This window comes from Carassius gibelio, chromosome B19, assembly GCF_023724105.1.
Source record: "Carassius gibelio isolate Cgi1373 ecotype wild population from Czech Republic chromosome B19, carGib1.2-hapl.c, whole genome shotgun sequence".
Lineage (NCBI taxonomy): Eukaryota > Metazoa > Chordata > Actinopteri > Cypriniformes > Cyprinidae > Carassius > Carassius gibelio.
In genome coordinates, this window is record NC_068414.1 from 26,599,817 (window position 1) to 26,731,444 (window position 131,628).

Below are 131,628 nucleotides of genomic sequence, written 5' to 3' on the forward strand. Positions count from 1 at the left end.
AAAACTGAGACAAATGTTGGCTAATTAAACTGATGGGGGAGAGAAAAAAAAGCTGACAAAAAAATTAGAAAAGAGGAAGAAAAAAGTCCCACCATGTGAGGCAGGCTTCCTATTTCCAAACGTCTCTGCTCCTCTAATTAGTCTTTATTTGGCAAATGGAAGAATGAAATAAATATATGCCGAGGTAAATAAATAAAAGCGCTTGAGCGGCAAAAGTCAAAATGATTTTGCGGCGTTTTGCACTGAGGCCTTTGAAAGAGGACAAAACGGGCGTTTTAGCGAAGGCCTCGGTTCCGCCGTGTGATCGCCTCTCTTCGTCACTTAATCACTTCTGTCAATTTGTTACTCTCCGTCTGCTTCGCGAAAAATAAACAGTCATGGCTTGACGACGGACCTTGACTTTGTTTGCGTTGGACTTTGAGATGTGCTGGCACACATAAATGCATTTCTGTTACCTTCCCTCCAATTCTAAATAATTTCTCTGTCTCTTCTTCCATAATCTTTCATGCTGTCTCTCTCCTTGTCTCAATTCCTGGTTTTACCACCCCCGCTCCACCACCACCTCCTACTCTGGAGCGCGTGTCACTGGATGTTTATAGGCTGTTGTTTTCGATGCTGATGACCATTGTCACACAGTGTTTCTATTACCCATCTGCCCTGATGGATGGCCCCTCTCTGCGCTCATGCTGATAGGAGTGTCCTTGATCAGCAGAGGAAGAGAGCGGGAGAGGGGGATGGAGGAGGGGGGCCGGCTGAGGTGGGGTTGGCACTACCTGTCCATCCATGGTCTCGGCAGACTGCAAACTTCAGCTGTGACACGTGTAGATCAGCCCACTTACAGACACGCGGTGACACGGCGCTTGTAAATTGGGCCGCTGCCAGCTGAGGTGGGTGTGGACGCCGAGTCCCTTTCACTGGTTAATTGGCAACCAGCAGTCTGCCGAGAACAGTGCCGTCTTCACCGTACAGCTGTGTTGAAAGAGTCCGCGGGACAATGGAGATGTAACGGGCCAAAGCTTTAATTAAAGACATAAGTTGTGTGTCTCTGCTGCACTTCTGTATTTTGCGAACATCTGCAGAAGTTGCGTTTGTTTAAATACAGATGTAGCACTGCCAATCCAAGTTATAGTTGGGTTGAGTACAAATACAGATTTCAAACGAGCGATATTGATTCTTAAAATCCAAAGAATGACTTTTACCTTTATGCCAGGGTTTAACAGACAATGTGGTCTGATTCAAGAAGAAAAATGACTCTTATGAACAGGTTCTTTTGATTCTTGTTGAATCGTTATCATTATCCGCATAGTGTGAGCAGTGTAGTCTGATTCAGGAACAATATTTTAATGAATCCTTTAAAGAGACTCATGTAATATGTGTAATTTATGATTTGAATATTAATAATAGGAAATTATATAGAGGCTATAATAACATTAAGCAAAAGGGACATTATTATTGAATCTTATGAGCCCATTATTTTAATGCATCATTGAAAAAAGGCTCCTTTAATATATTTAATTTGATAATTTTAGCATATAAAATTTTAAGGAAACATTATAGTATAAAAAATAACAATTTTATTCATATACAGTATTTTTTTTAAACTAAATATAACAATCAACCACAAACAAATATAACAAGCAACCAAAAACGTATATATTCCATATATTAATGTTTTTGTTTTGTACCAAGTTAAGAGGTTACCGGAGTTTGTTTCATATGTAAGTAAAGCAGATATAATAAGTAAAATGTGTATATGTCATAATAGGATTTGAATTTAAAAGCGGTTTCAGAACCAGGAAACCCTTATCAGTACCCATCCCTAATATCCGTGCTGTTTTAAAATTTTCTATGGAAACATGTATTACACAAATATCCTTTAACATTTCGACATGTTTTTTCAGCATTTTATATCGTGTTCTTAAGATTTGTTCCAAATTAAATAAACACATCTCTAGGTATATATTTGAAGTTTAACATGAAAAGGGTTAGGTCACTTTAAAAAATGGATTGTGCGCCATATGTGGAGTCATTTCGAGTGTGTTTGGCTGTTTTATCTCTGATAAGAGTCATATTAATGATATTCTGTGTGGGAACAATGATAGCAGCGATTTGCTTCAGCATTGTCTTTTACTGATTGATTATCCCATGATTTATGTTTTAATATAAAGGTGGGGGGTGGGGGTGCACCAGAGCACATAATACAATATCCACAGTTAAAATAACTTAACGAGCTGGAGGGAGAGCAAAAACAATGAAATTTCAAATGGATAGAACAGCTTATCAGTTATGACCCCTCTACATATACACTCTAGGTGTGTGTGTGTGTACGTGTACATGAGAGAAAGCAGAAGATTGAGAGCGAGTGAGTGTGTTTCCTCTGTAGACAGTAGGCTGATGATGAATTTTTAAACAGATCACACTGATAATTGTATTTCATATCTGTCAGTGACGAGGAGACTGGCCACTGAGATGCTATTTATGTCAGCGCACCTCGCTCGGTACAGCCCTCAATAAAGCTCAAATCACGAGGGAGATTGTTAAGTCTTCCACAAGGATGATTAAATCGAAGGAAAATTTATGGATGACACTTTATAACAATTAATCAAGAGATGTTGATTAATAAAGTTATCCTCCTCCTCCGTCACAGGCGATGTCGTCACAGATATGGTTGTGTCATTCTCTCTGATTAATGCAGCCCAGAGAGACGCCTTCTTCTTTGCCCACCACACCCCGGCCCAGCGGCCCGACACACTCCAAACATTTTCTACCTGTTAACCTTGAGAAAATATCCCAGTGAGTGGGGCGACAGAGAGCAATGGAGATCATGTGGGACTGACTGAAAAAAATCAGAATGGAGATTTTGGAGAATGTCACCCAGCCAACCTTGTCACTGTGATTAGGCTACTGTGATTAATTAGTCTAGTAAGATTGAGCAATTGGGTCAGAATTGTGTGAGTATGTGCAGGAACGTCATGTACCTTTTTTTTCTCTCCCCTTTTTAACTACTTACTTGGGGGAAGATTGCTTAATAAATTTGAGTAAATTTATATAAAGAAATAGAGTGCATTATCAATGCAAATTCAGAATATTTACTATATAAAAATTACAAATTTCATGAGTTTCATAAACCAGTTTTCATAATAAATCTCAAATATAATTACGCAAATATCGAGATACAGATGACTCTAATGAGATGATCATTCTTTAAAAAGACTCAATAAATATAATTGTATTATATTAATTAACATTCAAATAGTGTATAATATAACAATAATATATATAAAATGCTATACATATACATAAATTATAATAGAATTGGCTAGGCCATAGTAAAAAATGTAAAAAAGTTGTGATGATAAATGGTAATTATGATAATTATTAATTAGGTGTTTATTTACATTAATATTTACACAAAATTATATACAGTATATTATGTATAGTGATTAAAATTTACATTTAGTATATTGTTTCTATTTTATTCTGTTATGTACATTAAATATAGTTAATTTAGTTAATTAATTTAGTAAAACAAAGCTGTATTCATACAGTAGAAATACATATTTAACAATTAATAATTGATAGTGTAATTTATTTATTAATTATTATTAATTTTATATATATATATATATATATATATATATATATATATATATATATATATATATATATATATATATATATATATATATATATACACACACACACACACATACTGTACATACATACTGTACATAGTAAAGGCAGGTTAAAAATTAAATACATAAAAAAATAACTTCTCCTTGCCTTTTAATGCTTACAAATCTGAAGTGCCCTGAAACGGACATGACACTTTATATGTGTGTGTATTTGAATTAAATAAGGAATGAATGAAGGAGAATTTCAGTTGACCCGACCTCAGAGAACGTAGGAAAATCTCCAGCACCTGGCCAGTATTTGAGGAACAAAAAAAGCTCTCATTGAGAAAGATGTGCTGCGTGTGAATGTTTGCAGGGTAGTTCGGGGTGGAGCAGGGCTGTATACGTCTGATTTGCTGATATAGCCTTGAGGCTGGCGTCATCAGTCGCTGCTGCTGCAGAGTCCAGCCAGAGCCGGAGCCGGAGCCAGCCGAGGCTTTAGTTAAGACAGGGACGGCGTTCAGGCTCCTTCCAGAGTATGGAGGGACATCGTAGGGCCGGAAAACCTGGCCTGGTTCAGCACTCGGATCAAAGGCAGCAACCTATTTCTGTCTAAAAGAGTGAAGGGACGTTCAGTGTGGACTGAGATGGTGCGTATGGAGCCTCCTCAGTACTACATAAACCAAAAGCCCTATATAAACACCTCCTAACTACTGAATTGTGTTTTGATAAGCAGCCATATCTACTAAAATAAACACAAATGACAGGTTTTGGCTGCGTTTGCTAGGCAAATTTTTTTTCTGGTTATATTTATCATATCATTTTAATAAGACTCTAAAGATAGTTTCCCCCATGTCTTTTTAGTAAAAAAAGAACCCCATCCATTTGAATAATCTCGAATGAGCCGTGTTATCATAACAGTTTGGGATCGTACGGGATATTTTAGCTGGTCAATGGAGAAAAGAGGAAAACATTTCTTGTTGTTCTTATTAATGCTTTTAGATCTTTTATAAAAACAAACACATTTCCACTAAGCGTCAGAAGTAGAGCACTCGGAGCAGCTTTAGGGGGCTGTTTTTCTCTTTGTTGCATCAGTAGAGAAGAGAGATCTCTCTCTAACCGAAACCCTCAGGCTATGAGTTTGACTGAAGCGGGGGAAAAAAAACACCCTATTTTGTTTCTCCTAAAAACCATACATTATCAAAGGCGTCTCATGCATATCTTTGATCTAAAACGGTTACATCTTAATAATTACGGTTCGGCTGGGTGAAAGAACCAAATGTTTCTTTTTTCATTCCGGTATCGTTTCGAAGTTGTTCACCGTCTTCGTGAAAATAAGACCTGGGAGCGAGCAAACAAACAAATAAATAAATAACAACCGACAGAACTGCGCTGCTATATTATTTAATGACAAGATGTGGAAAGAGGGGAAATATCCTTTTTATAAACTGAATATAAATCACGGTGTGTAGCTTTCGTGTCTCATCCCCGATCTTTGCGCCGTTTCTTTCAGTTTTCATAACAATTCATCCGCTCACTAAAGCGCTGAGAAAGATGTTTCCAGTAATCCTATATGCTTAAATATAACTCATTTTTAATTTACTTGTATTTTCTGGCCACTCTCTTTCTGAGCTTCTGCGGAAAATGATGTCTTTACAGAACATTTCCCTTTGCAACCAATCAAAGAGGTGCAGTCAGTGGTAATGAAACAGGAAAACATTTCAGCACTCCTCTCTCCTCTTTAATGGCTGAAAAATGCTAATTGGAAGAAGACCGCATGCGTCAAAGAAAACAAAAGAGGTGGTATGGCAGGCAGCGGGACTCATGTTGGAGGATGGTATTTTGAAATGTGAAATGTGTCACTTAACTCCTGCTGAAACGCACGCCGTTTGGAGGAACGGAAGCCCCTCCTGGATGTGGAGGTGCAGCGGAGCAGGGAGAGACGTTTATGAGGTAATAACCAGATGCAGTCACACAGAGTATGAAAATCTGCTCCAGGAAACCCGAAAGGTCCAACTATATACTGATCCAGTCGTTCCTAACACGTCTCACTCATTGATTTTCATGTGCATGACTTGTTGCATATCTATATAAAACTACATCCATTTAAAATGGTTTTCATTTCCGACATCGATTGTGCAACTAATCATATACAGAAAATATGTTTGGTATTTTATTTGGTAGTACTGGAACTTTAAAACACTTAAATGCATTTAGCTGTATAACAACTGGATTTTTTTATGGTTTACTATGAATGAAAATTTCAAACAATAAAAAAAAAAATCCCTATATCACATTTCTCTAAAGTAATTTTTTTATTATTTGTCGTGAATGGTCAATCAAAACACATTTTTCTCCATTATTTGAAGGGAAGAGAAAGTCTAAAATAAAGAGATTCCACCAAATGTCAGATTCTCAAGGCCAATAAGTTTTGTGATCAGCATTTAGTGAAAGTACAGAAGTATTGAGTTCCGTAAAGCTGTGTGATGGGCCTCCTTCCTCCAGAGAGAGGTGACATTTTAATTACCCTGCCTTATCTGATGGATTTCAAGATATTCTTCCCAGTAAAAGCCTTCTCTTTATTATTTTTTTGTATTATATGTTCTTAGTTTTCGGCTGTCAGTGACTGTACGAAATTCATTTGACCCAGTCGTTGATTGAAGGTGGAAGTTTTTATATGGTATAAAATAGTTTTTTATCAAGAGCCTCAAATCTCTTCAGTGTGAGAAGTGTCTTCTGCTTTTATGACAAAAGAAAAAATCCTTATGAAGGAATAATGGTGATAAAAAAGATTTCTGACTTGAGTTATATAAAACCTGCTCACTCTCTTTTGACAGATTTTTTTTTTTACTTTCTTTTTTATACCATCAACTTTTCATGAATTAAAACATTTGCATATGGTTTTAAATGATGCAAAAAATAAAACAAGAACTTTGTCCACTATCCTTTATTTGCATTATTATATAAATAAAAACAGCAAAAATATGCATCAGCAAATTATTTCTTTTTTATTGCAAACATTAAATTGAACAATTATTTAAAATAGTAAAACAATACAAATATATGTACTGTATTAATACAGTGAATAAAAAAAAATCCATAATTAGCTATACAACACAAAGCTCAAGAATCAGTAACAACATCAGCTGATCCAGCGATCGAGAACTAGAAGTGTAATACTGTATATATTTCATGTAAGTGAAAGCAGAGATGTTGTAATTTTGGATTTAATAAACATAATTGCAGTGGTGGCATATGAAATGGCTTTGATCATGATCACAGACGTAAGGTTACACCGCAGAGCCGATGTGGTGTATTATTACTTCTATTTGGGTTGCCGTGTTTAAATGCAGTTATAATTTTAGCAGTACTGACGTTAATACCCAGGCGGTCATCGCTATCAATAGCTGGACGGCTTCATGTGCAATTGTGAACAGTGTACAGCTTTACAATTTTTTTTATATTAAATTATTCTAAATACAAGTTTTGCTGACCTCTGACCTGCGAACTGCAATATTGTCCTTTTTGGAGAACGGCAACATCACCTACAAGACAAGAACAACATTTGGAAGGCATGATCAATACATCTGAGTCACGTGCAGAATACTTTTTCACAAGATTCACAAAGCTATTTCTGCAACCCCATGGGGGAGATATGTTGCTGAAAAATGCTGGATCCTGTAATTGGTATTTATCTTGCCTGCTGATTTTGTGAAATACATAATTATTTTAAAAAGATGACTTGACATACACATATTTGCATAAGAAGGGTTAGTACATTGTAATTTTTAGGAGAATGTTATGATTGCTTGTAAATGGTCTTTTATTTGGCTCCACGGACTATTTAGATCAGCACTGAAATGCACAGTCCAGAATTGAAGTATCTGTATTTCCAACACACATGAATGCTATATGTTCAAGTTTTTTATATATAAAAATATACCTTTTTTTTTGTGAAAAACAAAAATGTCATTAACAGCCTATAGAGTTTATCTATTCAAAAATACAGCCGTGACAGCATACTATGTTATTGTTTATAAAACTTCAGATCTCGCCATACATATCTGTGGACACGTATGACGGCATCCCGCCTCGTGTAGCTTGCGAGCAATTTGGATCATAATTTGCTGATGTGATGTGACATGCTACATAAAAAAGAAAGAAAAAAACCTACTTCAAAGACTATCACCTCAAATATCCCTCGCTTTTTTTTTAGTTCCAGTCTTTTTACATCCGTCTGCGATCCCTTAAGCAGACAGCGTAATATTGAGACGTGAAGAATTTCTACAACATATAATGTTCATTATAGCATGTCCTGGCATTTTTATGCAAATAGGGTCATCTTAACATCTACAGTAAATAACCGATCAGACTGAAAAGAGTATAAATCTGAGGATATTTTTCATAATATAAGACAGAAATCAATTTGCTGTCAGTCATTATAAAGTATCAACACTTAAAAACTGTGATAGAGAATCAGTTTAAAACATTATATAACACCATAAAAGGCATAAAATCTATAATCCTTAAGTCTGATGCTGCTTTCTTCAAATACATTAGGTTGATAAATTAAAAATATAAATATGTATTTCTTATAAATGCATGTTGTGGGAGAGGATGTACATTGACGGGCATGTTTATTATTATTATTATTAATTTTAAAAGTATATGCTTAAATGCTCAATCAAGCAACTTGTGCAGGAAAGATCTACATTAACATTTCTCCTATTAGATATTTAACCAGGACTGTAAACCTGAAAATGGCACAGGCTCCACACAAACCTTTCAAAGTGCGTTGGCATTGCATCTTGAGCTTTACGCTTGTGCTTGCGTGGCATACCTTCAAGCATGGCCTTTTACAAAACAATAATATGTTCTACACCAAATAAGATGATAGGTACACACAAACATTTATACATTATATATGGATCACCATTCCTAAAACACACATAAAACACACACACAAACATACACAGACCTGTCAACACTAACTAATGCTCAAAATTTGCATTGCAACTGATTCGTGCTGGCACATATTAATAAAATACAATGTGCATTAATAAAGGTTTGTTTGACATATTTTCTCTTTAGGTCGTAGAAAAAGATGCGAGCATTAGAATTCTCTAACACATCAATAAAAATACTGTAACTATTTGTATATCTATTTATCTAAAATTATTTATACAGGCTTGTAGCAGTTCATCAGCATACAATGAGCACAGCTGTGGATAATTCACCATGCAGAGACACACTCACGTCTGGGTTTGGAGAACGATAAGAAACCCAGCATTTTTTTATTTATGCATTATGTTTTTTGTTTACATGTTACATTACAGTGCTAATGTTACACTCAAATTACGGCACAAATTAACAATATGGATATTTAATATGTAAAAATTATTTTGGGGATTATTTGTTTGTAAATTAATATCGTCGCTTGTAAGCACATTAATATATGTTTAGCAGAGGCACGGTAATCTAAAGCGTTAAATCCCTTTTAAGTGCACACTAACACCTTGAAGGGAACTTCATCACAATGCTAAATACTAAAAATGATTTCTGGAAGACAATGTCGCAAGAACTTCTCCAAACAAAAAAAAAGTCACCAACTTTAAAGTCTGTTAGGATAGACCTTATAATGCACAATGATATGAATAACTCGACAAAACAAAACGAAGCATTCATTTTAGGATTTTTCACGGCAATAATAATGAGTTTCTTATCAACCAATAATCATAATAAGTAGGCTTTAGTATTATCAATAGGAGTAGCCTATTCTAAATATATTTTACTGAAAGTTAAAAAGAATTGGGATTGTACACAAATCTCTTCCTAACGCACGTTTGTTTAAATATGACAAGTTAATTATCATTGTGCAGTTGTCTTGCACCGAGACCGAGAGAGATCTGTTGTCAAAACGCAATAATCTCGGAAAACCGTCGCATTTTTTAAGCCAGCGATACTCCTGCTCTACAGCGGGAGAAATCTCGGCTTCTTTGAGCCCGATGAGTTTCTGATGGGAGATTGGTGACGTAAGAGCCATCAACAGCGACAGGCTGATCGAGGTAGTCGCGAGGATGGATAGATGGACAGATGTTGGGGCGGAACTTGGACATATTTCCACATTATTAGCCCCTACCGACAGGCGTACCGCATAAATGATCAGTTAGATTGCAACTGGCAATAGCTCAAGGATGCGCAGCACCGTCAAAGGTAAGGACACGATTTAAACGTCGCGTACTGAAATATCAATACTGCTGTGGTGATGATGTATAATATCCTAGCCTGGCTTGTTCGTACGCTTGCACTATACTAAAAAATGTGTGCACTCACCGGGATGCGATATACAAGGCGAAGCTCTCGCGTCGGTCCACAGGCTGAATGATCCGGTGAGATCGCAGCAGAATCCCGGCGCGACGAAGAACCTTAAAATCCGTTCGAAACATCAGGCGACCGGAGCGAGCCGAGGCCACCTCGAAAAAATTCCCTCGGATTTCTCGCGTTCCCCTTCCGAGCGATTTTAAAAACACACCCACCCACTCGCCAACTTAAAGAAAGAGTGGACATTGCGTCAACGCTGGTATAAAGACAAAAACAAAGTTGAGATTTAAGTGTGATTTTGGGGGGGTGCCAGATACACCGGTGTCAACAAAGTACTGAAGAGCATCTATACGGTGGATTTATTACAGTTCCTAACCTAATAGGATCCGAAATGTCTAACACCGTGGACTAGTTATTTAATTTGTGGATGTTTTGCAATTGATGAATAAGTAATGTGTAAGCGTTGTAGAGAGGCTTGTTACGGTCATACTCAACTTGTTCCAGGAGTCCCTCCCCTTCCCGTGCAAAGTGTTCACTTCCTAGTAAGGTGTAACGAATCAATCTAACTTCAAACTGTCCTCTTTTTTTCAGCGTCGGAAAAAAGGTCGCAAATAATTTCATTTTAGCGCATGAAATAGTTCGCAGTGTTGTTCGCCCCGGCAAACGTGCGCGAGACCGAGAAACAATTACTCGAAAAAAGGAAAAAAGACAGTGAAAGGGTCAAAGAAATGTTGCCGTATGCATGAAAATATGTTGTTATATGCGTGGAAATAAAATGAAATGTTTACAGCGGAGACCCCCTCCTTTATGCGTTTAATGTTTTGCGCGTGACGTGAAACTTATTTTATTTTCGCGATGACGCCGAGAACACTGCATAACTGAGGGGGGAAAACAGTTGTACACTCGTAGTTTAATTTTAGCACCACTGTTTGTTTTCGTTTTATAAAGCCGCATACTTCGTACATTCGTGTGAATGGACAACATCCAAACAAGTGATGTCTTCTCCAAAAAGGCAGTTCGTTGTCTTTCAAACGCTCCTGTTTGGTGGGGAGGGAAAAACAGAACAATTAAAAAGATTGACAGGTGGGTTTTCACTGTCAGAGTGACGCTCCGGAGGGGTGGAGTAAAGAGAGAGAGGCAGGAAAGGCAACTCGATGTGTCTGTCTATCAGTTGAGACTGTCTGAACCGCTCACGCATCCTGAACGCGCGATACATATTTCAGCGAAGAGCCGCGAGACCGAGAACGCCGCTTCGCTCCCTGGAGTTTTTGTTTTTTTTAAAAGACTAATTAGTTCACATTCGGTGCGAGAGAGTGTTTATTTTGTTTATAAATCGCTCTGTAGTAAACGCGTCACGCTCGCCTGAATCAACTGTCCACATGTTTCCTTGAGCGTGGACGGACAGTGTGTTTGGCGAATATCGGGAGGAACACAAGCAGAGACTCTCCACTGCGCGCGTGGGGAATTTAGTCCGTTGAAAATGCGCACTGAGCTCGAGCCCCATTTGTGACTGACATTAACTGTCTCCTGTCTGCCTTTCTCTTCCCTTGGTTTTGTCCCGTTTTTAGGCTTTCAACCGAACGAGAGGACGGAAATACAGTTGGACGGGCTCTCCATAACTGGAAGTTTCTTCCGTTTTACTACAAACTATTGCCATAATCTAAGGAGAACCTAAGGACGCGTTTTTCCCCCCGTGTGTTTCTGCGCCGTTAGACATGGACGGGAGATATATCTGAGCTCTTGGCAATCATGCTATGACTTAGAATTAATAACAGTGTCGGCCAGATAAACCTACATTTTTTTATTATTATTTATTTACAGGCTTTTTTTAAGTCTGTAAAAATATCTACAACCTCTCAAGACCTATTGACCCCTCTTAGACTTTGCATCGGCTCAAAGTGACTTTTTAAGAGGTGGAATAAAAACAGACTCTGAAGAGGAGCAGGTTAATAGATGCTTTTGTATAATTTTTTTTTATTAATTCTTTTCCTCCGTCACTGGCATTTTGATTCTGTATGAGAAGTCAAGAGGAGGGTGGGACGACACCATGCCGCGGAGAAAGCAGCAAGCGCCGAGGCGATCTTCAGGTAAGAGGTGCATGCATGTCTTGTTTACTAATATTAGTGCATCGGGAGGGGAAAAACATAAATCACTTACACTTCATTATCGTGTTGATTGAAATGCTTGATCTAAATATTACCTACATTATTTTTTACTTTAAAATTTTCATTTTCTTTTCTTTTTACTTTCAAAGAATGTCAAAACAAAGTTAATCTCCTCAGAATGCATTCGATTTGTTTTAAAAACTAACGCGTGAGTAACTTTGTTTTTTGAAGTTGTGCCAAATTAAAACTTCACACTCCACCGTGGCCTATATAGTCGAGTGAAAATGTAGTTTCAAAGTGCTCCAGTTCGTCTATTTAGATGCGGATTGCCATCCTTGATTTGATGCTTGATTGATCGTCTGTCATGTGGCCGCCTTTGATCTATTCATTCCTGATAAACATCAGTAAATCATTCACCATGGAAACACGCATGCGCCGTGCGGCCGCAGCCACTCAAAGGACAACTTTTGCCCCCGTCGTGCGGGAAAATAGAGAAAGGAAAGAAGTTTTCGGCAGGGTTATACACTACTTTTTTTTCCTCATTCAAAGAGAGGGAGAGAAAAGGGGATAAGGGATTGCTGGGGCGTGTCGAGAGCACAAAATGTAGCAGAGAGAACATCTCTTCCCTGATAGATGTCACTGAGCAAGGCCTCTGTACTAAGATCTGTTTTCCTCTCAGCTCAATTTATTCATGCGAAATGTACCTGTGCTCTTTGATGTTACAAGAAAGAGCTGGTTTCAGTTTTTAATTAATCTTCCATGAAGATCAAGAGAGTGAACATTGATTTGTGACAAATGGTGTTGGATTTCTTTTGGGGTGATTAAACATAAAATAGCCATTATATTTTAAACCATTTTTGGTGTATTGTACTAAGGTAGTTCTATTTTGTCCCTTTGGCTTTCCTTTTTTCCTTTTTTGTTCCTTAGTTTTTTCCCCCCTCTCATTTAATCTCTGTGACTAACAGGTCCATTCTCTCCCGAATGAAGGCTCTCTTTCAAGTTCAAGCGTCAGCCGAGTTACAGATCTGCAGAATTAGGCCCTGATATTTGACTCATGATGGAACAGCCGACAAACCAGACACACTGCTGTAACCGAGGTCGACTAACAAGTGCAATACATAGACGGCGTTTCATTCATTTGCACTGAATAACAATGATTCCTTCATTTTTACGCATACCTTTCTGTTCAGCGGGGGGAAATGGTGTTTTTAAGGGATTATTTCGTCTCCCTGGCTGTATGGTGAGACTGACATGGGGAGTTTGAAAGCTCACAGAGGTGAGATGGCGCCTGGTAATCTGACCTGGCAGCTCCTCCACAAAAACAAGCCATCAGCCCCCTCCACCTCAGCTGAATATTGATTTAATTTTCTCCATTCTGACAGGCATGTTCATCATTTGCTTTAATGGTCATTCAGAAGTTGGCAGGCATATTGTTTCCGTTTTTCCCAGAGCCTGACACTTTTTTTCCCCCTCTCCATCAAAATAAAAATATTAGGAATTATTGATTGAGGAAATAAAAAGAAAAGCCGCTTAACATGACAAGGTGATTTGTTTTTACTGAAACTTCTTCCAAAATCATTCAAGCTGTCTTATTTTAAATTTTGCACTTCGCGCTAAAAGCACTTTCTAGCTCAGTTCCAATGCTCAACTCTTCCGTTATGCTCCACCTCTTTTAACGGATGGCTTTGCCTTGATTTGGTTGCTATCATTGCCTTTGTTTGCTCTGAGTGATTTACATGCATCGGCTGTGGGCTCAGGTCGTTTTGGTGCAGTGGGATCGGAGTGGCCCTCTCTGTGTTGGGCTGCTGCAGTCATTTGTATTTATTTGCTGGCTTTTCTCTGAAACAGACACGGGCCTCCCACGTAGAGCACAGACTGTGTCTGTGAGTTTAAGCTCTAGCAGAGAGGAGAGGAGCCAGGGGAGGACTCGGCGATGAATGCGGTATCTCTCCGCTGCTCCAGGTTTCATTTGGTTTCGTGTTTTCACAACCTCCCACGCAGATAGAGACACGCTCGGTTTGCGTCCATTCCACTGCACCTCTGTCCTCTGGATAGCCAGGGCATAAAAACCGCCATGAGGTGGTTTGCGATGTTTTTTGCTGCTTTTACTTTTCCTTCAGTTTCACTTGGATAATTCTCATTTTGCTCTTTCTCAGTTAAACTCTATTCACATTCACAACATTCACGTAAACAAAAAAAGAAAAAGAAAAAAAAAAACATAACAGCAGCATGCAAAGACACCAGAAAGAAGAAAAATAAAACATGAGGAGGGAGGAACCAGCATGGGGAGTCATTAAAACACATTCTGTCCTCGGCACCAGAGGCTTCTTAATTATCTGACATAAAGGTAAAGGTTCCTCTGCTGGCTTCATTAGGGAGGAACCCTAATTATCTGAGCTCCTGATGGATTTGTGACAGCCTCTAACGATTAAAGCTGACAAATTCAGCGAAGTGTCAGGTCTGCAGCTGCCTTGATGTAATCAAGTTGATATTATACAGTCCCTTTAGCCTGTAGTGCTGAATTAACTCAATTTTCTGGTGCAGGTGACAAATGGACTTTGCTACCTGACTAATCACGTCACCGTGGCAATGCTGCCTAATGACCTCCGTAATCCAGGCTCTTAACCGCACCGCTGGGCCCAGAAAGCATTTGAGGCAGCCAATCAGAACGGGCCCTGCATTAGCCAATCGGGCCCAGCGCTCGGCAAACACGCCATCGCTCCGTCTCCGTGTTGATGGACGTGCCACTGTTCTGTGTCATTGGTCGCACCGCTGTTCGAGCTCTGAGTGTACCGACACGCCGTGCTCTTACTGACAATAATCGCACCACCAAGCTCTCAAAATCTGAAAATATTGTCAGAATTTGAGTGCCGCTGAGTGCTTGCTTTACTTAAGTCTCTCAGTGCAGTGTTACATACAAATCAGTCTGCTTTGAGAGCCGAATTTACAGATTATTTCATGTGCAGTGCTGGTACAGCTCAATTGTGATTTATATGTTTCTGTAGCACTAGTATGAGGTTAATATCTTTTATTCCCTCACACAGATTTATTATATTGCATTAAAGATGTGGAGGTTTTGTTGTAGTCTGTTAAACAGCATGGTGCCTCTCCATATTTATCCTCATATCTAGTGAGAGAAATGTGAAAAATTGTGAATTATCATTTCTCAATTTGAGATGTATTTGTATTAAGAGATAGGAGTTGACGGCCATCATTTGTTTTGCATGTACGGCACAAATTATAGAAATCAATCTATAGGGCTACATTTAGATGTCATGTTCTATCTGTTTCTCTTTCTTTAATGCCTGTTTTCATGCTGGCAGGAAAAATATCTATCTGTAAGACGTGCGAATGCAGCGTGACATCTGGGCTCACCTTGTGTTGGCTTCGCTGGAGGGTAGACTCATTCGCTCTCATGTCATTAACAGGTGACATTGACCCATTTAGTCAATATTCATGTTGGGACCCACCACTTACAACTAATAGTTTAATTTGCATTTGGGGATCAAGCCAGTGGCCTATAGGAAATCAAAGTGTATCCAGTTATTCTGAGTCCCGAGCTTGCCGTTCCCCTTGTCCGAGATCGTGGAGGTTGAGTTTGATTAATGAAGATCGATGACGGGTTTTATGGGAAGAGTGAATCAAAATGAAAATATGTTGGGACTTTGCATGAGCCAAGTGTGACGGTACACAGTCTGCGGTAAACAGCGCTCTGTGGTTTTAATGAGCTTAGACACATTTGGGAGTTATCTGGTTTCCGCAAGTTTAGTAAAGTCTGAAATTAAGAATACTTCCAGACGTGTGTTTGTGCGTGAAAAAAAAAAAGCGAGTGCATCTGCTGATAGTTGCTGAAAAACGAGCACACAGAGGACCGCAAAAAGCTAGCGTGTCACCAGAGGAGGTTTGGATTAGAGGTACTGTAGCATTATGGGAACTCAAAACTATCAAAAGGGCCAGCTGTGTTTTTTCTTACTCTTTCTTTCTCTCTCTCTCTTCTCGTCCTGTCTGTTTTGATCCCCCATGTTTCATTTCTCAGCTAATTTAGTCCACAGTGAGTCAGAAAGATGAGAGGGAGGGGGAAGAAAGACAAAAGAGAGAAAAGCTCAAGTCATGACCCAGCAACGGGAGACTCCAAGCTTGAGGAGTACACGGAGGTCAACGTGTACCCAGGGGAGCCCACGTCTGCCTTCTTTCTGTCCTGCCCTGCACTCATCTGTTGCTGCTTTCCCTTGCTTTTTTCTCCCCTGGCTCACAGGAAGGATGGGGTGTTTTTAGAGGCTCGGCGGAGTTTTCTCATCCCAGTATGCCGTTTTCCTCATGGAGCGCCTTATACATCCTCATCAGATAAAACACAAACGGCTCGGCCAACAGATCTGTGCCGATGTTTATAACGGGCCAGCAGGAGATTGAGCTTTGATGCTTGTGTTGTAGGATCTGAGGAGCATGTGGCGTCGCGAACAGGATGATGCTGTTTGAGACGTTATCTGATTAGTTGCGTATTTTTATACATGGCTTAGTTATTGTGATATTTCAGTGGCTGACATCATTTTATCAAGGACGGCCTCGCGCACTAAAGATCAAGCCTTGCGGTCATACACTCATATTTAGCAACATTAATTTTGACAGATGAGCATGAAACGAAAAGAAACTCTTTGATGAGAAGTAAACACCCATGAAGCCCCCTCAAACTCGGGGAAGTCACGTCCTGGTCACCGTTCCTCCTCCCATCAACCACTGTATTCTCAACTCAAAATATCCTGCCTGTCTGAACACAAAAGACCAGCTAAAGACAGATGAAAGAGAGAAAGCACACTTTGTAGTTTTGTCTGCAGGTCCCTTTGCCTTATTTTCATAGTCGTGTGCTGTTGTGTTTAAGGTCGTAGGGTAAAGTAGCTTCTGCGCCAAACAAAACTCTTGACTGTTTTCAAACCAGTTTTCAAAACGCTTCCTCCTAACATTGGTCAGAAAAAAACTTAGTCCCGCCTACAAACATTTGTTTGGGCTATTCAGGGTGCTCAAACAAAGTACTGGGTCTCATTCGCTAATAATTTAATGGATAATTATAAATTTGTGCGCACATGAGAAATTCTCACAAAAATATTCTGCCAAAAATATCTAGATTTTTGTACATTTTAAATAATTTCGTACAAAAGTTAATGGTGAACTAGAATTTGTTCATGAAAATGCAGATTTTATGCACACTTTGTGAATGAGACCCAATGTTAAAACGTAAAACTAGTATATTTCATTGTCATATCAAAAAAAGTACGCATTTAACTCCTAGAAAGGGCCTTGGGAACAAGACTGAAAAACCACGGGTTTAGTGGGAAAATGGTGATGTTCAGAAATGCAGAAAGTAGGGGGGAAAAAAGGAAAAAATGGGGGGAAAAAAAGAGAGCGAGCGATAGAAGAAAGGAGTGGTGCTCAGAAAGGTATTAGAGCTGACAGATGAACAGGAGTGGGGAGAAATTCTCCCGCAGCAGCTGGGACTGCAGTCATTATCCTGACAGGTGTCAATTAAGAATTACTGCCTGCCTCAGTCCTCTGCGCAGCCCAGCTGTCTGCGCAGCAGAGAAATAACACTTTACCCTTGTCACTTTGTTAGTTCGTAGCCATAGCCTCCGAAAATGAGTCGCCCCAACGCTAATCGATAACCAGTGTATTAGCAATTATTTTGCACATTGATTTACGAGGGCCAACGACGACTTCTGTGCTGTTATTAGCCCTTGATTAGATCTGCCCGCACACGTGAACACACACACACACATGCATTCATAGCATGCTGCACTGTTGCCAGGTGGATATATGTTTCCTCCGAGGCCCCAAGGTCTAGAACAATCTTAGTGCACAGTCTTAGTGGCCCTGTTGGGCCTTCCATCACTCGTGGCCGTTACAGAGACAGGCCCCTCTTAGGCCCCACATGCACCCACACACACACAAACATGTACAACACCTCTGTGGGGGTTGAAATACAGCCATATTTCTGACCGGCCCTGGATGAACGCTGATAGAGTTTGAGTATGTGTGTGTGAGAGAGGGGCTTGTAAAAGGCAAGAGTATTAGTGAGGTGTCGTGGTCTGTTTCAGCTAAATGAATGGCCCTTTGCTGTAGAAGGTGCTCCTGGTTACTGAGAGTTATGGCTGACCAGATAGGGGGCTTCTGGGTAATGTCTGTGTGAAGGAGCGCTGAACCTTCGCTACATTTATTTTCATGCCTGTGGTTATTTAATACTCAACTTTAAAGCCGTCGTCAAAAGCTTTGTAGGTGTCTTCATGCGTTTGCAACAAGTGTGGTTGTGAGAGATCTGAATTTTAGGATTTATTCATTGTTAAAGGGCTAATTCATCCAAAAATGAACTTTCTGTCACCATTTACTCACCATTGGTTCATTCTAAACTTCTTTTGTATGTCCTGAAATGAATAATTTGTCTCCAGATTTACAATGCACAAGACCTGAAGCTTTCAAACTTATAAATTATATACTCCCATTCAAAAGTTTAGGGTCAGTACCGGTAATTTTCTGAAAAAAGGTCAGAAATTAATACTTGTATTCAGCAAAGATGCGTTAAATGGATCAGAAAAGACAGTAAAAAGATTTAAAATGTTACACTGAAGACTGGATTAATGACTGCTAAAATTTCGTCTTTGCCATCACAAGAATAAATCACATTTTAAAGTATCTGAAAGTAGAAAACTGCTATTTTAAATTGTAATGATATTTTATAATATTGCTTTTTTACTGCATTTTGATCAAATAAATGCAGCCCTGGTGAAGATAGAGACTTCAAACTGATTTTAAAAACACTTTAAAAGATCTTATCAGTGCTGACTTTGTTAGTGTGTATGTATAGCTTTAGTATTATTTTATTGTAATTAAATAGAAAAGATTAATGAGCACAGTCACAAACTTTTAGCTTTTTCAAAGAAAGGCACATGCGGCTTTGAAACAATACTGAGGTGAGTAAAATAATGTCAGAGTGTTTTTGGGTGAACTATCCCTGTAAATATTGTACTTTCACAAGCCGTGAGGTAACTAGGTTATCATGTCACCTGTGAAAACAAAGCTTGCGTATGTGCTAGGCCACTCACCCTTATGTAGTGGTGGATTATGTTCTTTATGCTTGGGAGTGGGATTCATGTTTGCTCGAGTGCAACCTTTGCCCTACAGGAACTAAAAAGAGAACCTAATCCCTGGGTCCCCCTGATATGGCGACGTAAGAATGGAGATCCCTCTCCCTCAACTCTTGATCAGAGGCGTTACGATTCTCCTACGAGCGCTAAGCCACTGGACACACAATGAGTGGATAAAGATAAGCCTCCAGCTTGTGTTGACACTCTCATTGAGCCCCATAATGCACTGCTCCGGATCACTCTCATAAAGACTTGGCTCCCCTTTTTTACGAGCCATCTTCGAACGGTCGCACAAAATGCCTTGATTTTCTGTGTTTTTACCCTGACACTTTCATTGGTCGTTTTTCGTGCTGTGTTTAAGAGCGCATTTGCAGTCCATCACCCCTAAAGCTAGGTAAAGAGCCACGTGTCACCCCCTGTCTCCTGCTGAGGGTCAGGTTTATTAGTTTCATTGATAAAAGCCTGCCTGCAAACATAGACAATAGCTGGTAGATCCTCCAAGTGGTTGTATTTTTTCCCAGGGTGTTTTATTTAACCTATAGGACACTGGAAAGTAATGAATATATTTTTTCTTCCTTTTTTCACCCTCTACTTTTATGGTGCTGATAAGGCATCTGAGGGAAGTATATAGCAAAATGGTACTGTTTCTTTTTTTTAAATGGACAGCCCAGCAGGACGGTTCCCTTTCTCTCTATATATCATTGCCACATATGCTTTCTAATCTTTGATTTATATGTTCAATCTGGTCTCAGAATCATCATCTAAAATATGAATCTCTAACATTTATATTTCAGGCTCTTTGACAAACACATGCAGAGTTAATATCAGTTTTAAAATAACTAATGCGACTAAAATAACGTCTGGTTTTCATTTCATTCACACACAGAAGCCCTTAGGGATGTGAACTGTGTTTGAATCCTTCTCATATCCGTTAATAGATGGGTGTACATGTCGTGACTAGTCTCTCAGACTCAACTTTATAGGTATTTATAGTGATTTGGACACAATCACATTCAAATGCCAAATGCCACATGTTCCAAGAGGCCTAAAGCTTGTTTGGAGAGGGACTCGCCCAGACAGTGTCAATCATAGCTTTGCTCTGAATCTTTCTCTCTGAGAAACCAGCGGGGGGTGTCCTCTTCAAATCTGCCCCCACGTCTCCTCCCTTTCCTGGTTTTGCCCTCTTCTCTACTGGCCACGGATTTCTTTAAAAAGCCATATGCTTCCCAGTTAGACTTCAGCGTGCACACGCATGCACACGCAGAGGCTGCGACACGTATGAGGATCAACTATTAACCTTGTCCAGCTGACTGAAAGCCATACGGTTGGTGGAACTTTAACCCAGGGATGCATCATTGATCATTGACTTGTTCTGCTTGGCTTCTGAAGTCTGTGAGTTTGGGAACTTGAGATGAACAGATGTGCTGTAGAGAAGAAAAGTCAGGTGACTCAAAACGAGGAACGCTAACATTTGCTCTTCCATTAACAGATCTGGGCTTTATAAAAGCAAGACAAACTCTATCTAGGCAAGAATTAAATCAACAATAGAGGTTCCAGATCTTAGTACAGATTGAAAGTCTTGACATGTCGGCTCAGAAATTCAGTATCTCAGGCCTAAACCGGTTCTAAACCAAAGCATTACGATGTGTCAATCATATTTGGTGAAAACATAGGGAATGTGCCAGGGAATTTTTTTCATTGACCAACAATAGGAGACAAGCGGTTTCAGTGTTCTGCTGAAATGTTGCGTTGACTTTAGTGTGTGTCGGTGTGTTTTTGCATGTGTGTGTGTGTGTGTAGCTCCTCTTTACTAGCGCATGTTAAATTGGTTATGGCAGCGCAATCCAGCCCTACTTAGAGCCGTCAGAGCAGCCGCTGTGTGACGAGCCTCAGCGAGGACGTGTCATAAATACTGAGGTGTCGTTTCTTTCATGTAAATATACCTCTGTTTCAAGTATTGTCCGTCAGTACCGCACATGGGGGGGAAGATATCTAGCTGCAGCACAAAGTGTGTGCTCTGGAGAACTGCAGCGTCTCCTATTAGGGCCTAGTTTTGTCTGGGAGTGAAAGATACACTACATACGTTTATTTTTTTTATTTTTTTTTTTAAAGCATTTCCCCCCTACACTCTACTTGGAACGTTTAAGGATTCTCGCTGTAGTTTTCAGTGACATTTTTCCACCTTTTATCAAATCCAGAGAATTAAAGGCAACACAAATATATACATAATCAGGTAGTGTCAGCTGAGAAAATTGTTTTAATTATTTATTTTTGATTAACTATTATAGCTGTATTTTCTTTTGAATTACATGCACTAAAGAATTATTCATACTACTAATAATTTAAGATTTCCTGTTTTTGCTTATGTACATTTGTTTTATACTTCTGTTCAAAAGTCTCTTATGCTCACAAAGTCTACATTTGTTTGATGAATCGAATAACTTATGGCTAATTTAATTTAAGTTACTTTGTGAAATATAACTACAATTTAAGTAATTGTTTTCTATTGTAATATTTAGAAATTCCTGCAATGGCAAAGCTGAATTTCCAGTCATTACTCCAGTCTTCAGTGTCACATGATCATTCAGAATCGTGCTGATTTGCTGCTCAAGAGGCATTTCTTATCATTATCCATGTTGAAAACCGTTGTGAAACAAATCTATTTAAATCTGAGAAAACCGTAATCTAAACAATCTGATACATCCTTGCTGAACAAAATCACTTATTTAAAACAACAGTAACAAAAATCTTACTTACCCCAAACCTTTGAATGGTAGTGTTGGTAACTGACCTGTTGTGATCGTCTAACCTCTTTGCAAATGTTTCTTTCATTTGACAGGCCTAATGCTAAATTGGGATTGGTATGTCAGGAGTCGTATGCGAATGGTTGACCAATCCATAATGATTTCTGAATGACCCTCTTTTTTAGTTTCTGGAATTGATGTTGTATGAACCTAAAGGGTAGTTGGAGTATGTCTGTATAGTATCCGTTATATACACTAGGAAAATTCAAGCTTTCCTTGATATGCCTGTTTAAATTACTGTACCTTAAAGGAGTTGTTGGTACAGTAATTCGGTACAGTAATTCAACCTGCCACTTTGCAGGTTGAGTGTGATGTTTCCAGCCATTTGCATTGAAAATGGCAGCGTTTTGATGTTTAAGCGAATAGCAGTTTTCAAGCTGAATGTTAGGACACTGTTGTGGGACAGAGAGTGCAGGGAGGATGGAGGGAGGAGGGGCAAGCACTGTCTAAAACCCATCACTCATTGGTTAATGATACTCTCCTCTCATTTAGCCACACCATTCTCCCACTTCTTTTTAACCCTTCACAAATCAAACGTGGGGTCATCCACAGTTCACAACCCCCAGGTTTTCAGGAAAACGCTACCACGCCCTCGAGGGTCCGTTTGACGGCATGTGTCTGAGTGTGTGTTGTTCCCTAAACTGTTGTCCAGGTGCTGATTCCTCCACAACTTCATCGCCGCTGCTCTGTTTTTTGTCTCGCCGCCTGTTTGTCTGATGTCAGTCTCGTGGCGCGTGCGCGCGAGGTGTTTTTTGAGCCTGGTGGCAGATTTATTGCCTTTGTGCTGTTATTGTGGTGTAAGAGCTGAAAAGTGTCTGTCTGTTCCTGTTACTAAAATATGTAAGATATTTTTCCTTCGTCTTTTAAGGTGTCTGTTGATTGTAACCCACTTGCTGTATAAAGTTCGGAATTGCAAATGAAGACATCTAAAGAGCTCACCTCGTGTATGTTGTTTGTTTGTAATAGGATTTAAACATGTAATTTAGTTCTATATAAGCCCCTCCCCTTGTGGATATTTTGACTAATTTGTGTTCAGCTACCAGTAAGAGTATAATAAAGGTTACAATGTTTAAAACCATTTTAAATCCCAATTTCCTCAGTTCTGAAAATGTGAAAATTATTGTCAAATTCAGTTTGGGTTTTGAAAAACGTTAGTCTGCTCGAACAATCTTTGTGCGGCTCGCCTACGTCCATCCTTGAGCTTTTCCTGCAATCTGTCAACTAACAAGATGCAAAATGAAACCTCTCTCCCTCCCTCCCTCCCGCACTCCCTCGCTCTCTCTTCCTTTCCACAGTATCCTCTTTTCTCACACTAAATTTAGGTCACAGCTGTAAAGACAATGAGGCTGATTTGAGTATTTCTCTAGTACTTCCTCTGATGTTTGGTTTTTGTCAGCGGAGACTCAAATAGACACATTTGCATTTGATGTTTTTATCATAGCATACCATTCTCCAGGTACAGTTCGGTAGTTTCTCAGTAGTGATACGGTGTCTGTTTGTTTCCTCTCAGGTAACGAGAAACCCCAGAGCTGTGGAATTAAAGTCTTTTACCCATAATCCATCTGACCTGGGTTTGCTATTCCCCCCACCGCAAACCTTAAATCAATCTACAAATTCAGCTCCATGTCCCTGCTCATAAAAGAGTCTCCTTTTGCATTCAAAAAAATGAGGAGAAAGAATGGGAGAAGAAAAAACCGCCGTGTAGGAAAGCAGGGACCTTATATAAAGGGCATGGTCTGCGTCCATGCCAGAAAAGCCTTGATTTCCTTTTGCAGTGCGGCCATACATCAGAGGCCCTCCCAGCTGGACTGTCACACTCTGACAGAATGACATGTGTCATTTATCAAAGGGGCCAGAGCTTGGGAAAACTCATATGACAAAGCCTGGGAGAGTTCATTCCCCCTTATCCACAACACACACACACACACATATATAATCCATCTCTCTCATTCTTTCACTCTCTCACACACACAGTCCCCTCCCACCTTTTCGGCGCTCGCCTGTTGCCAAAAAATGGGTCTGTAATATTTCTGTCATCTACACACCAACTTGCTGTTCTTTTCCTCTTTCTCTCTCTCTCGCTCTGCTTCGAAGTTTTTGGTGTGTATTATTCTCCTCCAAAGCTGTTTGCAGTAGCAACCCTTCATCCGCATAATTCCTGCGTTAATTACAGAATCGTGTGTATTTGAAGTGATTAAACCCGGCGTAATGAAGCTGAAGATCTCAGATATCCTATATTGCGCGAGCGTTGCTCTGCTGGAATCTATTCATCATTTCGAGCAAACTTCATTCTTAAGTCTACTTGCACCAGCTGAGAGAGAGAGCGGGAAGGAGAGGGGTCAAATATAGTTCACACTGCTGTGTACTACTCTACAGGGCACATTCACCCATCACTCAAAATGTGCTTTCTGTCTCTCACTCTGAGGGGCGGGAATAGATGAATTCCACAGGCTCTCAGCTCTGGGTTCCAGCGCTGCACGGCCGACCTTCGACCCCTTAAACGAGCTCTGAATATGTGGTGTGTAATGATCCTCGCGCTGTAAACATTAAATGACGCAGAGACTGTCATGGGAATCTTTGCGTTCCCCACCCAAGAGAGAACAGCAAAGAGAAGACACTTTTTATGAGTTTGTGCAGTATGACTTTCCATACAGATCTTCTGCTCCGACAAACGATTCATACTCTGAGTACCAGTTGTCGGCTTAGAGTGTGAATCTTTTGCTCGGAGTGCAAATCTGGCTCGCTCTGGGTATGAATCTTCTCCTGGAAAGAACTATTTGAGCTCAAACGTTAATCTTTGTGTGAGTCTTCATATAAATCTTTGCTCTGAGCATGAATCTTTGGGGCCAAGTACCAATCTTTGTTCTGAATTGGACAGATAACATCAATAAAACAACTAAGTTGACAAAGTAATTTGGCAAATTGTGCTTAGTCTCTGCGTCATGAAGTTGAATTTGGCTCACTCTAAAATCACAAATGATTTGTGCTTGGAGCAAAAGATTCATATGCAAATGACCAGTATTTTGCTAAGACTGTGAATCTTTGGGCTTGAAATACAAATCTGAGCAATGTCACTCATTTGAGTGATTCAGTGTTGAATCTGGTTCGCTCATGTTAATCTTCTGCTTTGAACGAACTGTCGTTTCCTCAGAGCAAAATATTCATACTCCGATCAGCAGTCTTCTGCTCCGAGTATGAATCTTCTGCTTGGAATGTGAATCTCTTGCTCAGAGTGCATATCTTTTACATTATACATTAAGCCATAGTGCGAAAAACGAATGCGGTTGATGCCATTCCCCTTCTTCTCCCCATCCGTCCCGAGTACGAATCTTCATTCCAAGTACGAATTAGTTAGAACTAATTAGTTCATTCAGATTCTTCATTCGCAGGTCGTTTTGTGAGCTCTAGTCCTCAGGATATGAAAATTATGAATAAAAGATGGAAAGAACAAGATTAAATGAATACAAATCTGTATTGGTACGCGTTCCGTACGACGTCATCTTCCCTTTAGTAGGAATTTTCTCTCTCTCTCTCTCTCTCTCTTTCAGCAGGTTGCCGCTCCTCCTTCACAAATTCTCTTTTCTCTCTCTCACTTTTCCTCACGTTCCCCTCCCTCCCTCGCGGTGGAGGGGCAGGCCTTTTCATTTGTCTTCATAAGCCTAATTTATTTTTGCAGCCAGATGTGAGCTGACAGGCATCAGTCAGTGGGGCCGTTGGTCCCCCCCCCCACCATTCTCGGGTCAGCAAAGCAGTCACGTCTCTCCGTTTGACTGAGTCCCCCATCAACATTACACAAGATGGATGTGTCTTTAAAGGCCAGATTGATTGTGGATATCAGAGTTATGGCATAATTTATCATGGTGAATATTATTTAGGTGCAGGGGAAGAACAAGAGAGGAGATGGGGGGACGGTGTATTGTTAGAGGGCAATTGGAAGGCTGTGAAAGTTTAATTGTGTGTGCGTGAGTGCGTGCGTGCGAGCGGAAGGAGAGGTCGTTTGTTTCTGGAAGGTTTAGTGAGTTTTTGCTATGGTTTCGCTTCTGCCTGGGAATATCATGTTGTGTTGAGGGATGAGCTTTTTGTACTTTTTCCCCCTTTCTCTCTATCTCTCTCTCTCTCTCTCTCCCACTCGCTCGCGCTCTCTCTTTCTGATGTGTTGTTATTGATTGTGTGTGATGTGGGCCTCTGTGTGATTTAGTGCTCCTCTCAGGACCCTCCATACACTCCGCTCCTCTCTCAGCCCACTTTCACGCCCGTCACAGAAGCTTCTGGAAAAAAAGAAAGCATCTCCAGCTCTTTGTGTGGCTGGGCCCAGGGTCAGAGAAGAGTGTTCAGAACACCAACCAACAAATTTATCATTTTCCATCACTCAGCTTCAGTCTCTCAACGTGTCCAAGCTGAGGTGAGGCTTATTGTTAGATACAGCAACATGTTTTCCTCTCTGCTTTTATCTAGTCATCTTTCATCTCTCTTTAGGAAGGTGAGATGTTCTATAAGACACAACGGCCTTATTGTAAAATGGGCACAATATAGAGCAGTTGCAGTAGATGGAACATGTTATCTGAAACATTAAGCCATGGTTCTCATGTGGGCAACACGGGTTCAGATCTTGATTATTTTTTTGATCCTATTCCTTTTTTTATTTTTATTATTGTCTGTTTTGATAAAGTAGTATATTTTACTATATTTTCTTTCTATTATTATTATTATTATTATTATTTAATGGTCCTTTTCGACATTTCTTTACTTTTGTTGTTTTTGTCATTTAGAAGTTTAACATTTTAGATTTTTACAAAATTAGTATAATTCTCTTTCTTGTTGTTACTTATTACACTATTATAATTATACATTTACCAAATCTTTTTATCCAAAGTAATTTTAATGCGCATTCATGAGATGCATTTTAATGTAAATGTTTATTCCCTAGTAATCAAACCCATTAGCTTGTGTTGTTATTGCTTTGCTCTCTAGCAGTTGTGCTACTATTACCATTAACAATTTTCTATTGATTTCCATTTTTTTCACAACAAATACTGTGGCTGGTCCATCCGTTGTTTTTCCCCTGCTTCCCTCACTGACGTCATTGACTCAGGAGCCAGTAGTTGCCCCTGAGCACACCAAGGGCAAATGCAACACCAACAAGCCCTTTCAGAGCAGGCGTGAATCGAACAAGCAAGAGAACACGGATGACATCAGACACTTATTTCTCTTAGTCATTTAGGCAGCAAAGGGTAGACAGTAGCGAGAAGAGCAGAGCAGCACGTTTTATTGGACGTATGGAGGATTATTTATGACAACGGCCCCCTTTTTCCCCAGTGTGGAGATGCTCTTTGGAACGCAACCTGATATCCAGTAGTAACAGTCTGGTCTTCAGAGAGCTGCTAAAGTTTACAGTGATCTGATCCTCAGGGGCCCCTATCACAGATCATATAATACAGGAAATCAGGAATAATGTTTTTAATTCTGTGCTCGTCTAGAATTACAGGATGTTGTAAGGCAAAGTTCCAGAGTGTATATGTGTTATGGGGCTTGACTGCCCATATTTGTCTGTAACCTACAGGTTTTCAGTGGTTTCACTGTATGTATATATGTGTGCGTCCGGGGATCTCCGCCAAACGGCTGCTGCCCATATTTGTCTCTCACATGTGCAGGGTTTCCCGGTCAGGGAAGGGTCAGGCACTGGGAATGTATGTGTGTGTGTTAGCTGAGGGGTGGGATGACGGCACTGGCACATTTGATTGATGGGTAATTGTGCAACCAGACTCAGCTAGACTGAACTGGTGAGGTCACGGCCCGAGAGAGGAGGGGCTTTTTGTCCTTCTTTCTTTTTTCTTGTCCCTTTCTGTGACGTCTCACCATTCTCTCTGTTTTTATTAAATATTAGTTCGTTCTTTCTTCTCTCTTTCTCTTTCTCTCTCTTTTTCTTTCTGTCTGTCTCTCTTTTCCTTTCTTTCTTTCTTTCTTTTCGACTGACCATCTTCTTTTCCCTCCTCCCCTTCACTGTTTTCTTTGTCCCTCTTCCCAGGATTCCTCCTGTAGATTTTTTTTTCTTTTTACGTGAATTATTTTCTGTAGTCGCATGTTGATTACGGCCATTCATCAGACGTGTCCTCTTTCAAGAAACTTTTTCGACAAAGTGCTCTCATCGCAATCACTTTTGTTATGGTTTAGACCTTAATCTATGATCTGCTATCAAACCCTGTTTGTACTTTGCTGCAGTCGTATTTTATTTCTCAGACTTAGGAACTTATCACGCTGAGCGATTGCTGGACGCTCTTTTCGCCATGCTCGCAGGTGCTGAACGAGCCATGTTTCACGGCTATTTTTCCTCTGATTCACTCCAGATTAGATTATGAAAAACCCACCTCTAACCAAACAGCTGCATTTCAGTCACAGATTTGACAGGAAGTCTTTAACTCGTGATAAATAGGACAACAACCACAAACACGTGTATCACATTCCTGCTAAATTCAGTTTCTCCTTTGCTAGTTTTATAAATAAAGTAACAGGATTGGGAAATGTCACCAGTGAGATTCAAACTCAAATTACTAACGTGAGAACCATGGCTCAATGTGTCGCAAACCACTCAGCCACGGCTTTGATGTAAAGTTTGTTTTTAAGATGCTCCTGTTTCCTCAGCAGTGTTGGTGTAAAGTTGTCTTTTATAGCCGAAGCTCTCAGCGCTCTGACAGGAACGAGGGAGGAAGAGAATGAGGCAAGAGCCGTGGAAGACAGGAGCGTGTTGATGAGGGTCGCACTGCGTTCGTACTGCAGGCTCTACTGTTTTTCATCTTTTCTCTTTCAGAGCAGCCTGATTTATGGTAATTATCCATATTTAGGATCATCTATCAACTGGTAGTTGCTAGGCAATGGGAGCAGCTGCTGTGTGTGTGTGTGTGTGTGTGTGTGGTTGGGCTGCCGAGTTTTCTGTCAGGTACTCGGCTCAGGTGATGGCCTAGTGGAGAGATTTTGCTGGGGGATTTAAATAGACACACACAAAAACACAATTGCTTCCTTCATCCACGTTTTCTCTCTCTCTTATTCTCCCGCTCTCAGTTTCCGTCATAGCTCCCTCCGCATGGGGGTTCTCTGTCTGTTCTGACATTGTTGTGTCTCTGAGCACCAGGGTGGATGGTGTGTTATCTGTTTCTCTGCGAGGGCACGGCGTAGGGGAGATGCTATATACGAGCGGCGTGTTTGGACTCCAAACCTCCCGGTTTAGCTCAGGATTAGGAAAGATTTTGAACCTGTGCGACCTAACGCAAGCGATTTTTCAACCCAAAGAATTGTTTCCCTGTAAAGGGCCAGATGGGGACGAGACTGCAGTGCTTAGGATATAATGGCCATTGTCTCACGGCTGGGCTGTTCCTCTGACAACGGCGAAAGGTGATTTATTGACTGCGCCTGACGGCACGACAGCCCTCCAACCACTATGACCAAACCTGGATAGAGGAAAAAAAGACACAGAGAAAGCAAGAAGTATATAGAAACTGAAAAAAGCACTGCATTGCAGGAACAAGCAGCAGGAGATTGAGGATAAACAAACAATATGAAATATTTGTGTTTATTTTACAGCTGAAGAGATTATTAGAGACAGCTGCATGGATGGTTGGAAAATCACTTATTGAAGTCATTATTGATTGCAAAGCACATGCGGGCTTTTTCCTCTCCCCCCTCAGATACCAGGATCAGGCAGAACCCCTGGAAATCAGGCCTGTTATATTCATTCTTCTCTCGTGTGACCGCTAGCGTAGCTCTTCACCTCGGCTCACCAAGGGAACCACAAGTCCTGCTTATCAAAAACACATTTTAATTATTTAAATGGGATGTACTAACAATAAAACAAAATGTCTGTTTACAAACATTAATTTACCTCAATTTCATTAATTTTCCAAGCGATTCAAATATTTGATTTGATATCTTCTTTGAATTCCGACCGAAACACACATCAGATGCGTGTCGCACGCAAACACTCTATCAACAGTGCTAATTACAAGAAGGTAATTATTTGTGGAAGTATTCAGGTGAAGATTGAGGCACCTTCAATTACTCCGCAATCATGAGTGCTGTTTAATTAGCTAACATGCACTCGTTTAGCATCTCCTTGTTTACTCTGCTTTCCGTAATTCACTGTGTGGAGCTTGTGCAATAACAACATGCAGCACAGCTGCTTCACTCAGACTGGAAACGTCTTGGGGTGATTCTTCACTTAGGGGAACTTTCCTATCCCCTGGGATGAATTTTAAATTTTGACAGTGTTCTAGCTTCCACTTACAGTATTAATGTTACAGACAGGAAAATGGTAATGTGCATTTTTAGAAAGAACATAATATTTTTAAGGTAATATTTATGATCATAATAATTTCTTTTTAAATATTTTTCTTTTTTTCTTTTTTTGGTAATTGTCAAAAATACAGAGAGACAAGAAACAACTTTTTTTTTTTTTTCAAGTAGGCAGTGGTTCTTCCTAACTGAAGAGTCACCCTTTACTTGAACAATATTCAGTAATAAAGGCTGGATATTTTTTTTATATTTAATTTATATATAAATAAAAATAATTCAATTTAGTTTCTTTTCTTTTTTATGCTGTATCTCTGGCCTACTGTGTTACAGTAACGTCCGCTATTTTATGCACTCTACTTTTCTAGGCTGTTGTAATTTCATTTTATCATGGCTTAAGGTCAGGTGTTAAGTAAACGTAAACTGCAAATCCATTTTTGGTACAAGCAGCACAGCTATTCATGTTATATTTAAGTAGCCAAGCATACGTTAGCTGCGCTATGCACTTCCTCTTCTTAAAACATGTCTGACCTCACCGTACTCTTGCAGGGTGGATTACCTAAGTAAAGTAAATTGCTGTTAATAATCCGTTAATTGAGCCCTTTCATTATTCAGCAAGCATTTTGATATCGGTGCTCAGCAGTCTTGGGGGATGACGGGACGTTAGTGCCTTGTTGTGGTTTGTGCGGCAGTGAGACCTCCATTCACAAGCTGCTCTGAATGAGGACGTAACGGCGGCTAAAGGAGACAGACCCCGTCTCACTCCCCCGGTGCTGCTGTCACCTCTGCTTTGCTCTTCCCTCCCTATTGTTTGAAGCTAATGTAAAACGCACTGTCTATATGACCCATTTTAGCAGCCCATTAGCATAATTTGGCTGTCGCATGGCCACCGAGTTAATGTACTTGCAAATGACAGGGAAAGTGTGTTATACGACCTTAGGGTTTTTAAAAATTAAATGACAAAGTAGGCCGCACTTTGCATAAGTATGGACTTGACATTGGAGCGTGTGTGTGCGTCTGTGTGTGTTTGCGAGTGAGTGAGTGATATTGTAGTTGTGTCAGTGCAAGGTGATGTGAAAGCATTTACACAGTAGTATTTGAGTTAATCTACTTAACAAAACAGATTTTTTTTCTTTTCTTTTTTTATTGGTAGAGATACAGAAGCCATTAGTCAAATTTTATATTTTAGCATTTTTAATGGCTTATGGACTCCTTTGACAGGGTTATTATAGTTAACTAAAACTGAAACTAAATTTAAAACCTAAAAAAAGTTATTGTTTCTTGAAATAAAATATAAAACTTTTTTTTTTTCCAGCTGCCAAGTCAACATATGTCTTTAAATGAAGTTTGATTCATACACAAACTAAAATAAAAACTGTATTGACATGTATTTTAAAAAAAGGCTATTAAAAATGGCAAAAAAAACAAAATCAAAATTACTGAAACTTCAAAATAAAAATGGAAAATATAAAAATGGATTAAATATAAAAACTAAACTATATAATATTAACAATTGTTTTTTTTATGTAATCATCAGGGAATCAAATATAATCTGAAGTAATAACTTAAGTCATTACGTATCAGTAATTAGTTCATAATTCTGTTTATTCTCGCGTCCTCATCTCCGTTTGATTTAAATCTTCATATTTTTAAAGGCTATGTCTGTTGCCCTAGTTATATACCTCCATCCATACTCGTCTGCAAATATCTAAAGCGAAAAGATGAATTTGGAGCGCAGAATGGAATGCCACACCAGTTCTTCAGGGGCCTGAAGCTATTCCGCCATATGGTGGCCTATTCCACACGGAGGATGGTGGGAGGGGGCTGGGCCAGCCTTTTACAAGAGATGCTTAAAGAGGCAAAGCAGATATTAATTCAGAGAGCCTACTCCAGAGTGTCCGCAGGAGCACAAATCACTGTCAGCGGATATGGAGAGGTGGGCAGGGTCCATGTAAAACGCCCGTCTGCACTTCAAAGCCTTCTTTTGTTTAGTCTGTAATAAAGTTAGATGTGTCTCGCAGAGAAAAGGGACGAAAAAAGCCTGGAGACAGAGCACAAAGGAAGTCCTCAAAGAGGACGATTGTGTGGAAGTTGGTGAAAAATGTGAAGGTTCACATTGGGCTAGAGAGAGACAGGGTGGGGGTCAGATCTACAAGCCAAACCCCCCTCAGAAATCTGTCCATCTCCGCAGTGCCCTTATTACATTGAACAGCAGCCATCAATCAACGTGAGTCCACAGAATAGAAACAACGATCATTATTCACACTTCAGAATAAACGGAATAAAGAAAGTAGGCATGAAAAAGGTTTACAGGCAGGGTCCAAAATGAACACTTGCCAAGAGACAAATGGGAGTAAGAATTGGCATTAGAGATGAATTAAAGCAAGTTACTTGCATGGAAATGCAACATAATACATGGCTTAAATCAAATCGTAGGAACGATAGTCTGATGTGACCGATTCAACTCAAACCATCTAACCAAAGAAAACACCAGTCATGACCTTTACTTCAGTAGATCACTAACTTTTAGAATAAAAGCTCTTTTTTTTTTTAGATACCTATTTATTTATTTTTTATTCAGTGTTGCAAATATTATTGAATATGTAATAAATTAGTATATTAGAAAAAATATTAGGATGCAGGCAATATGACCTGCATAGTTTGTCACTAAAAATGCAGCAATTTCTGCATTATGCAGTCAAATGAATCTATTAGAGACCTATAAGAGGATGCAGATGCACGTTATGTAATAACCTGCGCAGTTTGTCACATATGCATACATTTTTGCATTATGCTACCAAATTAATATATTAGAAACATGCGTGCGGATGCAAGTTATGTATTGAACTGCACAGTTAATATGAAAGAAAAAACGAAACTAAACACTATTCTGATAAATATACATTTTGAATGATATATATATATATATATAATTTTTTTTTTTTTGTTTGTTTTTTTTAAACAAACAAAATCATAAACCATGTTAATTTTGGACTCTCTTTACAGAAACTTGTCCAAGAAACCACCAAAAATCATTACACCTACACAGCATGTTTTCTATCCGTTTACTTTTAAAACTTCAGTTTTTTTTTTTTCAATATGTTATAAAAACACATTATGCATTCATTTCTAGAATCAGCGCAGTTGCCAACGCTGGTTTCACAGACAGCCCTTCCAGATTACAGCAGGCCATAAGTGGAGCGGGGCAGACAGCATCATGCTACCGAAGCCTTGTTTTAACTGCCCTGAAAAAGGGGAGAGAGAGAGAGAGAGAATGAGAGAGATTGCTGCATTCTCACTGACATGCAGAGCATTACCATAATTGGCTTTTCTACATGATAGGACAGAGGAAATAATAATGTCATTTTATTTACAGCCTTCAGTGTCCTGCCCCTCTTCCCCTCCTCCTTTTCTCTTTCACTCTCCATCTCTCTCCCTGTCTTCCTTCAGCGTGCTGCGTAGGTCAAAAGACATGGTTTGATCAGCCCTGTCCAAAGGCATCAAAGTTGAGTGGCATGTAATGGAGACCCAGTGACAAACCACATCGGCCAGCCAAATAAGACTTGCCAGTTTTCCCATTAAAATGTCGGGTAAACGGCGCGGCTTTCCTCTGCACACTCCAAAACCACTCTGACCGGCTAAATCAGCCGACTGAGGGAAGGCAGAATTGGACATTAGTAGTGCAAATGACTGTAGTGATTGCCCCCTCTCCTCTTCGATAAAATAAATAAATAAGAGGAAGGAGGCGGGGGAGAGAGAGAGACAGGCGTCGGTGGGCCGTGTTAGTGACAGTCTGGGAAGGAGAGGCCTTCGGCATCTGTGCTCTGTCCGTGAGCATTCTCATTCCCCTTTTCGAGTTCGAACACTTAGGCCTGACACGTCTCAAGCGCAACAGCCAGCTCAATCAGACAGACCTGGTTTGGTCCAGCAGACCACTTGGAAGCAGCAGAAAAGATGCATTTTTGAAGAACAGCAGATGTTTTTGCCTGCTAAATCACTTTGTTCCAAGCTCTGTAGGCAACTTTTTGAGGCATTATAAGCAACCCTCTACATTGCGAGTCAATCACTCGCATATGCGACTAAATCTTCACTCTGGTGACTAAATGATGTCTTATTTAAGCCAATGGCTTATATATTCTCAGATTTTACTCGACAGTGTGTGAGTTGGAGGCCAAGTATAAGTTTAGCGCACATTTTCACTCACCAAACACTCTGACTGAGCGCTTCAGAGTTAGTGATCTGTGATATTTCTCAGTTCATCTCAATGGATGCGCAGTGCACCTGGTTTTACGTACTGTGAGCTCTAAGAAGCAAAGTGAGAGAGCGAGCGAGAGAGTCTTACATACATGCAGAATTGACGCGCTACATGTAAACCTACAAGTGGGTGGAACTTATGTGCAGAACGCAATCTCATTGGCTGGTGTTCACCTACTGAGAAAATCCGTTTGACCGAACGCAGATAACCTGATTAATATTCATGAATCCATTACTGCTCTTTTTAGTAGAATTCGTAGTAGTATTATTGTTATCATCTTATCAGTATTACTGTTACTTTTTTCCCTTTTTTTTCAGAAACGTTGAATGTTCAACAAAGCACCACCACCAGTCCTAATTTCAGTTAAAATGTCTATGCATTCTTACATGGTTACCAAGTTTTAATTATAATTATTAAAGCTCTGTCATTAAATAATACAGTACTTGATTATCCAGATATCATATTATAATGCTTGACTGTGAGTTAAGAGTGTACTTTCAGATGTTTAAAAAAAGCTGTGCCACATATATATATATATATATATATATATATATATATATATATATATATATATATATATATATATATATATATATATATATATATATATATATATATATATCAGTCTGGCGAGTAAACTAAAACATTTACTAGCCAATGGCGATTCAATTGCCAAGGTGTCCGTAGAGGGTTGAGAAGTAAGCAAGATGGCTATGAAAGTTCTCTAGTTATTTACATTATATGGTTTAGTGGTTAGCATTGTGCTTCGGGGCGTATATGGAAATTTTGGGGTCGAATCCAGCTTTCGTCTCATGTTCTCTTTTTTTCAACCCTTAAGAATTATTTTCAGATTTCCGCTCACCGAAACGGTTCAATCTTGTCTAGAGTCACGGCTTGCTAATTCTTTGCTGTTTGTTGGGCAACTGCTTGTGAATCTCAACGCTCGAGTGCTCGTATGTGGGCGGTGTTTCTAAGAGCTGGCACTGGCTGTGTTTGTGTGTGCGGTGTCATGGGTGTCTATAGCAAGAAGGTTCACTCTCTGCGGCTGATCTTTGTTGGCTGAGACTGTGAGCTCTGCTCGTGTGCTTATGTGTGTGTATGTCCCGCTCATGTCCCGTTGCTGTGTCACCTGTCTAAACTCAGTGAGATCTCAGCAGCCACAGTGACAGCTCCGCTCTGGACACAGATGGCCACGCTCTCCTGCACACACACCTCACATCTCGCACACCTCATACATGCACACAAGCACAAGGCCCCGGTGCTCTGGCTGATCATTTTAGATGTTGGTGGGCACTCAAGAACATACACACCTTTGTTCTGTTTGTCCATACTGGTGTGTGGAGTTTGATAGAACACACACAAGCACAGGGGCATAAGAACAATTTGAAAATTATGTGGGGTGGTAGGGGCCACATTTTAAATATTATCAGCCTGGCTCATGAATATTAATTAGATGGTATAATTCTAGTCAGGTAGTTTTAAATGATTTGCTGAAAGGCATGTTAGTGAGAGCCATATTAGGAAGATTACAACAAAGGGGTAGAGTTATTTTAATTTTAAGTTTAACTGAAACGTGTGTGTGTGTGTGTGTGTGTGTGTGTGTGTGTGTGTGTGTGTGTGTTTATTTATTTATTGTATTTTATTTTATTTTTATTTTATTTTTTTTTGAGTTTACAATGTCATTTATATTTGACCCTGGACCACAAAACCAGTCATAAGGGTAATTTTTTTTTAAATTTAGATTTTTACATTATCTGAAAAGCTGAAAGTTAAATAAAATAGTTTCCCATTGAAAGGACCGTTTGAAATACAACTACTTGAAAATCTGTAATCGCAGAGTACAAAAATAAATACATTTGAATATTAAGGTAATTGCCTTTGAAGTTGTCCAAATTAAGTCCTTAGCAATGCATATTACTAACCAGAAATTCTATTTTGATACATTAACGGTAGGACATTTACAAAATAATATTTACTTATTTACAAATATTTACAATAATTTTGACCCATACAATGTATAGTTGGCTATCGCTACAAATATACCCGTGCTACTTATGAATGGTTTTGTGGTCCAGGGTCACACATGTAGATATTTTGATATGCAAAAATATATACAGACATACACATAGATGCGCATATGATTTATTTTTAAAATATTTCTCAATTTGGTGTGTACTGGATCTCTGTAATCTTTTGTTTCGGGCTCCCAAATTTGTTCAACAATGGTTGAACCAGACTTTCAGGCCTTGTTTTGTATCCTATCCTTGGAAAGTGTCTGCTGCACTCAGAAAATCAAACTCTTTCTCATTCCCCACCACATCAAAAGCATGGTCTTTTTATAGCAACTATTGATTCGCTTAATTGTGTGTATTCTTAACAAGTTATCTGTGGCGTTTTCTACCGGCAGCACAATGCGGTCTTATTTTTGACTGACAAACACAACAAGCCCCTCCCCCACTCCTCTCCTCTTAATCCCTCTCTTATTGTTCGGCGTGATGTTTAAAAGCAGGCCCCCGATAAGAGATGTCAGCAGTCAAACTTCTGATTGGGTTATTAAGTGTGAGCTGTCGTTGCTGTCGTCTGGCGGGTTTCTTTTCTTTTTTTTTGACGCCGATGGCAAAAAATTGCCAAGTCGTGTTTGACGGCTTGATGCAAGGACAGTGACATGCCAACGCGCATGCCTGTCAGATGCCATGCGGTGTCAGGGGCTGAGGAGATGCGCTCGATTTAGTGTCAGGTTCTGCCCATCTCTTTGCGAAAAAAGCCTTCTCGATCCAGCTTCCTTCTGCGCCCCCCGTCTCACTTTTCTCTCTCTCTCGGCCCCTCTATCACTCTCTCTGTAATTACAGCAAAGATGAAAAACTTCTCTCTTTGTTTAAACGTGATAAGCTGTCTTAAATGCTGCAGTGACTTGAGGGAATTATCAGGGCTTCAATCCACTGAACCGTGTTGCGGCGTGAACATTTCTTTTAAAACGATATTCGGATAAGTGATTTATTTGACAGTTCGTAATGTTTATTTCACCAAATCCTTTTCGCTTTACGCCGCCTACTTGATTTCTCTGAGGAATTGACGGATTGAAATCCGTCTGAGAGCTTGAGGCGGAATCAGTGATTCCTCCAGATCAGAAGCCGTCCTTTAAGAATATCATAGTAACAGGAACGCCACATACGCCACGTTCCCAGCTGTTCACGCCCCTACAGCTTCCTCCACGCAGCTGTAAATGGCACCTTACAAACATCAGGTACGGAGTCCGTTCTGATTACGTGTGCTCAGCTGCACGCCGTTTGAAGCTGACAGCACATCTGCTTCAACCACTGAGACGGATCTTGGCATCTCGGACAGACATCTCCTGGTGGCTCGCTGAGATAAAGGAACAACTCTTCAAGCGCTGCCTGTCTCTTTTTCTTCTCTTTACTCCCTCCATCTCCTCTTCTGCTCCCCTCTTTTCCTGCTCTGTCTCTTCCTATTGCCTTCAAAGTTGTGCAGGCTGTTGTTGCGGCTTTTCTTCTCGTGTTGTGTTCAAAATGGCTGATAGTAACAATACCACTCACAAAGCGAACAGGAGGCTTTTTTATAGCCGGACATGCTGTGAAGATGCATGCTCTCGCTCACACACACACACAGGAGCACGCTCGAAAGAGGTACTTTGATGTGTTTTGATGACGGAGAGCTCATTTTGTTTATCTCCCGCTGCAGATCGAAACTAGCTGATGAAACAGGAATTTAATCCTACTGCTCCTCATTAAGCACTTGGTCTCATGGACCTTTATTCTCTTTTCATTAAGCGAATTAAACGAGTAGCATTCTCTCTCTCCCTCTCTCTCACTCTTTTTGTCTCGCAGCTGTGGGTGCCGACAGTGGGCTATCACTCTGTTTTTTCTGTCATAGCTCTGTCGGCACACAATAGAGTGAAGGAGCTTTTTGTGGCTGAAACATGAAACCTTACATTTGTGAACATTATTGTTCTGTTCCTTTTCCCCCATGTAATACATCTGACAGTACATCTTATTACCACACATTTAGCTGAGGAAAATAAGCATTTTCTGGTGTGTGGCGTAGGCAACATTTTTCAGGATCCTCTTTTTTTATTTATTTATTTTTTTACCTTGAGAAATAAATGTGCACTTAGCAGTAATACATGGAACAAAAAGCCACATTTGCACAAATAAGCATTAATGTGTATTTCTAAAAAACTGATGCTGTTTTCACTAAAAATCAATGCATTAACTGGTTCTTATAAATCCACAGGGACTCTTTTGGTCAAAATATTGACAAGGGAGGAAGACATCGATGCCAGTGTTTAGAGAGCAGGTGGACGATATAGTACATATAAAGCAATTTAAAATAAACATGAAATCCGAAATGACTAAATTTATTTTATGAAAAGGATAGTTCACCTAAAATTTAAAATATAATTTACTCACCTTCACTTTACTCCAAACCTGTATGATTTTTTCCAAAAGATCATATTTTAAAAAATGTTTCAACTGTTTTTTCCAAATATTGAGAGTCATTTGGCTCCAAAACAATGGATCATACTAATTTTCATTGCATGGACAATGGGTAAAAATTTTACATTTTCAAAATATCATCTTTTGTGTTCTGCAGAAGAGAATCTTCATAAACCTCAAAATCTCATAAATTATCAAAACACTATTAACTGTTATCCAAGATGCAATTTTTCTATACAAGTCTTCAACAGATAAATTGGACACAAAATTGCTGTAATGAAATCTGTATGTTTTTAATTTAAAGATTTTTAGGGAAAACAAATGTTAACAACAACAACATGGAAGTAGATTTTGAGACTGACCCAAAAGCAAATCGTGCTAAATCCTATAAGCAGGCATGGTTATAGTTCAATAATAAAATATCGGCCAATTAACTGGCCTATCACTAGAAGGAAGGAGCATGTATCCTCTTGTCTTTTCTCACTCTCTCTTTTTCCCCTGTTGCTGCACACACTCTTGAGTTAGTACAGCATGGACCATGACAACATGACATGCCATTTCCACTTGCATTTTAGCATGACTCGCTGCGAGAACTTCCATCGCCTCTGCCAACAGCATTGAGGCGAGCTGCACCCCGTGCTGCATCCCTGGCAATAACTCAGACGCAATCTCACACTCAGAGGAGTCTAGCTTGGCTAGTGCATGGGAGAACTGGATCAATGTCACACAGTCTGTGCCCTCTAACTACAGGGAAAAGGAGGACGAAAAAAGTGAGAGAGAGTAGTCAATATGGCGGTGTTCATATAAAGTTTGTTTTTTGTAAACGAGTGGTGGGGGGTAAATCTTGTAACATTAGATGTAAATGGATGCATTTTCTGCATCAGTTTTGGAATTATATATTTAGCTTTTATTGTAATGTGTTAATGTTGTAAAGGTGTGTGTGTGTGTGTGTGTGTGTGTGTGTATATATAATTTTTTTTTTTTTTTTTTTTTTGGGACAAGCATATTACCATTTTTCACATTGGCAAATCCTTATAAAATTCACCTGCTTTCGTTGTTTTTTTTTTTTTTTTAGATACCTTTTTTATTTTTTGTTTTTGCTTTAGAGGACTGATTTTCAAAGGAGGACTCCTCTGCCCTCTTTACCCTTGCTGAGCTGTTTCACAGGATAGCTTTGTTAGTCTCAGCAGTGAAGGGTGCTATCTATCATAGTCAAGATATGGATGTTTGCCACTTTATAATTGCAAACCTGCGTCCTCTGCCAGGACTATTGACAAAAAATCTCTTTAGGATCATTATGTAGGCCTGCACACACACGTGCAATGATACATTTTCCACACCTATTCCATTTCAAATGAATTTACTTATTCAACAGTCCATTTTAAGTTGCACTTTGTGGGTTCTTTTGTCTCATCTGTTTTCCCCTCTGTTTTATTTTCTCAGCCTATGTGCCGGAGGATGAGCTTAAGGCAGCTAAGAGCGATGAGGAGCACCTGCAGGACGATGGACTCTCCTTAGACGGTCAGGATGCAGAGTACCTGTGCAATGATGAAGACGATGGCCGTGAACAGCTGAGCTACCAGAACTCTCCACTCAGCAATGGCACGAACCCAGATGCCGGCTACGGCTCGCCCCTCAGCGACACCAGTGATCACCTGGCTGACTTCAAAAGCACCTCCTCCAAAGAAGGCCAGGATAAAGAGGAAGTTGAAGACATGGAGACAGATGCTGGACTGTCTTTGCAGGACAGCCTAGCACAGATGAAAGCAGTCTATGCAAACCTGATTTCAGATGCTTCCTGGTCAAGTATCACAAAGGACATTATGAAAAGCAAGCAGGTTAGTGCTAGTAGCACTAACAGTACTCCAAGCAGCCACAAGGGAAATAACAGTGTTGCAAACAGCCATGCAAGCAGCTTTACAAGCAGCGGAGCTAGCGGCAGCAGCAACGCTAGTGCTAGCATGAAGACAAATGTTACGCCAAGCAGCAATTCTACAAAAGCCACCGCATTAAACAATGCCAACAATGGACCCATCAATGGTGCTAACAGTGGGGGTGTTGCATATGACTGGCACCAAGCAGCTCTTGCTAAAACCTTACAGCATACGCCCTACCACCTCATGCCTGAACCAAGTCTCTTCAGCACAGTGCAGCTGTACCGGCAAAACAATAAGCTGTATGGGCCAGTGTTTACGGGTGCCAGCAAGTTCAGATGCAAGGACTGTAGTGCAGCCTACGACACACTTGTAGGTCTCACGGTACACATGAACGAAACAGGCCATTACCGTGATAACAACAAGGACAAGGAGGAGGACAAGGGTAAGAAATGGTCCAAGCCACGGAAACGATCCTTAATGGAGATGGAGGGCAAAGAAGATGCTCAAAAAGTCCTAAAATGCATGTATTGTGGCCACTCGTTCGAATCCCTACAGGACTTGAGTGTCCACATGATCAAAACTAAACACTACCAGAAAGTGCCTCTCAAAGAACCAATGCCAGCTCTTGCCTCAAAGCTGGTGCCCTCCACCAAAAAGCGAGCGTTCCAGGACCTGATGTCTCCATGCTCACCTGAATCAATCTCTAGCACCCCTGGCATTCCACTGGCAGAGACTGCACCCACCAAAGATCAAAAAATATCAAACCCATATGTCACAGCTAATAACCGTTACGGTTACCAGAACGGTGCGAGTTATACCTGGCAGTTTGAGGCCCGAAAAGCTCAAATTCTTAAGTGTATGGAGTGCGGGAGTTCCCATGACACCTTACAGCAGTTGACAGCCCATATGATGGTGACTGGACACTTTCTCAAAGTCACAAACTCTGCCTCCAAAAAGGGTAAGCAATTAGTGTTTGACCCTGTGGTGGAAGAGAAAATCCAGTCCATCCCTCTTCCACCCACAACAACACGTCTGCCAGCTCCCACTATCAAGTCCCAGCCTAATTCACCAGTACACCCATCCACCATGAATGAAAGAAATGAGTCGGATGAGGAGAAAGTGGAGGAACCTGAGGAGAAGAAAATCAAGCAAGAGAAAGAGGATCCCGCTGAGAAGGTGGAAAAGACGGAGAAATCCAGCCATTACAAGTATCTAAGAGAAGAGGATCTTGAAGAGTCTCCTAAAGGTGGACTAGATATTCTCAAGTCATTAGAAAATACGGTCTCCAGTGCAATCAGTAAGGCTCAGACTGGTACACCCACCTGGGGTGGATATCCCAGCATTCATGCTGCCTACCAGCTGCAAGGGTCTGTGAAATCATCTATACCTGCTGTCCAGAGTGTCCAGATTCAACCAACATTCAACGCCAGCAGCTTGAAATCTTTGACCTCTGACTCCAGCACTTTGATCCATTCTCCAAGCAGCCCATCACCACCTCCAAACCATAAAAGCAATGTCCTAGCCATGGAAGAGTTGGTGGAGAAAGTAACAGGAAAAATCCCTTCAAAGAAAGACAGGGATGAAAAATCAACTGAACGTTGCTCCAAATATCTCACTGCTGAATTACCCTCCCCTGTTCCCAAAGACCGAAAGGACCTGCCAAGACCAGATGATCTTTGCAAGCCAACAAAAAATGGCACGGTAGATAAAGACCTGGAGCATGTTCCAGTTCGGGACGGAGAATACAAGGAAAGCCATGCAGATAATCATGTCAAGAATGGAACGGATGTCCTCAAATCGCAAGTCAGCAATGGTTGCAGTAATTTAGGAATCATCACTGACCACTCACCAGAACAGCCTTTAGTCAACCCTCTCAGTGCATTGCAGTCTATCATGAACACTCATTTGGGTAAGGCCTCCAAAACAGTCAGTCCACTCCTAGACCCACTAGCAATGCTGTACAAGATCAGCAACAACATGATGGAAAAGCCCATGTACAATCCAGCTCAGGTCAAGCAAGTTGAGCCCATCAACAGATATTATGACAATGATGATGATCAGCCCATGGACTTGACCAAGTCCAAAAGTGGCAATGGGCCCACCAACAATTGTTCATCCACAGTTATCAGTAACAACAACAGCAACATCACAAATAGCACCCGGCCCATCTTGTCCACGCTGGCTGAATCGGTCTCATCTCCTCTTCGGGAGAATGCCCTAATGGACATTTCCGACATGGTGAAGAACCTCACAGGTCGCCTGACGCCAAAGTCGTCAACCCCTTCCTCTATATCCGAAAAGTCAGACGCAGATGGCTGTGTTTTTGAGGATGGCCTGGAGGATCTTTCACCCATTCAGAAGAGGAAAGGCAGGCAATCAAACTGGAACCCTCAGCATCTGTTGATCCTTCAGGCTCAGTTTGCATCCAGCCTTCGGGAAACCCCTGACGGGAAATACATCATTACAGACCTTGGTCCTCAGGAGCGTGTACATATTTGTAAGTTTACAGGTCTCTCCATGACCACCATCTCCCACTGGTTGGCAAACGTCAAGTACCAACTCAGGCGGACAGGCGGAACCAAGTTTCTGAAGAACATAGACTCGGGCCAGCCACTGTTTCTGTGTAGTGATTGTGCCTCGCAGTTCAGAACTCCCTCCACATACATTAACCACTTAGAGTCCCACTTGGGGTTTAGCTTGAAGGACCTCTCAAAGTTATCAATAGACCTCATAAGAGACCAGCAAGCAGTCACTAAAATGATCACAGATAAGACATTCAGTGCCCTTGGCTTGACTGAGGAGGACTCTAATTCCATATTTCAGTGCAAACTGTGCAATAGGACTTTTGTCAGCAAGCATGCAGTGAAACTACACCTCAGCAAAACGCACGGAAAGTCACCAGAGGACCACCTGATCTTTGTTACTGAGCTGGAAAAGTTAGAAAAAGTCTAAGGAAAGCAGGCTAGTGGCAGTGAAGTGACTGAATCGAGAATCATTGCACTACATCACTGTACTGCACTGCGCCTGAACTGAGCCTTCAAAATCAGTCCAACTTCTGTCGTGAAACTGCCTGATTGGACCATGATCTGTTTCGATTAATTTTTTCTCGTTTTTCAGTCTTCTGATTTCCATTTCTTGCTTTGTATTGTATTTATCTAATATGTGTCGGTTATGTGCATGTTTTTGTTCTTTATTTTCTTTCTGAGTGACTTCATTCAAACAGAATTTACAATTTGTACTCTGTTGAATTGGGAATGAAACAAACATGGTATCCATGGGCATGGTCTAAAACAAAGTGGCAAAAGAACCTTTGAATAGGACGAGTTGCTTCGTACTGAACTCTCACTATACGTCAAAAAAGACTGACTTCATTAAAGCTCTCCGTAGTGTCGAATGTTATGAGAATATGTATAAAATGAGACAGAGCTATTTTGTTAATTTGAGCTCCAATTTTCAGATATTGGCTTGACATAAATCAAACTGCAACCCTTTGAAGTGAAAACAATGCATTGTAGATTTTGAGTCTTTAAACCTCGAAGGATGTAGAAGATTTTGATGGGCTGCCTATGATTATACACTTTGGTTTTTCAAAGGCATCTCTTTTTTTTTAAAATAATCACTGTTTTTTGTTGTTAAGTATCATTTTATACAGTAGCAATTTGAAATGTATGCTTTGGTACCACTATTCCTCTTTCTATGGTTTTGCTTCAGTTTCAACCTGTAAAGACTTAATTGAAATCTTATATACAGCACATATATTTAAATGATCAGCGAAGATGTGTAAATTTCCATCATCATATCTTGCCAATTGCCGCAGCTCAACATTGTTTGTATGGTGTGCATTCTTTTATATTGTCATTTTATATATAGTAAACGAAAAGGAAATATGTACAGAGATGTATATGCAGTTATATGTGCTGTAGAACCACGATTCATCCTTTAGTTGAACTAAGTTCTCTGATGTGGTAAATATAAATTGACTGAAGGAGTTGCATCGCTGTTGATGCATGGAGTATGAGAGGGAACCAAGCAATGCAAAACATGAAATACAATACATTTCAATGTTTTATCATGTCATTGTGAAAAGTCCCATCAATTCCCTTAATTAAAAAAAAAAAGGAAAAAAAATGTTTTTGTCCCTTAATTGTAAAATAAAACCTGAAGCATTTCTTGATTAATGCTGTTCTCCATTTGGTCGTTTGTGTGTTTTTCTCTTTTCTTACAGTCAACAATTTGTATGTATTTCAACCTTATGGGGTTTGTTCCAGTTACTTCAGACTTGAAATATTTGGATGTTCATTGTCCATTTTTTTGTCTTTGTTGTTCTTTGAATGCAGCACCTTTTCTGTGCTGTATGTAAATGTTTCCAGACACAAAACCTGCTCGTAAACATGAAACACTCTAGCCGGAGCCAAAATGGGCAAAGAACTTGTGGATTTAACGCTTTTCCGTAAAGCCTGTATATCTGGCTTCTCAGGACCGATTCTGCAGCATTGATCCAGCCCTTCCTCTCTTTTTTTTTTTTTTTTTGGAGGATCTTAGTGCAGTCCCTGTACGTATTCTATGTAAATTACAGCAATCATGACAACTGCGACATTGTGAGTACCTGCAGAGCAGAGTGAAACATCGGCAGATAGACGCAGTTTAAGCAGATTTGCATATTTTTTTTCTCTCTCCTGTTCACACAAGCACTCTCCAAGCATTTCACAGGGTTTTCAGACTTAGAAATAAATGCCCAATTTCTTGTGGGAATCAAAGATTTACTCTTTTCAGCTCAATTACTGAGTGATTATATGTGTGGACACAGGGGGCTTGAGGGGAAACGAAACAAGAAGGGAGAGGACTGAAATGTGCAGTGTTTGCACAATAATCTCAATCTCCATTTGAAGCCGCTTTGGGGAGTTGCAGTATCAAACCCCTTGTTAGTTGCCCTATTTGAGAGTATCCTCTCACTCAAATTGGCATGTTTTGATTTCCCAGTGGTCCCATACTGAATATTCTGAGCCTCCATCTGCTAGTTTTGCTTCCCACAATTACTGCAATTCTTATTCATTTTCATTCAAAAGGCAGGATATCTGTGCAAACTGTTGGAGATATTAAGCCATATAAATCCAAAAGTATAAAACTATTTGTGCATAAATAGACGAATATGTAATCCAAACACTTATTTTTATTCATGAAGGAAGCAGGTTTAAGCTTAGAGTATGTTCAGGAGTAGATTTAAAACTATTATTTTATTCAAGTCATGGTTCTTGCACAACTTTTCCATGCGTTGGAATATCCTTGATATAATAACCCGAAAGCAATATTGTTATTGAAATCAAACCTTTTGACTATGAAGCAGACTTAAGTGTATTATAAAATTAAGCCTTCCATTTCCTTCCACATCTGGGGTCCCGACGCACACAGAGATAAAAGGGGCCATGCCAGGTCTCTCTTAAAGAATTGACTTACTGCCTATCCGCAGATATCGCATGCTACGAGAAACAAAAGGTTTTAGAAGCATGCGTTTGTGTCTTAAAGCGCCAGTTAAATGCAAATGTAAACACAAAGCTTAGGTGAAACAATGTTAAAGACAAAAAGGTTTGGATGCCTTGCAACTTTGTAAGTGGCAATCACATTTTTAGCAGTAAATAGGCATGTTTCATCTGTCTCTACATGTTCCTGCCAAGTACATTTTTACTATGAACGTTAATCATGATATAGTGATACATTTCTGAGGGAAAATGAATTTGGAAAGAAGTTGCTTATTGATTAATAAACATATGTAGTTTAGACACAAAACTGATCCCCATTTCGCTTGTGCTATCACCACCCTAAAATACTAAGATGCTTCATAACAAGATGGGATGAAGGTTTGAAGGATCACAGAATTTGGAATATGTCTTTGCATGTCAGATATCAGTGTCATTACTGATGCAACCCATCAGTGTGATTTGATCACCTTGAGTCTCACATTTTGTTATTTCATTTCAAGTTAACAGGAAATAAATCATCTTGTCCTGTTCCTTTGCTGCTCGACCTTACAGACAGACATTGAACCATAAATATGATGCCACACAAAAGAATTCATTGACAGTGGGACTATGATGACAATTTGCTGTTTTGAAAAGGCAAAGCAGTGAGACTTCAACGTAATTTAAATGCTCTCTATCGAAATTGCACACTTTATCCAGAGAGGAATAAATTGGCAGATTGAAAATATTAAAATCTGAAAATGACACATTGTAGTCGGTGAATGACAGAACTTTTTAATATAATATAATATAATTTTTTTTTTAATCACCTTGTCATTCTAAACCCGTTTGAATTTTAGTGTTGTGTAGAAAACAAAAGGAGATGTTTAGCAGAATGTTCATGCTGGTACTTGACAGCTCAGGTGCTCTTAAACAGTAATATTCAGACGTTTTGTGGAATGGAAAGGTTCCATGGATGTCTAATAAATAACCTCACCATTCATTGTATAAATCATTCTGGTAAATGGCTTCTTTTGTGTTCCTCAGATGGAAGAGAGTCATACAGGTTTGGGGTGACATTAAAGCAAGAAAATGACAGATTTTTCATTATTGCGTTCACCTTCACCAAAAGCCTGGACTTTAAATACACAACTTTAAAAACGCATGCAGTTTGAAAAGCACCAGCAGTTCCTCCATTCAATTTGAAATGTTTTAATCTTTTAAATACTCACTTGACACCCTGTGCGCTGCCTATTTCCAGTCTGAATTTGTTATTCTTAAGCTGTCCGCAATGAGGCCTGTGTTCCTGTCAAATGACAGCTGTCAAACTACAAGGCAGAATGTGTAAAATTGAATCACAGTTGAACATTGTAGAAAACAAAGGCCTGTCAGATAAATGCACATGGCAGAATAAATTGTGAGCTCGTTTGATTGACAGCTCTAGGACGAAACGTACATTTCCGAGAGTAAATATGGCTGGAAAACTTCGAGTCCCATCAGGTGATGGACTGCGGGATCATTGCATTAAGACTTATTTGATGCTTCCTTCCCAATGGATGTGTGAAGTATTGGGGAGATGGCGTCACAAATGGTTGTGTTCCTGTCAAAAGTGAGCCGTGTTTTGAGATGGAACGTCCTGCTTATTCATCTGCGTGCGGATAGCGGCCTGAAGAATGGAGATGTGACAAAATCGCTTCTTTATAGAATAATGACGGCTGACACGAGGCCTAATGGATGCAGTGTTTTTAATCTCTGTGAAGGCTCAGCTCGGTGATGGACTCGGCTGCCAGGCCTACAGGTGTGCTGTGACAGCCTGTCTATTCTACTGCTCATCACTCACGCCGAGCAGAGACGACCAGCTTCACTTCAGCCCCATCCACTCAGCCGCTATATGGGACTCGATAGCAAAGCGGAGGGGAGTTGCACTAAAACCAGAGCTGAAATCCGCCCACAGCTTCTCTGGTGTCTTTATACAGAGGTTAAAAAAGTCAAGTCCGATGTTGTGCAGAATGCATCAAGTTTGCTATGACAGGAAGAAGAGCAAGTTAGCTTAGTCAGGAACATGCTTTCAAGCTGCAGATAAACTGCCGGATATAAGAGGAAAGACATTCAGGTCATTCATGAAAAGGATTTTATATAGTCAAGAAACTTAACAGAAAAGCAATATGAAATAGTTTGACTATAGTGTTTTGAACATTTATTTTCACATTTGTCAGTGCCCTTTTTTTTTTTTTTTTTTTGGATTAAGCATTAGTGCGATTTCTAATAGTTATGCAAAGTTAATAATATTAATAATGAAATAATATTGTCACAATTTTATATATATATATATATATATATATATATATATATATATATATATAACCGGTGTTATCATGGTTAAAAACTTGTATTTTGAAAATATAAGAAGTTGTGGAAAAGTCCTTCCAAGGTCAAAGTTCAGAGTAAGGAAATACTGTTCAAATTTGTACTTGGTTTTGGTTGTGGCTAAAAGGGATATAGCTCCAACTGGAAACTAACAATGACATTTAATTTTCTACCTATTAGATTGTGTTTTATTAATGTCTACACCTACACCTATCCCAACCTTAAACCTGTCCCTTTTTTCAATAATGCCAAAATAGTAATTGCTGTACAATGTTAAAGAAATTCCGTTGTATTGATGTGCACATGCCTAGTAGCGCCATATGCGTCCATTCTAGCCTTAACCCCTTGTTTTTTTTATCTGCACCAGTTTTGTTGAAAATGTATTTAATTTGACAGATTTTTAATGGATTTTCTATATTTTAAAATATAATTGGTGTTCCATTTTTTTTATGTTTTATTTGATGTTTTGATTTATTGAATAATAAGTCAAGCATTTTCAGATAATATCGACACCAACTTAGAAAATGTATTCATATTTTATATATTTAAATTAGAAATATAACATTTAATTTATATTTTATGATTACCAAGTCATTTGATGTCATTTTTTTCTCTCATATTGGAATTAAATATATATATATATATATAATCATGAATATCCCTTAAAATAGTATAATTAAAGCTTTAAATTGGCTTTATATTATTCTATCGCCATGAGTACTGTTTCCATCCAATGTCTAACCTTCTATAAAGATGTCTGTGTGCAGCTGGAAGCCATTTTTTGCCATTCACTCAACAGTGAATGATTGAATTTTGAATTTTTGCTAGACTGCTTTGTGAGACAAAAGCTTCTGCCAATGTTGCTGTGGGATTTGTATGCAATTTCAGATTAAATTGATGTAGGGAAAAGTCAGCGAGTGATGCAGAGTGAGAAAAAGAAGGGAGGGAATGAGAAAGATCTGTGTGAATTAATGAGCACAAATATGCTTCCGTGCCATTATTATTCGTTGGTGAAAAAGGTGTATTCTTACTCCCTGACGGCCCGAGCAGCTGAGAGAAAGTAACTGACTTTGTTGTTAAGTTTCTGTGATTGTTCTTTCAGATTCAGCTGAGTTTCCTCTCAGAGGCTTTCGACATGGCTGAACATATTTGTTTATCTCCGCGCCGTACAGGTACAGTAAGTGTAAAGCGTTTCTTTTCTTTACTACAAAGTTTTCAACAACAGCTACTTGAATGACAGATGGATATTACCACTGCTGAAATGACTTGTCATATTTGCATCTTTGATTTATATTAAAAGAACACTCTACATCAAATATCTCTACTATTAAGTTTCCATTTGACATAAGGATGTTGCTACCTCGACAAACTGATCTCATGGCCATGACATATTATGACATTCCCACGACAAAAATAAGTAAACCGAGCATGTACCCTCACTAGACTAGAGACTAACCAGCAACACGATGAGAGACGTTGTTGATGGAGGACTGAATGCAGTACTGTAAGATCGACTCTTGTCTCTTCACCAGTGAGAAAACATTACAATACAAAGTGCATAATATTACAATAAAATGCCTGTCATTCTCACTGGAACGCGCTGATGACATATCATGTCTGCGCAAACCGAGTGTGCAGAGGTATGCAAATACATATTTGACAGACAGGTCTGACAGCCTATCGTAATGTTCGGACCGAACATTTAGATTGGACGAACATTTTATGGTCTTATGCCTTCCACAGCCTATATAAATACATATAAATAAATTTAGACCAGCATAAGAAAAAAACTTTTTTGAACCAAATCACCTACCCTGCCATTGAATGAACTACACTAAAGTTGTGCAATATATTTTTAAACATATACTTGAGTAATGGCTGCTGAAAATGCAGCTTTGCCATCATGGGAATGTATAATTAAGTATTAGCATTTATGTAATATATAATATTTATTTAGTTTTGTTTGCTGTCAAAAAAAGGCCTACTTTTTTTTATAGCTACATTGAAGCAAACAGATTCACTAGAATGAATCTGAATTCTGAATTCTACAAGTGAAAAAGAATAGTTTAGGAAAACTTGTTTGAATATTGATTCTTATATGCTTGACTCTTAAATGAAATACAGGTTTTGATTCATTTTAATGTTAATTGTTGGAAAAGGTAGCTTGTTACTGGAAAAGCTTGTCTGTTTTGAAAGTAGCATTTACAGTCATGCCAAAACAGGTAAGTTAGTAGTGTTTTCACCTTTTTGTTTTTACTTTACCTTTTAGATAATTTGGTTAATGTAGGCGGTTTGTAGCCTACCTTGTTTACAAAAGGACAAAAAAAACACATTTTTTTTTCAGTCCCGTGTTCAGTCCACTCTCTCTTTTTTTTTCTGTCAAAATCCAGAAAAGTTTACTCAATGTCCTGCCCTACAAGATGTCCAGGTGTTTTTTTTTCTTGTTGATGTGTTGCAAGTCAGACACTCAAACAGTGTTTCACCTTCCCACCTTTACAAACACCGCGCATGTCCACCCCATCGCCAGCTAAACCTGACACGCGTCTGCGCCGGGTTTTCCTCTTCTTCTTTTTTTCGCTTGCTTTTTCTGGTTTGGTTTTGTTTTAATCAGATGGAGGGTCTCTACTGACGATGTCACGTCTGGGCTCACACACGCACGCACGTTCAGAAGGACAGTGGGCTGTCCGGTGTAGCATCATTAGCTCAGCGGAGACGTGGCGGCCCTGACACATGTCGAGCGGCGTGCAGCCAACCCACGGACGAGCACGAGTCGCTCCTGCATAATTTGAAGGTAACGCCGCATTTCTGTGCAGGCATGCTGTCAGTGGTCCACGGAGAACAGGGGACACTGGGGTGGGGGGAGGAAAGGAGAGACGGAGAGGGGAAGAAATGTATCCAGAGAGCTGTTGGTCTTCCTTATTCCTGCTTCTCCTTGTGGAAAAACATACCTGTGCGCCTCTTCTAACACGGCTTGAACATGATTCACTGTCTGACAAGTCAGAGTTTCAAATGTCAACCACAGCTGATTCGTTTCTCTCTTCCTTTTTTCATAAACTGACATTGATTTCATCTATGTTGATTTTTTTAAAAGCCAGACTTACTCTAAATTAGAAATTATAAAGTTGGGGTTAGTGGGAACCATGAAAGACTAATATACCATGCTAAAGCTAACCATTAGCATTCCAACAGCGCTTGCTCCGTAGTCAATTTGAAATCATTGAAATCAGCTTTGCTCATAGGTGCTCTGTTCTGCTGCCAGGTTGTTTTGAGCCAATGTCTGAAGATAACATCATGACAGCGCTGACTGGCTGAAGTCAACACAAAAAAAATACATAGTTCAAAGTGCATCACTAGCAAACTATGACATTAAAGGCAGTGGACATAAACATTTTCTATTTCACACAGTTAAAAGCTATCTGAAAACAAATGTAAAAAATAAAATTAAAAATGCAATATGATTATTATTATTATTATTTTTTTTTAGAAGAGAGCTGGTTCTGTGGAAAATTTCAGAAAAAAAATGTAATAGGCCTATGTCAATTGAATTTAAATTTTTAAGGAAAAAAAAAATGAATTAAAAAGTTATGATCTTTTTGAATGATTCATTTGAATAAATGACTCCCTCTTAAAGACAATTATTTGATTGCTTAATGAATCATTGTTATTGGCGGGAAGAATTTGAACGTCTTCTTCCTGAAGGAATCAATGGTGCGTATGAATCAAGTAAATTCAATGACTCATATTATATATATATATATATATATATATATATATATATATATATATATATATATATATATATATATTAGGGGTGTAACGGTTCACAAAATTCACGGTTCGGTTCGATACGATACACTGATGTCACGGTTCGGTTCGATACGTTTTAGATACAGCAAAATGTAAAAACATCTCAACTTTTCAGAATGCCGCAAGCGCACCGCGGGTCATGTGACAAGAACTAACCAATCAGCTTCATCCTTTCCCGTAACAACGTTGAGAGCTCAGCCAAGATGAAGGAACAGCTGATCATAGTTGTATATGGATTGCAATTTTGAAATAAATTTAGTAGCAGAGCTACTGCAAGCGATTTTTAGAGCTGCAAATCCATTTATCCTTCGCTGAAATTTCCGCGTCTCATGGAGAGAGCACGTCATTGTTGCTTAGCAAAGACAGACGCCTCATGAGCGCTTCTGCCCAAGCGCTTTGGAAAGGAGGAGAAAGACGCGCTTAGCGTTTTCCATGCGTTTTTAGGCACGATATGTGAACGGCCCCTAAGGCGCTCGCTCACTCAGCACGCGCTGAAGGCTCGTTGCAAAATGTCGAATGCCTTTAACAGACCAGAAATATAAGATCCTAAAATAACCAACAGGTCTGGTGTTTGGGTTGGATTCCCTGTAAGCTATAGTTTCTAAATGCTGCAGGGATAGTTTGCTGCGTGCATGTTTCTCCTTTTTTTCGTCTTTTCCCAGATAGTACTGACGCATATATCCCAGATATTCCCGCTGGTGTTTTTTTTTATTTTTTTTTATTCCCGCTGGTGTACCCTGTCATGTTGCAGATGCGACATACCGTTGTTTTTTTATCCACCACTCTCTTGCCATCACCATTATAGCTTAAAGGGAATCCAAAGTGCACCCAAACACCAGACCTGTTGGTTATTGGAGGATCTTCTCATTTCTAGTCTGTTAAACGCATTGGCTATTTTGCAACGAGCCTTCAGCGCGTACTGAGTGAGCGAGCGCCTGCTGAGTAGCCTAACATAAACATATAAGATGGTGTTTTTTTCTTCTTCGGGAGTGTCAGGGGCGTTGCCTGTTACGTTGTTTGGGTTATTGGGCTACCTTGTTGAACGCATATCATTATATTTCTCTCTCTCTCTTTTTTTTTTTTTTTCAAATATAATTAATTACTCCAACGAACCGTTCGGTATACATAATGCGTACCGCGTACCGAACCGAAAGCGTCGTACCGAACGGTTCAATACGAATACGCGTATCGTTACACCCCTAAAATATATATATATATATATATATATATATATATATATATATATATATATATATATATATATATATATATAATATTATATATATATATACATATATATATATATATATATATATATATATAATATTCCTTGACAATACATATTTGTCAGAATCCAAGGTTAATTATGAATGGCTGTCTATAGGGAAAGATGCTTTTGCTTGCAGATGGTAGGTCTGTAGGTGCAGTATCCACCAGAATGGGCTACAATGGTTATGCTAATCTACAAAACCTTGACCCCTTGGCGGAAGCTCTGTGAGAAGGAGGCAGAAAAGCAACTACTCCATTGCCGATTGGGACCCATCATGAGTGATCCATAATTCTATTACCGACAATCAAACTCAATTGTACTTGAGTCATGTCTTCGCAAGAAACCAGAGTCCTGCTTTTACGAACAGTACATTACCTTTCAAGTTGCATCAATGCACAATCGATCAAAGGTCAAAGATACTATTCCTGTTTTCCAGCTCAGTACTAATATATGCAGCAGTACTGCTCTGTAGGTATTTCACAGGCCTCATCCATCAGTCCATCCATGCATTATGCATATCAGAGGTCATATTGACGGCTGCCTCCCCTGCAGAGGCGTTAATCCTTATCTTTGCTGTAATAACAAGATTAGGCAGGCTGAGGGGCTTATTGGGGCAGCTGGGGGTCCTGCTCTGACCGCAGTGGGGTTGACAAGGCTGAACCGATGGGGAAATCCTGCATATTGGGCCAACAGAGCTCATTGATTACTTTAACTTACTAAATTGGCCCCGGGTTGTGTTTGACGCAGTGTATGGAGTCCATCTGTTAAACGGTAGTTAGCTTCACAGGGAATGGGCTAATGTCACACCAGTGGTGCTGAGTGGAATTTACTTGGACAAGCTGGGATAGAAGTGATGCTTTAGGCAGCTCACATCAGCTCGGGTGGTCATAAAGGTTTATGATGCCTAAGATAATTCTCCTCTGTGGATGTTCAATGTCGCCGGACGCCAGCTATGTTTTTCAGTATCCTATTAATTTGAACTACATTATATGGCCAAAAGTGTATGTGGACATCTGAACACTACACCGTACGTGCTTGTTGAACATTTAATTTCAAAATCTTTCTTTTTGGCAATGACAGCTTTCAATCTGCGAAGGTTTTGCACAAAATTTTGGAACATTGCTGAGAGGACTTTCTCTCATTATAGTCACATACAGGTAGCATCAGTTAATATAAACCAAGAGACATTAAATAATCAGAGCATACCACAAACACATTTCAGTAAAAAGAGTCCAAGTAGTTTGCCTGGTTTCAAATTATAAAAAGTTTTGGACACTGGTTACTGGCAAGGGAAAGAGAGTTGTATGCTTATTTCCTTTATTGACCCACAAACAGTTCAACTAATGGCTCTTCTTTCAGTGAATCACAAATGATCACTGCAACCAATAAAGTTCAATTCCTGGACAAAAGACTTTTACTAGACAGTTATTTTAAGTACATCACAAACATTTAGCAAAACTAGCGAAGTCCAATTCTTGAATGGAATACTCTTATGAGTCTGTATTTTAAAGTGAATCACAAGCGTTCATCACAGTTAGTGGAGTCCAATTCTCAGACAAATAACTCTTATGAATTCATTCAAGTGAATCATTAATAATTAGTGCAACTACTGGAATCACAAGCCAAATCTTTAAGTGAATCACAAACAGCTCAACCAGTAAAGTCTGATTCCTGAGTGAAGAACTCTATTGTGCGCTAAAACTTTTGTGAATTGAAAACATACACCATGATTAGTCTGATCCCCGAGGTAAATGCACTTATAACCCTTATATTTTTTGTGAATCACAAACAGTGTGACAAAGTTATATTCCCAAGCAAAAGAGTATATTATTTTTTAGTGAATTGCAAATACCTTGATAGCAAATTCTACTTTGTTATATATTTGTAGCCTATATAATGCAAAATGTGACACATTTTTGGTATGTTTATGAACCTTCTTCATTTCTGGCTAAGTAATCGTCCTCTTTCCTGTCCATGCAGTCATCCATGGCAGTGCTTTGAGGATCCTTCCTGGCGTTCCCCATGACTTGAACGGAGCATCGCTCAGCGCCATGATGGCCCTATTCACACTCAGGTATGCCCGGCATGTACTTGAGATTCATAAACATTTTCACCGTTAGCAATTTTTATTCCTCAAAAGCACACGTCCCATAACTGTCACAGACAGATGCTTGCTTGGAATGATGTATGAATCCTCGGGATGACATGACTGGCTGCTTTGAGCAGCAATGTTTAGAGTCTATTAATTTTACAGTGCTGTTTGGAATTATCCATCTGTTTAAAGGTTAACTGCCTTCTTGCTTGTGAAGAGTACATTTCTCACCCACACTCAAGCTTAACACACGTAAGAACATTACCATCATCGCCGCACGCAAGTTTTACCACAGTACACCATGCACGTCAAGCGGCAAAGACTATTAAAGTGGTATCGGGCGGCACAACTCTCTCCTCTACTTTAACGGGCCTGCTCGGCTGTACACTTCCGTACGAGATGTATTATCAGGCAAACAATCCACTTAATGCCCAAAGTGAAGTGAAGAGGCGTTTTTACAAGTCTGTAGATGAGCCTTGCTTTCATGGGCGCTGTCCGTACTCTGATTTAGCACACTAGCCTGCCACTTGACTGTCAGTCGGCCAGAGTAATCTCTCCCCGTCAGCTGCCAGCGAGGGTGAAGTTCATCTTTGCAATAACATTAAATGCACTTGCGCTTCATCCTTCATGAATATGAATGGCTATATAAATAGGAAAGTTGAAGAGCGGATGGATCGGGTGGCTGTCACTTCAAACTTCCTAATCATCTCCTCTAAAAGCATGCCTTGCCAAGCAACGCGAATCAGTCAGCCTTGACATGAACCTTTTGGTAGGTATCGCTGTTTTGGTTTGTTTTTTTACCATGCAACCTATCAAATGTATCTCCCTCGCGAGATTCTCATGGGACGGGTGTATCAGCTGCAACACGCTATGGCGGCCGATTACAAGACGTGTCTTATCTTTGATAATGCAGTGCGTGGTCTCCTGAGGGTTTGCACCTACTGTGAAGCACATAACGATTCCTAATTCATTGTAACTCAAAATAATAACCGTTGAAGCTTACTGCTTGTAGAAAAATGAGGTGAAATTGATATAAATAATTATTTAGGCATATCAGCAGAGATACAGTAGCTAGTATGTCACTTTTAAAGAAACAGTTCACCCAAATTTGAAAATTCTGTCATCATTTATTCACCATCATGTCATTCCAATCTGTATGACACTTTTTTTTTTTTCTGAAACACAAAATATGCTTTTTTTTTTAAGAATCAAAGCTCATCTGAAGTCAAATCTATGGAAGCTTATTTCCACCATGGAATAAATAAATGAACTGTTTGTTTTTTGAGAAGTGCAAGATATGAACCCAAAATTGCTAGAAATAAACTTTTTGACAAAGTCAGAATGGTAAAAAAAAGCTACAATTACCAGTTATAATCAGTGAGTTAAACTCAAATCAGATTCATAAATGGATCATTGACAATTGACATGTTTACATGTGCAGAAATAATGTGGTTATTTCCACAGGATTCAAATCGGCTTATGCCACATATTGCTACAATTATTGAGCCTAATCATATCAATTTGTTCAAAGTATTGTGTTTACATGAGGTAAAGTTTATTTTCAATATACTGTAAATCTCATTATTGCATTATAATGGTGTTTTTTTTGTTGTTGTTGTGTACTTGATCAAATGAGTCATTAAAAAGACTTGTTTGAGAGGCAATGTGAACATCAAGATTTTCAGTATTTGATGGATTTCTTCACACAGATCTGTTGAATGGCTTCAGAAGACTAAAGTGCATGAGTCATGTCGATAGTTCTTTTTTCACTTCTATTTGGTTAAGTCTGATGCATGTGTCACAGTATCCAGGTCCAAAAGCAAATAATAAACAGTGATTACATTTTTATGAATATGTAAGTCCAGACATTTTCAGTGTACACAGTGCGGTTTCAAAAGCTTAGCTATAAATGAATAGTCTTTATAAATGGCTGTTGAGATCACATTCTCACTTGAAATGGAGCAGAAACTTGGACTCAGACACAGTATTCGATATGTAATGATTTAACAAGTGGATGGTTTTTTTGTATCCATTTTGAAGCTTTTTGAAACCTTCTGTCCCCTTTCAATGAAAAGAGACCAGTACAATCCTTCAAAATCCATCCTTTTGTGTTTCCCAGAAAGTCATACAGGTTTGGAACAGCATGAGGGTGAGTAAATGATGACAGTACATTCATTTTTAGGCGATCTACACCTTTAAGGCTTCTTTCATTCCACCTCTTTGTGGTCTGCTACTGTTTCTATTGACACCCTTTGAAAAACAACAACCACAAGGCAAGTTGTCAGTCATGCTCTCTCGTCGCTCTCTGGAGTTGAGAGGGAGATCTAGCTCTATCTGAAAGCTGTCTAAGACACTACGGTCTCTACTCCGGGGCTGACACGTCCCCATGCTGTTCCCTGTCACCTCACACACGTACACACACACACCAACCAGAAGTGCAACTGCTTCCACACACACACTGAGTTAATTCCCACCTGTGTATGTTTCTTCTTCCACATTTGGCTGGTGTTAACCAAACCCATGGATGGCGTAGAAAGCAGAGAGGGAGATGACAAAATAAAAAAAGAAAGGGAAAATTGAGCTTCAGCACATGCCAAAGCCGGGGCTGCCAGTCAGTGACACGTATTTTGACAATCATAGGCTGTCATCACTCTGTGATCAGAGCTGCCAGTGGTGAGACAGTTGGGAGACGAGCCGAGGACTGGCAATCCTCACCTTCCTCCCAATACAGCACTGCCTGAAGAGTCACTTTTGTCATTTATACTGTACACACACACACACACACACCACTGTGTTGGAAGCCAGCAAATCAAACATGTCAGAAGAGCCATGTGCCACCCAGAGTGAGTGTTACAGACATACTGAGGAGCAGGGAGTTTAGAAGAGTGTTTTGTCCTTAAAAATGTCTCGTGCAGAAATCTGTCCGTCAAAGTATTTCTGAACTGTACGCTATGTATGTGCTTCTGTCTGTGCAGGTCTCATTTTTATTATAAGTATTATTATTATTATTTTTTTTTTTTATGTGTAGAGCGATCAGATTGGGACATTTTCTGACATTTTGCCCCTCTAAGAACTGTAGGATCTCTGCAGCTCAGACAGTAAGCTGTGGCACCCCAAGGTCATCCGTTTGATATCCTGGAAATTGTCAACTAAAAAAAAAGTGTGAGGTGCAGGTTACTTTGGATAAATGCATCTGCAAAATGCATTAAAATGTCTTTCCTGAAAATATGGCAAAGGGTCTTAATGTAACTGACGATATTCACAATGTTAAACGAACTGGCACAAGCTGATTGGTTCATAATGCATACGCAGCCAATGAGCTTTTGCTGCTTTACAGCACATTTAAATGGCTGGTTAGTATCCACTTGAGCATTTTGCTGCATACTTTCAGAGGTCCTCTGAAACACTCCATCTTCCCCACCTCCACCTGTAAAGATCTGCTATGAGTTATTTTATATGCTATTTGTGCAGCAGCAGCATCTCTTAAATACACACAGAACCATATTGTTGAATGGATTGGAAGTAGCAAGTTCCTGTTATTTCTTGCAGCAGCAAAAATTTACAACTACAGCAATAACCAACAGCAGCAGCTTAGTCAAAATCAAATTTGTGGTTTATCCAGTTAGATTTCGTGGTGGGATTATATGAAATAACTAAATACACTAAATGCAATACAATTTAAAGGTTAACCAAGCTGCCATTTATTCAAAAGAGCATCATTTATTTAAGAAACTCTTCTATTTTATTTTTCAGACAAAGAGTAGATTTGACAAAGATTTGCTTGGTTTTGATATTTGGTGCGGTTCATTGGAGATGTGCCTCAGAAGAATGCCTCAAGCCTGTTTCTCTTTTTTTGTTGTTGCTGGGCAAGGTTGCAACAATTGGTTAAAAACATCAATTGTCTGAACTCTCTCTAATCATAATATTCTTAAGCATAGCAAAGATAAGAGAACGCAGACCAGGTGATGATCACATGACCTCCTCCTCACTTGTGTTCCGATCTTTCCATAAATCACTCTTGAAATGCATTCAAAGCTTCATTCAAACCATCCAGATTTACAATCCAAATTTACCACAGCTGGGTGTACCAGGAGATTAGTAAAATCAGAAAGTGATGTCTTATGACGGAGCCGTGGACCACACATCATGAGTTACAAAAGCCATTCTGTTAAACTGCTGTTGCTTTGGCATTAGGCAAGTTTATATTGTTGGTAATTAGCATTAGCCAAAATCTTAGAAACATTTTGACTATGAGTTTTTGTCATGAATTTTAACAAGAGGTAGGAGAAGATTCCTGTGTTGTTAACACCAGCAGTGACAGGGTTAATTTGAACAGTCTGCCCATGAAGCTGCGGGGCAGGGGAGCAGCTTTTTGATCTGTGTGATGGACAGACATTCAACAGCACCAGGGCACAGCATGTAACGAGAGAGGGAGAGAGGAAGATAGAGGCGAAAGACGTACAGCATGGCATCTTGTCCATCTTCTGATGTTCCAGCGCTCTGTCTGCCGAGTGTTGTGTGAGATTGTCGGTGTGTGATGTTTCTCTCTGGAGAGCAGGTGGAAAGGAAGGGGGGATGCTGTACCACCCCGTTCTGTGCAGCCATGTGAACAGAGCCCTATCCCAAAATGAGCCTAAAGTGGTCATTACATTACAGAGAGAGCCGCAGTAAAGCAGTGGGAATAAAACAAGGCAAATCTAATGTAGGACTGCACACACTAGAGGTTTGCTAAGAGGTCTCTTCATTTTTAAAAATAGTTTTCAGGGCTAAATTTGAATCGTTTGCTTGTAGACACATTTCTCAGTTCTCTCAGAAAATAATTTCAGGGCTTATTAGAGTATGCGATGAGAATATTGCCCTTAAAATGTGCTTTTGTTAATCAAAAAGTGTCCCAGTGCCTATAAAATGGCATAGATGAAAAAAAGAGTGTGAGTAGTGTCTTCACACTAAAGAACACATGAAGAAGTGCACTTCAAATACACAGATGATGCACATATTTAACCAACAAAGGACCCTTGTCCACTCAACATTAGCAGCTTTCCTTACATAGTGGAAGGGGAGAGACTATTAGACATGGATGTCAAAATAACGTTCTTCAATTGATACATTGAAGAGTTGAATAAATATACTACAAGCATAGCAAAAGTGCATAGTGTATAGCTTGTCATGTGAGACACAACTGTAGTATGCAGCTGTGAACTTTAACCTTATACAATCCTAGAATAATTGTGAAAGCAATGTACACACTATCTTAGTCTGAAATTGGGTAATTGCGCCATTTTCAAAGAATAATTTGAAATGTGTTCTTTACATTTTGTTGCTTTGGCTCAAAGCATCTCTTGAATGAATATAAATTCTTTAGGTATGGATGGAATTGTGTATGATGAACTTGAGATTTTAAACTTTAAAATAGCTGTTTGTCTTACAGTTTCCTGTTTTTTTTTTTTTTTTTTCGAATAAAAAAAAAAGTTTAGAGAAACTGGATAGCAGATGAGACAGTTGACCTGCACTGCACTAATCTTTTATATGTATTTTATGATTTGACATAATGTCAGTCAACATGTATGACTTTTTTCTTCTGTGGAACTTGAAATGGGGGAGTCGTGTCCTAGTGGTTAGAGAGTATTACTCCTAACCCTAGTGTTGTGGGTTCCAGTATCGGGCGGGCAATACCACTACTTAGGTGCCTTTGAGCGATGCAATGCACCGAACCCCCAACCAAATATTGATTTATCAATATTTTATGGAGAAACTTACATGTTTGTACCTTTTTTATCCCTAAATAGTTTATAGTAGTAACTTAACGAAACCTATTTTGTTACTACTGTAAGGTGAATGTGCAACTTTAAGTGGATTTGAGGTAAAATTTTCCTTTTTAAGGGCACTACCCCAGTGACAAGCTATTGTACCAAGCTGTTACAGTAACTGTATTGTGTAGCATTTTGGCAATAGCTACCTTAACAACTTGTTGCTCTTGGAATATATCATCACTGCAGTACTTAAAATGGACTGCAAATGTAATTTAAGTTAGTCTATGGTTTTACAGGGCAGTTTGAAACAGATGTTTGAGTATCTTCCGTTCGAATCCCTTTTTTTTTGGCTAATAATCTGAATCAAAATTTTATGTTTTAGTTTTTTTAAACCCTGTGACCTGCATTGGAGAAGCAGGAATCTCATCCCAGGTCGGATGTATTAAGCTATGAATGAGTGGAGTGCTTCTAATTACAGCAGGTGTGATTTAATGCATTTAGTCTGCGTGATATTGTGTGTCAACAGCATTACTTAGTGAAGGTATAGACAATGTTTAGTCACTCCGTCTGACAATAACGAGGGATTTTAATTAACAGCCTGTCTTATTATCCTCTCACATTGAACAACATATCATCAGAAATGGAAAGAAACACGCGCCGACTTCAAGGGCTGTCTCAATTTGTACACGGTAATTAAAATCAAATGACAATTTCATTTGACTGTTTAATTGCTCGTTTAGAACAAACCTCGCGGAAATGCATGCAGGTACGTACAATGGCGTGTAAACACAAATATAGGCACAGTACCTGTTTTGAATGAGCATATCCGTGCACACACACACACACACACACACAGATGAGACTGACTCACATTCCGCTACATTCCGTCTGCTTTTCAACTTTGATGCAACTTAAGAAGAAATCACCTCCCACTTCTTTCTCTCAGCACCTCGTATAGGTGGTGTGAACGCTTTTTAATGCAATAAGAGAATCTGAAAAAAAAGTCTGTCAGTAGTCGACGCTGGGATGTGCGCTTGTCACTGCGTGTTTATCGAAAACAAGTGCCTATCTCGTCTCAGTGTCTAATTAAAGGGATAGATTCTCACAACAATAAATGAATATGCAGATGAGTCTTGCGTCTGGTGCTAATTTCATGAAGCGACGATAACGAGGCCGAGTTAATCTCCTCTCTTTTAACCCTGATTTAGTTGATCCACCATAACAAACAAACAGGAATAATAATCCTATTATTGTCTTAATAGCACATTTTGTTCTGAGAAGTCTTTCTGAAGACGGAGCTTTGAGGTAATGCTGCCTTTATTGAAACAAACAAAACTCAAAAAATCAATTTTCATTCATGCTTTGTCTCTCGCTTTTTGCACCCTACGATATCTTTACGTCTCCTGTTGGTTTAAATATTTATTTATTCCTATCCTCTTCTCGTCTCAGCCCTCTGTTTTTACTGTCTGCTGTTTTTTTTTTCTTCTGCTGGTCGAATAATGATAATGAACAATACGGGCCCAGGTTGGAATTAACAATAAGGAGCTTATAGTCTTCCAATGTCACATGCATTTACCACTTGCCATTCAACGTTACAGTTGTATAGGTTTTACCTGGATGTTTGTTTCAGTGAATCATTCACAGATGACTTTAAGCTCTCTGGATATGGAGTTGTGGTGTTTGTCCTTTGTCTGGGTTGTTTTTGTCTGTTTTATGCCCATGACAATTTTCAAAGTCAGCATCAAATTAAATTGATGTTTACTTTAATATGTATTCTTGGATGGCTGTGAATGCTGAAAAAAAAGTGAAGAAAAATATGTTTGTCATCTTTGACCAAACTAATAATTTTCCTCTGAAAGTTTTGTCTGATAAAATCAGTCACATGTCTACATATATTTGTAGAATGTAAAAAGTGTAATATCTTATATTATCTATTCAAAAATTGAATGAATGGCTTAGTTTTTTACACGTTTCTGATGTGCATAAAAATATATGATTGAATTTTAAAATGGGGTAATAAAATATAATATAAAAAATATTTATTAATAATATTGAAAAATATAATTTTTTTTACCCACATTACTGTAGTAAAATATTATAATAAAAATATTGTAATAAATATATAAAATAAATGTCAAAATACACTTGGCTCCTGAATCACAGGGGGCACGTGCCCCCTCAGTTTGGATGGGCACAACGCTTCTGGGCGACTGCAAGGACTGACGAGTGCCAGTGTGACAGCGTTGCAGGTGTGAGAGAGGGTTGGCATTTTGAAGGGCACAGAGGGTGAGGCGGGAGAGCAGCCAGGACTCACAGAGAAAGGCAAAGTGGCACACAGTGCAAGGCTGGGTGGACAGAACAGCACTTCCTTTGCGAGCGACAAGGGGAGGGACGCTGGCACACAGAGAGAACAGGGTATTTATAGAATGCAGGGAAGATGGTGCCATAGCAGACGCTGCTAACTAACATATGGACTGATCCGTTATAGATCTGGAAAAAACACTTTGAATGTTTTAGCTTCATAATAAGCAGCAGATTTAAGAAGATGGGCTTGATCTAAACAAAGCTCTGCAGTATAACTTTGCATTGTTTTTAGTGGTTGACTGATATTGATTTTTTTGACAGCTGATGCCGATATCTTGGAAAGCAGAGGGGGCCAATAGCCGATATAATGTCAATATAATTTTCAAAAAAACACTTTTTTTTTTTTTGAAATCATTTGACAATGAATTGAAAAAAAAAAAATGTGTAAAATAAGCATACTTATACTTTAGATGACAAAGTATTTTTTACAAATAAATAAATATTTAATAAAAATATAATTAAAAAGGAAGTAAACATTGTAACCAAACAGGGCACTCGGTATTCTGGGAAGTTTTTGAGCATTGGGAATCATATTTTTCAAATAAAGTCAGGGTAACACTCATTTTACATACAGCACACAGAGAAAATGACATGAATATGACAGCGGTCGAGTTTAAAGTTTAAAGCATTCAATTCACACGGATCAACCGTCACACAGAGAACACGCGATCATGCTGGATAAAAAGGCACACTTCATAAGATCTCACAGCTGGATTCGATTAAGTTTGAAGGTTTGTGAAATTAAATGTTCATTAGTCATTCAAAGATTTGTTTAAATTATATAAATGTGTATTTGCTTAAAGGGATACTTCACCCCAATATGAAAATTTTGTCATTAATCACTTACCCCCATGTTGTTCCAAGCCTGTAAAAGTTTTGTTTGTCTTCGGAACACAATTTAAGATATTTTGGATGAAAACTGGAAGGCTTGAGATTGTCCCATAGTCTTGCCAAGTAAGTTACACTGTCACGGGTTTAGAAAAATATGACAGGCATCATCAGAATACATCGGCCAAACTGAAAAAACATATATCGGCCTTGGCGATAAATCGGTCGACCACATGTTTTCTTGCTGTTCCACTGAGGTAATTCATTCTGCTCCTGTTGTGTACTAAATGAGCAATAAAAAATTAGCATTCAGTCCTAATTTGTGTTGGATCAATTCATCAGTTGAAACAACATCATCCCAGTCTTTTATTTACAAAACTAAAGACACTGAAATCTTTGCATTTGCAAAATATTCTCCCCATCCGTTGTTGAACCATCATGTAGTCCATTCCCTGTGGAAGTTTTTTCAATTAAATAAATAAATGTAAAAAAAAAAAATTCAGTTTTCATTATATATATATATATATATATATATATATATATAATATATAAAACGTCTATGTGTGTGTGTGTGTGTGTGTGTGTGTGTGTGTGTAAATGTGTAAATAGCTTTATTTTTATTTTAGTTTGAATATTTATTGAGTCTTTTTTTTCTAATTCAGTTTAAAATTCTTTATTTCTGTTAGTTGCTAAGTCTAATTTCCATTCCAGTTATTCCTTTATATTTTATTTTATCTGTATTTCAGTAGTTTTTAGTTAATTATAACAACGCTGATGACAGGATATAAAGTTAAAATGGGAAACATATGAACATTTCTGAGATTAAAAAGATACATTTGGGGGTTGCAGAAATGAAGTCACAGTACTATTACCTTCTTATTTCTATTAATCTTAAGCAAAAAAAAAAAAAAAAGTGCTTTCTTTAATCCCAAACTCAGTCCATTGAACATAAAGTGAGATATGAGAAAGTATTTAAACAATGAAAAGTTTTACACCAGAGTTTTAACACTGAAACAAGCTACAGTCAGTCAGTAGTGAATGTGAATGATCAGAGTGTGCTGTCAGATTGAGCGTCTGTAAGTGGGTCAGAGGGTGGGTCTGTGTATCACATTCGGGGGGCATGGGTGGGGTTTGGGGGGGATGAGGGGGGTAACTCAGGCCTAAAGGCAAATCTCATATCAACATCCACAGTAATAACATCTCCTAATTACCATAATAGCCCAGCTTATCTGATGCGTTTAATTATGTGGGCATGTCTGCTATCCATTTCAAGAGGATGTGTGGCATTAGTGGGCTCGCATGCTATCCGACTCCATCTGACTTTAGTGCTAAAACATACTGCTATCGAAACCCACGACACTTCCACCACTTTACCGTAGTCCAAAGGCATTTATATAAAATGTACATCAATTATGACAGCCTGGACCAACACAGGGTGCTGAGAATGAAGTGGATGTTGAACTGCATTGAGCCTTTTCCATACGCAGCATGGGTGTACAATAATAGCCCGGACTTCAGGCGAGGAAATATAGCATATGACTTGTCTCTTGATTCCTGAGGGCTACATTAGCTGTTATCAATCTCTTTTGAAAGCCTTTATTTGCAGATATCCTTAAGCCCTGTGCAATGATTTACATGGCGTAGCAGCGCAGGAGATTGTTCCTGAATGATAGCCTGTGGTGGGTCTTCCAGTCGTCCTCGGGAAACGACCATCGACACATTAAAATGGAAATCATTCTTTTTTTCTCTCTCTCTCTCTCAAAGCATTGATGTCGCACATATGTCCTAGTCTCCTCTCGTTTTCAGCCCTCCGTCTCTCGTAGGTCATTCTCATTTTGTGTCTTTATAAACCGTGTATATCTAACACGTCTCGCAAAGACAGTGCGCTTCTCGTTCTTCAGTCAGCTCTCGGAAATGCCTAAATGCTTGTTCTTCTTCGTCTTTCTAAATCTTTAATATCACCCTTTAATCTTCTTCATTAACAAATGTCTCTTAATTGTCAGAGTTGCTGCTCAGACATCAGATTTAGCGTAAGCCGATTGCAATAGCGGATGTTTGTTGGACTAATTTGCTAGCATATTGAGGGTTGATGATCAGAGTAGGACAAGGCCCCTGGCTGGACATGGGATTGAAACTCTTTGATATGAGCAGCACCCTGCTGACAGGAATGTGGAAAAGCCATATGGACAGAGACCAGCCGAGTCCTTGGACAAAGTGCAAAAACCCCACACTGACTAGGAAGGGGAAGAACTACTTATTCCCTCAGAGCTCGTATGTTTTTGCACGACCTGCCCTGCGGGGTTTTGAACACACAGATTTAATAAACGTTGCAATGATGTGTGTTTGCGAAATTACTCGAGAGTAAGTCTGGAATAAGAGGGAGAGACGAGAGCAAACATGTGTTCACTTAAAGACTAGAAATTTCCATTCATCTGTGCAACAGTTTATGTTGCCAAGCCAATTAGCTAATGTTCTACCAGACAAATTTTGCTCTACAAAAATTACCATCATGGATTATTTATGGCCAAATGGTGAAATGATTTTACAAATTTTCTCTAAGGAGGATGGAGAAAACCATTCTATAAAACAAATCAAATGTGACTGAAATTTATATGAATCCTGTTGAAAGGACACTGGGCCTTTTTGACTGTTTAAGAGGTTATAAAATGGATTTAAGGAAAAGAGAAGGTTGGGGTGTATTTTTGTTATTTGTAATATATGTGTGTGTATATGTATATACTTATTATCGTTGTTATTATTATTATATTTAATATCTGGCATATCAATGTAATCACTTTCTGCAGGTTACTCCTGTAGGTTTGGACAAGTCTTTTTCATAGAATCATTTCTGATTCATTAAGGATCAAAACGTGTCATCAAATCATTCAAACAAGCGATTTGTTCAAAAATGCAGATTTATTTAGTTATATAGCAACTGACTTTGTCTTTCTAAGTCTTTGAATCATTCAAACTGATTCATTCAAAAAAAGACTGTTTTAATGAGTAAGTCAATGAATCATTCACTCAGGGGCTTTGTTCAAAACAGTGATTCAAATCAAATTCAGCTACTATTTGTTGCACAGAAATGCACAGCAGTTCTACTGCTGCTTTTTTTCTCTGACAGCATAAATAATTCAACAATTAGCATCATTGTGTGTAAAATGTACGATTTATTTCACTTTCTCTATATCTTACTAAATAATTTACATTTGTATACTCCAAATTTACATTAGTGTTTTTTTAATAATAATATTTTATTATATTTTCAAAGACATGATCACCATGCTAATAGGTTGATACATACTGATAGAATGCATACCTTAAATGCACTGTAAGTTTCTTTGGATAAAAGCGTCTGCCAAATAAATAAATGTAAATGTACTTTTGACAAAACTGCAACAAGAGCTAGAGCATTAAAATGCTCCATTAAAGGAACTCACAAGTAAAAATTGCTCGCTTGACAAAGCGAGCTGTCATAAAGGACAACAACTCGAATCAATGACACTTTGAGAGGTCTGAAGAACGGACATGGCCGTAAGCGCCAAAAAAGCTAACATGCTAAAAATCCTGATACCTTTGACACGACAGCCTCAGCCCTGAGGTGTTTTACACAGCACTTTTATTGCTTTCTGTCCAGAGATGAAAAAACGGACAAGTAAAACATTTTGTATGCCCGATGCTCGGATCTGATAACATTTCAGTCTTCACAAACACCCCAATTTCTTTCTCTCTCGCTCACTCGCTCTCTCTCTCTCTCCCATCTTGTTCAGGATTAGATGATTCTACTTATCCTCCAGACATAGAGACAGAATAACATGTGAAAATTACAATACATCAAGTAGGAGTCATTACGGGAACTGCTCCCTTCCTTGTCTCACTTCAAAGTCTCTGCAATTTTCTGATCCATGTGACATTCACGCTCCTCCAGGGTCAAACAACATCTTGCAGCCTTCATAAAATGATTAAATATTTTAAACAGCTCGCATGCGTACCTCCGTGGCCCCCGGAGACTGATGCTGTTATCGTTTTTGTCAAAGCCACTTTCCATCTGCATTTGTCATTCCTGCTTCGCGCGTAGAAGTTATCAATCGGCTTGTCAGAATGCAAAATAACTGATGTTCTTTGGGCGGTATTGGATGGACTATCTCAGGCTTTTAATCAATGCATATTTTTTCCACTCTTCTTTCTTCGCTCCTTCCTCATTCTCTGCTCTTTAATATAAATGTTTAGAGTCCCAGGCGCCTGTAATGTATTTGCACAGAAAACACTTTGACAGAAGCAGTAGTTATATTATCAAACATTACACCTTGGGGCTAAAAGAGTATCAGAGGCTTTCACGCACAGGCAATGCTGGGAATTACAGACATGAAGAGATGACTGCTGTACCCTCACTGTAAGGGATTGCCCTGGCTGTGTATAAATCAGACGCGTTGAAAGCTAATCTTTCTCACTCACACATGTAGTGTATACTCTATTTATAGATTTGTCTTGCCTGAGAGAAGATTCCAGGCCATGTGAGGCCTTTATCAGTGGTAACAAGGTTGTTAATGTATCTGAATATGCTGTACATCCTCCATCTTGGCTCGGCATGCGGCACTTGCGTAAGGGCATGGCTAAATACAAGCCAACCGCATCAACATCTGTCTCCGCCGTGACATTATCTGACTAAATGGGGAGTTTAAGGAAGGAGGAAGAGAGATGCCCTGTTTTAAAACACTGAAACGGTGTTGTGGATGCTGCTCGGACACAAGCTAATCAAGTTAAGATGCTCCTTTAAAAGAACAGCTAACTACATTGAAGGATACAGTATCTTAATGTAGATGTGTAACTGTCAGAATTCGGCAACTACAGCAAAACAACGTTTAACTTTACTAAAACCACTAATTTATTTGTTGCTTATATATCCATCAGAGATTAAACCGATTGGGTGAAATTTAGCATTGCATCACTTGCTCGCCAATGGATCCTCTGCACTGAATGGGTGCCATCAGAATGAGAGTCCAAACAGCTGATAAAAACAAGGTAACACTTTAGTATAGGGTCCAATTCACACTAATAACTAGTTGCTTATTAGCATGTCTTTTATTAACATATTGGCTGTTTATAAGTGCTTATAAAGTACATATAAAGCATGACATCCATAATCCTACCCAATACCCTAAACTTAACAACTACCTTATAAACTATTAATAAGCAGCAAATAAGGAGTTAATTGAGGCAAAAGTCATAGTTAATGGTTAGTTAATAGTGAGAACTGGACCCTAAAATAAATTGTGACCAAAAACAATAATATAAAGTCCATCCTTAACATCTTATGATGTGATAAAGTACCTGTTTGTAATAAACAAATGCATCATTAATGGGTTTTAACTTGAAAACTGCACTTCTGGCCAAAATCCGAGCCCATAAATCCATAATGTTGCTCCCTCCAGTAAAAATAAAGAAATAAAAATATTGTGATACTTTTGTTGACTTTCATTCTGATGGCATCCGTTCACTGCAGACGATGCTTTGCTGAGCAAGTGATGTAATGCTGAATTTCTCCAAATCTGTTCTGATGAAGAACTCATCTTGGATGGCCTGAGGCCCAGGTCAGTACATGTTCAGCAAATTTTCATTTTTGGGTGAACTACTAAAAAAGAAGACACATGGGTTACATTTTTTTTTTTTTTTTAATTTTTGGATGAATAATAATTTATGTGAACAGTCATTTATTAATCTACATGAACCCTATGGATGAACTGATTCAGTAAAATGAGTTGCAACATATCCTGTCTATTCAATTTAAGTCAGGAATAAAATCTGACAACTATTGGGTAAAAAATTTGTGCTGCTTTATAAATTGTCTTGTTTTTGTATCGTAAATTGTGTCTTCAGATTTCTCAGGCTGGTCCAGCTAATGCACATGTACATTCAAGAGTAAAATGAAAGATGATGCCATTGAGAAAAAGATGATTGGCTCTTGAAGATGTATGGTTGGTCTACATCTGTGTTACAATTTCTCCCATTTATTTTTATATGAGTGGACTGTTTTCTGCCTTTATAATGGTTTCAGCATTTAGTTAGCTTTTTAGTAGTCCCAAACTAATTAATTCCAAGTAGTTTGAAATGCATAAAAAAAGCATTTTTATAGATTTAGGATCCCACAAATTGGGTGCATGGACACTAAATCCAGGTGCCTTTAAGGTAATGAATCCACTAATGAGAGATCATCCCAGTATCCTGCTGTCTTTCTGTCTCTCTTCTGTCACACTCACAAGCACACAAATTTTCCTCTAACGGGCCATAGAGTAAATTAGCAGGTAGGGCTGCAGTGGCTGATTGAAACAAACTGGTGTTGATTGCTGATCAGTCAGCTGTGGAGCAGGATAAGAACATGAGCTAATGGAAAAGAGCAGAAATACCCCCAGTCTATCTGTCTTTCTCTATTTCTCTCTCCCCCAGGGCTATGGTTATGCTACAGTATATGTTGTTAGAAATGAAAAAATAAAAGAAGCTGAAGATATCTGCATGATTGGTTTGACAGTGATGGCAGCACAAAATGCATGAATTACCATTCTGGTCCTGGCTGGTTTAGGCTGGTTTAGTTGGTGAACCATCAGAACTGTACCACTACCAGCACAACTAAGGTCTTGTAAAATATGTATTTATTCAAAAACTTAATTAAATAATAATTCAGGGTGCATTAATGAATTTAAAATACAGTAATCTGAAATAGTGAAATAGTATTACAATTACTGTTGTATTTTTTTATACAATTACTATTACTATTGAAAATACACCGAATAAAAAAAAAAAAATAATTGGGGTAATGATCCACATCTATATTTTATAACTTGAGCCAATGAAAAATAAATAGCTTTCAATATTCAATAACAATATTCAATAACAATATTTCAATGTCTATTAAAACTATTTTATAAAACTTGGCACAAAGTGTGTGTGTGTGTATATATATATATATATATATATAATATTTAATAGGCACGTTTAGGGCAAGTTATTTATTTTTCATTGGCTCAAGTTAAAAAGTATAGATGTGAAATCATTACCCTATATATATATATATATATATATATATAATTTTTTTTTTTTTTTTTTTATTGGATGAATGAAAAAAAATTCTGTGTAATTTCCAAGTTAAATCTATATCAGTTTTTTTATTTTTCCAATTTGTTTAACTTAAATTAATTTGTTTAACTTAAATTAAGAAAAAACAAACAAAGGAACATTCATGCAATTTTCTGTTTTATTTTAATTCAATTCCAAATGTTAATTTAAAAACACAACAAAACATGATTTTTATCTGAAAACATTTCCCCAAAACATGAAAAAAAAAAAACTAGTTTAACAAACTAACATAAAACAATTTATCTCAGAATCACAACAAACAGCATCAAAACTATATGGTGTTATTCCAAAATAGTGGCAGTACTGAATTTAAGGTGCTAACTTACCTTTTCCGAGGTTAAGTATTACCTGCTGAATAAAATATAAAGTGCTTTTCAATCACTTAGTCCAGGTGCAGGGCATAAATCAGTCTGAAAATATGGACATAAAAGGCCTGAGATCGGTCGGTTCATCCATTCCAAAATTTTCTTCCAAGATGATTCCTACTCTAGATGGGTTAGATGTGGACTTGATCAACGCTGAAACTTGTTTCAGAATGTTAATATAACGTTAGCTGTGCTCTCTTTTCATTTATGAGGGCCATAATTACACTTCTAAAGCATCTCTTCCGTTTCTTCTTCCTTTGAAAACAAGATAGTTGTTAAGAGGGCTCTGAACCTAGATAGAATAGAAGTATATTCATCCGTTTTTGTATTTAAACCATTAATTATTTTACTGTTATTGTAGAAACCGTGATATATATGTTTTCCTCAGGATTCTTTGATGAACTGAATGTTCAAAAGAAGAGCGTATTTAATAATTTTCTATTATTTTATTCAATTTACATTTTTAACTAAGTATCCATAAGCTGTAACTGTATGTTTCATTTTATTTCAAGTTTGTGAAATGAGTTTTGTTGTATGTCAAACCCAAATCAGTGCACGGTCATTCAGCTAAACAGACTTTAAAGACCCCAAAATGACGGGCTAGCATTTCTGAACTTCTATTTCATCAGAAAAGGTGCTTTACCTCTGGAAAAACGGCAGGGTTAAAGTTTATGCATTTTGTAGCAGCCTTCGCGAGTCATTAAGACAAACCATATCTAGAGAGAAGAAGAAACCTTCAAAATTGAAGTCATAAATTACAGACTTATGACCTGTACACAGAAAAGCAGCCATTTAGTCAACAGTGGGCTGTTAGCATGCTACGTAAGTCTGCCCTTAGCCCATTACCCAGACACCACCATTCCACTCCCTCTGTTCTCTCCGGTTGACAGCGCCTGTAAATTAGCAAAACAGTCATTTTTTTAATACCTTTGAACCTTCTGGCAACACTTTTCGATCAATTAGGAGGCAAAGCATTAATTCGCCACTCTGTGACTGGTGTCTGCTGGCGTCTTCTGCTCATCATTGATCCTGGGAGTGATCTCTTTAACCTCAGAGTGATGGTAATGGCATTAGGAGATGAGACCATTACGACGCCTTCTTCCAGCTCTTCACCTCCGAGACAGGCAGAGGGCAGGGGCAAATGGGTGGGGCGTGGCCGGGGGCTCGGGTGGACGAATCGACTGGGGGCGCAGTCAGACACCCCTAGTCTCTCGGCTTGTTGTGCCGTATCTCCTCGGAGGCAATTTAAGTATAAATTAGAGTCGGCGAAGGCCTGGAGAAACACCCTGACAGCCACCCAACACTGAATAAATCACTTTTTATTGTGAGGAAAACTGCGCAACCTCGGCTGACATGATGGCGTTTACATTTTAAAGGGAAAAGGTTTATTTGCTGCCAGGTGCTCTCAGGGTTTAAGCAGACACTGTCAGTATGTGTTCCCGCCTAAAGTGACCGTTTTAAATCAAGCTTTGGACACAGCTGTCGCCAGAAACTGACCTGTTTAAGTCTTACTGGGTCCTCTTGAAAAAGGCTTATGGACTGGTTAACGCGATGTCGTCTTTGCGGAGCGCTGCTGTGATACCTGAGAGCTGACCAAGATATGCCAACCGAATCAATATAACTGACGACTTGCAAATTGATACGCTTTTACTAGAAACGAAACCCTCTCAGAATCTGAAAACAAGGCTGAAGCTGGATCCAACTCGTAAAGACTTGGAGAGGTGAAATAGAACGCCATTCGAACTATTCGCAATTGAAGATTGGCTTCCTTTTAATGAATGAGTGGGAATTTGAATTGAATTGGTCACACCCCACAGGAAGCCGACATGGAGTTTCAGTTGGAATGACAGGTGGAGGAATTTACTGAATGGGAATTCAAGGAAATTCAACACAGCTAATGCATCCAAGCCTGCCTTTGTCAAGCCAACATTCAAACTTTAAAAAATTACAGCTGATCATAAAGTGGTCTATTTTAATTTGACTTTCATGTGTTCAAATTCAAATTGGAATTTTGCATCCTATTTGCTATCTCAATTCAAATTTAGGAGCTGAATGGGAATTTAAAAATGCAACATTTCTGAAGCCCCTTTCACACTGCATTTTGGTCCCGGAAAATTTCCGGAACATTGCCAGATTGCCTTCTGTGTGAAGGCAGACATGTCCCGGGAGTGATTCTGGGATCGATCAACATCGAACAAAAGCCAGAACCAATGCAATAAAAGGGTGTGTCGTTGTGATGATGCACATTATCGTGCAACTCTTTTACCAGGTGTTTTGAAGGCAGATCAACGTTCGCAATGGAAAAATATGAGCAAACTGTAATGAAGCAGAGATCAGGTAGTTCCTCACTCATCATGCTGAATCTGAGCTCGTTCGCCAGCTTAAGTGAAAGTCAATGTGCCTAGAATTTTTTTCGACTCGTACGTTACATGTCACATCCTGATGTCATATGTTATTATGGGACCTTTACAGGTTGTGTGTGAACGAAATCACTGGTAGTGTGAATGAACCAAAATTAAACGATCTGGGAACAATTGCCGGGACACATTACCCATGTATTATCCGGAATCTCACTGTTAAAGGGGCTTGAATGTTGCAGGTATGGAATCCAAAGACTTAATTTTCAAGCAATTAAAATGCACCAATAAATCTTGGTTTCCATGTTTTGTAACAAAAGAACCAGGATGTTAAATTAAATTTTCCTCAGTTCAACAAATGCCATTTTATTTCCCTACATGTAATTTTACACGATCCATTCTATCTAGTCTGCGGTCGCCTAGTAGGAGTGTCTCACATCCACCTTAGTATGTAATGCAGCATAAATCCTCTTTAAATGAGCAAATTTGACTAAAGTCCTAAACTTCACAGTGGTCTTGTGTCCTATTTAGTAAGTGCCGTGGATGGCGGCTTTTGGTGAATTACCCTGTTTGTTAATCACTTGAGGGATCTCATTCAGTGCTGTCCCCTTTCTAATTTCTCCTTTCTATCCTAATGAAGCCTCTGTTAATTAGCCTGCATGTTTGTCTGGGGTGAGAGCCGTTCAGATTGCAGTGTCAGAGAGACTCGATTAGTCCAAGATGGAGTAGTGACTTCTGTCGTTCCATCAGATATAAAGCAATAAGCACCTGGCCGTTACTCCTACACTCCCCACTGACCTGATTTCATGAACTGGGCTGGAATCGGGACTGAATCCTGACTCAAGTGGAACTAAATAGATATGTAGCAACTGGTTCAAAGCATTTGAACCAAAATTATCGTATTGGGGCAGTGACAAAGTTGTGATGTTTTTGCTACACTTGTTAATGGAGGGTGAATTGAAAAAATGTACCAGCTGTTAATAGTTTTAAACCACAAATCCGCAGTTTGTATTATTTGATGTAGATATTTACATTACCGTGTAATGTTTTTGGGTTGGAAAGAATTTTTTAATGTTTATTTTTGAAAGAAGTCATTTATACTCACCAAGTCTGCATTTCTTTGAAAAAAAAAAATTGTACAAAGTACAATTGTTATAACTATTTTCGGTTCTGACGTATTTATGAAATGTATTCCTGTGATGGCAAAGCTGAATTTTCAGCAGCTATTATTTCACTCTTCAGTGTCACATGATCCTTCAGAAATCATTAGAATTGGCTGATTTGGTGCTTAAGAAACATCTTTTGTAACATTATAAATTGAATACATCTTTGATAAATAAAGGTACTATAATTATAAAAACAAAAAAGAAAAAAAGAATGACTCCAAACTTTTGAATGGTAAGATAGATTTAGTTCTAATGCCAATGCAGTTATTTAGCTATTTCCTTGTATATTTGTGACAAAGCGCACATTGTGCCACTCAAAGCATCACATTTGAGATATGGAGGTAATGTAAGGTCTGACACAAATTGTATTATTTCAGATTACTTTATTTGTGTCGCACTACAAAGTCACACAGAGACAGCGAATAACAGGCAACATAATACAAACCAGCAATTCACTTCTGGGATTATACAGCTTAACTAGTAACATACATGAACAGCATGCATATTTCAAGTGAAAAGCAAAGGTACAACCAACTATAAATACCTCTAAACCAGTTTTGGCAACATTTATTTTCCTAGTGACTAATTAGATCACATTCGATCAGCAGCACCACAATTCACTGTGACGTTGTTCCTGAGTTTTTGGTTTTTGGTTGCATATGTGTTGCCACATGGAGTAAAAAAAAAAAAAAGAACTTATAATGGTGAATTTTCCTGTGATTTAAAAGTTAGAAGATACGTGTCGAATGTTTTCTTTAGCAGACAGTATGTCTTTGATTGGAATAGCTCCTGTAACTTCCTGCAACTAGAGTCAGATAATTATTCTTACAGTTAGAGAACGTATTATGTAGCGGTTTGTAATAAAGTTACCAGCCAACTGGAGAGTTTTATTTATTTACTCACTAAAGCCAATTTTTACATGCGTTTGGCACTTGGCTGGTTTTAATTTTGGACTCTTCCTTTAGTACTCCCATGGATGCAGGCTTGGAGTCAGGACTGCCTCATCTCCTGGTCCCATTGTTCTCCTTTTCCTCTCCTCAATAAATATATTTCATTATTCATGTTCTGTCTCCGTAAAGCATAAAAATAAATTAAAAAAACCTTTTTTTAGCAAAAGAGTTTCATGAATATTGTGGAAACTTTATTACTATCTTTCAGTTGAACACATTCATTTAGCAAGTTCTTTACTATTTTTATCAGTTTTTTGAGCAAAGACACATGAAATTTATCAAAAGTGACAACATAGTTTTCAAGATTGATAATAATATGAAATGTTCCTTGAGCACCAAATCTGCATAGATGCAGAGGATCCAGAATGATTTCTGAAGGATCATGTGAAAGTAATGCCTGCTGAAAATCAGCTTTGCGTCACTGGAATAAATTACAGTTTAAAATATATTAAAATAGAAATCAGGTATTTTAAATTGTAAAAATATTTTAAAATATTACAGTGCTTACTGTATTTGTGATCAAATGAATGAAGTCTTTGTGAGCAAGAGAGACTTCTTTAAGCAACATAAAAAAATCTTTCCCACCCCAATAAACAAATAAACATCATACATAAAAAATACATGCATAATAAACAATATGCACTGATTTATAAAGGTTTTTGTAATGTCTTTTTAATGCTTTTATGGTTATATCTTCATTTGGGTTCTTATTGCTGCTAAATATCTTTTAATTCTGTAATTCAACAACTTTGTAATTAATTTAGTTAAATTTTTTAATCTATTGACAGCCCTAGTTTGAAAAATTGGAGTGATGTTCCGATTTTTTTCGAACCAGCTCAGACAGGAAGTGCCTCGGATGCCTCTGTTTGGACAACAGCTGAGACCGTTGTAAAAAATGAGATCCAACGCAATCTATTGGCGTGTGTGTGTGCATGTGATTTAAAAGTACTTAATCAGATCAAACACAGAGTGTCCCTCCCCTCCGTGGAAAGACGGCCACACCCCTCGCAGGCCTCCCTCATACATCCTGGCCGCCCGAGACAGTTTGAATTTATTCAATCAATGCGACTCATCTAATTGATATCTGAAACAGCGGCCGGTGATTTATCATCAGAGAAATGTAAATGATATATCCCGGGCAGATGTCTTATATTTTCCGACCATTTATTTTGGGGAGTGAGTGAAAGGAAGGCAGCGTGTTTAATTAAAATTCATGAGGGAGGAATGTGCTGAGTTGCCTGGCCCGCGCTGGTCTCTTTGGGTTCAGTCTGGGGGGTGGGGGGGGATGAATGATGGTGGACAGGAGAGAATGTTGACAAGGGCGAAGTCAGGAGCGTCCTGGTTTGATCACACACACACACACACTCGCCCCTCATTCACTCACAGACTCATTTTAAATCAACACACACGTATGTTTAATATTGCATAAGGGAGGTGTTAAACTCACCCCACCATGCTAAAGTGGCTTTATTGGGTTTTAAAGGTGTTTTGAATTTTTCTTTCACTTGATCTGGTCCAAACCTTTAATGTAACCCCTCCTCTAGTTCCTCTGAAATATGCTTAACCTAAATATTTATCTCAGTTGACAGTTATCACGCTGTTATGCGCAAACAAAACGGGCCACAGGACTCTACTGACTCTCAAGTGTGTGCAACGAGAGAGAGATTAAAGGAATAGTTCACCCAAAAATGAAAATTTGGTCGTTATTTACAAACCTTAATGTCATATTATTGTCATCTGTGAAACTCAAGTGAAGCTGTTGGCCATGCTGCACTTTTCCATACAAGGAAAGTGGATGGTTATATATTTTTTTCTACTGTGGAAGTTCAAAGTGAAGTGAGAAATGAGCCAAAAATATTACATTATTCAGTGTTATAATATTGTTAATTACATGGGGTTGGAATTAAATGAAGGGGACTAAATATATGAAAGAAAATACATATTTATCGCTACTGCTCAGAAGTTTGGAGCTAATAAAATCTCTAGTGCTCTCCAAGGTTGAATTTATTTGACAAAAAACACGGTAAACTGAAATATTGTGAAATATTTTACAATTTAAAAAACGTATTTTATTACTGTGATGGCAAATCAATTTTTTTATCTTTAGTGTCTTGTGTTCCTTCAGAAAGCATTGTAATATGCTGATTTATCACTGTTTATAGACATTTTATATTATGCAGATTAGCTGCACGTTTGTTTAAAGGACAAAGGAGTGTAGAAAAAGGTCTATGGTTGACTCTAATATTGTATTTTGTGTATGTTTGTCACCACTGTTGAACTGTAAAAAGCTAGAAAACACTGAAGTGAATCTTAAACCAGAATAAAACACAAGAATAAAACCGTTTTTAATTGCTTTATTGATGCTTTCTAAGGAATGAATCATTTACTTGGATGCTTTTCCTCTTACCAAGATTTTTTGCAACGCATTATTGCATGTCCCACAAAGTATAAAGTACATGTGCTAGAATTCATCTCTTATTATGCAGCATAACAGCCTCTTAACATCACAGGTATATTCGGGCCAGGTCTGCTTACATGGCTTTCTGTCATTTAGGGTGGGTTACCGCACATAAATACACCTACGTCAGTCCCAAGGTCACACGCACACTCTCACACACTCATTGTGTTAAAGGATTGCCACCTGACGTGACCTTGGTGCTGGGTGAAAGCAAAACATCTCAGACAGTCTGATCTGCCACCCAGTGTATCTTTTTTTTTTTTGTTCACCTTTAGAGCAGGAAAGAGCCGTTTGTTTCCCATCAGCAGTCAGTCTCACTCTGTAACTCTAAGCAGCTGGCCAGTCTCGACTGCATTATTCATATAAAGAGAGAGAGAGAGAGAGAGAGAGAGAGAGAGAACGCACACTCTTCACCAAAGTTACAAGATTTATGGCCCTCTGTTTAGGAAATAATTCAAAGTTCATACTCACATACATCATATTTTGAAACACATAGATTATGGGGTGGAACACATTTATCATATTGCAACACAGCAGCACATGCACACACACGAACGCACGCAGATACACACTCACAAGTGCACATGTTCTCAATCTCTCTGTCTCTGTCTCTGTGATACACACACACATTCGCACTATTTGCACCGGGGCCTAATTTCACAGGGATGCGTTTGGTCTGTATGAAACGGCTTTGTATTAGCTTTGTCACTGAACCCATCAGACAGTAATGAGGCCATGCTTAAAACACACCCTCAATTCCAGATAAGAGCAGGAGAGAGTGCGGCGAGCACGTCCGCTTCACACTCTTCTGATAATACCTCTCCGTCATTTCTCACTTTTACATTTCAGATTTCTAATCTCAGCCAAATTGATCCGTATCGTGCATTTTTATACAGGCTTTTGTGTATATTGATATTTGTGGATTGCTCTGTGTCAACAAAACAAATGTCTGTGGTTTTTATCGTGTAATGCTTTTGATGTACTTCAGGAAGGGGAATGGTTTTGCACCCAGAGGGAAATTTAAGGAGTGTGGTTTTGTCCGAGCCAAAGCTTTAGTGCATGCCACAGCTAAACATGAAATGAAAATCAATTGCAACTTTTTTGTTTAAATATTTTACAAAATGAAATGCTGAATCCTAATTTGATTTATAAAATATATAAGGAAAACAAAAGCAAACACACACAAAGCAAAGCCAAAAACAAAACGAACAAATGAACAAAAACATAAAGCATAAATACAAAACAAAGTAAAGCAAAAAAATAAAAATAAAAACATGAGATGCAACAAAAGCAAAATTACAAAATAACGAATTAAAACAATACAAAAACAAAGTAAACAAACAAAACCGACAAAAGGTCTGTCCAGGTTATTATTGTTAACTAAAACAATTAAAAATAAATAAATAATTGTTTATTGAATTAGCCCTGAAATAAAATACAAATGTTAAAATAAGTTGAATCATAAATACAGAGTGGAAATAAGTAAAATCTGAACTAAAACCAAACAAACAAAAAATAAATTAACTCTATAGTAATAATAGTAATTATTTAAAATTACATTGTAATTACTAGAAATGACAAAATTGCTAAAAATTCAACTAAAATAAAATGGAAATATAAAAATAAAAATAACAGCTAATTCAAAATGTTAATAAAAACTATAATAAATAAAATTAAACACTGTTTGCTGCTATGCAAATATTAATATGTATTGAACCAGTTTTTATACAACAATATTTATGTGACACAGAGGGATAAGATTAATTTGTTGGAATTTACTTTTTTATCTCAATTATAATAAAGTATTTATTTGTTTGATTCCAGACAAATCCACTGAATAATATGTGATTCTGATGAGACTCGCTCATTTAGTCTCACTCAGTTTAGTCATGGTTGCCCATATCCCATCTAAATAAAAAAAATATTTTCATTAGGAACATAGAATGACACTGATCACATAAGGTGGTAATTTTAGTATGAATTGTGTTATTTGAAGCCTAACCCACATTTTGAAACACAGTTTTTCAAAGTCAAATCATGCCTTTTAAAAGAGGATGGTTGGCATTGTCTCTTACTGAAGAACAAGGACGTTATTGACAACACTTTAAATGAGGTAACCAGTGGCAAGATGCAGTACAGTGGCTTATAAAATAATTTCCAGTAGCCTACAGTTCCAGCAAATGAAAAAGAAACAGTGTGACCCTCAGTCCAGGCCCTCCAGACTCTTGGATACTTTCAAAGTGACTGAAAAAAGGACAAGTCTTATTTCTTTTATTTAAGGAAAATACATTTTGGTTTGTTTATGCTCCTCCTGGATAAACGTTTAATTATGAATAATTTCCAGTAAAAAAAAAAAATATATATATATATATAAAAAAATGCAGAGGCGTGAGATACAAAAAAGAAAAGAAAAAAGGAATACAACTTATTTTCAAAAAAATAGACACTTAGCTGGGGGTGGTGGGACATGCGGCTCTGAGGTCCCATTAATTACAAAATACATTAATATTTTATTAGTCCCTTATCAGTAATTAATCAAGCACTTTGATGTAAAGTTCAGCTTACAAAAGCAAGAGGAAATGGTTCCTCAGATATTCGGCCGCTCTCAGAGATGCCTCAGTATTTCACAAGAGACGGTTAATCCTTGCATGCCTTAAAAGCATTTTCCCCTCTAAGTTTGACATACTGCAAAAGAAATAAGAAATACACGCAGTGGCTGTAAGGTGTCATGTACAATACTGGGGTGGGATGGGGGACGGTGGGGGTGGAGGGGGGTTTGCTGTATTTGTAGACAATGAGCTCCCTCAGATCTGATTTGGCGAGGCGTCGAAGGACACCCAATCACAGTAAATATTATTCTTTGTGCTGTGCCTCTAATTAACATGCTTAATTGCAGCTGTCAAAAGGCTCTTCAGATTGTTAAGGACATGAGAGCTGGAGAGGGTGTGTGTGTGTGTGTGTTTGGGGAGGGCTGGTACTGGCCTGCAGCATGACTGAAGCTGTTGTTTCACTATTGAAAGCTCACATAGATCAAAACAGATCTGCTAGTAAAGGGGGTTTATAATGCATTTCGTTAATTTCTTTGTATAGACTAAATGTACATATATACAGAGGTGGGTTGTAACGAGTTACATTTACTTGGTTACATTTACTTGAGTAATTTTTCGGGGTAACTAATACTTTTCGGAGTATATTTAAAGATGGGTACTTTATACTCTTACTTGAGTAGATTTTTGGGGGAAAATCTGTACTTTTACTTCGTTACTGTGGGCGAAGCTCCTCTCGTTACTTTATCTTAATGCAATAAATGTTATAAATGCTTCAGTTTATTCCAAACGCGCCGTCTACTTTTCTCTGGGCAATGAGCGAATGATTCATTCTTTTGAGTCGATTCTGTTCAAAGGCTTGATCAAACCAATTGGCAAACGAGTGAATTGGTTCATGAATCAGTTTGAATGATTCGTTCAGTTCCCTGCCGCACGCGCTGAGCGTCTGAAGAGGTTCACTCAGAGTTGTAATGTTTAAGAACATCAGCAGCGTTGAAAACGGGGCTATGGAACTGCACTGAATTGAAAGCAAATCTGCAAAGGCTATTATTTGCTTGCGATGGAGATCCTTATTAGATGAACACGTGTGCTGTCTACTGTTTAACAGGTAATAACTTGGGCTACATTCGATTACAGTGCATGATACCACTGTGACATTAGTTTGTTGTACGTGTGACTTATAACAGAGGGGAGTCTAGTTGAATGCAGCTTGCAAAAGACAAAAAATAGTCGATTAAGATTTTATTAATTTTAATACAATCACACCGGTGCGAGTACGTTCAGCAAGTCATATCATCAGCTGCTAAATTCAGATTTGTGATTGCTTACTGGCGCTGAGCCAGAGACGGACGCGTTTTTACAGCGCTGCACATTATAACCAATCACACACGGTTCTGTTGAGCTTTTGAATGCAATGGCCAATCAGAGGTGTTCGGACGAGTCATCACTGAAATGCCGGTGCTTCCTTCACTCGCTCACTGACTGGATTCCTCTTTCTGGGGAATTCTCTCGTCAGAAACAACAAAGTGCAGATGTGTGTACGAATCTGTAAAGAAGATATTGATTTCACAGTGTTAACAGTTTAAGTGATTTTAATGGGAGTTTCTGAGAGTGATTGTACTCTAGACTGTCAGTGAAAATGATCTTTAATAATGTAAATATTATTTGCTCTCTTTCTGAACAATGAAAGATTAGTAGCAATATTTATATCACATTAACTTTCAATGTTAAATTCACATTTAATATAAAGTCAGTCATATTAAAAATATGTTATGGCATGACACCTATAGGCTATCTGTTACTTAAGTAAACAGATAGGGTTTTATAATAAATTGGAGTAAAGGCTGATGAAATATATACATGTATACACACACACAAACATTACATACATTTTCTCTATATATCTAAATAAAACTAGGCTCAGTATATATGACCCAAAGTAACTAGTAACTAACTACTTGAGTAGATTTTTTATCCGATACTCTTTTACTCTTACTCAAGTAACTATTCAAGACTAGTACTTTTACTTTTACTTGAGTAAATATTTCTAGAATTACTTTTACTTTTACTTGAGTAAAGTTTTTGGGTACTCTACCCACCTCTGCATATATAATACAATACCCAAATAGAAAATACATATTGTTCTGATTTTATTGCTTTCTTTGGTCTCTGTTCTCTTTCATATACAAAGAGTTTTGGAAAACAGTTAAAACAAAGAGGCCATGCACAAGAAATAGTCAATCATTTGCATTGATTTGATTTAATGAAATAATGATTAAATAAATATAAAATGTAATTACAAATTCATGACATGAATATAAAATACGGAAGAGAATAGGGCCAAGAAATAATAAAACATATAAATAATCTCAAGATTAAAGTCATTATAATGTGAGATTAAACTTGTTAAATTTCAAGAAAAATGACAAAATAAAATGCTGAGAATAAACTCATTAAATTACAAGAAAAAAAAGGTAATGTTTAGAGAAATAACTTGTTAAATTTTTTTTAAAGTGTCAAACAGCATCTGCTGTGGTGTAGGTTGCACATGGATGAAACATACAGGTGTTTATATGATATAAATGTTTTGTATCAATACAAAATATCTTCACTGTCACACATGTATGTATGTATATATATATATATATATATATATATATATATATATATATATATATATATATATATATATATATATATATATATATATATATATATATAAGATGCTGTGAACATCTGTGTGGCTTGAACAGGAATTTCTATGTGTAAATATGTAAAAAACAATGTTCCAAAGTCTTCAGGGTGGTCTGAGGACAGCATCGTGACGATGCGAAATCTGTGTGAGATAAATTCCCACGGACCCCTTGCACTTGCAAAAATGGAAATTATTTAATCACCCACAAAATCTGATATGTAGGTGAGGCTGAACTGAGGACAGAGCATAATTAAAAGATCAAAATTTATTCCTTTGGACACACACACACACTCATAGAGGTTGCAGTGTGACTGGAAGGTCAGTGTGCTCTTTAATGGATAGCATTGATCCTAATGTCTGTGTCTCTGATTGGCTGTAGCTGAACTTTCTCTCCCTGCAGCACCTCCCCCTCTGGCCCACTGATGGATTGACCCACCTGTAGGCCCTCAGGCGGAGCTCCACAAGGGGGCTCATGTCCACAGTGCGGCTGTATTGCAGCACTACAGCACATGTGGCAGGTCGTCTCTCTCTCTCTCTCTCTCTCTCTCTCTCTCTCTCTCTCTCTCAGAGCCAAAGAGAGACTGTCCCATTACTCCATAAGAGGCCCTGAGAGCTTGATGAGGTCTCTCTGAATCTCTGCTGTCCCTGTCTCTTACACTGAGGGCCAGGACACAAGGGAAGGACAGCACAGCTGGTCCTCTTCTCTGTCCCAGTCACCAGAGAGCTACATTAGTACAGACAGTACAAAAAATTAATTAGGTACACCGGGGTTGTTCATACTGACATTAACAAAATATACATAGAAGCTAGTTGTCACACAGAGAAGTTATCACATCATCTCATTGACTAAAAAAGTTCAGTTACACAATATATGTTTTAAAGGATGTAAATGTATACACATTAGAAATTATTATTTATTTTTAATTTTTTTCATGTATGTCTTTTACATTTTTCCTATTTCACAATTTGTTTAACTGTTTAAACTGGCAGGTTTCATTGTGACAACTTATGCCATATAATGTGACAACAATGTATGTCCAGATTTTAAACCTTCAAATATTTTCTTATTTATTTACGTTTTTAAATAAATTGGTGTAAATAAAAACTTTCTTTGTAGATGGTTTTAAAATAGAAAAAAAATGTGAGCATATATGGTTAAAAACAAAATATGATTTAACATGATAGACCTGAAATCAAGAAACAAATCAGTAAACTATGGAAGCCATTTCCATCATGGAATAATAATATAAATAATAATAATAAAAGTATCTGCAACTTTTTATCTTACAATTCAGATTTTTTTTTCATAACTGCGAGACAAAAATAAATAAAATAGAAATTTGTTATTCTGAGAACTAATTTGGTTTTATAATACAGATTTTTTGTAATGTTATTATAAAGAAAAGACAGAATTGTAAGATAAAAAATTAGCAGGTATTGTTTTTATTCCATGATGGAAATTAAGTCTGAATTGCGAGATGTTAATTCGCAAATGAAGAAAAATCTAAAATGCGAGACTTATTAGAATTGTGATATAAAGTCAAAACAAGTCAGGATGTTGATCTCACAGTTCTCAGAATAGTGCAAAAGGAAGTCCAAACTGTGAGATAAAAAGTAAAAAAAAAAATCATTATTTGAAGCTGTAAATAAAACTCGACTCAAAAACAATGAATGAATGAATACTCTTATACACTTTCCCACCAAAATCCTCCATCATTATCTTTATGTTTACTTTGTTTGTAGATAATTATACATTTTTCCTGTGTGAGTGTGCACTATGTGGTAAATGCAATGTAACTCATGGAATTTGTTCTATAAAACAGACATTTTGGGATAATTAGCTAAAAAAAAGCAGTCAAAGTGCATATGGCTCCCCTGCTTTGGCTTAGTTCTGTTCACATATGGCACACTCTGCTGAAGCTTTTAGCTGTTTGCCAGCGTTCACTGTGTGTGCGGGGTGGTGGTGGTGGGGGGGGCTGCAAAGATGCACAAAAACACCCTACACAAACCTACACACACATACACACTGGTCATGGAGCAGCCAAGCATGAGCCACACCTGACACACACACACACACACACAGGCCGTGGTGTTGACTCCTACACCTTTGGCTTTCATTCCTTTAAAATAAAAGCATTTGTGTCCTTTCATAAATATTGAATTTTCTCAGTAAGCAGAGGAAGATGACTTTCTGTTTTGATGGATGGCACAAGATGTAAAAAGAAACCTGCTTTATTTGGTATCGGCGAACTTAGTACGACTCATTATTGCGCTGTGCAAATTTAGAATAGTGAGAAATCAAAACTGAGCTCACCAGCCCACTAACACATCGCCCTGGCAAATATGTTCCTGCTCCATAATTTGAGTAGGTGGCGTTACAGAGAATCTTCGGCAGCTCTTGCGGCTCACACATTGCCGTTTTAACAGCAAACACACATGCAGATTACACCGTCATTGTACCGATTACAACATTTGCCGTTCGCGTCAAGACAACAGTGATTAAAATATCTGTTTTCCGACCCCCTCGATTATCTTTATGAATACTGCGTGTTGTGTGCAAGCTCAGGAACACATGCTGAGACATAGTGTTGTCCACACAAACACGTCTGCGCCCACATAGTCACACAATATATTGTCTTTATCAATGCCGTGGCGTTCAACGAGGCCTTGCTGTACTGCTTGTTTGAGAGCGATCATTTCTGCATCACAGCTTCAATTAACCTTGTCTTGTCAAAAAAGCAGAACAGCATCAAAATGAGCACAGCTCAACTAATTTACACAAAATTCTGAATTTGCACAAGTAGGTTTGTGCCATATCAACTCTAATGCCTGGGGGCTGAAAGGCCAATAATAATAATAATAATAGTTATATATATATATTACTTTAACAATGTAATCAGTGTTATATTTATTGAAGCAAAATATGAATCTCATCAAGTCACACATCACATGCGCCACACAGCCCATTAAGAGCCAGGGGGTGTAAACTTTTTTAAATTGGATGATTAGGGTAAATTGTACTTACTTTGTTTTCTGGGAAACATATTTTTATGTATGTAGCTTCTGAAGTCCAGTACTAAATTATTGAAATGAAAAAATATGATTGTTAAATAAAATGAGAATAATTTGGTCATCGCCATCCTGTTCAAAAGTTTACACCCCCTGGCTCTTAATGAATCTTGTTGCCATCTTGAGCATCAGTGAATGTTTTCACCTTTTGTAATAGTTGTGTATGAGCTCCTCAGTTGTCCTCATAAAAACAGTTGTCCTCGTAAAAATATGGATCTCAAAATCATAGTCACTTTTTAAATATGCAGAAGATGTTGGAAAACCAAAAAAAAAAAATGTGCAGGAGCTGGAGGATTTTATCTGAAGAACAGCAGGCAACTGCTCCGGACCAACAATGGACACTGTGTGTGTGTGTGTGTGTGCTCTTGTTTTTGTGACCTATCAGGACACAACTACAAAAATATACAGTTTGTACAGTATAAAAACCATTACGCCTATGGGATGTCCCCACTTTTCACAAAAATAAACGTGTGTGTGTGTGTGTGTGTGTGTGTGAAATGGAGTCTACGACTTTCAAACCAGCACTTTAAAAAAAATGTATTATAGTCAAAAAACTAAAATGTATCTAATAGAAAGCAGTCAATTTAATGATGTCAATCACATTTGTGTTGACTGTATAATCTGTCTGTGCATTTCTGCTTCAGGGTTTAACCTGTTTCTCCTTTCACACATAATCAACAGACAGAAGCCCTGCCGGCATGAGGGTCACATGAGGACCTCTCCATGACCCCTGACCACAGTTTGAACCAAGACCCCCCAGTTCATCCACATCTGCGGCTGTAGAAAAGGTCACTAGAGAGTTATGGAAACCTGCCATTTTAATATATTAAGAGTAGATTTGTAATAGATTATATTGAGAAACCATAGAAAAAAAAGTTATTAATTATTGATCATTTCGCCATGCATTTTCAAGGATTTGTAAGCGATTGACTGTATTTTCCAGGAATCTAGTTCAAGCCCCCTGATAAGTTTCCTTATATATTCACCCTTTCTGATGAAGGCCAACAACTAAAAGACTCCTTAGTTGGCTAAGCTGTTTGTTTAAAAGCCCTAATGGAATATTCAGAGCTAATTCAAACGCATCCTGATAACTTAAGACGGCTTGTGGTGTGATCTCTCTCCCTCCTCAAAATATTTGCCATGAAGGACTCGCGCTTTGAAATGTATAAAGTGCACCCATTCAGCGGAGCATATCTGTGAGTGCACATCAAAGTGCTGTGAAGTGCTCAGATCTGCTTTGCTCAGTGGAATATGTGTGGATGGGAGAATCTGCCTCTGTTATTGGGATTCAGGACATGAATCTCTAAACTAGCTTGATATGCACGCCTGTTATTTGTAAATACACTTCAAACATCTCAATGGTAGTTTGCAACACAGGGGAGTAAATCACATTTTATTTAAAGTATTTCTACTGTTGGATGTCCTCAGAAGCATTCTCACCGCGTTGCACCATCTCACTCATCCCATACCCCGTTCCCCAACGCTTTCAAGAGGACATCTTGTTTTAGAAAATGGGATATTTACAGGTCATCAATTCGGTAGCACGTGTTCTGTTTAACAGGGTATTTGGATCGCGGATTGCTCTCGCCACCTCAAATGCCCTGCTGCTAGACGCAAACCTTCAGACTTTCCCTTTTTCTCTCCATCTGTCAGTCTATCTCACTCTCTCTTTCTGTACGTGTGTGTGTTTGTACAAGTACATTTGTATGTGTGTGTCTCTGGGACCGTTCTGTAATTCTGAACTGGAACAAGGCTAGGATAATGTAGAGGGTAATGCCTCCCCAGAGACGCGCGGAGGCTGGGTAACACCGAGTCCAAACAGCCCCGGCTCGAGCCTCCCATGCGGGTTGCTGTACAAATGCAGCCTTTGATGTGTGATTTGGAGAGACCAGGGGCTCAGAACACCAGAGTATTATACTCAATTCAAGTTAACCTGAAGGCAACCCCTGTGAGTCTATGAATGTATGTGTGTGTGTGTGTGTGTGTGTTTGTGTCGAGAAACAAACTCTTGCCAGCCATTTTATTGTCTTTTCTGTTGGGGAAGCTCCTTTGAATCTGTACAAGTGCTAAAAAGCTGGAACTTGTTAAATTGTATTTCATGTAGTTACCAAAAAGTTAGTTATACTATTATACAAAAAAAAGCAGTTAGCTAAAAAGTAATAAATAGTTTTAGTGTCAGTGTATATAACTAAAGCAAGAAACTGATGTATATATTAAATGTACTATGTAGTTGAACATTAATTTAGTATATTATATTAAATATAATGTTGTTTGTACACACACAAATAACATTGTATTTAATATAATATCTGATAATATTTAATAACACGTAACACATTTTAAATTACTATATTTAATATGAAAACAATTGTATATAATATTTAGTAAACAGTAAAAAAAAAAAGTATAATACACAAAAAAGTATAATAAATATTTTTTAAAAATACTTAATGGTTGTTCCATTTTATATATTAATGTTTGAAATTTAATATTTCATATAATATTTTATAATGTTTCATACAAGTTTCCTATGAAAGCTTGTAGTACATTTTATAAAATTGTATACATAGGTATAATATTGTTATATTTTAACCATATAATGTTTTAATATTTGTACACACAATATATATTTATATGTTCCATATATATATTCATATTTTATACAGACAATATATACATTTTTAAATGATTTTATTTATACAGTAAAACTAGACTGTATAAACAATACAAATAAACAGACAGGGAAAATATGAAATGAAATAATTATCCAAACAAACGCCACCCTAATGGAAAAGCTGAGTTATTGTCACAGGAATGAAAAATGTGGTAGCATTCAAATCACTTGACATGATTGGCCATTTCAGCTGAGTTTGAGCCCTTTGTTTCTCACATGAGCACGTTGCCCTGTGCCGTCATTGAGGCCCGTTAAAATAATTAGGGAATAAATAAATGACAATCAGGAGATGAAATGAAAACGTGACGATGTGTTAAAAGGTGTAAAGAGAGACGGACTGGGAAGGACTGATTGGAGAAGAAAGAGTGTGGGAGGAACAGTAAAAGAGAGAGATTCAATGTCCTCCAGGTGCCACTACTCGCATGATTTCATCTCAGGGCCATAATCAACCCCCTTAATGAAATACGTAATTAACATATTATAATTGTGGTAAGGATGGTTTTGACAGAAATCATTTTCCATATCTAATACTATGCTAATTTAATCTGTTCCTCACTCCCCGACATGACCCTCGCTGATTAAGTTTCATGGCAGATTTCTTCCTCTGCCTGCCATCGTGTGCGTGTGTGAGACTGAAAGTGTGTGCCTGTGCGAGCGGATGTGTGTGTGGTCAGATCCTGATGGATGGACGTTCTGGTGAAGTCTCTGTCTCAAACATGGCTGTCAGAGTGAGCTGGGACAGACTGCAGCAGATGGCAGAGAGAGGCAGGAGACTGGGAGAGCTACAGCAGGTCTGCCCTGCTCCACGTGGGAGGAGGAGAGCAGAGGAGAGGAAAAAGGTTTTTAAAGTTTGGGGGAACAGAAAGGAGTGGGGCCTCTTCTGTTTCTCCTCTGAAAACGAATGCTTGCAGAGGCCATGTAGAGAGGTTCGCCATCAGTTCCACCCGTGGCTGTATACTGCTGGGCAACACAGGTGGCACTACTGAGCTAAAATCAGGGGTGAAATCTTCAGAACAAATTGCAGGTCAAAAGTTTTCTTAGGATAGTGTTTTTTTCATAATCGCACATTTTTGACATCGTTATGTTCTTCAAAGCCAGTAAACTTACATGCTTGCTGTGTTTGTAATTCTCATTTCAAAACACAATACTGTGTAAAATGCACTTTTGAGATTTGTCTGTGCATAATTCATTTAAAATAGTAACCTTTTAATATTGTTTTTAAATCTCAATGTTTTTCCATTTATTTTAATTATAATTTGAATAATATTGATACTAATTAAGTATATATATGTGTATATATATGTGTGTATATATATATATATATATATATATATATATATATACACACACACACACATATATATATTTGTGTGTGTATATATATATATATATATATATATATATATATATATATATATATATATATATATATATGTGTGTGTGTGTGTGTGTGTGTTGTGTGTGTGTATATATATATATATATATATATATATATATATATGTGTGTGTGTGTGTGTGTGTGTGTGTGTGTGTGTGTGTGTATGTGTATATATATATATCATATATATATATATATATATATATATATATATATATATATATATATATATATATATATATATATATATATATATATATATATGATTTAATAATTAAAATAATATAATATTATCTTTTTTTTTCCCAAATATTAAAAATAAAAGTTTTTTTTTTTACCATTATTTAACTAATAATACTATTAATATAAAGTATAGTAATCATTATAAATGTTGTTTTTGTTTGTAGTGACAGTAGCAAAAATTCACTTTTGAGGTAAATTTATGTATAATAATATTTTCAGTTTACGGTTTTGTTTTTAATATAAATATTTTTTATACATGTGTTAATTTATTAACTATAAATAAAATATGCTCGTATTAGTATAAAAATATTTATATTAACTACAGTACTGTTAATAATAAATATTTAATACTATTAGTCCTGATAATAATAATTGTTGTTGTAGCAGTACACAATTATTTCAAAATTAAGATTGTCTATGTAATTTATTTAAAATAATAGTATTTTATTATTATGCGTTTTATAATAATTTTATTTCTAGTTAATATTATACATTTTATAATTATTTGAATACTCATTAAATATACTGAAATAAGTTCATAATTAATATACTATTATTAGTCTTGACACTATTAATATTAACTGTTGTTGTTGTTGTTGTTCTCTGTGGTAACAATAACAGCAGCAATATCAGTTGCAGTACATATTTATTTTTATTACAGTACATGTTGTATAAATAAATGCTGTTTACACAGGTGAAGGAATCCCTCTTTAACCTTCATAAACGTTTTATTTTCTCTCTCTCTGAATCCAGTTGAGTTTTCTCCTGCTCTCCACAGCTGCGCGGCCGTCTACGCAGCGGGCTTCTCTCTCTCTCTCCCTCATGTGCGCTCTAAAGGTCAAGTAACGAGGGAGAAGAAGTGAAGGAGAAGTAACACGCAACAGCTGAGTGTGTGGGGAACGGGAGATGAGTGACAGCATGTTTGCCACTGCATAATGAGTGCTGCTCTTTCTGTACTCCACAACTGCCTCCATGCCCCCAGGTGCGCTCGGGCCCAGTGACGCTTCACCTTAACTCCAGTCAGACAGCACATCGGAAGTTCTTCAGTGAGGTGTGGCCGTCCAGAGATGCCACTTAGTGTTGGCATCCCCCTGGGGACGCCTGGATGTCCTTTCCAGTCAATTGTAGTGAGTAAATGAGACGCAGAGCTAACAATGTGTGAGTTTATATGCCCTGTTCTGACAAGAGGGTAAATTGCCAATGTCTACTGCTGCGCGCTTAAAATGTTGGATACATTATTTTTGTCTTGATTAAATTATGTTCGTCCTTGCTAATCAGGTCTATGAAACATCACTGTCCGCTACAAACATGTCTTGTCCCTTTAATATCCCTTTGGCTAAATTATAGTTTTTTTTATATATTTATTTATTTTAAGTTTAAGATTATGATCTTGTGCATTTGAGGGCTGCCTTATTTTACTAATTAAAAATTTTCATAAGTAAATATTATACATAAATTAAGCATTCAGTAAACATGTTAACCCTATAAGACCAGCTTTGTCATATTTGATACAGAAATTTTAAAGGCCTTCAAATTAACATCTTTGCTGAAAAACCTGTTGTACATAACTGACTATACGGCTTCTGTCATCTGATTAATAATTGGTACTTTTTTAGTATAAGGCATATACTTTTTTTTTTAAGATCTAAAAATGTCCCACTTCAGTTCAAACTTTTTTTATTATTTATTTGTTTATTTATTTATGCATGCATATGCTGCACAATAATTTCAGATTTTTATAAAGAAATAGAATACCTTTTATAGAGTTTGTAATATTTTAAGATGAACACTTACTGGACTGAAGCAACTTTGGTTTACTTGATAATCTATGTGTGTGCGTGTGTGTGTGTGTGTGTATACACTACAATTCAAATTTGGTCTCAGAATGATTTGTAATGTTTTTTTAATGGAGTTTCTTATGCTCATCAAAGCTGCATTTATTTGATCAAAAATACAGGAAAAAAATATAATATTGTGAAATATTATTATGATGTAAAATAATGTTTTTCTATTTTAATATACATTAAAATCTCATTTATTACTGTGATGCAAAGCTGAATTTTCAGCATCATTACTCTTCAGTGTCACATGATCCTTCAGAAATCATTCTAATATGCAGATTTATTATCAGTGCTGGAAACTGTTGTGCTGCTTAATGTCTTTTTGAAACCTGTGATACGTTTTTCTGGATTCTTTGAATAAAAAGTAAAAAAGTAAAATAACCATTTATTTACCGTTTATGTAAAATAGAAATCTTTTCTAACAATATACACTAGCGTTCAAAAGTTTTATTCAGCAAGCATGTGTTAAATTGATAATTGAAAGCAAAGATCTGCATTGTTAGAAAATATTTATATTTGGAATAAATGCTGTTTTTTCTAGATTTTATTCCTCAAAGAATCCTGAAAAAAGTATTGTAGTTTCCAAAAAACATATTTGGCAGTACAACTGTTGCCAACATTGTCAAGTTAAGTCAAGTCTGCTTTATTGTCAATTCAATTTATTGTACAGTACATACATGCATACAGATAATCAAAATTGTGTTACTCTCAGACCCCCAGTGCATACAGATAACTCTAGATCAAATATAAAATATAAGATACAACTATACAATAATGGAATGTAAAAAAGACATATAATAAAAATAAAAATAAAAGTTAATTAAATAAAGCAGCGCAAGGTACATGGCAGATAGTGCAAACCAGTGAAGTGAATGTCCATATATTTGTAAAAAAAAATCAATTGAATTCATTTATATGAAATAATTCACCCAAAAGTGAAAATATATTTTCACATTCATAAGTGAAGCACTAATGTCTGACATACAAATGAATCATTTGTTTGAGTCATTTTAAGGAACTAGCTTCTAGTTCAAGAATCTGATTCGTTTCTTCAGTTCAAATCAATGACTCAGAAGACTCAGCATGACTTTGAATATATCACTTAAAGCATATGGACAGCTTTTGACCATACATACATAGATTTTTCTTCTTCTTTCATTCTAAAGCTTTTGAAGTTCCTCATTGAAAAAGAGCGACAATTACATTATTCAAAATATCTGCTTGTGCTCCGCTGAACACAGAACGTCATACAGGTTTTGAATAAAATGAAAGAATCAGGGTCTATCCCTTTAAGTCTCACTCTCTTATGACCAAACGGGAGGTAGAAAGGATAGGAGAGTTCAATCAAACGAGGTATGAGAGAATGACTAGCTGTCCACTGCCACATATTTGGTTCTCCAGTATTGTGCTGGTTTCAGATTGCTGCATTTAATCATGTCTGCGGATCCATTTGATATCAAAGCTGCACCCTCGGGCTTCCCAGAGCGCCATGGAGTCCAAATGTTTTCCTTTTATCCCACCCCATTTCCTGTCACCTGAAATGGCTTCTTTCATGTGTGAAAACAGAACGAGAGAGCAGGGTCTCCCGGGAGACCAGCCATTGTGACATCACTGTCTCCAGGTATTGGCAGCTGATGTGGCATCCATGTACACCTGTCAATCACAGAGAGTGGGTGCAGATGGGCCGCACTAATGCAGAAACTCCATTCGCATGAAAAATAAGAGAGAGAGTGTAACTGTGTGTGACTGCAATGTAAAAACCCACGGTTAAATCAAGTGAATCATGCCGAAAGAATTTACTTGACTAGTTAATATTTGCATATGTGTTTTTGGTTGAGTATCATATACATTAGGTTTTTATGGTCCGAATAGTATTATATAGTCAGAATATTATATTATATAATTATATAATTATATAATTATATATATATAATTATATATTATATATATATATATAAAATTTGGGATCAGTAAGACTTGTAATGTTTTTTAAAGAAGTCTCTTTATGAATGCTTATCAAGGCTACATTTATTTGATCAAAAATACAGAAAACTAAAACTATTATTACTTGCAAAACTTTATTACAATTTAAAATAATGGTTTCTATTTGAATATCCTTTGAAATATAATTTATTTCTGTGATGCAAAGCTGAATTTCCATCAGCCATTACTCCAGTATAAAGTGTCACATGATCATATCAATTTCTAAAACTATACAATGTTCACTTACAAATTCGAAAATAAATTTTCACTTTTGGATAAACTGTTCTTTGAATTTAAATGACTATTTAAAAAACCATATATAAATTTCTAAAGCACATCCAAAAAAACGTATAATCCATTTTAAAGTTCTCTTTAGATTCTTTTGAATTTTTTCAAAAAAGTTTTTTTTTTTTTTTTTTTTTTTTCTGAAGAGGCATTAGCTGCATAATTGAGGCTGTGAATATTCGTACTTGATGTATTCATTCATGTTAATTAACTTACAGCAATGCACAAGGGAGTTGAGTTATGAGGTAACAAAGAGATGTATTTAACAGTGAGCTCTACCCCAGGAACAAACAGAGTCTCAGGCGTGTGTGTGTGTGTGTGTGTGTGTGAGAGAGAGAGAGAGAGAGCATGTGTTGCTATGTTGCCTCCAGCACTGTGAGCTGAATTTTATCAGAGTGTCACCTGTGTGATTAAAAGAGAGCGAGAGAGTTTGAAATAAAGAGAGAGACGGGAATATATATTTAGAAAGAGAGAGAGTAAATCAAAGACTCCATCGAGCATAATCATAATCCATGCCCTACCATCCCAACTGAAGATGCGATGATATCTCAGCATGGGCCTGTAAGGTCATTGTCATGTGGCAATCTCTAATTTCCTCTACGGCGGATCTCCTCCTCTTCCTCTGTGCCTCTGGATGTCTTCATAATCTAAAGCAGACATGATATTAACCCTTCGCTCAGCGATTCGTATCTCCGGCGGTTTGTCACCCTGAGGCAGAGTAGAATGACTGAAGTTATCAAACAACGGTGTCACCTCCTGAGGACCCCACCCGTCAAAACTCTCTGATTGCTTCGCAACACAGCCGACCTTAATACTGCCATCTACACACCAACGTCTGTCAGAACCATCAGTACATGGAAGTATTACTCAAAACTTCAAGTTCAAGGTATCTTCATAGCATCAACATGGTCTGAAAATTGTTTTAACAAGGGGCATCTTTGTTACTTTTTTTTTTTTTTTTTATCGTCAAGGCAAGTTCCAGACCAAAAAAGAAAAAAACTGAACACAAACTTAATTGTCTCTTGTGTGTATCATGAAAACTTTTGATGAATAATAATAATTGTTAGTAATCAAGTAAATAAATAAATGAATAGCATGAGTAAATGTGCACCAAATAGGGACAGTATCACCATTTTATTTTAGATACTGTTTGTAAATCATGATTGATTGCATGTATTTTATTCTATTGACACTATAGTTTTATATATTTATCGAGAGAAGAGAGAGTTCGGATTTTTAACAGTAATACAAAATAAATGTGTGTGTGTGTGTGTGTATATATATATATATATATATATATATATATATATATATATATATATATATATATATATATTTAGAACTAACAATTTTAACTACTAGTAATGGTAATAATAATAATACATTTTATTTCTTCAGGTTTTCAACAGCAGGAACTCTTGGGTAAAATATATAAGAGAAAATACAATAAGAATGTGTTATGTTAATAATTATTATTATTAGTAGTAATTAATGTTTTCTTATGCATGAAAATATATAGCTGCCTTTATACTTTAGGAACGGGGTCCCTTGCAAGGGCATCATCATGTTTAGCGGTGAAGAAGTTTGAAAAGAAGGCTTGGAATATAGCACACAAGCCACAGAATAATCCACTTTGTGTTCTCAAAAACAGATTTCAAACGCCATGAGCGTGATTAAATGATGACAGCATTTTCATTCTTAGGGTGAACTATCCCTTTAACATGTTTTAGAAACGTTCATAGATCGCCCAAACAGCATGACCAACATTTCAAAGGAGGATTAGGTCCAAAAAGTGTCTAATTTCCCTGAACACGACATCTCAATAATCCTGGCCTCTCCAGCCAGAAGAGCCACATGTACAGCTGTGTAGAGCAACACAGAGCTGTGTAGAGCAACACAGAGCTGTATGGAGGGATTTAGAGCTGCATGGAGAGAATCCGACAGAAATATAGGTTTCGGAGGAATGGTACAGAGTGATATACAGGCCGTTTTTGATTGGTGTTCAGCGGCACGGAAAGAGTGGTGTGGAGTTGTTTAGAGTGGTGTAGATCAGTGTAGTTTAGCACAGCTCTCTTCTCCCACTATCTGGAGCAGAGCGACAGACTGCCGGGCCCATGGGGCAGATTCTCTGGCATTCATCCACACTGTGAGCCTGCTGGAGGAAAGAAAATGGAGCTCTTTGGTAAAACAGAAGCCCCCCTTTTCCTACTTATTTTTTTTTTCTCTGTTATCTCTTTTTTCGCAAATGCTTGTACCATTATTTTCCTGTTCTTCTCTTTGCATAGTAATAGGGCCGATAGATCTCGCTCATTGGATGAATTTCCAAAATCAATTGTCTCTAATTATCATTCGTTCCTTTTTGTTTTCTTCTTTTATCTGTCCCAACATCCTCTCTCTGCTCTTCATTTATACTCGTTATCTGATCCTCCCCATCTCCAATGTGTCTCTTTCTCATTTAACTCTGTTAAACCGTTCGCCTTTACCACAGCCTTAAAAAAAAATCCCATCTCTGTTCACTGGCGTGTTAACGTTCCTCAGCACATCTCTGCGATGACTATGACCACTGACTGGGTGGAAGTAATGTTTTTTTTTTTTTTTTGCAGCTGAAATCAGAAGCAGATGGATTCAGGATGGCTCAAATTAGCCTCTCTCTCGTGTTCTGCTGTTGCTAAGTAACAGTTGACAGACAGGGGGTGACAGGCCAGTGATGGCAGCGTTTGATGGCAATATGTCTTTGGCTCAATGGCTCCAAGCTAACATTGAAACAGTGCCTCATTTAAATCAGAGAGGGAGAGAGGGAGATTTTTGTAAGAGTCTGCGAGCAAGCAGATGAGCCAAACCTACCGCACAGATAGCCAAGATTTGTCACTCATGTCATATGTGAGAATACAATCATGTTGCCATAAGGACATCTGTTGTGTGCCAATGAAATATGTTGTTTTAAGGGCATTAACCAGCCTTTCCCCTGCATTAGATCACAAATTTGATTGTACGTTAAAGCTGTCAGGCTCACAGAGACCATTCAGAAAAACAAAAGGGGTAGAAAAATAAAGAAGAGCATGATTACAGAATAGTCCCTACCAATTTTGTAACCGCTATTATTAGTCTTGTTTTCATTTGTAAAATTATTTTATTTTCCTTAATAACAAGCTGTTAATTTTGTATAGAATGATCTGTTTTCCATGTAAACTGTAACATAAGGACTACAATGGCTTGCTGATACATCAAGCATGTAAACTTAAATTCTGTGACTTTTTGTGGTCTTTAGGTAGTATCTTGGTTTTATGTTATGATGTAGCCTATATATCAAAATGTTTAAGTCTGCAAGGACAGACTTTATATTTTACTGTATAATTTTGTTTGCCACTTTACAGCTCACTGCATTCAAGAAGCATGTTGCACTTTTCTCCAAAATGACAGATGGCAGTGCAGAGAAAATATCGGCTGAAACAGCAAGAAACCGCAGTAAACTTGATGACTTTTAGAATCATTTTATAAACACTGAAATTTAGTGTGGCGGATTTCACAGTTTAGGTCAAAACTTGATGCTAGTTCTGCTTTCTTTTAAAAGTAGGCTAACCTGCTCAGGCAACCTAATGCCACGTTTGTCCAGTAAAATTGAAGCTGTTATTTTGAGTCACAAAATTAGGAGCTCAAGCAGCCAGTTTGTTCTGCCGGGAACAATTTTTATATATATATATATATATTTTTTTTTTACAGCCAGTACAAAATGTAAGTTTTTGGTCTATATAGCAAATTTTGACCTTCGTGACAACTGTGAGGGGGGTGATTTATTTTATTTTTTTATAACACATCCACATAATTAACGGCGTGGCCACTTGATGGCTTCAGCAACCAGCTCCTGCCTTTTTGCCAATTTTTGATTATACGTGAGTGACGCGCTGCCAAGATGGTGATGGCCACCTCCGCCCTTCAAAAACGCTCTTCGGAAACCAATGGGTGACATCACGGACACTACGTCCATGTTTTTATACATTCTATGGTCTTACCATATTATTTTAGTGTATTATCTTAATTATGAACACACTAGTTTGTAAAGAAAACTTTTTTTTTTTTCGATTGCGATTAATGAACCAGAAGTCTCATCCATAGGCTTACTTCTGCATTTAGGAATATGGTAGATCTGTATCTACCCAGATAAACATTCCATTTGTCATCAGAGAACTTGGTAAACTTTCATTTCTCACTTGAAGTTGCTTGAGTTTGATAAAACAAACACATGACAAAATAGTAGCTAGTCTCTCTGACTCATTTTGTATAATCAGTATGTAATATTTTTCAATTCATGTCATGAAACATTTTATTTATAATTTCTTTCTTGTCATGACATCAACAGCTAAGCCAGAACAGCTTAGAGTGGCATGGTTAAATGGGAATTTCAGAAAAAATTCAGATACTGTCACATTTCAATTTTTCAGCTGTTAGATACAGTGACAACCCACATACAGGCTGGCAAGAAATCTTATATTTCTAGAAACAAAGCAGAATTATGGATTGCTGTATATTTATAGCGATTATTAATATAGGTCAACATAAATTTCCTGTTGTTTATTGCTAATTCCTTTTAATCATAAATGTAATTTATAAAACTACTAGACATGTTAAAATGTGTAAAAATATGTAGATATATTCATCTATATATTTAAAAATGCTAGGAAAATGTTGGTTGTTGTTAGTTTTGCACCTTAGAGTACTTAACAGTAAGATTTTTTGCACAGAATACTAATAATACACATTTAAATGAGTAATACAAAAAAAGTGGGTGAACTACTTCTTTAACCCTCAAGTGCCACATTTTCCTTGTAGAGTTTAAAATCGTTTTTTATTATTGTCAAGACTTTTAAATAATAAATTGAATAGTTTTGTAATCTACCGTAATCAAATGATCCCTCATAAATAAATGCATAAATTATTTTGTTTTGATTTAAAGTGCAATGTTTATTATATTCTATACAAGTATGTACATGTCATTCTAGCAATATAAAAAAGAGAGGGTCTGATAGAAACGAGGTAGAGGGAATAAGAAAGAAGCTCGGGCACAGTATTAGCTAGAGAAGGTTTATTATTCTCTGCAGCACTCAATCAAACATTGGCCCTATGAACAGAGAGTAATGCTAGAGAATCAACCTCAGGGCTTCTGTCTGTCTCTCTCTCTGTCTCTCTCTCGCTCTCTCTCTTTTATTCCTTACAGTGTGTGAGTGGTATCCATCTGTCAACTGTCAGTGCCAGTGAGAGATATCCAGAGCTGTCACATCGTGTCAGCTCTCTGAGCTGACGCCTTTTGCAGCTGCCTGGCCAACACACACACACACACACACACACACACCATCCCCAATGATGGCCAGAATGCAGGCGCACTAAATGGGGAAATAATGTGGCTGAAAGAAAGAAAGCAGATAAAAGCTGCATAAAAAAAATAATAATCGTGAGCCGGAAAAGAGATGGAGGGATGGCAGGAGCAGACAGATTGTACAGAGGGACGATGAGTCAGATCCAGTCTGTAGAACTCTGTGGATGAGAGACTGAGTTGGAGAACCATCAAAGTGCCTCGGATGGGGGGTTAGACGAGGGGCAGCGGGCATACGGGCAGCATGAGGAGGATTAACACGGAGAAAAGCCCGGAGATGGCTGTTTCAATGGCCATGAGATGAAAGGGATGAGTAGATATAGGACGAATATGTCCCTCTTCAACATGCACTGGTCGTCTGTTTCTCCTTCAGTCTGCAGATTAATGTTCTCGATAGAGTTTCTAAGACCCGCCTGACTTTGGCGTTAGAATGAATGGCTGTTAAACGGCTTGATGTAGCTATTTGGCTCTAGTCCCAGCTCTTAAAAATGATCTCCTTCTCCTTGTCTACTTTCAATCATTAGTGAAGATCTTCATAAGGTCTGGATAACTAAAAGCAAGACGGCTTCGACTCCTTCAAAACCACTGTCGCTTGGATCTTTTTGAAGTTTGGAAAAGCGCCAGTTGAATGTTGAGAGATCAGAGCAGGACATTCCCGCCTGACTTCCTATCTTGATTTCACTCAACAGGAAGCAAGAAGTCAGGTGTGGCCGGGGGAAACAAAGCTACAGCTTATGTTTAAGACATCCAACTCTGGGGCCAGATTTGAAGGATTAGTTCACCCCAAAATTAACATCCTGACATGATTTACTCACCCTTATGTTGGACTGAACCTGCATGCTGTTTTTTTTTTTTTTTTTTTTCTTTCATGTTAAATAGAAAGTTGCTTGTCTAGATTCTTGAAGTGGAAGAACATAGTGCCGCATGTTGATTTGGAGGTATACTCTCTGGCATTCAATGCCTAAAGACAGAGGGTCAAGTGTTTAAATACTGTGTCTTCCCTATCTGACAAAACATGATGAAAAGTACTGTGTTAGTGCAGAAAATGAGCATGTGTGAGAAAGAGAGATAATTCAAGATTAAGAGATGACTTTGATGTATATGTGAGTTTTGTAACACTTGAAAATTTCCACATTTGCATCTGCAACCTCAGTAAAACTGATCTCCACCACTCAGAGTAAGGTGTGTGTCTTCCACTAGCAAATGTGCAGTTGGACTTGATATCAAAGGAGAATTTCACCCTAAAATGAAATTCAAGTTTATTTGTATAGGGTTTTTCATGATACGAATCGATGCAAGGCAGCTTACAGAAAATTTAGTTTCTACAATATATTTAGTAGTAGCTAATCAGTTGTGACCATGTCAAACTGATGTACATATGGCAGAAATGTACAGTCAAATTCAGTTAATGATGTAATCAAACAGACTATGAAAACTATTAACAGCAGTGATTATATTGCAATCAAACTTGTAGCAAGAAAAAAAAAAAAAAACACAAATAGAGACATAATTAGCGTAGCTGCTGTTCCAACCAAGCAAAAATGATTTGTTCACCCCAAGCTAATGAATAATAATGTGCATTTGATCAGATAGCCTATAACAGCAGTTCAAGATTATGAGATGCATTGTTTGAATGCTTGACCAAAGGCATGCGTTTTTAATCTAGATTTGAACGGAGAGAGTGTGTCTGAACCCTGAACATCATCAAGAAGGCTATTCCAGAGTTTGGGAGCCAAATGTGAAAAAACTCTGCCTCCTTTAGTGGACTTTGCTATCCTATGAACTACCAAAAGTCCAGCGTTTTGTGACCTTAGGAAGCATGATGGATTGTAGCGTGGTTCAAGACTAGTTAGGTACTGTAAGCAGGAGCTAAAACATTAAGGGCCTTGTAGGTTAGTAATAATTTTTTTGTAACTGATACAGAACTTAGGTAGGTAGCCAGTGCAGAGACTGTAAAATTGGGGTAATATGACCATTAAAATAAATGTAGTATGATCATAAAATTAAAGTACTGTCATCATTAACTCACCTATTTATCATATGGCATACCACTAACTTTCATGGCGCTTCTCTTTTTCGCTACCTCTTTTGAGGTAATTTTTGGATTGAAGATTACCTCAAACAAATGGCTTTTCCTTTTGTTATTCACATAAACAGGTGAGTGTTTATTTGTTTATTTTTGCAATTGTGAGCATTATAGTTTGTTGGTGAAATTGTGTAATTGTGCATATTTTCTTAATGGTTCACTACCTTTACGGTGCTTTTTTCCTTTTTGGTGTTTGCTATTTAAAACCGCTTTTCACTTTCATTTTCACTTTCAAAATTTCTCTCTTTATTCACCACAGAAGGTTTGGATGCCAGGGTAAGTATATGATGACAGGATTAGCCATTTTAAGTGAACTATACATTATCAAATTGAACCATTACCTCCCATAGACAATGCATTAGAAACACTCTCACATAATGTTTTTTTTTTTTTTTATATTTGATGCAAAGGTGATGTAATGCAATGTATAGTGTTATAAGTGTACATACATTTAAAAAAAATCAAAACATCAAAAACTTTTGAGGATTTACAATGCTGATGACCGTTAAACGCGGTCAGTCTTGTGAAAAGGGTTGGTCCTTAGGGTTTCTTAAGATGAAAAATGATGTGTTGTGAAAGTTAAAGCTAAAAAGTCCACACAAAATTAGTAAAGCTGTTGTTAAAGGGTTTTGTAAATGGAATAATGTGTGATTGTGTACTTTTTTTTTTACAGGTTTTTCACATATTTATTTATTTGTAGGTGCCTGACATTTAAAATCACCATCCACTTTCAACAGCAGCTCAGATGTTCTGCAGAATGTCTCCTTGTGTTCCACCAAAGAAAAAAGGTGAGCAAATAATGACAGGTACTATTTTCATCTTTGAGTGAACCATACCTTTAAGGTTTCTGAAGATTAAACATGATGTTTTTTGAGAGTTAGAAAGTCTGCAAGAAAGTAGTGTAGATGTTGTTTGTGTAGTTTGTATGCGGAATAATGTGTGATTGTGCACATTTTCTTACAGGTTCACACACACACACACACACACACGCACCAGGAGGGATCTGAAGCCCACGCGATACAGACACCTCAACCGAATGTAAAACAAACACACTCGATTTCACTCTTCAAAAAGACGTTCACCACCTTCAAAGCTTTACGACGAAAGCGGAGCGGAACGCTCCAAAACACAGGCAACAAACAACTCGTTTATACATTCTCCTAATTCCTCTCCGACGGGCCTCGATGTCTTTCTTCAGCAACAGACTGTTGGGGATCACGGCTCCAACGTTGCGGTTTTAAGACTCCCGTCTCCCCTCCCCGCTCCTCCGTATCTCTGTGATAAACGCCAGAGCAAATTCAAAGCCAAACAAACACGGATTCAAAGAAAGATTTTTGTGGCAACTTAAGGAAAGCGTATGTTCGTGACAACGTGTCGCCGGGGAGTTTGTTCAGTCGGTGCTCGCTCAGATAGACCCTGGCTGCTCATCCTGAGCAGGGAAGTGCATTTGCTTGATTATCATTAAAAAAAGAGAGATGATGTCTTCAGAAGTCAGAGGGGATATTTATCAGACTCGCAGTTGGAGACGTGATGGCGTGTCTCTTCTAATAGAACAGCCTCAAGGCTCTGGGCCTGTGTGTGCAGGTTATGATCCCATGAGAAGTGAATAAGTAAAGCGCTGACTGATCACATGTATTTACTTCATGCTTGCCTTTTGTCCTGTAATGAATATCAATGAATGAAACGGCGAATGTGGATGGGTAACGTATGCTATTAGATGGCATACTTATTCAGATGAATATTACTGCAGCATAAAGTGGTGCAGACTATATGACACAACAGATAAGGCTTTTTATCATTTACATTTACTATTATAAACCATAGTTCATAACAAAATAAAACTGTAAATTCATAATAAATTACTAAAGGATCTCTTTCAGCAAGCTGAGAAAAGCTGCTTTGCTGGTTTGAACTGGTCTTACAGCCTGCAGTAAAACAAACCAGACTGGTTTAATGTTTCTTAAAGCAGGGTTTGTTGAAATCTTTTCAACATTCACCTGTCTGCAATCCATTTTACTTCAGTAACTGACACATTTATGAGTAAAAATCATATTCACTGAGAACAAATGGAGGCAGGATATTTCATCATGGGGCTAAAACAAAGTTGAGCTAAAACAAAGTTGTTTAAACAAATTACTACATTTGGAAAATGTTCGAAATTTTGGTTTTAATATATACTGATGAATCATACGCAGTAAAACCAGGAAAGTTTTAATAATAAATGCGGATACCACGGTAATTTTTCTTAACGTGGTAAAGGAATTGTTTGGGGCTAAATTTAAGATCACATGTTTGTGAATGAGAAATGAATTTCTAATGATGTAATCAAAGTTAGGAAGATTTACAACGATTCCTTTTTTATTACTCGCTGCATTCTCTTGCAGACTAGGCTGTGAAAGCACCGTAAATCACTCTATTTTTATAGGTGCATATATTTATTTTATTTGCACGACATACTTTTACTACTGCTTGCTCAAACTTTCTACCAAACAAAAGGAAAAACAACATGACCTGTTATCAATTTTTATTTAAAATCCCATACCTGTCTGAAAGCAAATGTTCAGACAAGAAAGAAAAGCTCACAAAGACGGAGAGGAGGGAGCGCCGCAGGAAAGTTCCACATGCAATCTTTTTTGTTTGTTTGCGAGTGTAAACGCAGTTGTGATGAAATATTGATGCTCCCTTCCAAACTGTCTTGTAAGTCGTCTCCGTTCTTTCAGGCTTTCCATCTGTAGCACCTGAGGAAGAGGACGGGAACGCCGAGCTGTCAGGAGAGATGAGCTCACGCTCTCTGCGGCAGGCTGTCAAATGCGACACATCCTCTTCAAGAGCAGACACAAGAGCAAACTTCCGCTATACTCCTCGATCTTTGTCTCTTTGTCTATCTGTGACGTTATCTTTCTTTCTTTATCTGTTCTTCTCCTTTACACTTTCTATTTGAATTGTAGGACAGTAGCTATGGCAGACTTGTGCATAATGACCTATGGAATCAGAGGTGTCCTTCATTTGTAGGTAATTAACTTTTTTTAATGATTTGATTGATAACGTGACTTTTGGGATCAGGGCATTTTGGTGACCCTTTTTTTTTTTTTTTTTGAGGAAGCCTAGTACCAGTTCTAGCTTATTTGGTGCATGAGTTGACATAAGACCAAAGAGAAGAAAACAACAGATTTTATACATACACCAAGGCAAAATTTTATTTAAACGTAAAATTAAAACAAAATTAAAACGAAAAAAATGCAAAATATTAACACAAATCTTGGTGATACTAAAATAACATTATTTTTCAACCTTTTTTCTTTTTTTTTTTCTTTTTTTTTTACGATTTTATTATTTAGAAGTAACTTCACTTAAAATTGACCTATGTGAATGTGCATGAAGCTTCGGAAAAGTTTCAGATGAGGAATGAAATTGTCATTGATCTTTTAGGAGTTAATTGTAAACTGTAAATGAAAACATACTGGAACTTTTAGAAAGAGATTATTTTTGCAGGTTAGTTTCAATTTCATCAAGCTTCAGGATGTTCAGGACAGAAGAAAGAAATACGTATGGGTTTGGAACAATATAATTGTGAGGACATGATTTTTGGTGACCCTAAACAAAATAGGTATTTTTAAATATAAATGCTGATTAAAAATTTTAGGTAATTAGAAACAAATAAAGACATACTTGTTCATATACCTCAGCTCGCCTGACATCTCTCTATTTTCTTTGTTTGTGCTCTCTGTTATATTACTGCCGACTATCATTTGCAAAGTGTTGTCTGGCATTTGTGCCTTTCTCTATTGGCTTTGCATGCTTGGCTAGCTGCGCTTGAACCTCTCAGCAGAACAGACCTAGGCTTTTTTTAATAAGGTCCCTCATGAGAAATCTTCCTCATCTGAGCAGGAGCATGTCTAGAGGGCAGTTAAAGAAGAGAAATAGAGGAGGTAACAGAAATAAAAAGATGAGGAGATATAGACAGAAAGTAGGAGAGACTGATGAGGGAAGGGGAAGAACGTGATGCGTGATTGAGTTTGTGCAGTCTCTCTCTATGAGAGGTGAGAGCTGCTCTATCAGGGGACAGGAAAAGGCATTCGGAGTGTTACATGTTTGTCACGGTGGGCGACATTGGCATCTGTCACGCAACCTTTGGCAACACTTGCAATAACCCTCTCCGTTCCAGAGAGTACGAGACAAAAAGAGACTTTGAAAATGAGAGAGATTTGCAGAGTGCTGCAGTTGTAGTGCGCAAGCTCAAGGGCTGAATCCACTCTGTCCTGTCTGAATAAATCGGTTCCTTAAAGCCTCAAAATTTGAAAATGACTAAATAATAAATGTTAAAGTAAAAAAGAGATCCCTTGCTTTTTGTAATTCCCAGTTCTATGGTATTCACATTTGGTACTTTGTGTTCCTGAATAGGACAAAAGAATCAAAATGATCCATTTCCTTCCTAATTCATGGAAACGGAGAGGGGGAGGAGGGCTCCTGTCAGGAAGGAGACATGGAGCGCTGGTCAGTATATCAGGGAGTTTTAATTAACAGCTCAGTGATGAGGATTGAAACAGCCCTCGTGTCGTTTACCACTCTACGGGACCAGATCAAACCAAACTCACCGCAGTAAGTCAGAATGTACCATCATTTACCTGAATTTATTGGTCATAATCATGAGACTTTGCCCAGGTCTGTTTGTTATTATTATTATTATTATTATTATTATATTAATAATAATTATATTATTAAAAAAAATAAAACCTCAATTAGTGTAACTATGAGTAATAATAACAATAGATATCAAATTTAGTTTGTTTATATTAGTGTTAGTATTAATAGAATTATTTGTACAGCTCTTTGGTCAACTTTGGTTGTTTTTAAATGTGCTTTATGCTGTATTATATTGTAATACATTTATAATAATCATAGTGCGAAGAACAAAACTGCATATTTATATGAATATAAATAGTAATCACTGTTAATAATAGTATTCTTAAAAAGGAAAAATAGCATAGTAAAAAATAAAATTCGTTATTTCTTAATCTTTCTTGAAGTAGTGCTAAATATCATTTTAGTAGACTTTTCTGTGTCCATTCATCCTAAATAGTTTAAAAAGTAAATACCTACTTTTTCCTCTCTCTCCCTCTCTCTCCCTCTCTCTCTCTCTCTGATAGATACGTATTGATTTTAAATATTATAATCATATGAAAATTATAAACATTATTCTTTTGAGGAAATGTGGTGTTATAATGTGCTCTGTTTTCTGTTAGTTGTGTTTGTTTTCTTTAAAAATTTATATTGTAATTTTATTGTGTGGTGAATTATATTTGTTAAAATAAAAAAATCTCTTTCTCTCTCTCTCTCTCTCTCTCTCTCTCTCTTTCTCTCTCTCTCTCTCTCTCTCTCTCTCTCTCTCTTGATAAACAGCTCCACTCAGCCATCTATAAAATACTGGCACTGAAATCAGCAGCATTTGCATATGGTAATTATTCTGTGAATCAGGCTACCTTTATTACTACCACAGAAATCTACTGTCAGCAGACAAGCATACATCACTACATCGAGGACATACAGTAAGCGTATATCTGCATTAGTGTATGGCCCAAAAGAGACAGATGGAGGAGACACATACAGTATACTCAAACTTACAGTACATTGTAATACATTATTGTAACGCACCTGTTTGTTTATTTATTGGGACCTTTGTAGTGCCATTAGAATTAATATATTTCTGAATGCAATCTTCAAATATCTATCATTAAGAGGAGTTGCGTTTGTTTCCAAAGCTGCATTTGTGTCCTTCTGCACAGCAGGGTTTTATTGCTTTGATAAAACTTATACTAGAATATAAAAAATTGGACACTAATTTGACCAAAAAACTCTGCTAGAAGAGTACAATAGCGAAAATTTGCTGAAAACTTACTCACCCTCAGACCATCCAAGATGCATGTGATTTTTTTCTTCATCAGAACAGATTTTGAGAAATGTAGCATTAGATTTACCAATGGATCCTCTACAGTGAATGGGTGCCGTCAGAATGAAAGTCTAAGGAGCTGATAAAAACATCACAATAACTCGCAAGTACACAACACGGCTCTAGTCCATCAGTTAAAGTATTGTAAATCGAAATGCTGCATGTTTTTAATACAAAAATTCATCATTGATTTGTTTTTAACTTTAAACTATTGCTTCAGTCTAAAATACGAATTCATGATAAATATATATTTTTTTCTCCAGTGAAAAAGTAATCTAGTCTTAATTTAAGAGAGAAATATGCACATATAAACAATCTTTTACAAGTGAAAACAGTCCAAAATTATTCTAACTAAATATGTCGGTGGACTCGAGTGAGATAATGCGAAATTTTTCCAAATCTATTCTGTTAAAAAAAAAAAAAAAACGACAAACTCATTTACATCTTGGATGGCCTAGGGGTGAGTACATTGTCAGCAAATTCTCATTTTTGGATGAATAATTCCTTTAAGTAACTAACCATCACACTGCTTCCACCAGAGCAGTGATGTGTTCAAACACACAACGGTGCATTTCTGTGAACCGTTCATTGTGCATATATCATACACGTACACTTACATACAAAAGGATGTTGTTTGCAGTCATTGTCACTAATGGTGTTTGCTGTGTGTGCCCCGGAGATGGTCTGATCATTTACTGACAACATCATTATCCGGAGCTTATTGATCCTGTCATACTGCTGGGAACAATAGCACGCGCACACACACACACACACACAGTCACTGCTTCGCTTTAATTAATAATTAAAGCAACACTGTTCATTTCAGAAATTGTCAGTAAACATCTTGCTCTTGTTTTCATTGTCAGCAGTGTTAAACACAATCATTACAGACATTCGAACCGAGACACAACATTGTATATTCTGCTATGACTTTTATTGCCAAATCTGTCAATATCAGCAAAAGTCAGGTTGTCTGCATCGTTGTGTGACCGTCATATGACTGGCCTGCGGTGACTATCCATTCAAGTTTCATGTAATGAAAGTGTTTGTCAGAAAGCATCATTTAGACAAAGCCTTTTCATAGATTTTTTGTTTTGTCTTGTTGTCAGAGTCATTTGAGGCTTCAATAATAATTTAATATAATGAAAGTTCAATTTATGTAAGGCATAATGTACAGTCCTTCGGTTGTTGTTATTATAAAATAAACCCAGATGTGGTGATCAGAGCCATGCAATACTCACATGTCAATATTAACTGAGAAGACACAATATTATTGTGGCAGACATATAAGAGATTGAATAGACGAAAAGTGTTAAAAATCAATGCATTGTTGGCATCCTAAAATGCCCCAAGTTAAGAAGTTGTGTGTGTTTAGAAAGGTGTGTTGCCTGTAATATGTTGTCTGAAGCTTAGTGGGATTAAATTATATGATGCTTTTTTTTATATATATATATATATATATGTAATTAATTGTACAAAATGAACCATTATATGTACATCTAAATTTAAATAGTCAACATAATTAATTATAATGGTTATTAGTTAAGACTGTAGCTCAGTGATTCCCTGTGATGCATTTATTAATTTAGCAGCATATTATATGCAACATATTATAATATGAGTAGCAGCGTAACGGCTGTTTGGTTTTCAGCATGTAAAGGAGGCACACATGCGCTCGTCACCAGGGTAACGCCTCACTGGACTTATTATGGGATTGTGTTGCTTTAGAGTCTGCCCTGAGTCCTATATCGCCTCAGCGTTGTCGCTTGAAACCTGCGCTCATGGGACTCCAGTCCAGGAGTCTTACTATTAATACACACCGGAGAGTTTTACTAACATACATTTACTTTCTCTTTCTGTCTCATCTATTCCACCTAGACAAGTATCTGTAGAATCGTGATGCTTTCTTGCTATTATGAATATATTCTCCTATTCCTATATTAGTATTCTGCTCCGTTTGCTGTCACTGTAACACATTTTTAGTAATTTTATTGGAAAGATAATGTAAATGTGCTTAATTAAAAAACCTGTTAATTGGTTAACGGTAAAACAATTTTATATTTAACAAGTGAATACATATGTGAAATGTTATTACGCACCAAATTAAATGTGATGCATAAGGCTTTTCTTAGTTATGTTTCTTACATTTGGGATGCATGTACATTATTGTTAAAAGTTTTGTTCTGTAGATTTTTTATGCTCATCAATGCTGCATTTATTTGTTCAGAAATACTGTTAAAACGGGGATGTTGTGAAATATTATTACTGAGTGTAAAATAACTGTCATATGGTCCTTCAGAAATCATTTTAATATGCTGATTTAGAGCTCAAGAAACATTTATTTTTATTACCAGTGTTGAAAACAGTTCTGCTGCTTAATGTTTTTTATGGAAACCATGATATTTATTTCTTTTATTTTTTGCAGGATTTTTTGATGAATAAAAGGTTCACAAGAACAGCATTTATTTGAAATTGAAAAGAATCTTTTATGGCGGTCTCAGTTGATCTGTATATTTAAAATTACAAAGCAGTTAGTTCAGGTAGGTTGGTAAATTAACATTATATAGATTCTATAACAAAAAAATATGCCTAAAACATAGTCAGTGCATTTAACAGTGTGCAGTCTCTCATCATCTCTCTTCACTTTCTGTCCCATGTTTTTCTTTCTTTCTTTTTTGGATCTGTTCTCTTGTTCATTTGCCCACTCTCGTTCAGGCTCCCTCTATCCTCTTTTCTTGCACTCCGTTTGTTCTTGGATCTCTCTTTCGTTCTCTTTCTCTCTCCTCTAAATGGGAGAGAGGAGAGCTCATGGCCTATATAGAAATCCCAGTGGGAGTGTATGAATCGCAGATCCTCTCTGAGTAGCTGTTTTGTCATGTTTCATATCATTCAACTAATAAAAGACAACTCCGTTTAATAACGACTCGGCGTCCCATAAGAGCATTGTTCTAAATGTACTGCAAACACAGTTGTTTGCTTCAGAACATGTTCTCTCTTTCCCCCGATTTCCCCTTCTTTGCGCAATTTGCAGTCACGCTCTCTTTCTTTGTCTCGCTCTCTGATTTTCTCTCTCTACTGAGATAAAGTGTAGTTGAAGAGTACTGAGCTACCATCCTGCCAGATGAGGAGATTTGGCTCTGGAGAGAGAGAGATCTTTAGAAACATGCTCGCTTTTGCAGTGGAATTATCTTGTCCTTTTGTATGTACAATTGTTGAGTTGAGTTTTGCTCCGTTTCCCGATTAGCTGGCTTTTCGGTCCTCCAGGGCATGGTCAAGATCTGCTTTCTGAAATGGGCAATGATGTCGCTTGCCCTACAGACTACATTCATATGACACGTCTGATTATTTGCAAAGCAACAAACCGAAGTGAAACCTTTCTGAAAGACGTTAAACAATATTCCATCATTCCCAGAGGAAAATTGTCTTGCTCTTTCATGGCTGAGGAGATGTAATGGAGGTTTCAGTTATGTTTCCTTTAAAGCTTGCACTTTGTTTCAGATGTTTCTTTTATCGTAAATGCATATTGATATATGTATAGTACCATTTAAATGTTTGGGGTCAGTAAGATTTTTTTGAACCGTGAAGATGAATTAAATTGATCAAAAATGTAATTAAAGGTTTTTATAATGTTGTAAAAGATTGTTATAAAAGACTATTCTTTGAGTTTTTTTATTCAGAAAAAAATACTAAATAAAGTAAGAGTTTCCACAAAAATAATCATTAATAAGGAATGTTTATCTAGCAGCAAATCAACATTTTATAATGCTTTCTGAAGGATCATGTGACACTGAATACTAGTGTAATGATGCTGAAAATTCAGCTTCGCCATCACAGAAATGAATTACATTTTAAAATAAATTAAAATGTAAATTAGGTATTTTAAATTTTAAGAATATTTTACAATATTACAGTTTTTAATTGATATTTGATTACATTAATGCGGCCTTGGTGAGCATAAGAGACTTCTTTCAAATTTTTGAAAAAATCGTACTGATCATAAACTTGTAAATAATATTTTTATATTGCTATAGCACACAGAAATAGCCTTTACTGGTAAATAATATACTCTGAACTTAAAATAGCATAACGTGTGCTGATTTTACTTGGACATTCACAATAGCGCAAATCAAAATTATTTTATTGTGCACTTGTGGACTTTGGCACTTTTTGCACTTACAAAAAGTTCAATTAAATGTTGTCTTTTCTATGGACATCCTGTTCAGGCTTTTTCTTTGCATGAATTTGGAGTCTATGGGATTAAACTGCTGTTTATGAGAGACTATCGAGATATTAAAGCAAAGTGTGATTCTGTCTCAGTGATTCAGCAATGACATGCTTGAACTAACAGCTCTGTCCTCCTCAAAATTCAAGATAATTTACTTAAGGACACAGAGAGATAGACAAAAAGCAAGAAATCAGAGGAGAAAGAGGGAGAGTTTAGATGCAACCCGATCAATACGTCAGTCAAAGGCAGCTCTGATTGATTTTTGTGTGTGTGTGTTTGTGTGTGTGCGTGCATGCGTGCGTGTGTGTGTGCATTCTAAAATGTGAGGGAATGCATACAGGAGCACAAAAACAAGACAGAATTTCTCAGAACCTCAAATGCCCTCCTAATCCACTTAACCAGACACCGACTGCGCTGAGAAACACTGTTTCCACACCTGTCCCCGTTTCCATTCAGACCAGGTGTGGGATAAAATCCGAGCTTCTCTGTCCAAGTGACCCTGAGCTTCTCTCCTGGCTCAGCGGCAGTTTTAAAGAGAGCTCCGAGAGCTTTATTGCTAAGTGGGCCTCGCCACACTAAAGTGGCCAGTGACTGTGTTTAACAGGACCATTAAGAACAGACAGACCGATCAATACGGTGAGGGAACAGGAGAGAAAGGAGATGTGTAGTTAGTGCATGACTGTCCCGAGGTGTCGGCAAATCTTAAACACACCGATCCCTCTGTCATCCTATTATTCTTTAATATACCTGACTCTGCTACAATTAAACCCAACCCTCTCAGGGCATAATGCGCACTGACCGTAAAACTGAACATGCCAACATTTCTTTACGTTTGATTTGCAATCAGACATATCTTATATCGCCGTGTAAATGCAGACAATTCCTTCCTAATTAGGGATAGTGTGCTTTAGTGATTAAACAATCCGAACTGATTTGGATTTATAGCCTAGCGGTGTCTGTGCGTTTATCTCAAACCAAATCATTGATCAATTTAGGTGTGTATAGCTAAAATCAAATATGATGACACAACAGTAACATTGGTTCCATGATGTCATGGTGTTAATTCATGTAACATGCAAGAACCAATGAGGTTTGATGCAGCTGATGTCATATTTGATTTAGGCTCTTAATACTGTGATTTTATTTGATTTGAGAGTGAAATAACCACTTTACATTTTTTTTCCTGAAGACTTGAATTAAGCCTTGGAGTTGTATGGATTACTATTATACTACGTTTATGTTTTGTTGTGTTTTTGTTTGTTTGTTTTTTTGAAAATTCAAGAATTTGGACCCCATTGACTTCTGTATAAACAGCTGTTCAAATTCTGATCTGCAGAAGAAAGACAGGTTTGAAATTATATATTATAAGTGATGACAGAATTTAAATTTTTAGGTGAACTATTTCTTCAAAGAGCCTTGAAGGCCTCAGTTATGGAGGTCAAAGATAAAGAAAGAAAGAAAGAAAGAAATCTGGGTTGATAATCAGACAATTGGTCAGTTTGGACTACAGATGCCACGATTTGTTAGAGGCCACCTTTGTGCCCTTGAGCAAAGTAACCCCTAACTTGCTCCATAGAGACTGTCCTCATCATAAAAATTTAATGTAATGTGCTATTAGATATAAAAATTAAACAAATATAGAAATTGGGCCAGTATTTCTAACCCAGGTGCTTTACATCATGAAACTGATTCGAGTAGTAGAGGTCACTGGAGAGCTGTTGTTGTAACTGTGCTAAAGAACGTATTACAGATCCTCCATATAAGGAAATGGTCCATATGGTGGAGTGCGTTATTAATCTCGTTTTGTTTTGCATTTTGAGTTAGTGTACTCTCACTGTATTCGGATCTCACACATCCAATAAATGGTCCAGACCCCAATAAATGGTTTGACAAGTGCAGTTTTCTTTCTTGTCATTTCCTTTTGAAACAAGACGTCTACATATTTAAAGTCGCAAGTGGAAGATCTTTGCCTCTTTATTGACATCTGTGTAAAATGGCATATAGACAAAAAAATAGGGTGGAGACTTCTATATCGGTTATATATTTCAGTTGTTGATTGGATGGAGGCAGGAATGCAAGCTTGCAGTCAACCGTAAGAAAGGAGGCAGGTTTAAGCAGACTCAACAATTGGAAAAGTCTGTCATTAAGCACCAGTGAGAAGACATTTTGATTAACAATTACAAGGTCTACGTTTGATAAACGTATGCAATGCATTTTGGTTTGATTTCCCCAAAAGAGAGAAAAAAAAATACTTCTTGGGTCCCAGTCTGAAGTCATTTTTTACTGACCAGAACTGCCTTTTCTTCAGTGGAAGCATTCGAAAGTCTCTACGTCGTGTTTTTAGATGCCACAGACTTCGCCAACACTACAGCGAGCATTTGTGTGTGTGCGAAAGAGACCAGGAAAGTGTGTAGCCTGCCTGTTTGACTGTTTACGTGGAGTGGTAGAGCTGATGTATTTATTTCTATCTCTCTCACTTCCTCAGAGGGTGGTGTATGAAGCTGTGTTTGCCTGCGGCAGATCCCCCTGGCAGTCTCTGAGAGCTGCCATCTTCTTCTGCCAGCCCTCCATTAGGCCTGTAAGGTGTGTCAGTCAGCGCTCGTACACAGGGGCTTATGGGAAGACTGCAGGGAAGTGAGGAGTGAACGGTAACTTGTATCACACACACACACGACTCACCCACACATGCCAGCGCGTGTCAAATTAGGACAAGCAGGGGACAATTAAACTCTCTGTCTCTTCCACACTCCCTCACACAAACACATATACACAAAGTTGGCTGTGGATGCAGTTGTCTCAGACCTCTTCCTCTTGTCTTCTCGTCTCTTTCTCCAGGTGATTATATGTACTGACTACTGCAACTCTACAGTAACACACTGTCTTACCCAGGTGCGATCAGCCGCGCTTCTAGACTGTTTACAGTGGGTGGCCGCAGTGAAGAGTGTGTGATGTGTCAAACTAGGTTTATAAAATATTTCACTGAAAGCATATGTCAGCAATAATAGTGCAGTATAGATGCTTAAATGTGTCAAATATACATTCTGCAATTTTATTTTTTTCTAAAGTGACTTACATTCTATTCAAGGCATACATTTTAGTGGTATTTTAATATTATTTATATATTGTTATTTGTGTGTGTGTGTGTGTGTGATTTTGATATGCTCTTTTGTCAACTGTATTATTAACTGTATTTTTATTTCAGTTTCAGCAATATTAGTACCTGTACTTCAAATTAAACTTTTTAGTCCAATTATTTGGCAAGGCAAAAAAAAAAAAAATCTCTTTTTTTTTTATCCAATATTTTTTATTCCACTTTAAACTATTTTTATTAAACTAGCTTCAGTTTTAGTTAACATTAATAACGTTGCCTAGAAATCAAATGTATGACTTTGGTGTTGGTAGCACCATGTTCTATTGTTGGAACTGCAATAGTAATACGAGTAATAAACTCAGCAATTATAGAGCCAACATCTGAAGTGAACTGCACAACTTCACCTGAGTTTGAGAACAATAACATTATTCAGCCAAATTCTGCCAAAGTCTGCTTACTCTACTTAAAAACACTTGCTGCCTTACAGACAGGGAAAAAGAGACAGTGCGCTGCCTCTGAAAAGTGGCTTACACCTGTGAGTTTGCTGAAAAGAAAAATCTCTTTGTCATCTCTCAGCAGGATATGTGCAGTTCAGCTAATCATATTTGCTTGAAAAAAAAATGCATTAGTTTGTTGAAGTTCATTTTAAAGGAGTTTGTATTGTACCAAGGTGCCTATTTTTAGGTAAAGGGCTAGTTCAGTGTAAATTCCAATGTTTTTCCAAACCTGTATGACTTTTTTCCATAGAACACAAAATAAGATGTTTAGTGGAATGTTCATGATGCTTTTTTTTTTTTGACGGTGACCGTAAATGGTGACCAAAAGCTTTCAAGCTCTAAAAAAGGTCAAAATAAAATAAAAATGAATAAAAGTGAATTTTAACCGTAATGTCCCAATATTTGATCAGATAAATGCAGCCTAAAGGTCTTTGCACACTGAGTCATATTCTACATCCTAAAAGTTAATCACGCACAGAAACCTTGCACACTAATTAAGTAATTAATCCATTAATTGATCATGCAAAAATAAAAAATTGCAAATCAATACAAAATGGAGTCTTGTGAGAAATTTTGTTGTCCGATCTCTTGGATGGACCCAATATTTCCTTGATCTTTTTATCTTTTAAAGAGGAAATATTGATAATATTGACATAATGTCATATTTTTTTTTTTTTACATGCAAAAATTTCGGATGAGAATTGCGGACTCAGTGTGCAATGGCCTTTTGTCAGCATGAGACCACAAACTCTACAATAAAAATGTAGATCTGTTAGTATATTGCTAAAAACTAAATATATATCTCGTGAAGGAGTGTAATATGATATGTTTTAGAATATGTGTAGTGCAAATTAGAATTGAGAGTCCGTTTTTTTTTTTTTTTCAGTCTGTACTGTAATGTCATAAAGGTGGATAACTGATTATATGTAAATTACCGTAGTATTTTCATTTCTATATAAACTGTCCCTTGAAAACAGTGGACACAAGCAGTACAACTTAAAATGTGAAAGTATTTTGATTAGTTTTTCCCCCTGAAGTATGTGTGGGTGGTCTAGACGTGTGCAGTACTTGTTTGCCATTACTATTTGAGAACCAGTACATCAGGAGTCAAGCATAACAATGCATACGAGTTTCGAATCAAAAACTTTTGAATCCTCTTCACACATTTATAGCATTTCTACAGTCTCAACGCTCAAACTCTTGACAGATCTCACTCTGTCTCCATCTGTGTCTCTCTCAGTCTCTTTTTCTCTCTTTCCCTGCGGAGGAGGCCTGCCACATCTCTCCTCTCTGTTGTTCATGGATGTGGGGGCAGTGCAGTATCAGATAACTTTATCCTGGGCCAGTGCCAGTATTTTGCGCACGCAAATGCACGCACACACACACACACCAGCTGTGTGGGTGACTCGGCTCCCAGGCAACGGCAGGAGGTCAGGTAGTCCTTTGCATTGCATGCTGGGAGTGTAGGAGTGTGGGGGTGTGTGACAAGTTATTTCAGCTTTTGTTTAAAAACATGTGCAACAGTTTTGCTAAATGTCCAAAATGATTTGCGCAGGAGTAGCTGTGGACTGTCGTCAAGTTGAGCCACTCAACTTTGTGTTGAGTTATGCTTCTTTTTATATTGTCTTTCCAGCAGGATGAAGCAATGACGAGATGAAGACTAAGTGCATTCAGTTCAGTTAAGATAGCTTGAGTTCTTCATGAAGTGTTTGTAAAAATCCTTCACACAGGACTATCACGCTGATATATGACTTCCATTTCATTCACAACATAAGCCCCATTGGTCACACGAGGTTCCTATGGCGTCGTCAGCATTGCTTTTAATTATCAAAACCTTGCCTGGTCCTGCTGTGCTCATCTCCCTAAATATTGATTTGTCGGTGGAGCACAGCTAAATCAGTCAGCGCATTCAAAGCAATGATTGTGGGTGGTAAAAAATGAGACAAAAAGGGATAGAAAGAATTGTAAGAAATGTTTCTGTTACCATGACAACCATCTCCACAAAAATGCCTTTGGCCCTCAGGTCAGGTTTGGATGGGGGTTCGGACAGCTCGTGGAGAACCGGTTGATTTTGCTCAGCCTTGCCCAAGGTGATGTCACTTCTTTGAGTGCAAGGATGCTTGTTTTAATTTTTTTATTATATTTATTTCATTTTAATTGTATTTATAAAGTGCTTTTCAATTTGCACACACAAACACACACGCACTTATATAGGTGCTTCTCAATAAATTAGAATGTCGTGGAAAAGTTCATTTATTTCAGTAATTCAACTCAAATTGTGAAACTTGTGTTTTAAATAAATTCAATGCACACAGACTAGTAGTTAATGTCTTTGGTTCTTTTAATTGTGATGATTTTGGCTCACATTTAACAAAAACCCACCAATTCACTATCTCAGCAAATTAGAATACTTTATAAGACCAATAAAAAAAATGTGTGAATTGTTGGTGTTCTGGAAAGTATGTTCATTTACAGTACATGTACACAATACTTGGTAGGGGGTCCTTTTGCTTAAATTACTGCCTCAATTCAGCGTGGCGTGGATGTGATCAGTTTGTGGCACTGCTGAGGTGGTCTGGAAGCCCAGGTTTCTTTGACAGTGGCCTTCTGCTCATCTGCATTTTTGGCCTCTTGTTTCTCATTTTCCTCTTGACAATAGCCTATAGATTCTCTCTGGGGTTCAGGTCTGGTGAGTTTGCTGGCCAGTCAAGCATACCAACAGCATGGTCATTTAACCAACTTTTGGTGCTTTTGGCAGTGTGGGCTGGTGCCAAATCCTGCTGGAAAATGAAATCAGCATCTCCAAAAAGCTGGTCAGCAGAAAGAAGCATTAAGTGCTCCACAAATCTTGGTAAACGGGTGCAGTGACTTTGGTTTCCAAAAAACACAATGGAACAACACCAACAGATGACAGACATTGCACCCCAAATCATCACAGACTCTGGTAACTTAACACTGGACTTCAAGCAACTTGGGCTATAAGCTTGTAGCGGTGGCGGGCCTCCAGTTAGACCTAACTAGGTTTTTTTCTTTTTTTTTTCCCAGTTAGTTAAAATTAAATATTTTTTCGGGCGCCAGACAAGACCAAAATTTGTCAAGTCAATCTATACTATTTTCGTTTTTAGGTTCCCAGATAACTCAAGATAGAGCCCAACTAAAACCCACCAGATACACAATGTACCAGCCACACAAAAACACATACTTTTAAATAACACTCACAACCAGATTCAGTTTTTTCTCAGGTCAAAAGATGTTATTCAAAAAATAAAAAAAACACAAACAAAATTACAATGTTTCACTTCCCTTCATTTTGACACTTTTTGTTTAGAAGGAAAATAACGAAAAAAGGAAAAAGTACAATAAAGGAAAATAAGGAAATAACAGTCCTTAAATTCTTAAACCAAACAAAAAAACAAAGAAAAAACAAAAAAAAGTCGTAGTCCAAGTTTACACAAAACCCATATTAATCCCGTTGATTGAGCGGGTGTGTGTGTGTGTGTGTGTGAGCGTGCGCGTAAAATCAGCGGCACGAATCAGTCTGCGTTAGGGGCGTCCAGCCAGCTGCTGCAGCAAGTGAACTGGGTTCATCTGTCGCGCCGATATGCAGATAGGTTGCGACCGGCCGTCATGCGAAACCAATCTTCTTCGGATCGCACCCGGTCTATGCTCACCCACAAATCCCGCACAATAAGCTGCAGCAGCCGCAGTCATGGAGCCGTCAGGTAACACTCAGATTTTCTTTTTTTTGTTTTTTCACACACCCCCTGCTTCCGTTTTGTCCTCCTTATATATCCATTTTCCATACCTCCTCCTAATTAAGGGTAGGGTAAAAGACCTGGCACGGACTTTTTCCATATTGCCACACTCCCCCCCCCCCTGGAGAAGACAACCTATGGTTGAGAAAAAGTAGTAAGTAAAGATTAAAATCCAAAAAACTCCTCCTCTTCAGAAGATTCATTGAAAATTTCAAGGATTCTCCTCTTTTCCTGGAATTCCAGCTCTGCGGCAGTGGGAAAACATGGTTTAATGTTGCATACATGCACTGTGCGAACATCCTCACCTGTGGATTCCAGCGATATGCGATAGTTCACTGGTCCCACCTGTTTCAAAATACGGTAAGGGCCTTTCCATTTTTGTGCCAGTTTAGCGGTGAAGTGATGTTGAGCACTAGACTGTGGAAAATTTCTCATCCACACACGGTCTTTTTCTTTATAAATAACGTCTCGTCTGTTTTTGTTATAATTTCTGAGTTGTCTCTGTTGTGCTTTTTTACTGCATTCCATAGCCTTGGTTTGGAGTTCAGCAAGATGATGAACTGTGTCATAGGATGGACAGTCCGGAGTAAGATTAGTGCCATGCAGCAATTTGTCCATGGGGCTTTGTAGCTTCCTCCCCAAATGAAGCTCTGCAGGGGTCATTCCAATAGTTTCCTGAACAGCAGAGTTGATGGCAAAACGGAGTTCTGGTAAGTACTGGTCCCATTTTTTGTGATTGTTGTCCACATAGGCAGAGATCATACACTTAAGGGTGCGATTAATTCTTTCAGTCATATTTGTTTGTGGATGATATGATGTTGTTAGTTTTGGTTTTACACTCCACTTTTGACACAGTTCCCGAAACAATGAGGACACAAACTGAACACCTCTGTCCGATAGGATGAAGTCCGGCACCCCCCATCGGGTCAGAATTTCTCTCCGTAGAAGTAATGCAACAGACTGAGCATTTGCGTTGCGCATAGGAAAAAGTTCCACCCAACGGGAATAATAGTCTACGAAGACCAAGAGGTATTCATTTTGCTGAGTGCTCCGAGGCAGAGGTCCCATAATGTCTACACCAATCATTTCATTGGGATGGGTAGTGACAGTTTGTTGTAGTCTTCCTGCAGGTTTCCGATTTCCTCCTTTTAACGTCTGGCATTTAATGCATCTTTTAACGTATTGCTTGACATCCATCCACATGCCAGGCCAGAATGCGACATCATAGATACGCTTATAGGTCTTATAAATACCCACATGGCCGCTCCAGGGATTTGAGTGATAGTGATGTAGAATGGATGATACAAGGCTATCAGGAATGTACACTCTGTAATGAACTTCGTTGTTTGACCGGTGAGTTTTGTGGTAGAGAGTATCCTCCAGTACTTCATACTGGTCTGTTAGAGTAGAGTCATTATCTGCTAAGGCTTGAAGTATGCTTATGATCTCAGGATCTTTGTGCTGCTCATCCCAGATGTCAGCAGGAGACATCGGAAGTTCTGGCTTCTCCTGTTGGCTGGTGTAAAGGCTACAACTGGTGTGCATTCGAGACAGAGCATCAGGTGCCATATTCAATTTCCCTTTTCGATATTCAACAACAAAATCATATTTCTGAAGTCGCAAGGCCCATCTAATGAGACGACTTGTAGTCTTTGTTGAAGACATTACCCACTGTAGTGCTGAGTGGTCTGTGATTACTGTGAACAGTTTGTACTCCAAGTAGTGCTGCCATTTCTCGAGAGCCCAGATTACAGCCAAGCATTCCTTCTCTGTAGTAGAATAATTGATTTCTGCTTTGGTCAAGGTTCTGCTGGCATACGCAATTACCTGTTCCATTCCCTGTTCCTTTTTCTGAGTCAACACAGCACCTAAACCTGTGTCGCTGGCATCTGTGTAGACTGTGAAAGGAAACTGTAAGTCAGGATGGCTGAGGATGGGAGGAGAGGTAAGACAAGATTTCAGATGTTCAAAAACCTTTTGACATTGTACAGACCAGTGAAATGTACATCCCTTTTTTTTCAGTGCATTCAGAGGTTCAGCAATTCTAGAGAAGTTTGGTACAAATCGGTGGTACCACCCAGCTAATCCCAAAAAACGCTGGACTTCTTTGATGTTGGTAGGCACGGGATAAGACTGTATGGCTTCTACTTTGCTTGGGTCTGCAGACACTCCTTTGGTGTTGACAACATGTCCTAGAAATGTTATTTCTGGTAGACAGAACTTACTTTTTTTCAGGTTAATTGTTAGGCCAGCTAATTCCAGCTTGTGAAGAACAGCCTGAATGTCCAAGAAATGCTGGGCTACAGATGGAGAGTAAATAATTATGTCATCAATGTAGACAAAACAAATGCTTCCACGCAATTCTCCGAGTACACACTCCATTAATCTCTGAAAAGTGGCAGGGGCATTTTTTAACCCAAAGGGCATTACATTAAACTGGAACAGACCTGAGTGGGTAATGAAAGCAGTCTTTTGTTTACTTTCCTGATCCATGCTTACCTGCCAATATCCACTGTTAAGATCAATGGTGGAAAAAATGGACGCTCCAGCAAGAGATTCCAAGATTTCAGTAATGTTGGGCAGAGGATATGCATCATTCTCTGTACTGGCATTAACCTTTCGGTAATCCACACAAAACCTGAGGCTTCCGTCTTTTTTGGGAACCAAGACGACAGGAGAGGCCCATCCAGAATGTGACGGTTCCACAATACCTGCAGCCAACATCTCCTCCAACTGTTCTTTTATGACAGCCTGCTTGGCAGGGTTTGTGCGATATGGTCGCTGCTTGATAGGCACTTGGTGGGTGGTATAGATGTGATGCTCAAGGACTTTAGTCCGTCCCAGACGAAGTGTGCAGATTTGCGGGTTGGACTCCAGAATCTGACGTAGCTGTTGCTTGTCTTCAGGAGGTAAGTCGGCAGCACTTACAACAGTATTAATTAGGGTTTTCTCATCAGGATTAGCTGGCGATAAACATAGGACATTTTGCGGAGGGGGAACAGAACTCAGTAAAAATAGACTGGAACTTTTACTTTCTTTCTTTTCCTTTTGAGGTTGGGAATAGATAGCTGGTGCACTGGCATTTCCAGGCTGGAAGGGAAAATCCTCCTTTGGATTGCTCTTAAAGGAGTATTTTTGGTCTGCCACATAGATTTGGAGTCCACTGGAGAAAATGAAGTCCAAACCTAGTACCACAGCATAGGCTAGAGCTTTAGCAGGAAGAACAGCAGCGGGTATGTTGAAAACTTTGTGATGAAGAGTGACTGGTATATTTACCCATCCTAATGGAATTTCTGCTTCTCCATTCGCCAAGTAAAGAGGACCTCGGGTCCATGGAAGAAGTCTTTGTACACCGAGCTCTTTACAAAGATTCTCATGAAGAAGAGTGTAACTTGCACCCTTATCAACAATGGCTTTCCCCTTCTAGGTAGCAATACTCAGGGGTACAACTAATTGTTGCGGCACAGCTGCAGGAGGTGGTGTATTCTTACATGTTTTTGGGGTCTTTTTGGTAAACGTGGCAGAAACAGAGTGATTGATAAGCGGACCGCCAGCTTTGGGAGCTGGAAATGTTGTCTGCTTACTGCTAGCGGAGTGGGATCGATTGGTTTGAAGTGACTGAGCAGAGACAAAGTGAGGACAGTGTCCAGGTGAGTGATGTCCTTTACATCGCCAACACTGTACTAAAGGTGGTTTCTCTTTCTCTCCTAGCCGATTGGAAATGGGTTTTTGGGGCATAGACATGTGTTGCTTGAGACCCATTCGTCCTTCATACTGCTGTTGCTGTTCGAAGTCTCTTTCAAGCTGTTGGCCTAATCTCACCAGTTCGTCAACATTACTTACTCTACTGCGTAGCTGGCTAGTGAGGTATGGCTTAATATTCTTTAAAATCATTTTTACCAGTTCGCTGTCGGTTATGGTGGGCTTCCATCTCTTACAAAGAGCTCTGTAAGTAAAGGCGAAGTCTCTTATACTTTCCCTTTCACCTTGTGTTCTCGTTCTGACTCTTTCTGCTAGTTCGTCCTCATAGTCCTCTGAAAGGAAAGCAGAAAGAAAAGCAGTTTGAAATTCATCCCATGTACTTACAGATGACCGTGCTACTTCCCACCAGTCCCGGGCGGTGCCATAAAGGACAGAGCGGAAAGTGGCCAAGATGTCAGCATCGGTAAGAGGATGCAGCGCTAGGAAGTCTTGGCACCGGGTGAGATACAGCAATGGGTCAGCATCATCCGACTGTCTACCAAACATAGGAAATGTGAGCTTAAGATGGTCACTCTTTACCATGGGAGGCGGTGCTGCATGCACTGCAGGTAGATCAATGTCAGAGGACGATGGTGATGATTGTTCTTTCATTTGTAAACCAGCCATTTGTGTGTCTAGATTGTTGAATTTTCGTTCCATTTCAGTTTGTAGATCTTGTATACCTGTACATAGGGTTTTGGTGCTTTGAGTGCACTGGGTGAGCTCTGTAGACATTTGGTCATGATTCCTCTGAAGAGTTACTAAGTAGGTTTTGATATCCTGTTGGAGCTCCCCTTGAAGTTGTTCCATCATAAACCTCACCTCAGACACAAAAGTAGTTTGGGCTTTATGAAGTTCATTAGAAATGTCAATTTTCACGGCTTTTACAAGTTGATCAATTTCTCCCTTAATATCTTCTTTATTTCTAGACATGCACATGAACACTTGTTGCTGGTGGTGCTCCAATTTATTAGCAAGTTGAGCAATCAAGGTGTCCTGGTGTGCAGACGTTGTTTTAAGTTCTTGGGTAAGTTCACCAACAGTTTTCTCATGAGTTCGCATATGTTCAAGTAACGTGTCCCAATTTCCTTGCACATGAGCAGTGAGATGGTGAATTTCCCTTCCAGGAGTAGGGAGGTAACCAGGGAGGTCATGCTGTGCTGAGGAAGGAGGTGAAGCTTCATTGGATGCACTTGTGCACAACTGCATAGGAGCAGATTCAACTGAGGCAGTGCCACCTGGAGGTAGGGAGGAAAATTGCACCTGAGACCTGGGATGGGGACTGCTGAACTGAGTTGGCATAAAATGAAAAGTTGGAACATGAGATGAAGGAACGGATCTTAGGTGCGCAGGAGGCCATACTGGAGTTGCTATATCTGGGGGGGATTCAATCTCCACTGACGTCGAAGGGGAAGGTGGGGTAGTGGCCATACTTGTAATGCGTGTTGGTTTAATATGTAAAGTGTGGTGCAATGTCACTCAAATGTATAAATAAAAAATAAAGTTACATACAATGAATTACCCCCACTTGGTTTGTTTCATTATAACAATCTCACCCCACAAGATTTCAAAATTAACACCAGGAGGTATCAATTTAACAAACCTCTTTAGTTTTCAAAAAAAAACTTTTCACAGTTCTCAGGTTTCACAAAATTACTTGAATGTTTCTTCTCAAAAACACCTTTATATACATATGTACATAAACCACAGAACTTTAAAGTGTTAACAATGCTGACGCAGTAGAACTCTGCAGTTCACAATTTCACACTTCTAGGGTTCAAGCCAAAGTTTTATACATATATATGGTTCAAGTCCCTGTTCGGGCGCCACTTATGTAGCGGTGGCGGGCCTCCAGTTAGACCTAACTAGGTTTTTTTCTTTTTTTTTTTCCCAGTTAGTTAAAATTAAATATTTTTTCGGGCGCCAGACAAGACCAAAATTTGTCAAGTCAATCTATACTATTTTCGTTTTTAGGTTCCCAGATAACTCAAGATAGAGCCCAACTAAAACCCACCAGATACACAATGTACCAGCCACACAAAAACACATACTTTTAAATAACACTCACAACCAGATTCAGTTTTTTCTCAGGTCAAAAGATGTTATTCAAAAAATAAAAAAAACACAAACAAAATTACAATGTTTCACTTCCCTTCATTTTGACACTTTTTGTTTAGAAGGAAAATAACGAAAAAAGGAAAAAGTACAATAAAGGAAAATAAGGAAATAACAGTCCTTAAATTCTTAAACCAAACAAAAAAACAAAGAAAAAACAAAAAAAAAGTCGTAGTCCAAGTTTACACAAAACCCATATTAATCCCGTTGATTGAGCGGGTGTGTGTGTGTGTGTGTGTGTGAGCGTGCGCGTAAAATCAGCGGCACGAATCAGTCTGCGTTAGGGGCGTCCAGCCAGCTGCTGCAGCAAGTGAACTGGGTTCATCTGTCGCGCCGATATGCAGATAGGTTGCGACCGGCCGTCATGCGAAACCAATCTTCTTCGGATCGCACCCGGTCTATGCTCACCCACAAATCCCGCACAATAAGCTGCAGCAGCCGCAGTCATGGAGCCGTCAGGTAACACTCAGATTTTCTTTTTTTTGTTTTGTCACACACCCCCTGCTTCCGTTTTGTCCTCCTTATATATCCATTTTCCATACCTCCTCCTAATTAAGGGTAGGGTAAAAGACCTGGCACGGACTTTTTCCATATTGCCACAAGCTTCTCCACCCTTTCTCCAGACTCTAGGACCTTGGTTTCCAAATGAAATACAAACTTGCTCTCATCTTTAAAGATGACTTTGGACCACTGGGCAACAGTCCAGTTCTTCTTCTCCTTCTTCTTCACGCCTCAGGGGTGTCTTAAAAAGAGGAATACGACAACTGTAGCCAAATTCCTTTATGGTGGCTCTTGATGCCTTGACCTCAGCCTCAGTCCATTCCTAGTGAAGTTCACTCAAAATCTTGAACCGATTTTGCTTGACAATCCTCATAAAGCTGCATTTCACTAGGTAGGTTGTGCATCTTTTTATTCCACACTTTTTCCTTCCACTCAACCTTCTGTTAGCATGCTTGGATACAGCACTCTGTGAACAGCCAGCTTCTTTAGCAATTAATGTTTGTGGCTCCTTGTGAAGGGTGTCAATGATTGTCTTCTGGACAACTGTCAGATCAGCTGTCTTCCCCATGATTGTATAGCCTAGTGAACCAAACTGAGAGACCATTTTGACGGCTCAGGAAACCTTTGCAGGTGTTTTGAGTTGATTAGCTGATTGGCACGTCACCATATTCTAATTTGTTGAGAGAGTGAATTGGTGGGCTTTTGTTAATGTGAGCTAAAATCATCACAATTAAAAGAACCAAAGGCTTAAACTACTTCTGTATTTAATACACGAGTTTCACAATTTGAGTTGAATTACTGAAATAAATGAACTTTTCCATGACATTCAAATTTATTGAGAAGCACCTGTGTATGCTTATATATATATTGCACTTTTAAAAATGAATTGGTCACACCACGGGACTAACTTTTAAAGTGCACATTAAATTGTGCAAATCGGAATAAATATGTCGATAGAAACTAACATTTGATATGAAATTCGAATTGATAAGTGCATTATTTATATTTACATTTTAATAATAATAGCAGAAATACTACAAATATGTATGCTGTATCGAGTGCTTTTGAATGTTGTTTTGGACAGAGTCAGAAGTCAAAAAGTTAATTAAAAAAAATTCCTCTTCGATAATGTACATTTTATTTTAAAATCAAACGGCAGAACATTTACTTGACTGAAATAGAACTGAAAACACTTTAGCTCACAGTAATGGCAAAAGTAGCACAGCTCAGTACAGCTGATTTTATTAAGTCCATAACATGGTGACTGGAGGCCATTGCTACCTCAGTACTGGCTTTCTGAGGGTCGCCGTGGAAACTGGGGATAGACCTATACCTCAAACTGCTCCTGACTGCCACCTGACGGTTGGGCAAAACACTTTTGTTTACTAGATTAATCACTGTGCTTTTAACAAAGGGAGCACAGTGTTACAGCAGGGGCTGGAGTTGAAGAACACAACAGTTCTACAAAGTGGCCTTTGTTAGAGGAGCTGCAGTTGGTTCAAGCATCCAAATAAAAAAAAAAATTAACAGATGGATTCAACTTTATGAGCCTTGGGCAATGAACACGTCCCATTAAGTTCTGTCCCTCTATCAGAAACGCATAAAAAAAAGCCTGCAGCTGTCCTACTCCCCCAAACTCCATGTGTTGCTCTGGATTCATATAGGCCTACTCTTTCTGTCTCTCTCTTTAGGCCTTCTGGACATGTCTGTCTTCACTGAGGGACTGGCAGTAGCATGAAAGGAGAAGCTGTCGCGCAGTTCTTGATGGCTGTACACTAATTGCTGACCCTAACAGGTCCAATTAGAAGCTACATGCGCCCTGCGCGGGCCCAGGGGACTACACATCCCAGCATGCCGAGCACTGACACTTTCAGAGTGACATGAACAAGACAGCAACCAGACGTGTGCTCTTTCTTCTTTTCCCCCCATGCTTTCTCCATCGAAAATCACAGGCTAGTTTGTGAGGGCTGAGAGGCACATCCAAGTGACTTTTTATGGGCTGCAGATGCAGCTCCAGTTGGAATCTTTGGTACTTTACTATAAACAGAGATGATGAAATTACAGAGAATCAATAGTTTTCAAAAGAACATGAACCACCAGTAAGTTTTATAGCTGTGTCCCTTCTGATTATAAAAACAGAGCAGTTTAAAAGTAAAATAGCGATATAGGAATGTGAGGTAAGTTGTGGAACTAAATAAAAATAATGTTAGTATTAGTAATTATTTTATGTAATTATACGTAATATAATCCTGCTGTGTGGATATAATATAATATAATTTAATTTAATAATATAATAATCTATTCAACCATATCAGAGTTTGTTTCGATGCATTGCATTGGCTTTTTTTTGCACTAATCAGTTGTTCCACAAGGTGGCAGCACTGAACCGCAACGTTGTTTCACAGTAGAATACACAACTAAAGAGACAAAACAACAACAACAACATAATGCCGGAGTAATGCCATGCCGACCGCCTGCGTTCGCACAAGCTATTAAAATGAGAATACTTTGAAAGGCTATGCGTTCGACTCTACGAACGAAGTATGCTTTGGTCTTTAGAAGTAACATAGTAGTCAACCAATCACATTAAAACATGTCAGTTTGAGAAAGTGCTTGCTGTTTTAGTGACACATGCATCGGACAGTCAGTGAACGGGCTGCAGGCATGACACTGATGCTGGTTTGAAAGAGCCATGCGGCTGGGCCTTTCTTGGTCCTGTCTATCTCCAGTGCTGATCTGGCGGTCTCTAGCAGCCCCATATGGATCCCATTATGTCTCGGCTCTGTCACAGAGGAATTACAGGGCATCAGGCATGAGAACATGATGACCGTATCAAAACGTTGTCATGTCCTCTCCACAGAGCTCTGATGTGGTATGCACACATGCTCTGACGTTGCCCTAGATTGCAGCATGGTCGCTGTCCTCCCGATTCACAAGCAAATCAATAGCATTATGTTTTGTAGCCCTCACAATCTTTACATCATAGACAAGTCCCGAGGGCCTGGAAATGAAACAACTGCAAATGGAATGAATTGAGCCCAAAATAATTGAAAGGAAATGCTTTTAGAATAAGAAGCATTGCGTGTAATTATTTGTCAAAGTTAGCTATACAGAAACTATTTGTTTTCTCTACTAAAATCTAAAATGGAACTTTTTTTATCATTTGAATTTGTACATCCATCTCGATTTTCGTTCCTCACTTGAGCTTTAAGGCTCTTGAAAAATTAATTCAAAGGACATTGTTTGTTGATTGATTCTCAATATGGAAAATGAATCCGAAATCGTATAGATATTTTATAAGGCGTTATTATTTAACAGTTTCATCTTGAAATAACATAACTGATTGAGCCATTGAAGCTCATGCGATATTACATTATGTATAGATGATAAATCGTGCCGGCTATGTATTTTCCTGAGCAGTAAGAGGGAAAGACGGCAATGTTAGCGCACAAAAGAGAAAGAGTTGAGAGTTGAGTTGAGATCAGCCCCATTTTCTGCCATTTACAAACACCTTGTTTAGTTTCCCGTGTTTACTGAGCGCCTGCACGTTGATTCTCCTGACATTGACGCATCGCCCTGGAAAAAAAGAGAAAGAAGCGGGATAGATAAATAACACAACAGCGACACTGCTCCGTAATCCCTTTTGTTTCGCTGGATTTGTTCTCCTCACATGCTAAAGCAAACAATCCCCCGTAAAAAACTTGGCTTGGAACTTTCCCCCCCTCGACAAGCCCCCCCCTCCCTTTACGCCCGTGTGTGAGAGAAAAAGATATTTAGTGACTTTGATATGTAAAGCTACAAAATCTTACCTGAGGCTACACAATCATCTCTCTTCCACAATCCAGTCAAATCAGGAGAGAGAGCGAGAACAAAAGAGATACGATAGGACACAAGAGCAGTGCAAATCTTGCTTTCTGATGAGAACAACAAAGAAAGGGGGGGAAAAGGAGTGAAAGAATGGATGAGGAGATTAAAGGGAAGACAAAACCCACATTTGGCCGGCTCTGGATTAGAAACGCTGCTCTCTCGCTCAGCAACCCAGTCCATCGTTCCGAGATGTAGATTTCCACTAGGACCCTGTTATTAAATTCAAAGGGTTAAAAGCGGAAGCTGTGAGGTGAAAGTGGACAATAGACTAAATGCTACATGTGCTCAGGGCAACACATCAAACTAATTTAACAGAGCATGCCTCTGTGATGTAGAGGTCAGATCCGGAGAGTTACGCGTCCCGAAGCCCACAATGCTTTCTTTTTTTTTTTTAATGAAACAGGCAATGGAAAGAATGCCCGGCCATTTAAAATGCCTGACCCCGGACTTTAACACAGCACTTGTAAATTAGCCACACAGACAGCCTTAGCCGAAAGGTCACGAGCGTGTTTTTCTGCTC

General features: G+C 38.1%; 1 protein-coding gene and 2 long non-coding RNA genes across 5 annotated transcripts; 2 read left to right on the forward strand and 1 right to left on the reverse strand.

Moving 5' to 3' along the window:
• Positions 1-6,545: 6,545 nt before the first annotated feature.
• LOC127979761 (uncharacterized) lies at positions 6,546-10,352 on the reverse strand. The gene is made up of 2 exons (XR_008158863.1): positions 9,948-10,352; positions 6,546-7,159 (listed from the first exon to the last, which is right to left on the reverse strand). It is a non-coding gene; the product is annotated as an uncharacterized LOC127979761 (long non-coding RNA).
• On the forward strand, positions 9,638-45,030 carry LOC127979759 (teashirt homolog 1). Of its 3 annotated transcripts, none has more exons than XM_052585378.1 (3): positions 9,638-9,827; positions 11,504-12,022; positions 40,407-45,030. In XM_052585378.1, the coding sequence occupies exons 2-3, from the start codon at positions 11,983-11,985 to the stop codon at positions 43,790-43,792; spliced, it is 3,426 nt and encodes a 1,141-aa protein (XP_052441338.1). In that variant the 5' UTR covers positions 9,638-9,827; positions 11,504-11,982; the 3' UTR covers positions 43,793-45,030. The 3 variants fall into 3 exon arrangements, with proteins under 3 accessions (XP_052441338.1, XP_052441337.1, XP_052441336.1); XM_052585377.1 differs by having other exon boundaries at positions 9,660-9,827; positions 11,504-12,029; XM_052585376.1 differs by lacking the exon at positions 9,638-9,827 and having other exon boundaries at positions 11,099-12,029.
• A 5,996-nt stretch (positions 45,031-51,026) lies between these two features.
• On the forward strand, positions 51,027-116,795 carry LOC127979763 (uncharacterized). The gene is made up of 4 exons (XR_008158865.1): positions 51,027-51,454; positions 55,721-55,814; positions 116,027-116,189; positions 116,377-116,795. It is a non-coding gene; the product is annotated as an uncharacterized LOC127979763 (long non-coding RNA).
• Positions 116,796-131,628: the final 14,833 nt, after the last annotated feature.

Coding starts and splice junctions, on each gene's coding strand:
- LOC127979759 (XM_052585377.1), top strand. CDS start 11,951: ATGAGAAGTCAAGAGGAGGGTGGGACGACACCATGCCGCGGAGAAAGC. Junction 12,030..40,406: donor AGGCGATCTTCAGGTAAGAG/GTGCATGCATGT, acceptor TTATTTTCTCAG/CCTATGTGCCGGAGGATGAG.